Here is a 144,179-nt window from a genome sequence, read left to right as displayed (position 1 = left end):
GCATGAGGCATAGCTCTTGTTCCTCCATTGTGTGATGTTGCTTCAGTGCAAATCCACTCATTGTCATCACCTGTGCCTCTGCTAATTAGGTTGTTGATTGCACAGGCAATATAAGCACATCCCAAATAGTTGCCTGTTTGCATTGCTGGTGTGTGGTACCCCTCGGTCACTCCTGGCATTCCCAGAGTGGGGGCTATTGGCCTCGTGCAGCCCAGACTTTAATTTGTTTCTTTCCCCTTGCACTGAGTTGAGCTGGAGTTGCTGCGTGACAGTGTTCAGTAGCACGCAGTCCATTCGCTTGGGTGGTTCTTACACCACGTGTGCATAGGTCTGAGGGGCGTGTCTGCCTGCTCATCTCCAGTATCGAATGGTGTGAGTGATTCTGTCTGCTGTTTTGCCTTTTCTTTCATTTTCTTTTTGTTTTGTTCAGTTTGACTCCTGGTTCACCTGGGAATTTAATTTGTAAAATTTGAAACTTTTATTGGAAATCCTGGTATAATCCTGTGATTTCTTTTTTTTTTTTTTTTTTTTTTTTTTTTTTGGCTCAGCTGAGCATTTTTATGGAGTAAATGATTATGGTAGTGTGAAAATATCTAAGTTACTATTGTAACCCCGGTTCCCTAAAAGGAGGGAAAGAGATGTTACGTCGATGAGTCGATGGTACTGGTCACTCCCGAGAGCCCTGATCTCTCTGAATGGTTTTCCATCAGCCAGTTTCAATGGCAGATGTCTTTCGAAGTCCCGCCTTCCATGCTCAGCGAGCATATATAAGCGGCTTGGAAGACAGCCTCCTCAGGAGATTTGACTGAAGAGGCGAGAGGATCTCTAAAACCTTTTCAGTGACAATCAATATTGTGGCAAGGCTACGTAACACCTCGCTCTCTCCTTTCAAGAAAACGGTGTTACAATAGTAATCTAGATGTTAACTTTCAAGTCCCTCACTTGAAGTTACATCGATGAGTCGATGGTAGGGGTCCGTATATCACAACGCCACAATGCTGATTTGGCTGCAAAAATGTGATAGAAAGTTTGGGAAAGAGACTGGGACATAGAGTGACACCTCAGTGACACTGTAATAGTCTAAAGGTAGCCAATGCACTCCACAGAACTCACGTCAGGTGAGTTGATGAACTGTTTGAAGGGAGGACTGAATTCACAGTCCTTTTATCATGTTTATAAAAGGGACCACCAGTGGGGGCACCTTAAACCGAAATCTAGGACCTTAGGATAAAATCAATGTGATAACTGTCTTACCTTGCTGGGAGGAAGTTAAAACACATTTTAGGGATAAACTGTCCCACAGACACAAGAGTGCTGCATGACTTGAGACAGAATTGATCTCTTTTGCTGTGTAGATAGAGTCAAAAAAATCTCCCAGCCAACGCAAAGTTGGGTAAATTGCATAACAAGAGGTGTCTGTCAAGTGGCAACACTCTTTTGTGCAGGTAAAGAAGGGGTTAACCTTCAGAAGTGACTTCTTAGTGTAACTAGCCATATGGGTAGTATACAAAAAGATTGATGCCACTAGAGGGGTATTAAAACTCCAATTGTGCTTAACAACCTAGAGTGAGGTGTTCACTTGGTGGGGAAACGGCCTTCTATGCGTTTTAAGAGTGAAGTAATGTTATAACTAACCGCTATGGGGAATATACAAAATTTGTGTCATAAGGCAATTGCTTCAGCACTACTCATTAGTGCTGAGAGCTCAATCCCCCTTCATAGAAAGCACCTGGGAAGACAGGGAGGAAACAGCTAAATTATAAAATCTAGCGAACGTATTTGGGGAAGCCCAACCTGCCACCTGGTAGATGTCCAATAAGAACAAGCCTTTTACCCACGCCCAAGAGGAAGCCACGCCCATTGTGGAGTGGGCTTTAATCCCCACATGACACTCCAGGCTCTGTGATTCATATGCTAACTTAATAGCATCTACTACCAAGTGAGACAGCCTCTGTTTAGAGACTGCTCTGCCTTTGGTTCGGCCTCCGAAACACACAAAAAGCTGACTTGACATCCTAAGCTGGCGTGAATGCTTAATGTAAATGCACAATGCTCGCACTGGGCAGAGTGTGTGCAATAAACGTTCTTCCTCCAACTGAAAGGGAGGGGGAGAGAAAGCCTGTAAGGTTATTACCTGCACTCTGAAGTGGGTGGATAAATCCTTAGGAATGTAGCCAATTTTAGGTTTCAGAATGGCTTTTGAAAAGCCTGGGCCAAACTCTAAGCAGGAATCTTCCACTGATAGAGCTTGGAGATCTCCCATGCGCTTCATTGAAGCGAGGGCCAGTAATAATGTGGTCTTTAACGAGAGAGCGCACAATTCTACTGTTTCCAGTGGCTCGAAAGGAGGGCTGTGTAGTGCTTTCAGCACCAAGGACAGGTCCCACACTGGGACTGTAATGGGACAAGAAGGCCTAAGACATAAAAATATAAATGTAAAAATTTTGTGACAAGAATGTTCTAGCTCACAGAAAATGTCCGCGACCAGGGCACGATTCACCACAATAGCTGCAACATACACTTTCAGCGTTGATGAGGATAAACCCGCATTCAAGCACTCTTGTAGAAAGTGAAGCATCACTTTTAACAAAGCAGTGTGCTGGGTTTTTGTTCCGTTATGAACACCAGTTTTAAAAGACTTGCCACTTCAGTGCATAAAGGCGCCTGGTAGAAGGGGCTCTGGCTTGTGTGATGGTGTCAATTACTGTGTTTGACAAGTCAAGTCATTTTTATTTGTATAGTGCCTTTCACAACACACATCATTTCAAAGCAGCTTTACTGAAGATCAAGCATTAACAGAAGATAAAACTGTAATATCTATAATGTCTTAGAGTCATCATTGTGTAGTTTGATAAAATACATTTGTGTATTGTTTAAAAATAAATAATTAAATAATAATTGTATTTATAACCCCAGTGAGCAAGCCGAAGGTGAGTGTGGCAAGGAACACAAAACTTCATAAGATGTTGGTTAATGGAGAAAAATAACCTTGGGAGAAACCAGACTCACTGTGGGGGCCTATTCCCCTCTGGCTAACATCATGAATATAATGCCAATATTACTTATGTATAGTGCAAGTCATGGTTTAAAATTATTAAACTAAGTAAGTGTTAAGGGTCAGTGTTTAAAACAAAGATTTTGTAAGAACTGTAAGATTAATGACTAATGTCTTTGAAGTTCATCCTGGATTAACTGCAGAAGTTCACATAAATGCAATTGTCCTTGTTAGTTGGCTGATGAAGGGATTTGTTGGCAATTAAATGATAGTCTATGTATTCCATTTCAAGAGTGTAGTCCATCATTAGACCGAGGTGATGTAGGCAGAGATCAGTTAGGTGCATCGCAGTTCAACCTGTATTCACCAAACGTGTATTTTCCACAGCTCCGGTGGATGCCAGATCATGCCCTGCGCCTGAGAGAGTAAATCTCTTCTCAGCACAATTTCCCATGGTGAAGCTTCCAGCAGTTCGACCAGCTCTGGAAACCAGGGCTGGTTGTGCCATTTTGGTGCAACCAATAGCACTGTTTCCTGATCCAGCCTGATTTTGCACAGCACTTGGTGTATCAGGCAGATTGGGGAAGCGCATATTTGCACTTTTCCGCTGGCTATTTGTGAGGTGTCCATTCCCAACGGAGCCTGGCTCAGTGATTACCACATCTGACAGTGTGTGGTCTCCTGGAGACAAACAGATCCACTTCCCCTCTCCCAAATATCTCCCAAATTCTCAGGACAACCTGAGGATGGAATTTCAATTCGCCGGGGCATACACTCTGACACGAGAAAAGAACGGCCCTGTAATTCACTCGGCAGGGAAAGTGAGTCGCCCAGACCAATTTGAGGTGCTTCTGACACCCAAAAAGAAGACAGTGCATCAGTTTCAGCATTGGACACGACTGTACACTTGATGGTTTATGTAAGCCACCACTGATGTGTTGTCCATCCGGACCAGCACGAGACGATACTGGAGTTCTGGATGATAGGCTTTCACAGCCAGAAACACTGTCAGTAACTCTTGGCAGTTTACATGCTATTTCAGCTTCGAACCCACCCAGGTTCCCCAGCCCATGTTGAATGCATCCAAGATGACCACCTTGCATACGGTCACTTGCCCCAGTGCAACGCCCGTCTGATAAATGCGGCTTTCACTGAGACAGCACAACTAAACAGCGGCGCGTCACCCATAGGCGTAATTTACAGTGACACCATGCATTCCATGGTACCCTCGCACCCACCCAGCATTGAAGGCGTCTCATGTGCAGTAAGCCCAATGGTGTGGCAGCTACTGCGGTGGCCATCAGCCCGAGTGCTCTCTGAAATGTTTTTAGAGGAGTCATTCTCCCCAGCTTGAAAACTTGCAAGTGGCGGGGAATGGAGTGAATGTGCACATCTGTCTTTGTTCTTGTAACACTGAGCCTCCAACAGTCCTAAAATTAGCCAGTTGTCCAAGTAATTCAGGATACGTATGCCCTGCATTCTGATGGAGGCATGTACTGTATCTGCACATTTCATGACTGTGCAGGGAGCAAGGACAACCCAAACGGGAGGACCTTGAACTGGCATAAAATCCCGTCAAAGGCAAATCTCAAAAATGGCCTGTGTCGAGGGGAAATATGAACATGAAAGTACGCGTCCTTCAGGTCCAGTGAAATAAAAAAAAAATTCTTGTGGATGTGCGCGACAATCTGTTTCTGCATGACCATTCTGAATGGAAACCTTACTAGGGTCCAATTCAGATGACCCGATTCTAATATTTGGCCTTAGGCTGCCGTCATTCTTCGGAATGAGGAAATAACGACTGTAAAAGCCCCTCCAGGCTTCACCGGTGGAATGACCTCTATTGCCTGTTTGGCGAGGAGGTTCTTCACCTTTGAGCTAAGTATCACGCATCCTGCACTGAAACTGTGGGTACAGAATGCAGTTGAAAATAGATTGTATGACCTTTTTGTACAGTTTTGAGAACCCATTTAGAAATGCCCGGTAGCATGCTCCACACATCTACATAGCACAAGAGAGGGCACAAAATCTTTCTAAATAAGTTTCTAGGGGCTGAGGCCAGAGGAGTATGGGATTTGGCAGGGCACAGCCCTGACAAAGATCGTGCATGAAGCGGCTTTCCAGCGGCTGTAGCACAAGTCGGAAGGAAATGCTTCATTGCCTACAAGTGCTTCTTTGTAGTCTCAAGCTTTTCTGAGAAAATGTCTATTGTGTCTCCGAACAAGCCCAGTTGCAACACCAGAGCATCAAGAAGTCTCACTTTGTCCACCTCGTGCATCTCTGATAGGTTTAACCAGAGATGCAGCTCGAGTGCCACCATAATGCCCATCGATCTCCTGATGGCTTGAGCAGTAATTTTGGAGGTGCAACTCATTAAAGATCATGAGGTCAGGACCACGCTTATCCATGTCCATCATGATTTTTGCCTGAAAGACCTGCAAAACCATGTAAGACTTAGCCGTGAGAGCAGATATAAGCCTACATGGTTTGGATGGGAGAGATGGGCATTTATTCCAGCCAGGCACAGAAGCCACAATCAACAAATGTGCCACAATCGCTTCTTCCACCTGTGGAAGGGTGGTGAAGACCTTCTGTTCCGCATGTTCCAGCGCGATAAAGGCGGTCACTCCTGAAACATGCGTTCAAGCCGATTAGGGCACACACCATGTTTTGGAGAGCTCAGCATGCACCTCTGGGAAGAATGGCACTTTATGCTGAGAAGTGGCTTGATGCCAGCCCGTGTTCAGATACCATTCATCCAGTTGTGTGGTCTCGGGCTTGGATGAAGGAGACCATTAATGTCTAAACTCCTCGACTGCCCTGGAGAGAATTCGGCTTCTGATCTGTAACTCTCTCAGCTGTCTCACTTCGGTCAGATCATCAGCCGAACAGTACTATGCTCCACCTTTTGATGCAGTGATTGACACCATATCTTCATCTGGGGATATGCTGAATGAAATGAACCATCCATCTCAACAGAGGGAGATTTCCATGGGCATATTCAACAGCCGACAACACTGAAGAGCAGGAAGCCCGCAAAGCTTGCGCCAGCAGTAGACTTTCCTGAAACTCTTCACGCCCAATGTATGAGCCTCATGCACCACCCACCTGTGCTCCAGCTGGATCCACAGCAGATGTGCTGGGAGAGACTGTATCACTGTTAGATACAATGACAATGAAAATATACAATGAAAACTTAAAACCAATTAATATTTTCCAGATAATATTCAATCATTTGCTTTGGCTTAAGTGCAATGACATTATAAAAGCTAATTATTTAATTTTGGAAACAACATGTCTAATTATATTGTCTAAAATGTATAATGTCATGCTTTAAATTCTTCTCACTCAGTATAAATGCAGCTTTTCGAGTCAGTGACTTTGGCCACGGCAGTAGCTGAGGCTTTGGGAACACCTCCAAGGAGTGACAATCTCTGAAGCCATTTGGAATCACAGCAATCTCATTGGCATATGGTGCTTGATGCTCTGCCCACTTACATGCATCAAAACGCTGAAGAGCAGGAAGCCCGCAAAGCTTGCGCCAGCAGGAGACTTTTCTGAATCTCTCCACGCAAAATGTCTGAGCCTCGAGCACCACCCACCTGTGCTCCAGCTGGAGCCACAGCGGTGGGTGCTGCGGGAGACTATAGACGTGGTGGCACTCTCTGAGAAGAATGGAAAAACTCTTTTTCTCATAAACAGTCTTACAAAATGAATAGAAAATAACAAAGAAAATTAGTCACCTTTAACACCATAAACAAAATTCTATCATTGCCTATCTGTTAGTGAACTGTTTGATATTTTAATTGAAATACACGGTTTTCTTATCATGGGTTCCAATGGTGCATGTTCATTTACAGACTCCAGTCTAACTGTTTGTGTTCCCAGAACTCAGTTGGTAGTTATAGATTGATAGAGAATTTATTTTTGGATATAATCTGAGCTTTCACTATCTATTTTAGATTGAAATAAGTTTTATGACTAGGCTCTCTAGTCCGGTTGTTGAGTGGACAGTTCGGTTTCGAGATGCGTTTTCCGGGTCTAACGCATAAATTGCCAGTCAGAATTAGCTTTCACTCGCGGTTTCGTGAATATGGAAATCTGGCAACCATATATGGCTGGTATAGTCTACTTTATAAAGCCACCTGACATTGTGAGTGCATACATGGCTTTGGTTGTCAGGGAAATCACAGAGCCCAATGTAGTCAATCTCTTCACTACACTTCAGCCGGACAGATGAGGTAAATTAGTTTATGCTCTTCAAAACATAAGGGCGGAACATACACGATTTTGATGGACATTTCTCAAGTCCAATGGAGAAACTTGTTAAACAGATAGCCTGATTAAACATCTTTTCAGTGGTTATTTCGATGCACAATTCAAACAATAGGAAGAGGTCATTCGGCACATTCCGTCTGTGTTAAAAAGTCAAAATTGCCAAAAGTGGAGATACATGTTTTTCATTGGACAGCGACGATATGCTCGAAAGATATCTGCCAATGAAATTAGCATGATAGAAAAACATTCAGAGAGATCAGGGCTCTTGGGAGTGACCCCTACCGTTGACTCATCGACGTAACATTGCTGTCATTTGAATGTCCGTGGATCTATTTTAATATTGATCTTTTTACAGGGAGTGCTTTGAGTTTGCCCCAGGGAGGCTGGTCCAGGAGTATTTTTGGCCCTTGTCACTACGTGCGGTGATAGTGGCACTTGATTACTAATTTATCAATTTTTGCAGTGTGAGCATTAGTGTGTGTGTATATTGAGTGGTATTTTTGAGGTCTTTTCTCCCAGTGCAGTTTGCCTCCCTGGATGTCAACCCCAAGTCTTTTAAATAAAGTATTAAGTCTAAATAAAGTATTCTTTCAAAATGGGTGTAGGTAATTAAAAGGTATGTGAATGTATTGGGTGTTTTCATCAGTGACTCCTGATTTATTCATTTTTGTTTTTATTTTATTTATTTATTTATTTATTTTTGTAGTAGTAGTAATATATATATATATATATATATATATATATATATATATATATATATATATATATATATATATATTTTTTTTTTTTTTTTTTTTTTTTTAAATAAATAAACCTGCAAAGCCTTCTCTGTCTTCACTGGGTATAACAAACCTGTGTCCTTTTTTGTGGGCAGTTTTCCTCTTCAATTTAATTAAGTGGTGTAGTTGGTTAAATCCAAATTCATTTAATTAGCCATTTCAAGCTTGTTATACTGATTGACCCACATGTATACAGGAGTAAAGAGTATACCGCTTATATAGTGCATGTTGAGTGGTGGTGGCGTAGTGGGCTAAAGCACATAACTGGTAATCAGAATGTTGCTGGTTCAATCCCCACAGCCACCACCATTGGGTCCTTGAGCAAGACACTTAACTCCAGGTTGCTCCAGGGGGATTGTCCCTGTAATAAGTGCACTGTAAATTGCTTTGGATAAGAGTGTCTGCCAAATGCATAAATGTGAATGTAAATGCATGTAAACGGGAATGCCATTTTCATGCAACAAGCCACTTTCTGGTGTCCATGTAAACGTAGTCATTGCTAGTGGTTAAAGAAAATATATAATGACAACTTGAAACAAATTAATATTTTCCAGATAATATTTCAGTCATTTGCTTTGGCTTAAGTGCAATGACATTATAAAAGCGAATTGTTTAATTTTCTAAACATCATATATTTATATTGTCTAAATTAATAATGTCACATTTTAAATACTTCTCACTCAGTATAAATGGTTCCTTTTTCAAGTCAGTGACCTTGATGCCGCATCAGTAGCTGAGGCTATGGGAACACCTCCCAGGAATGACGATCTCTGAAGCAGTATGGAATCACAGCAATCTTATTGGCAGATGGTGCTTGACGCACTGCCCACTTATGCGTGCATCATCACAAGAATATAAAACAGAGCACAGGGCCATTTCATCATAATTTTTCTCTTTGAGGTCACAATTACATCACTCGTTTTCTGCAAGCTTGACTCATCACTTTGTTGTCTTGAATTGCACACATGAACAGCGAGTGGATTATTTTCTTCTACCTGTTGTGCTTCTGACCACAAGAGCCGCTTGCTTAATCCATCTTTTTCAAGATGGCATTTCGCAAGTATTTTCCTAGCGATTAATCCCTCTGTCAGGCACGAGCCTGAGATTATTTGTGTTCAATGCGAGTGCATGACACTCAAAACGCTTCACTCTCGGCTTGCATTTTTGCAAAGGAAGTGTCTCAAAAAGACATTTGTCATGCAGCAGGCTGGGCCTCACGCGTTTGCCAGGTTTTATAACTTGATGATTCCTATCTCTCTTCACAAATTTTGGCTTGCAAAGGAGGTGTCACATCTATGTGTGTGCTTTTTTTTTTCATGTTTTGTTTTCATGTCTTTTATTTTGACAGTAGTTTACTTCCTGGTCTAGTCATGTGGTTTCCTGTTTCCTTCATGTTTTATGTGTTTTGTTCTCATTGGTTTATATTCATTGTCTTATTATCGTGTTCATAAGTCATGTCTTTTCATTGGTTCTTGTTTATTAGTTCTGTCCCGTCATTGGTTGTCTTGTTATCAGTTCTAGTCTTGTTTGCCCATGTCCATATATTTAACCCCTCATGTTTGCCTTTGTCCTTTGTCAGCTATTGTTTGTGTAATGTTGGTTGTATGTTGAAGTCAAGTCAAGTTTTAGTCAAATCAGGTCTTAGTCAAGTCAAGTCAAGTCTAGTCTAGTCCAGTCCAGTTTAGTCTAGTCAAAGTTTATGTTTGTTTTGTTTTGGATATTTCACTTTTTGTATATCTTCATGTCTTGGATTGCACATCTTGGATTGCACATCATGTAAATAAACTGCACTTGGGTTCCTCAAATCTTCATCTTCTCCTGTGTTCAGACTGCCTCCAATGTTATAGAATACCTGACCGAACGAGATGAACCCACCAGTTCACCTCATATGTTTACACTAGGGGAATCATCCCCTTGAGGACTATATTACTGAGTTTTGTGGGCTCAGTTGTCAGGTGGATTTCAATGAGACCGCCCTCAAGGATCTTTTTCGGGCAGGTTTGAATGAGCCCATATTCTCCATGCTGTCTTGAGGCAGAATTAATTGGATCCTGGCTAAATATATGGACTTTGCTCTGAGTGGTTCGACTGTTGGAGTTGCAGAAGAGAACGTTTGCATTTCTACAGAGAATTCCATCCCCACCACCATGGCCGCCACACCAGAGTTGTCCACCATCATAGCCTCCATGTCTGAGTTCCCCATCATGGCCATCACACCTGAGTCCCCGTCATGCATGCCACGACCCTTGAGCCAGTGCCCACACCTGCCACAGCCCACGAGCACCTACCATGGTCAAAGAGCCTGCACCTATGCATGCCATGGTCAAAGAGCCAGTTCCTCAAGCCTCTGCCATCCCAGAGCTAGCGCCTGAAGCCTCTGCCATCACAGAGCTAGTGCCTGAAGCCTCGTCTGTCCCAGAGCTAGAGCCAGAAGCCTCATCCGTCCTAGAGCCAGAGCCTTAAACCTCGTCTGTCCCAGAGCCAGCGAATGAGTCCCCAGTCCCCAGCCACTTTGACCTCCAAGTACCCTGATCCTTCAGCAGCTCCACCCCCAGAGTCTCCAGCGACTTCAGCCCTGAGTCTCTGCCTCCATCAGCTCCTCCCCCTGAGTCTCCGCCTTCAGTGGCTCTGCCCCCTGCATCTCTGCCTCCAGCAGCTCCACCCTCTGAGTCTCTGCCACAAATGGCTCTGCCCCCCAAGTCCCTAGCAGCTCTGCCTTCTTAGAGTCCAGCATTCCACACTGCCTCATCAGCCTCTCCATGCCATGCTGTCTCATCAGGCCCTGCTCCAAAGCCCACATCTGTCTCAGCAGGCCACGCTCCTGGCCGTCCGCCGGATTCGCCCTGGTCTCCTGGCCTCCCACCAGATCTGCCCAGCTCTCCTGATCCACACCAGTCACCAGACCCTCTGCCCTTGTTGCCTGGTTCGCCCTGGTCTCCGGGTCTTCTGCCAGCTCCGCCCTGGTTGCCTGGTCCACCCTGGTGTCCGGGTCCTCTGCTAGCTCCACCTTGGTCGCCTGGAGCTTATTTTCAATGCTTTTACTATGACTAGCTAGTGACATTTTTGGTAATGTTTTTGCCAGGTTGGCAGCCTAGAAGTTTTTAACTGTTCCCAGTCAATGCTTTTCACTATCCTGTTGGCTAGTGGGTACTACTTGTAGTGATTCTAAATCCAGTCCTGTAAACACTGCACATTGTACATGTCTCCCTTTTCTGACATCCAGTGTAAGTCTTGGTGTCTCCACTTATGTACTGATGAGTTGAATCATGTGTTTGATTAAAGAGACATCCAAAATGTGTAGTGTTGAGGGGCCTTCAGGACAGGTTTGAGAACCATTGCTTTAGAACATCTGAATTAGTAGCACGGCATTATGGTATATTATTACTATAGCGTCAGCTATTGACACAGCATCAAAGTGACTGACTTGAATGGGAACTTCTCATTACAACTGTACCCTTGGTTCCCTGAAAGAAGGGAACGAGCTGTTGGTAGCTTGTTGCACAACTGATTTCTCGCTGTTAAGGGACACATAGATGGCTCCTCCCTTCAGTTGAATAAGCCTTATGAAATGGCATTGTGCTCCAGTTTAGTGTTCTGATGGAGCTTCAAGCGCCATCTTTCAATAAGACTGGCGTGATTCCATCTGGGCCTCAAAGATTGTCACTTCTGCAAGAAGTTCTCAAAGTCAACTACTGACAGTGTGTCTCGTACCCTCCTTTCAGGGAACCAAAGTTACAGTCAAAACTGAGATTTTACAGTCTTTATACATTAAAACATATAGATGCCTATATCTTTTAGGAAGGGGGTCACTCGCAAATGACCTCGACATTAAAAAGTTTGAAAATCCTGAAATAAGCTAAAATCATCTATCAACTAGACAGAGCAACGCCTACCAAAAAGCCATAACACCTTTGCATCCAGCAAGAACACCCCAGCAATGCCTAGCAATCAGACAGAACAGACTAGAAAAAAGTCAGAAAACTCCAGTGATGCCTAGAAACCAGCCAAAATACCCAAACAACATCACAAAACCAGCAAGTACACTCTAGCCACACCTAGCAACCAGTCAGAAAACCCTAGCAACAGCCAGACACCAACCAGCAAAAACCCTTGCAACAAGCCAGAACTGTCTAGCCATCAGTCAGTACACCCTAGCAATGCTTAACAACCAGCCAGAATACCATGGCAATGCCTAACAGCCAGTCAGAACACCCTAGCAATGGCTAGCAACAAGCCAAAGCACCAACAACTAGACATCTCATCATCACTGTGTTGCAAAAAGCATCTTTCTAGGAAACAGTGGCTGCAGCGGCCATCAAGGATAAACCTTACTTTGTTTACTCTAACCCTAGGCTACCCTAACCCTAACTCACTTCATACATTTTCTGATGCTAGTCATCATCCTCTTGCTAGACACAATAAGCATCTAAAAATAATTCAATTTGAACTGTCTTTAAAGTTTTATGAGTTACAGTGGGGTACTAGCGAGGATTCTAATTTAGCTGATAGGCAAAGACTAGATAGTTTTTTCTAAACATACCTGAAATAGCTGGATTACAGTAAGTATATGAAAGTCCAGCAGGTCTTCATTTGAAATGCCAAAATTGTAGCCTCCCTCAGTAGTGCTCTAGGAAGGTTGAATGACAGTTTGTAAAATAAAAAGAATAGTCCACCCAAAAATGAACATTCTAGGGTGAATTCACTAAGAATTCATTGCACACGGTAAAAGTGCCATTTATTGGTCCCCGATGTCTGTGCTGAGCGCCCATTTCATTAAAGGAATTATGTGGATCAGGCAACAGCGCAAACACAAAATCTGTGCAGAATGCAATTTGCACAGCACAATTCTGATCTTGCAGATTGGTTCTGAGAGAGGATATTGTGGAAGATGCAGCAGACAATTGCAATCTGACACATTCTGCCAGGACTGAACAGCATCACACCACTGTGATCCAGACACCTGAATCATCTCTTTAAAATAACGAATGTGTGCTTGACTACACCAGATACATCTAGATACACAAGTCAGGTTATAAAAGTTCTTCTCCATCATTTAATCATTATTTGATGAATTACTGCTGTCATGATCAGTAGAAAATGTACACAAACGTCTCTTTAACATAAAATACAGTTTACTGCCTGCTTTCCTGGGGCAGTGAGATCCTCGGGCAATGTAAATTGCACTGGGTAAATAGCACAGAGTTTTGTGGATGAGGCATTTCTATAAGGAGGATAATTAACAAATAAAGGAGCTGTTTGCGTGGAACGGAATGAGAGTGACTTAATTTAAATATTCAAGACAGCGCAATTTCAGTACTGATTGGAGCAGCTTAAACTAGATTGTGGGTGGTTAGTGAATAAGACGCAGATTTTAGCACTGAAATTCCATGCACAAAAGTGGAACAACTGTTTCAGTAGTTTGTATGTTAATGTCATCTTGTGTTGCTCGTGCTGCGTTCGAAAGGGAGGGCTCAAACTGCAATTCAAATGGGAGACTGTTCTAAGAGAGAGAGGTTTAGCTCACGGCATTTGAACGGGTAAGCCCAGCACGCATTCGAACGGGGAAGGTGAGAATGAGAGTTGGCTCGCGCTGCGTTTGAAAGGGAGGGCTCACATTGCAATTCATATGGGAGACTGCTCTATGGAAAGAGAGAGCTCACGGCATTTGAATGAGTAAGCCCAGCAAGCAATCGAACGGGGAAAATGAGAACGAGAGTTGGTTTGTGCTGCGTTCGAAAGGGAGGGCTCACACTGCGATTTGAATGGGAGACTGTTCTATGGAGAGAGAGTGCTCACAGCATTCAAACGGGTAAGGCCAGCAAGCAATCGAACTGGGAAAATGAGCACGAGAGTTGGTCACACTGCATTCGAAAGGGAGGGCTCACACTGCGATTCGAATGGGAGACTGCTCTATAGAGAGAGAGCGCTCACAGCATTTGAACGGTTAAGCCCAGCAAGCAATCGAACTGGGAAAATCAGCACGAGAGTTGGTCACGCTGCGTTCGAAAGGGAGGGCTCACACTGCGATTCGAATGGGAGACTGCTCTATAGAGAGAGAGAGCTCACTGCATTCGATTGGGTAAGCCCAGCAAGCAATCGAAGCGGTGCCACACTGGGTCTGAAATGGAAAGCCGATTGATAGCCTTGGAGGGGAGAGCCCGTGATACGAGGACATGGATGAGCTTAAGCGGCATCACGACAAGAAGGTGGGATGGATTTTGGGATTGAATTGAGTGTTAACAGTGATTTCTGAGCAGCTCAGAAAGCCAAAAAAAGCTACAATATACATAGCGTCAAGCGTGTGGGCTGTGTTTAATGAATGGTAACCAAGGCGGAGGGTTGTTAGGCATTTTGTTAAAATGTCAATGGTTAGAGGCATTCTGGTTTCTGGGCGTGCAGGTTGGGATTTTTTAATTCCTTTAATGAGCAGAGAAATTTGGGGGTTACTGATTGCTGGGGATGACTTGCCGAATATTAATTTGTGGAAGAAATGTACACCGCTCAGATAGCCTTTGAAGGTACCTGGTTGAATGCCTTTGAACTGATTTAGGAATGAAATAAAAGATGAAATGTATAGTAAGGAAAATTTTGGGAACTGCAGCTTATAGGTTTGGAGAGTTCTTGGTGAGACTGCTTGAATTATGGGGTCAAGTGATGCAGTGAGAAGTTGTTTGAGGGGATTGTCTATAGGAATCTCAGCTCCGAACAGGGAGGTACCGGGATCGGAGTCGAGTCTGCCTCTGGAGCTAATGCTCTGAATTTCTGAAAGGAAAAGTGAGAAAGTGAGTCAGCAATTTGGTTCTTTGATCCTTGTATGTGTCTAGCAGAGATAATTAATTGGTTACAGGCTGAAATCCAAATTAGATGTCTTAGAAATGGCATGATTTCGGGGGCACGAGAACAGCCCATGTTGAGGCGAACCAGTGACCTTGGTAGAATCCCCTGAAGCCTACGGACGGAGCAGCATCGGTGAAAAGTTGGATGTCTTCAGGGAATGAGAGGCAGTGCTGAGATATTTTTTAACATTTTTATTTTTGAAAGGTTTCGATACAGGGCAGATGGGGCGGGCATGCATGCCGCCACAATGGGAACAGACATGTAGGAAATGACAGCGTTGCCTAGGGCAACCAAACTCATTGAAGTTGATGCAAACTTGTCTGCCGGTTGAAACTCTTACTAACCTTCCTCTAAAGTGATGGTCTGATGATCTACATACTGCACAGGAAATGCTGCGGCAGCCCAAGGAAACTCTGTTATGGAGATCTAAGTCGAGGGCTCCCCAGTATGGACACTTGTTCCACTGCACGACTCGAACAGCGCATTTGGCAGAGAACATTTTATGGTAGGTGTAGAAATGACTGCCGCCGAAAGAGAGAGAGAGAGCTCTGCAATGATCGCCATGTAATCATTTAGTTAACGTCATCTGTATGGAAACACGGAGCAAATAACTTCTGTATAACCGCTAAACGAAATACAGAATTCTGCCAAGGCTCTCCGTACAAGTGGAGCCGATTTTTGTGTTTTTTAGCGTTACTGAAAAGTCGCCGCAATCTAAAAGGCGTTGCAGCTTGTTAGTTGGGTAGAGAGAGAGGAGAGCAGAAAGGTCTATATCTGCACCTGACAAAATCTGGGTCCGGAGATTATTGGACACTTGCGGAGGTTCCATGGCTGTGGCATTTGGGGGAATAGCTAGGGGTGTAGCTGTATGGAGGGTGAAAGTAGGAGGGCGGGCTGGTTGAGGCCCGCTGAGGAGTGGGGGCGGAGCCAGCTTTGAAGGTAGAGGCATCCTCATGCCTGGGGTGGCTCCGAAGGCAGGATAGAGTGAGGGGGGAGGAACTAGAAAATGTAAAAAATTAGGCTGGAGCATTTGTCATTAGTGGAGGCAGCCTCACGCTCGATTCCGCACCGAAAGCCCAAGGGTAGGACAGGGGGAGAGAGCTGGGGAAGGCATGTTGAGGAGAAGGATTTAGAGCCTCTGAGGTTGGTAGCGGCGGGCAGATTCCTGTGTCAGGGTGCCTGGTGGTTGTGAGCGGAGGCTGGAATGGGAGAGAAAGGAGAGGTGGTGGTTTGCTAAGCGCTTGGCCTGACACCAATTCTGCGCTGGCTGAAGGCCTTTTATGGGATGGACATTTGGTGAGGGAGAAATGGCCTGTACCTGAAACCCCGGAGGGTTGTGAGCAGTCGGGTTGTTTGCGAGCTGGAGCATCGTGTCTAGAGGAACTGCTAGAAAGGTAAGGATTCAGCTATCACGTTTTCAGGGGTTTTAGAGGTAGTAGGAATGTCATGTTGGGAAGAGACATATAAATCATATAATTGGAGGAAAGTGGATGTTAGAAGCGGCTAGAGCTTGGCGACGTTTATTAAATGTCTATTTTGAAATTACAGGTATAGTTGGGTGGTCGGCAGATGTTGAAGATCTGAGTGATCTGGACGGCAGAGGAGAGGGCTGATTCCTACATCTTGGAGTGCGGTTTGCTGAGCGAGAAGCTCTGCGCCCTCGGCTTGGAGCAGCCTGATCAATAACGGCGTTGGACGGAGAAGTGTCTTTGCCGGGATCGGATGGCTGCGATGAAGCATTGATGGGAGAGTTGAAGGGAGGGAATGTGTCGGAAGGAAAGTGATCCAGTTCAGACATCTTGCTGGCTTGAGGTTGGGACCCACTTGTCAGGAGAGTTGTCACAGGAAGCAGGTAAGCAGCGGCTTATATACTTCTGCTCGTTGGCTGTGATTTGTCAGATTCAAATTAACATGCTCCTCCCGAACCTCTGTTAATTAACTCCATTTAGTGAATTTGCCCCAGTTTTGTGAATGAAGAGCAATCTATAATTAGCTTAATTTACATAGAAAGGAGACATGCTTGTGCAGAAAGAAATAACAATTACTTAATTTTAATACTCTAGACAGCGCTATTTCAGCACAGATTTTGCTGCAGGTTTTTGCGCTGAAACACTACACTCAAAAGAGTGGCCTAACTGTTTAGTGAATGACTTGATATCTGTAGTGTTTTACTTTTGTACAATGTGACCTCAAAAATAAAAGGTTTAAATTTCAAGAAAACCTACACTCCATTAGATAATTGCATCAAGATTTGCTCTTTTTCTTTCCTTAAAATCACTTTCTAAATCTTCAGCAGAATGAAATAGGAAATAGGCCCTTTGGGGAGTAAATCTACAGCCTACTGTATCATTATCTTCTTAATGAAAGAATAAGATCTTATGATAGTAAGTGGTGAGACATTTATAACAACCACAATCATCTCTGCGTGTCTATTTCAGTGTGTGTGGCTTAATTTGATAAAGTGTCAGAGATATTAGCATTTGCAGGCAGTTATTATGAATAGCTGCATGTTTACCATCAGTACGAATACCATCTGTAGTTATGTGTTACTTCCACAATGACTTCACTGTAATTGATTTGACAGGGTGAAAGCTCTTGTATATTATCCCACTAATTACATGGCTACATACCAAATAAATAAATAATTACATGGAAATGAAAAATTGATTTGAGTTTAAAACAATTTTATAAGAAAGTAAGTGTGGAGTGATTTTGAGTGTGATATGAAACTAGAACAACTATGTATTTTAATATCTACAAATCCAAAATGACAATTGTCCATCAAACAGCATATACTGTACAAAATGAAGGTGTAAAGAAGGCGTTCTCATTTTCTCCTTGTTGTGTCCATCTACCAAAATGTTGAACAGTGATGGCAAACACAATAACTGGTGTGACGAAGAGACAGTATTCCTTTTGCGTGTGTTTTAGTGGTATGTTTGAGAAGACAAAATACAAAAAGATCTGATTTGCTTTCCGACATTTCCACAGAAGAGCAGCTCCACTGACAGGTTGCATGTCCGTCGCAAGCTGAATTCATCCAGTCATTGTTATCGACACTGCATATATGCAAATAAGAATGTTAACTCAGGGATAACAAATGTAAAGCATGAAACCTCGGGACATAAATATACCCAGGATTAATTATTAACCCAGGGTAAAGATACTCAAGATGGTGCCGAGTATGGCTGCTGCGTTGCGAGCTCTGACACAGTGTTGCAGTTTTTTGTTTGTTTTATCTACAGTTCTTATGTTTTTTGTCTTGGATGTTGTCTGCCTTATTGTCTACGATAGACAAACACTTTTGGACATTGGTTCTGCAATAGCACACTGAAAACCGGACTTTAAATACCTCAATGCCGACCCTCTGTTTACAAACACAACAGTGGAGCCCTTTGTCTGGGCAAAGGGGAAGGTGAGCCGGCATTCTCGTCAGACTAAGACGTTGCTCAAATCGACCCCCACTACCCAGCATTCTACTGGAAAATGTTCAGTTTCTGGACAACAAGCTCTGCGAGATGAGAGCTCTTTCCAATGAGAGACGAGGGACTGCTGCATTATCTGCCTTACAGAAACTTGGATGTCTGCGGAGATTCCAGACTCAGCCATCAAACCCGTGGGGTTCTCAGTGCAACGAGCGGACAGAGTGAAAGACCTCTCAGGTAAAAGCAGAGGTGGTGGTGTATGTTTTATGATCAACAAATCCTGGTGTGATCAGAGGAACGAACATTCTATCAAGTCTTTCTGCTCTCCTGATCTGGAATTTCTCATGCTTCTGTGTCGAACATTCTGGCTACCAAGGGAATTCAAAGCGGTCATTATCACAGCTGTGTACATCACGCCACAAGCCAACACAGACCGGGCACTCAAGGAACAGTATGGGAGTGTAAGCAAGCAGGAAACTGCGCACCCTGAGGCCGCGTTCATTGTGACCGGGGACTTTAACAAAGCTAACTTCAAGTCAATAGCACCGAAATATTACAAAGACATCAGTTTCAATACACGAGGGGACCGGGTTTTGGACCATTGCTACTCTCCCTTCCGGGATGGTTACAAATGGCCGCCCACTATTTGGCAAATTGGACCACTCTTCCGTTCTGCTTCTGCCCGCTTACAGGCAGAATCTGAAACAGGAAGCACCCACCCTCAGAACGATCCAGTGCTGGTCGAACCAATCAGATTCTATGCTACAAGGCTGTTTTGATCATGCGAACTTGGAGATGTTCCGGTCCGCCTCTGATGATGACATCGAGGTCTACACTGATACCGTAACATGTTTAATCAGGAAGTGCATAGATGATGTAGTGCCGACCAAAACAATACGGATCTACCCTAACCAGAAACCATGGATTAATAGCGATGTTCGTGTGGCACTTAATGCACGGACATCTGCTTTTAATTCTGGGAACACAGAAGAGCATAAACAAGCCAGTTATGCCCTCCGCAAAACTATCGGAGCAGCCAAACGCCAGTACAGGGACAAGATTGAAGGACAGTTCAACTCCACCAACTCTAGAAGCATGTGGCAGGGAATTAATATCATCACAGACTTCAAAGGGAATAAAAACTCCACCGTGAACACCACTGCCTCTCTCCCGGATGAGCTAAATACTTTTTATGCTCGTTTTGAGGGAAATAACACCGCCCTCGTGGAGAGAGCTCTCGCAGCCGAAGCTACAGAGGTTAGAGAGTCTCCGTCTCTGTAGCGAATGTTCCTGATCCTTCCGACGGGTGAATATCCATAAAGCCGTGGGTCCAGATGGCATTCCAGGCCGCGTCATCAGAGCGTGCGCAAACCAACTGGCTGGTGTATTTACGGACATTTTCAACCTTTCCCTCTCCTTGTCTGTGGTCCCCACATGCTTTAAAACATCCACCATTGTGCCTGTACCAAAGCAATCCAAAATCACTTGCTTAAATAACTGGCGTCCTGTTGCTCTGACCCCCATCATCAGCAAATGCTTTGAGAGACTAATCAGAGATTACATCTGCTCTGTGCTGCCTGCTTCACTGGACTGCAGTTTGCATACCGCAACAACCGCTCCACTGATGATGCCATTGCACTTACACTACACACTGCTCTCTCCCACCTGGAAAAAAGGAACACATATATGAGAATGCTGTTTGTAGACTACAGCTCAGCATTCAACACCATAGTGCCCTCCAAGCTTGACGAGAAACTCCGGGCTCTAGGCTTAAACAGCTCACTATGAAGCTGGATCCTGGACTTCCTGTCAAGCAGACACCAGGTGGTTAGAATGGGCAGCAACATCTCCTCATCACTGACCCTCAACACTGGAGCCCAACAGGGCTGTGTTCTCAGCCCACTCCTGTATTCCCTGTACACACATGACTGTGTGGCAACACATAGCTCCAATGCCATCATTAAGTTTGCCGATGATACGACGGTGGTAGGTCTGATCACTGACAATGATGAAACAGCCTACAGAGAGGAGATGCACACTCTGACATGCTGGTGTCAGGAGCACAACCTCTCCCTCAACCTCAGTAAGACCAATGAGCTTGTGGTGGACTTCAGGAGAAAAGACAGGGAACACAGCCCCATCACCATCAATGGAGCACCGGTGGAGAGAGTCAGAACTTCAAGTTCCTCAGTGTCCACATCACCGAGGAACAGTGTATTTTTTATCGTATACAGTCTTCTTATTTTGTGAATACTGTATATTGTATATTATTAGGTGTATATTGTGTTATGTAACAAATGTGTAAACTGTGTTATGTGTATATCAATTTTTATTGTAATTGTCATACTGCTATGTTGCTTGGAACCACACCCAAGACTTTCACCCACTGTTGCACTTGTGAATATGGTTGAGTGACAGTAAAGGGACTTGATTTTGATTTTGATTTGATTTGAACAGTGTGAAACATGAAATAACCAAGCACTTTGTTTACCCAGGGTTAAGTATGACCCCACATTTACAGAATTTTAAGAGTAAAAAGCCCTTTTCTGTATCATTCTAACACCGCATTGTTTCACACCTTTCGCACCGCACTGCAGGTTTTCAAAAACAGGGCTAAAGCAGTACTAATGCCCTTTCAAAATTACAAGTGTGAAGCGTTGCTTTTTTATAAAATGCTGGCGTTACAATAATTACTATTTTACATTCTAATCAGATGCTTTTGTACCAAAGTGACTTAGAACACAATTGTGGGTGTTGGACACATATAGTTTTGTATCACACTTTTGGCTATGAGATCCAAAATAAGCCTTTCCTTCTCCTACAGATGAATATTTAAGATTATGGTTGTACAATCACACACTTTGGAATACATTAAACAATTTTTTTTATTATTATATAAATCCTATAAAATGTTATGCAGATTTTCTCTTGTAATATCCAATATATGAATTGAACAGAATAATGGAAACACTGTATATTACTGCTCTGTCTTGCCGAACACTGTTACATTTCTCCAAAAGATTGTATCTGTCAGTATTTTGTCCACAGCCACATTTATGTGTTTAAAAATGAAAGCAACCAAATCCAATTTGGAAACCAATTTAAAACACAGAGTTGTCCTCTTTGGCACTCAGTGTCTCTTGTAATTTGTTCTACATACATTTTCACATTGATATAAATGGCACATTGTAATGGTAATTAATATTCATGTTGATATTACTCACCTCTGTAGCTGCCTTTGTAAAGATTATTTAGTTATTCAGTAAAAGTTCTGTCCTTCATCATGTTACGTTTTTATATGTCCAGCATCTGTATGAGCTCAAGTGTGTGTTCTGTTGAGTCAAGAGTGTGTTTTTTATTTTGGTCATATTTCAGGGAGGAACTGCCAGCAGGCATTTCAAGAATTCAGCTCTGAATATCATGAGTGCGAGACGATCTTTGTGTTCAAGTGAACACTTGAAACTTTCTCTTTCCCACACTATATATGATTTACTCACAATTTAATTTTAAATCAGCAGTTCTTTGACATCTCACTGCAGTTATGTCTATGGCATACTAAAATTACTTGAAAATGAGGTAACCATTTACACAGTGTTTAGTATGAAGTATAGTGTTAATTAAAAAGATGAATAGAGTACAAAGGAAACTAAAGGAATGAAATGAATATTTCAAACAAAATCTCACAACTCTCACCCTCATGTCAGTCATTCACTTTCTTTCCTCCACAGAACCCAAAAGGAGACATCAGGCAGAATGTCTGAGCTGCTGTTTTCCATACAATAAAAGAATATAGTGAGCAGGGGCTGTCAAGCTGAATAAATGACAAAAATAAATAAATAAATAAAAGGATCATTATAGTATGATATGACTTGTTGTAACGTTGTTGGCTGCTGACAATGATGCCAATGACGAAGATGACGCGAAGATGAAGAACCCAAGTGCAGTTTATTAAATAAACGTGAAATCCAAAACCCTAACTACACGTGAACTAAACTAAACATAAACATGAACATGACTTGACTTGACTTGACTTGACTTGATTTGATTTGATTTGACATAAACATGGCTTGACATAAACATGGCTTGACATAAACATGGCTTGACATAAACATGGCTTGACATAAACATCTACAATCACAATCAATACTTGACCACTAGACAATGAAAACATGAGGGCTTAAATACAAGACATGGGAAAACATAAACCATTGAACAAACAGAACTGATAACAAGATAATTAAACAATAAACCAATGAAAACATGACACATGAACATGGAGGGAAAACAAGCCATCACATGACTAGGGAACAGGAACTAAACTTTTCAAAATAAAAGACATGAATCAACAAAATACACCTGACACTTGTGCACAAAGGGCCCTATTTTAAGAGCACTAGCATTATGCACTGCGCTATGCCATAAGTCATAAGCACAAAGTCAGTGGGCATGGTCATGAAGTTTTGGTATTTTCATGCAAGCATGCGCTTAGTCTAGGCGCAAGTGGGTTTGGCAAAACTGTGCGTGCAAAGTGCTAATAGACTGGATCAAGTGCAATTTAATTCTGAGCTTCTTCTCCAGACCAGCCTTTACCTGTCAATCACCAGCAAAGTAAACAAAGACAGCTTATTCATAAGAAGTTGGTAGTGTAAATACACTGTGAATTAGAAGAATAGAAATATGGATTTACCACTTTTGTGCATCATATGCATCCTTGTTGAATGTCAGGTATATTTTTATGACAGTGGCACGCTCCTTTTATACTCATGGAAAATGTGATTCTCGTCAGAATTTGGATGTAGGCTCTGTTAAATTATAGACCATTTATAAAGTGACACACAAATCATGTCTAGGATTAACAGTGATTGTATCAGCCTTCCAGGTTAGGCTGTGGATCAAGGGATCTTTTTTTTTTATTTTAGCACACACTTCACTTCTACCAGTCGATTTTTGCTTTGCAGATTAATTTATTGAAACATGAAAACTTAAACCAAAAATATTTCTAAATTCATATTAAACAAAGTGAAAATAAACTCAGCAAAAAAGAAATGTCCCTTTTTCAGGACACTGTATTTTAAAGATAATTTTATAAAAATCTAAATAACTTTACAGATTTTTATTGTAAAGGGTTTAAACAATGTTTTCCATGCTTGTTCAATGATCCATAAACAATTAATGAACATGCACCTGTGGAACAGTCATTAAGACACTAACAGCTTACAAACAGTAGGCAATTAAGGTCACAGTTATAAAAACTTAGGACACTAAAGAGACCTTTCTGCTGACTCTGAAAAACACCAACAGAAAGATGCCCAGGCATGCTGCATGGAGGCATGAGGACTGCAGATGTGGCCAGGGCAATAAATTGCAATGTCCATACTGTGAGACACTTAAGACAGTGCTACAGGGAGACAGGAAGGACAGCTGATCGTCCTCGCAGTGGCAGACCACGTGTAACAATACCTGCACAGGATCGGTACATCCGAATATCACACCTGCGGGACAGGTACAGGATGGCAACAACAACTGCCCGAGTTACACCAGGAAAACACAATCCCTCCATCAGTGCTCAGACTGTCCACAATAGGCTGAGAGAGGTTGGACTGAGGGCTTGTAGGCCTGTTGTAAGGCAGGTCCTTACCAGACATCACCGGCAACAACGTCGCCTATGGGCAAAAACCCACCTTCACTGGACCAGACAGGACTGGCAAAAAGTGCTCTTCACTGACGAGTCGTGGTTTTGTCTCACCAGACGTGATGGTCGGACTTGTGTTTGTCGTCAAAGGAATGAGCGTTACACCGAAGCCTGTACACTGGTGTGGGACTGATTTGGAGGTGGAGGGTCCGTCATGGTCTTGGGCAGTGTGTCACAGCATCATCAGACTGAGTTTGTTGTCATTGCAGGCAATCTCAACGCTGTGCGTTACAGGGAAGACATCCTCCTTCCTCATGTGGTACCCTTCCTGCAGGCTCATCCTGACATGACCCTCCAGCATGACAATGCCACCAGCCATACTGCTCGTTCTGTGCATGATTTCCTGCAAGACAGGAATGTCAGTGTTCTGCCATGGCCAGCGAAGAGCCCGGATCTCAATCCCATTGAGCACGTCTGGGACCTGTTGGATTGGAGGGTGAGGGCTAGGGCCGTTTCCCCCAGAAATTGCAAGTGCCTTGGTGGAAGAGTGGGGTAACATTTCACAGCAAGAACTGGCAAATCTGGTGCAGTCCATGAGGAGGAGATGCACTGCAGTACTTAATGCAGCTGGTGGCCACACCAGATACTGACGGTTACTTTTGATTTTGACCTCCCCCGCCCCCCCCCCCCCCAAGTTTATGTCTTAGTTGTTGAATCTTTTTATGTTCATACAAATATTTACACATGTTAAGTTTGCTGAAAATAAAAGCAGTTGAAAGTGAGAGGACGTTTCCTTTTTTTGCTAAGTTTATATATATATAATGCCCCTTCTCTGTTTTCTTAATATCTTTTTTAGTTTTCTGTTGCATTACGCTTACATGTTGTCAAAAGTCTGGTGAGTAAAAACAATTTTGTCCTGCGTGTCCGTAGAGGGTTATTGGGGAAGCTGAAATAGATCTATCTGCATCACCGGAGACAACACATTGTTGCCTGTGGTACTCCCTGACTCATGCATTCCCTCCCGTCCACTTACTTCACCAAGTATTGTGCAAAGTTTGGAAGGACAAGGAAGCGGCACTGCAGGTTGCACCGGAATGGCCAAATGACCCATGGTTCCCAGAGTTAATAGAGCTCTTGGATGCCCTGTGGAGGATTCCACTGACTAACATTGTGGCAGTTTGGGACTTGGCACTTGTGTTAAAAGCACTCATGGGCCCAACATTCGAGCCATTGGATACAGTGAGTTAATGCGTACTCTCATTAAAGTCTGCGCTGCTTCTCTCTTTGGCTTCAGTAAAACGTGACCTTCAAGTGCTGTTGGTCTATGACTCCTGCTCAGAGTTTGTACCAGGCTTATCAAAAGCTGTTCTTAAACCTAGGAAAGGCTACGTGCTGAAAGTTTTGACCACTCCCTTCAGGGCGCAGGTTATTACCTTTCAGGCTTTCTCCCCCCTCCGTTCACTTCGGACAAAGCAGAGAGACTGCACACACTGTGTCCTGTAAGAACACTGTGTGCATATATCACTTGCACGAGGCAAATGAGGCTTTTGGATCAGCTCTTTGTCTGCGTCACAGGTCATTTTAAAGGGTTGGCTGTCTCAAAACAAAGGCTGACACATTGGATAGTGGATGCCATTGCGCTCGCATATGACTCGCAAGGCATACAGTGCCCTGTTGGAGTAAAAGCTCATTCCACTAGAGGCATGGCATGTTCATGGGCATTGTCTAATGGTGTTTCCTTTGAATACATATGTCTAGCTGAAGGCTGGGATTCACCTAGCACTTTCACTAGATTTTACAACCTGGATGTCTCCTCTCTTTCTTCCCATGTGCTTACTGTGAAAGAGAGCTAAACTGTATTCTGCTGTTGGACCAGCTTATTTAAATATGGTCGTCCCATAAAACTTCAGCCAGCGGTCACTTATATACATTTTCACAACCCATTTGGTTAGTGCTTAAAATATGTATAATCACACATTAGCAGGGTTGGGAGGGTTATTTTTAAAAAGTATTCCACTACAGATTACAGAATACATGCTGTAAAATGTAATTTGTAACATTCCATTAGATTACTCAATGTCAGTAACGTAATCTAAATACTTTGGATTACTTCTTCATCACTGGCAGATTTTTTACACTTTTTTTTACTATAAACAAGTAAATAAAGAAAATACACTGCACTGTAAAAATACATTCTCTGAAAGAAAAAAAAAAAAGCCTAAATATCTTATGCAGTTTTGCTACTCAAGTAAATATATCATGTTTTAAGGATTTTTAGATATATATTTACAAATATATTTCTATACAAATCCTCATTAAGAATACAATTTTTGCAGTACATCTTTGCCCTAATATCAAAAGTCTTACTAGAGGAAAAAACTCCAACGTGAATTTATGTCATAGAATACATTATAAAATATAATCGTGTCTGGTAAGAGATGCATGTAAAGGCAAGAAATAGCATTTTATCTAAGCATAAAGTTAAATGTTTACATGACAATTTACACAAGGTTAACTATTTTTGCTGCTTCAAACTTCAAAGCCCCACAGAGTGTACACAACGACATCCTTTTTCTGATCGTATGTGGATTCTGTTCCTAGAATGAGGCAGAAAATACAGTATATTATTTGTAGCTTTCTATGTGATGTTAAAGGCTACATTAGTTAGCATTTCCTGTAAAAATACCCTAACTGCATAAAAAATTTAATCGTGCGTTTATTGGATTTATGTTTCATCTGTCAAAGCGTATCTAACTGTTTTTTGTTAAGCTGTAGGAACATTGTATAGTACCTCTAATAAACTATCAAGGGAAAGTTCCTCAATGACATCATGTTTCACTCACAATAGTTTGAACATGAATGAAACAAATCATAAGAAAGTGTTTCACTGCTGTCAAGTGCACCTCAGATTGCATAATGTATATGTATAATTGTTTTACAACTGAATATTCTAAATATTAAATGAAACAAATGACAATAAAATGCAAAATAATCTCTTCAGTAATCAAAATACTTTTTGAATGTAACTGAATTCTGATTACCAACAATTTAAATTGTAACTGTAGTGGAATAAAGTTACTCATATTTTGTATTTTAAATACGTAATCCCATTACATTTATTCCATTACTCCCCAACCCTGCACGTTAGTGAATTTAATCATCCTGCAATGTTGCGCTAACAGAATTGGTTAGCATCATCACCCATGTATACATCCATTCATGTTTTTTTTCGCTTTTCTACTGTTTCATCTGTGTGTATTTTACCTGTTGCTGCTGACGCCTAACTCAAGTCTGTGTTTGTAGCCTGCTAGCTTTTTTAGCATTGTTTATCTATCTGTTTTCAGCTTTTAATCCTTAACATCTGCCATTTTTCAGAGCGCATCGGGTTTCCCCCGCATTATCGTGATTCAACTGCGTGCATTTTCCGTGTGCATCCGCTTTCTATTTTTATCGCGATTAAACTGTGCGCATTTTACAGCATGCACCCATTTTTCTCCTCTCTGTTACACAGATTATTGCATCGACCTCCAAGCACTGTTTATCAAGAACAACCATAACAACAAACAATTGCATGAGGTATTCACATCGACCTCAAACCCTCACCATTCAGGAACAACAACAACAAACAATTGCAGTAAGTCATGGGATCCGCTCATGTTATTTCTTCCTGCATGTCACATGTTTGCTATAGCTTCTTCCATTAGCAGTGAGGGATTCACATGTGATAAATGTAAGGAATAAGTCAGGCTGACGGAGAAGTTTAATGAGTTAGAGACACACATCTGAACGTTAGTGGAGGTCAGTGAGAGAGAAGCCGGTAGATTCTGTGTCGGATGCGGGTAGTATAACAAGCAACACACACACTTTGGTTCTAGACCTAGAGCCCCCACAGCAGGGCATTTGAGTGACGTCTCGGTGGCGTTCTTTCTCAGCAAAGCGACCCCACTCTCCCGTTCCTGTTAGGGTTTCCAATCGATTTTCCACACTCAGTGATGCACCCACTGAGAATCATGTTGAAAGAGCCCTTATAATTGGTGATTCTATTGTAAGGAATGTGGAAATAGAGACTCCAGCCACTATTGTTATTTAACAACAGCATTTATGGGGTTCAAGCATCTGACATCAGATCAAATTTACAAGTGCTGGCTAATGCTAAACATAGATTTTCTAAAATTGTTATTCATGTTGGCACTAATAATATCTGGCTTCGCCAGTCGGAGATCACTAGAGATAATGTTAAAGAGGTGTGTGAACTTGCAAAAATGATGTCAGACACTGTAATATGCTCTGGCCCCCTCCCTGCTCGTCGTGGTTACTAGGTTTATAGTAGATTAGTGTCACTGAATGGCTGGATGTCTGAGTGGTGTCCAGAGAATAGCATAGGATTTATAGACAATTGGAAGAGTTTTTGAGGTAGACCTGACCTGTTAAAGAGAGACGGACTCCATCCCTCCAGGGAAGGTGGCACTCTCCTCTCTAGTAATTTGGCTCATAGTCTTAATAATGATAGTATCTGACTAATCGGGGCCCAGGTCAGGAAGCAGACAAACTGGTTAATCCGAACGTCTGCTAGCTGCCTTGAGACGTCACACAGGTCACATAAACTACAACACATAGAAACTGTCACCTAGATATCTCATAGAGACTGTGTCTTTTCCCCAAACTACCAAACACAAAACTCTCACTAAATAATTTAGAAAAAAATTTGATTAAGGTCAAACTTGAAAAAAACAAAAAAATTTAAGATAAACATATGAAGGTAGGGCTACTAAACATTCATCTCTTTCTACCAAAGCACTAATTGTAAATGAAATTATTACAGATCATAGTTTGGATGCACTCTGTTTGACCAAAACCTGGCTTAAACTGGATGCATATATTAGTTTAAATGAATCTACTCCCCCAGGTTATCGTTATAAACATGAGCCTCATCTGAAGGGTCGAGGAGGAGGTGTTGCTACAATTTACAGTGAAGTTTTTGGTGTTACTCAGAGGACAGGATATAAGTTTAAGTCTTTTGAACTAATAATGCTTCATGTGACACCGTCAGATATAAATAAAACTCTGTCCTCTTTTGCCCTTGCTACAGTATATAGATCACCCGGACCTTCAACATTCACATAGATAATGAAAATGACACATTGAGATTAGCATTTAACGATATTCTCAACTCCCTTGGAGTCAGACAAAATGTGACAGGACCAACTCATTACAATAATCATATGCTAGATTTAATTCTGTCATATGGAGTTGATGTTGATACTATGGAAATTCTTCCGCAGAGTGATGACATCTCAGATCATTACCTCGTCTCTTGTATGCTGCGATCAGCTAACGTTACTCAGTCTACACCATGCTATCGTTCAGGTAGAACTATTCTTTCGACCACTAAAGATAGCTTTACTAATAATCTTCCAGATCTATCTCATACACTCAATAAGCCCCAAGGTCTAGAAGAACTTGATGAAATAACAGAAAATATAAATACAGTCTTCTCTAGCACTCTTTTTTTTCTCCCCTTTTCTGCCCAATACATTTTTTTTCTCCCCTTTTCTGCCCAATTTGGAATGCCCAATTCCCATTGCACTCTAGGTCCTCGTGGTGGCATAGTGACTCGCCTCAATCCAGGTGGCAGAGGACGAATCTCAGTTGCCTCCGTATCTGAGACCGTCAATCCGCGCATCTTATCACGTGGCTTGTTGAGCGCGTTACCGCGGAGACATAGTGCGTGTGGAGGCTTCACGCTATTCTCCGCGGCATCCATGCACAACTTACCACATGCCCCACTGAGAGCGAGAACCACATTATAGTGACCATGAGGAGGTTACCCCATGTGACTCTACCCCCCCAGCAACTGGGCCAATTTGGTTGCTTAGGAGACCTGACTGGAGTCACTCAGCATGCCCTGGATTCAAACTTGCGACTCAAATTCAGTGTCTTTTCTCGCTGAGCTACCAAGGCCCCCTTCTCTAGCATCTTGATTGTGTTGCTCCCACCCCCCCGATTAAAGAAAATTAAAAAAAAAAAAAAAACGCACCATGGTACAATGATTACACTCAGGCTCTCAAGAGAGTAGCTCAGAAAATGGAGCGCAGTTGGAAGAATACAAAATTAGAGGTATTTCGCTGTGCATGGAAGGATAGTGTCTGTAGCTACAGAAGCACTAAAAGCTGCCAGGTCAGCATAGTTTAGCAAACTCATAGAAAATAACCACAACAATCCTAGGTGTTTATTCAGTACTGTGGCTAAATTGGTTAGGAATAAAGCCTCAACTGAACCAAATATATCTGCACAATAGTAATGACTTCATGAATTTCTTTACTAATCTCAGAACCTCTTCTTAATATTATTAACTCCTTGCTATCCTTAGGACATGTCCCAAGAAACTTTAAAATGGCAGTAATCAAACTGCTTAATAAGAAGCCACAACATGATCCTGGAGAACTGGCTAATTATAGACCGATTTCAAATCTCCTGTTTATGTCGAAAATACTAGAAAAGGTAGTGTCCTCCAAACTATGTTCATTTCTACAGAGAAATAGTATATATAAACAATTTCAGTCAGGATTTATACCCCATCACAGTACAGAGACTGCACTTATCAGAGTTACAAATGACTTGCTCTTATCATCTGATTGCAGCTGCATTTCACTTCTAGTGCTTTTAGATCTTAGTGCTGCCTTCGACACGATAGATCACGACATTCTCTTGAATGGGCTGGAGAATTATGTTGGTATTTATGGACTTGCATTAGCAGGGTTTAGGTCCAATTTAGCAGACTGCTACCGCTTTGTCTATGTGTGGCCACCAGGAGGCGCAATGGGCACAACCCCAAGGTTGATCAGTTAATATACTATGGTCAATGACTATACCAATATTTAATCTGCTCAGTAGGCCCACGTGGGTCCCACACAGACCACCCTAATTAAAGGATGCAGATGGGAGCTGGTGTATAAAAAAGAAATAAAAAATTTATTTCACAATTTTCATCAGTAATATAGACATTTAAACACCACATCTATGATATACTCCAGGAAATTACACTAAAAATAAGGCACCAAATAACCCATGGGCATGTACAGAGCTTCACCCAAGAGACGTGTTAGAATTCAGTTAACACCATAATTCACTTCACTCCTAATACCAAAAATCACACAAATACAATAACCCTCATGGTTAAATCCCTTACACATGTGACACACTACAATGTCCCCCCTCACACAGCACACAATTGCAGCATTTGTCTCTTTGAAAATTGCACATAGCCCAATAAATATTTTTGTTAAAAGAACCTCACAGAGTATACATAATGTTATCAGAAATAATAAAAAAAAAAAAAAAAAAAAAGAAGAAAGAAGAAGAAAAAAATATACAATGTTCAAATTACCCCCTCTCTCTTCACAGCACGCCCACAGGGCACTTAGTATAGACACAACCTAAAAACAAGTTATGGTAGGCACTAAATAATTATATAAATACAAATACCAAGGAAAAACAGTGACTGGACACGTTCCCTATAAAAATAATAAAATGTCATGAGATCAGGTTACCTAACATACATTCAGTATTCACAGGAATATTCATACCTGAACCAAGAATGTTTGTAGGATGTATCCTCACACACCAATCTCAAGCCACTTTACTATTACAGGAAAGCAGAGAATCAATATACCAAACATTTACAATCATTTACAATGTAAGAGCTCATAATAATAAAACTTTGTACCTGCAACAGTTCATCTAGAACGACTGATTTTAACAACGGCCAGCTCCCAGTCTCAGGCACTAACAATTGCACAAGTTTTCAACTGTAATCCTTCACGTTTTCATTCCCAACGCTGTGCTGACACACTGCGCTGACACACTGGCTTGGCTTGTCGCCCTATGACTATGTCACGCTATATAGGCAGCTGAACAAATGGAGTGTTCAAAGGCGGCGTCTTCTGGATCTTATGTCTTACTTCCTACATACAGTATGTAAATGAGGAATTGTCAAACCAAACAAAAGTATGGAGTGCCACAGGGATCAGTTTTAGGGCCTCTGCTTTTCTCCTTGTAAATGCTTCCTCTGGGAGATATTATCAGGGATCGTGGAATAAGTTTCCACTGTTATGCAGACGATACCCAAATTTATATTTCTTCAAAACCTGACGAAATTTCACAATTGTCCAAACTAGCAGAGTGTATCAATGAAATCAAAGATTGGATGGCCAGAAATTTCCTTCCACTCAATTTCGACAAAACAGTGGTGCTAATTATTGGACCAAAAACCTCTAAAAACCAGCCGCTAAAATATAATTTGACTCTCGATGGATGTATTGTTACATCGTCTTCAACAGCGAAGAACTTTGGTGTTATATTTGATACCGATCTGTCCTTTGAAAATCAAAATACCAATGTTTGTAGAACAGCATTCTTCCACCTAAGAAATATTGCTAAATTACGACACATGCTCTCTGTTGCTGATGCCGAAAAACTAATTCATGCGTTCATGACCTCAAGACTAGATTATTGTAATGGAATACTGGGAGGATGTCCAGTAAGATCAGTAAATAAACTTCAATTGGTTCAAAATGCAGCAGCCAGAGTGCTGACTAAAACCAAGAAATTTGATTATATTAGCCCCATTTTATTGCTGTTACATTGGCTACCTGTTAATTTTTGTATTCATTTTAAAATTCTGTTAACTACATAAAAAGCTTTGAATGGTCTAGCTCTGCAGTACTTAAGTGATCTTCTGCTATGCTATATTCCATCATGTTCATTACGATCGCAAAATTCTGGCCTGTTAATAGTTCCTAGAATATCAAAATCCACAAAAGGAGGTAGATCCTTTTCATGTATTTGGCTCCTACACTATGGAATAGTCTCCCTAACACTGTTCGAGATGCAGACACACTCACTCAGTTTAGACTAAAGACTCATCTATTTAGCCAGGCATACACCTACTTTATCCTTCAACTCACAATTAAGCTGCTTTAGTTAAGTCTGCCAGAACCAGAAATCAGAAACATTGATCATGATCTATAACTCTGCAATAAATTAAATGGCATCTATGCTAATATTATTCTATTTGTATCCCTGTCTCAACCTCGGGACTCCTATCCTGAGGTCACCAGAACCGGCTGGATCCAGCTCCATTCCTGCTTCATGTTGGACTCCAGGTTATTTTTCTCCATTAACCAACATCTTATGGAGTTTTGTGTTCCTTGCCACAGTCGCCTTCGGCTTGCTCACTGGGTTTCAAAATACAATTATTATTTAATTACTTATTTATAAACACAGCTCACGATTGTATTTTATTGAACTACACAATGATGACTCTAAGATATTATACTGTAGATATTACAGTTTCATTTTCTGTTAATATATGATTTTCTGTAAAGCTGCTTTAAAACGATGTGTGTTGTGAAAGGCGCTGTACAAATAAAAATGACTTGACTCATCATTCTGCTTCTCCCTTCTTATTGTGATACGAAGAGGAGACTCTGTTGGTGTCTTTTACTACCCCTTTGGCTAGTAGGCATCCCTGCTCGTGCGAATCAGTAGCATGGCGTGATGGTAAACATTCCCCATAGCGTCAGCTATGACGCAACATGAAGTGACTGACTTGAAAGGGAATGATAAGGTTACGACTGTAACCTTGGTTCCCTGAAAGGAGGGAATGAAATGCAGCGTAAGCTGGCCGCGCTACAAGGGTTGAGTATCACTTGTACCCTTCAGTCGAATATTCTGAAGAGATAGCACTCTGTACCGCCATTATATACATACTCGCTGATGTGCGTGAGAGAGGCGGAGCACAAAGCGCCATCTGCCAATAAGATTTTAAAGAGTTTTAAAGAGAGATTGGCTACGCCTGCGGGGATAACCCCATAGCATTAGCTATGGCGCAGCATTTCATTCCCTCCTTTCAGGGAACCGTGGTTACAGTCGTAACCTTACCGATTTTCATTAGATACCAGAACTCATCTCTGTAATGTCTCATGGTGAACTGCACTACCACCTGCTGATGTTGTCCCACGTCCTTTCTTCCCAGATGGTGCACAGAATCCATAATATTCTTCAAGTTTATGGCCCATTGTGGAGTAAACCTCACCATAATCTCAGGTACCTCGTACCGCGTTTTATCTTAATTTTTCTCTTTTAACCCATGAAGCTTGAGATTCCAGCAGCGTTTGCAACACTCCAACTCCTGCACACGCTCCTTCATTTCTGCGTTTTCCTTTATTAGCTTAGACACTTCTTTTTCAAAGGTACTAGTCGCAGTCATACAGTCCTTAATCTCTTTTGTATTGAATTCCCTCTGCGATCATCACCTTGTTCTGTTCTAACTCTCCTCATGGCTGTCAGTTTGGTTATTGCTGCAAGTATGGTGGTGTTGGAAACCTATGACTGAGCATCCTCCCTCATTTTTGTTTAAGGGACAGGAATTTTCGTGGGGTGCAATTCAGGGCACCTTTCTCCCATCGCAATCTTCTCTGTGTGTGAGTGGCTGAGCAAGTACCCTGTGATGCCACCCCAGAGAGCCAAGTATAGGTCTCTGCAGAACAGTAATGGGTGTTTTCAAATCTGTGGGCGTTTTCAAACCGGGATGGACGTTTCTAAACTATCCAATAAAAGTAGTAAATCTCAATGGTTTGAGAATGGTCACTGATTGGGAAAAACTCATTTTTGTTCTGCAGAGCAGGGCCGGCCCATGGTATAGGCAAAATAGGAGGTTGCCTAGGGCGCAAAATGACAGAGAGGTGCCGCACGAGAGTTTGGGGGGGGGGGTTTTTTGGTGAAAGTGCGCCCTCACGTGATGACTGTGCACCCCTCTACCCATATATTGAGCATTAGCACTAGGTGATTATATTATAATCGGATCCTTATCATATGTGGACAAAATGAGTGAAAAAAGAACCAAATGAGGGTAAAATGGACACAATGCAAGGAGCAGACGTGTGAGCGACGAGCTCTGCGCACTTTGCTGAATTTTTGATTATTCTCATGTTATAATCTGGTGAAATGGTTGATACACCCAGTTACACATTTGTCCTTTGTTGCAAAACATGGCAAAGAAGTCAAAATCCTCGGGCTCTGGAGATATTAAAAGACACTTACGTGTTCAGGATGAAAGCCCCGACAGGCCTACAGACTGGGGACTCGATTTGGATGGCGCGACGAGAGAGGAGATCCAACGTCAGCTGTCCAACATGTCGATGATGTTGACGAAGATTCTTGCTGACTTGGAGGATCTCGCGGTAATACGTCGATCGATCACGGCGATGGAAATAAAATTCTCTGAGTTAGGTATAAGAGTGTCTGATGTTGAAAAACGAATCGATTTTCTGGAATCTTCGGAGAGGGAATTATCCGCTAATCCGCCCGTGACCAAAGTTGATTTGGAACATCTCCTTGAAAAGCTTGAAGATCTTGAAAATAGAAACCGCAGGAATAACATTCGAATTGTTGGAATTCCTGAGCATGAGGAGGGCAGAGATATGGTGAAATTCCTGGATGAGCTCTTCCCGAGTCTGCTCGACATAACAGGCCACAAGCTGGAAATCGAGCAAGCTCACAGAGTCCCAGCTCACAGATCTGCTGAGGGAGATAGGCCCAGATCGATTCTGGACAGATTTCTGAGATCATCCGATAAAGATCTTGTGTTGCGCCAGGCGAGGAGCAAAGGGAAGCTTTCTTGGAAGAACCATAATGTTTTCTTGTTCCCAGACTTTGCGAGTTCGACAAGAGAGAAACGCGATCGGTTCAAGGAATGTAAGAAACTCTTACATCAGAAAAAGATCTCATTTGCTCTGATGTTTCCTGCCAAACTGAGAATAGAAAAACGGTCGCAAAGTATTCACATGTCCAAATCTGGCAATGTCTTTTATAGAATCAATGGCTGAGTAAACCATTGGATGTTTCTCATGTGAGTGGGCCTGACTCGCTGTACCTATCTCTTGAGGAAGCTGGGTGAAATTTTGGGTTTTTTGCGTTGGCTCCGCCGTGCGGCTGGAGCTTGTTTTATGAATAACACTTTTCCTTAAAGAAACTTTTGCACTGATGGAAGATTACATTTGCATTGAAGTTCCCGGCCAGTTTGAGAGTGGACACTACGGATGACCGCAAAATATTTACATGCTCACACAAAGGATGTCTTTTATAAAGCTGACAGATTATGTAAGTCACGGTATATACTTTTATGCAGCCTCCGAGTGAATTGACTCGACCATCCGGGGAACCGGGATGCCAGTTTTGTTTCTTTTTGTATTGGTTCCGCCTAGCGGCTGGAGCATGTTCTGTTGAATAACACTCCTTTGGAACAGCTGTGGATTGATCTGTTCGTTCTTCGTGCTTATTCCTCCTGCTGGCTGGAGTTTGTTTTGAGTTTTTTTTTTTTTAATTTTATGGGACATTTGAATGATTACATCATCCGCTGAACTCATAACAGCCGGCTCACGGAACATTCGTTTGTCTGTCCGAGGAATCTGAACGGTTTTATATCAGCTGGAATTTGTTTTGTGGAAGATCACATCTTGAGACAGTTCTGTGAATGAATCTACACATTTTTTGTGCTCATTCTTCCTATTAACTGGGTTTATTTCACAAAGTATTTTCTGTTATGTAATTTTGCCTCACAAATTTGTGAGGCAAAATTGAGCAATCCGATGGCAAAGCTGTCGTGGGGACTCGTGGGCGTTTATGGACCTTTTGAGTTTAAAGGGATTGTCGCCGGTTGGCGCTGTCGTGCGCAGGGTTAATGCGCACGTTTTTCTTTTTCCTGTTTGTTTTGATTGGGGGGATGTTTGGGGGTTGATTGTTTCACTAATGTGGAATGTGGTCTTCATAATTTTGTTTTTCACACACAATTTTTTATTTTTATTATATCAGTATGTCAAATGTTAATATGAATAAGTTGTCTCTCTCCACATGGAATGTGAATGGGTTGGGGCACCCCATAAAAAGAAGGAAGGTTATTACTTTTCTTAAACGTAAGAAATATGATATAGTGTTTCTTCAAGAAACACATCTCTCCCCGCAGGAAGCAGAAAAATTTGGGAAGATATGGGGTGGACGTGTTTTCTTTAGTGTTGGCTCAAGTAAGAGCAAGGGAGTCATTATATTGGTAAATAAACATCTACAATTCAAATGTCTCAAACAGATTAAAGATAAATTAGGAAGAGTAATTATTGTTTTAGCTGAAATTCAAGGGCAAAGTCTGATTTTGGCTAATATTTACGCACCTAACATTGATGATCAAGGCTTTTTTATAGATCTTGAAGGGATGTTGCAAACCGCTGGCACCCCTCATGATATAATATTGGGAGGAGACTTTAATCTTTTGATGGACTCAGTCCTTGATCACAGTGAAGCAAAAGTGTGTAAGCCCCCTAGAGCAACATTGACGCTTCACAGGATGTGTAAAAATCTTGGTCTTTCAGATATTTGGAGACTTTTGAACCCATCCGGTAGGGACTATACATTTTTTTCATCAGTCCATAAGATTTGTTCTAGAACAGATTTTTTTTTTATATCCAAATCCCTCATTTCATCTGTTGTTGATTGCTCAATTGGAAACATTTTATTCTCAGATAATGCCCTGGTGAGTTTAGAGGTGATGCCACATATAGAGAAAAAGAAATCTTATAGTTGGCGCCTTAATGTATCCCTTTTACAAAATCTTGATTTCCAACAAATGTTAAAGACTGAAATCAATGTTTATATGGAGACCAACTGGTCCTCAGTATCCTCTGTGGGCGTGGCTTGGGAGGCACTTAAGGCGGTTCTTAGGAGCCGGATCATACAGTATGCCTCATTCATCAAAAAATCCAAAGCATGAGAACTTGTGGAGTTGGAAGGAAATATTAAAAGTGCCGAGGCAGAGCTGAAGCGCCGAATGTCATCTGATGGCCTCAGAGAATTAACCTGATTGAAATATAGATATAATACTATATTGTCGCGGAAAGTGGAGTTTTGGTTATTCAGGGCAAGACAGTCATACTTTGAGTCAGGGGGACAAAGCAGGGAAGCTTTTGGCTAGATATATAAAGCAGAGAGAGTCTTTTTCTACCATTCCCTCAGTGAAATCTGCTGGTGGTGAAATATTTACCTCAGCCATTGATATTAATAATGCCTTTAAAGAATTCTATATTGATCTTTATAGTTCCACGTCTTCATCTACTGATGAAGATATTAGAAACTTTGTGGAACCATTAGATCTTCCTAAACTGACGACTGAGCAAAAAACTCTCTTGATTCTGAGATAACCTTGGAGGAGCTTAACGAGGTAATTAAGTCCCTATCTACTGGCATGGCTCTGGGGCCAGATGGTTTTGCCGCATTATTTTTTAGATCCTATGTTACAGAATTGGCCCCACTTTTGTTAGAAGTTTATACTGAATCATTAAAGAAGGGAAAACTTCCTCCAACCATGACACAAGCCCGGATCAGTCTGATTCTTAAAAAGGACAAAGATCCAAGCGAGTGTAAAAGTTACCGTCCAATCTCCCTGATCCAACTAGATGTTAAAATATTGTCAAAAATTTTGGCTAACCGATTAAGTAAGGTTATGACATCTCTTATACATATAGATCAGGTGGGATTTATTCGGGGCCGTAGCTCTTCTGATAACATCAGGCGTCTCATCAATATCATGTGGTCAGTGGCGAATGAACAATCTCCAGTCGCTGCCATCTCACTTGATGCCGAAAAGGCATTTGATATGGTAGAATGGGATTATCTTTTTAAGATTTTGGAAATGTATGGGTTCGGGAGTACATTTATTGGTTGGATTAAGTTACTTTATAAACACCCTGTAGCAGCGGTACAAACAAATGGATTAATTTCAGATTATTTTAGTCTAGATAGGGGCACTCGACAGGGTTGCCCTCTTTCCCTGTTATTGTTCTGTCTTGCCCTGGAACCATTAGCAGCTGCGATAAGAAAGGAGGATGATTTTCCAGGGGTGACAGCGGGAGGTGCGGCGCATAAGCTTCTGCTTTACACAGATGATATTTTATTATTTGTCTCTGAACCTACTAGATCTATGCCTTGCCTCCACAGAATTATTAATTCCTTTTCCAAGTTCTCTGGATACAAAGTCAATTGGTCTAAATCCGAAGCTTTGGTGCTGACAGCATACTGCCCAGAAACGGCTTTCCAGCCAGGCGCCTTCCAGTGGCCCAAACAGGGCATTAAGTATTTGGGGGTTTTATTCCCAGCAAATTTGTCTGATTTAGTTAGAGTTCATTTTGACCCTTTATAAAAAGGTTTTCGAGCGATGTCAGCAGGTGGGCTTCATTACATTTATTGATGATTGGGAAGGTTAATGTTATTAAAATTAATTGTATTCCAAAATTCAACTACCTGCTTCAGTCTCTCCCTGTAGATGTCCCCCTGTCTTATTTCAAGCAATTTGATAGCATAGCGAAGTCCTTTATTTGGAATGGTAAGCGCCCCAGGTTAAATTTCAATAAGTTACATAGGCCAATTGACAGAGGAGGGCTAGGCCTACCCAAGATTTTGTTTTATTATTATGCGTTCGGTCTTAGACATTTGGCTCATTGGTCGCTTCCACCTGAGAGGGCCCCTCCCTGGTTTTGTATTGAAAAGGAAGTTCTTGCCCCTATTTCGCCACTGCATAGCCTTTCGATTAAACTAGCCGGAGAGGTTAAGTCGCATCCCGTTATTTTGCATTTGCACTCGATATGGACAAAAGTGTCCAGAGTGTTTAAATCTGATATTTATTTAAATGTTGCCTCGAGCATATGGCAGAACCCTAAACTATGTATTAATAAGTCCCCTTTTTGTTGGTCAGATTGGATTGTGAGGGGGGTTAATGCACTTGGTGACCTATATGAGGGTGGAGTATTGAGATCTTTTGAAAATTTGGTTCAACATTTTGGCATTCCCAGATCTCAGTTTTATAAGTATTTACAGCTTTGCCACCTACTCTGCACTATTTTTGGGAGTGGCACGCACCCCCCTAAGGCGGCAGGTGCTTTGGGAGAAGTGATTGCTGCTTTTGGAAAAGGCCATGAAGTATCAGTGTATTACTCCCTACTAATTCAGAGTCTAGGGGATGGAGCCTTGACTTCTCTCAAGAGAGTATGGGAAAAAGATTTGAATTTGGTATTGGAGGATGGAGTGTGGATTAAGATTCTTAAAAATGTCAAGTCTGTATCTAGAGATGCAAGGGTTCGCCTTATGCAATTTAAGATTTTACATAGATTTTATTGGACCCCCTGTAGATTATATAGGCTTGGTCTTAAAGACACACCCACTTGCTGGCGATGCCAGTCAGAAGTTGGAGACACTACCCATGTCTTTTGGGGGTGTGCTAAGATCCAGGAGTTTTGGTTGAGGGTTCAGAGGTATTTGTGCGACATTTTGAACACTCAGGTTTTGCTTTGTCCCAGACTCTGTATTTTGGGTGATGGAGCGGTCATGCATTTAGGGGACAATTATATAAAAAACTGGGTTATGACCAGTCTCATGATCGGCAAGCAAGTAATTTTAAGGGGTTGGAAGTCTTTTTCGGAGTGGTGTGTGGAAATGGGGAGGGTAGCTGCATTTGAAGAGGCGGTAAGTGGAAGGATGGGGTTGAGGGATTTATTTGCTAAAAAATGGGGCAAATATTTAGTTTTTTGGGGGGAATCTCAGGGAGGGGATGTGGAGAGTGTAGTTTAATCATGTATGTTTATTATTTTATTTATTTGTGTGTGTATATATATATATATATATATATATATATATATATATATATATATATATATTCTATGTAAGTGTATGTATATGTATCTGTGTATGTATGTATGTGTATATATATATATATATATATATATATATATATATATATATATATATATATATATTTTTTTGGATTGTGTGTGTGTTATGTGGGACCACAGGGGTGTTCGTTAGGGGTCAGGGTGGGATTGTATTAGTAGGGTTTAAATGTAAAATGTTGATTCATTATATATGTGTTGAGTTTTTTTCACTGTCATAGCACATGAATCAATAAAATGTTAATTACAAAAAAATAAAAAAGAACCAAATTATCAGGTGCACAAGGCAGGAAGCAGCACAAAGAAGAGGAGCAGAAAAAAAGAGCAATATAAAGGTAAGAATCACAAGTTAACGACTGTTCATGTCAGCCAATAACTTTGAAATAGCTTATTTAGAACCTCTTAACTGGCATGGACACTATGGGCCATTTTTTGCTTGTTATATTTAAGTTTAGTGCAAGTTAAGTGCAGTGTATTTTCTTTAAAATAAATTTCAGCTTCTATAATGTTGTTCTAATTTCAGTTATATTGCTGCTTGCTTTCACTTCACCAACTCCTAATTGTCTTCTTTTAAGAGAGACCATGATTAGGATTGTAGTCTAAAGCATTCATGCTAAGCACTCTAAAACGAACCTTAGAGCACCCTCAGTTGCAGACCAGCGCAAACTACTGCCCGTGGGTCGATTTATCATGAATGTTTTTTATTAGATCTTTCATTTATCTGGCTTTGGGACCTTTCGCGCATCCACAAGCTTTTAATATGCTCAGGGTTGCCAGATAATAGACGCAACACCCCAATCAGAGATTTATACTTGCACAAATAGGAAACATTTTCACCTTATGTCATACTTAATTTATGCAATCATGCATGCGAGTGCGTGCGCTTACTCTCTCCTCTTAGAAAAAAATTAAATACTTAGCCCTCAATAGTGTGATATTCTGCTCAAAGAAGAGTGTGATGCAGCCACTCCGTGTCCATTCATGAGGCTGCGTATGCTGTTAAGTGTCAAGTCTGTGAGCAAACCTTTTCAATGATGAACTTTAGTAAAATCCCAATAGATCTTCGCATCATTCGCATACGGAGGGGACACGCGAGCAAAACCAAGTGAGAGAGGAATATGTTTGTTATTTGTGTTATTTGTAAAATGCTGAAGTCCCTCACACCTGTATGCGAATGTTACTCTGGCAGTAATCATTTATCAGAGTCATGCAGCCTGTTTTATTCAGTGTGTTGAATGGGGTGCCAAACAAACCATTGACGAGACCCACATCATGATCCATGAGCGTGTAAACAGGTTGATAATGTTTTGAGAATAATGCAACTTTGTCCACTTTGTGGCCAACATTAAAATAAGCCTTTAGAATCTATAATTTCCAAATATTTTATTTTATATTAAACCAGTCTCCTGATGTAGAGTGTTAAATTGAATACTAAATTATCACTGCATTGAAGTATTGTAAAATAAACAATTAATAATTTTATTCAGCCTTTATTCAGTTTTACCAACACATGATAGAAAAGTAGCAGCAAAATTTCAAGTAATCACAGAATGGTCCCATCAGTCTGTATACACTAGAAAATTATGCATCATTCATTGAGTGCACTAGTACTTCTGGACATAAAAGTTACAACTATGCAGGACTTTTTATCTTCTTTCTTCCATGTTCTACTTAACGGCTGATATGTGGTCCCTGTACCAAAATAATTGCACACCCCTACTCAATTGAATATGTAAGACTAATACTGTAAATTGGCAAGCAGATTTCCTTGAATCCCATCAAACACACCAAAATCAACAGATCCCTGCTGCAGAGATATAAGTCTCCAGAGAGCATTGCCACCCTTGGCGGATGTCTATTCTGCCTACGCCAGGATCCGCTACTGCTGATAATTATGCTCTGATTATGAGCCCCTATAACACTGAGTCATGTGGATTACTTTTATGCTGCCATTCTTTGCTTTTTTGGAGCTTGAATGTTCGGATCCCCATTGACTTAAATTACTTTTGTGGTGTTTTTTTTTTTTTGTTGTTGTTTGTTTGTTTTTGTTTGTTTGTTTGTTTGTTTGTTTTTTTGGAGCTTGTCAGTCCCAGTCCTCATTCACTTACATTATATGGAAAAGGATTTTCAACTAACAATTCACCTTTTGTGTTCCACTTAAGAAAGAAAATCATAGAGGCTTGGGACAAAACGAGGTCGAGTAAATAATGACAGAATGATTTGGGTGAAGTATTAAGACATTGAAGTAACAGGACATATTCCAAAAGATGTCTGCCGTCCTCATGTGCCTGTGAGAGGAAACACAAACACTGTCCACCAGACACTTTCAGGTGAAGAAAACTGGTTAGTATTGTGCTAATTTAGCTGACAGACAGACAGACAGACAGACAGATAGATAGATAGATAGATAGATAGATAGCGTCAGGCATAGTGGTCCCGCCCCCTCGCACGTGAGTGTCCTCTTCTCTTCCGCTCGCTCTCTGACATTTCCTCTCAGTGCCCGCGCTCCGGTATAAAAGCCTCTCTGTTACACGGGGATCATGTCTGTGTCACCAGACAAACGGCGGAAGATGGAGTCTGTGCTCGAGCAGCTCAAGAAATATACGGTGGTCGTCGCAGATACCGGCGACTTTAACGGTGAGTTTGATAACGATTGTGCAGAGCGCGTGTTGCTCGTTTATTGCGTAGTAATGTTGCGTTTAGGGCGCGCTAAACTTCACTAATGTGTTGTGTAGGAGCATGCGTTCGGCTGTTACACTCCATTATGTGCTGTATTGTTTATTTTGACCAGTGCAAGTCAAGCAGCTAGCACACTGAACTCACTAAACCTTGACCCTGCGATAATCCAGTGAAAAGTAATCAACATTCAAACCTCAATGATGCGGTTTATTATAAATGTAACTGGACGCTTCTTAATTTTCCCTTTGAAATGTTTGAATTGTCCACACGCCTTGACACGATCTGGTTCATGTTTCTCAGTGAACTCGCAGTGTGGAACTGCCGCTTTCGTAATTCATCAGCGATTAGTCCAGTAGCCTAGATTTAGCGGAACTGAACGAGAATGTTACGGAGTTAAAGAGGAACTCGGATTTCATGATCTATTGATTATGAAGTCTTGCGACATTCCGCTGTTGTAATTTGTATTTTAGGAAGTTGTGTCATGTCTGTTGTTAATCATTGCTGTTAGAAACATGTGATCTCGATAACTGGTTTAATGTGCACCTAATACAGCTGGATAAGGGCAAAAACCCAGTTTGACAAGACACTGGGTGTGCACTGACTAGACAGGAGTTATCATCAGCGCATGATGAAATTTCACTGGCTCCAAATCCATCATGCCGAGACCCGGAAACGAATAAACGAATCATGGGCTTATTTCATGAATATTAATTAATGTACTTTAAGGCGAACTTCTTTGCTCATTAATATTAATCAGGTTACGTCTGTGGACGCTCCAGGAAGCGTGACTAAATTACAGTTTTTCTCAATGGATTTGGCTAATTTTTTGAAACAGTCTTAACAGTCTCTAAACTGTAAGTGCAATTGTCACAACTGTTTTATGGGACATCACAACTCTATTGCATGTCTGCAAAATGTAGTAACTCACCCAAAACATTTAATTCATGCTTCAAAACCTAGTTATTGTGTCAGAAAACTAGTCAATGCAACCAAAATGAAAAGTGTGTGGGGTTTCTTTTTTTTTTTTTTTTTTTTTTTTTTTCACCATGGCAGTCAACCCTGGAAATGTTTATATCCAAATTTCATTTTTGTTCTCTCTTGTTGACACTGACTGCTTACTGTACTATATAAAATGTCAGTTTTGTGAATGCTTTTTTGTATTTTCTACTTTTGAAATCAGTATCTAAACAGTAGGTAAAAGTTTACTGGGAAAAGACAATACTGTAGTACACAGAAAAGGATATGCACATTTGTATGTATACAGTAAGTTTATTTTTGTAGCAATGTTATATGTAAACAGAATTCACATTTGCACGTCCATTTTTACAAATTTCTTACATGTAAAGTTATATATAGTGAACACAAAATTGCCACAAAAAGACATCCATGCAAAAAATATACACACATACATACACGCAACAATGAAAACTTCCATGTCAAAGATATTTATGGAATATACATGCATGTCTGACAGAATGTGATAATTGAATGGATCGTTTTGCATGTGATGGCTCACACAATGAATGCTTAGAAATTGTGAAGAGTATGACAGTTTCACTGAGAATCAACTCATCAGTTTTGATCAGCAAGCCATGTGCATTTAGTTATTGTGCAAATTGTAGACAATTGTACTTACTCTTTTGCCCACATGTGCCAAAACACAGGCAATTTGCTTAAATTAATAAGAAATTCAAATCTGGTGTGAACAAGAAACTAATTGTTCAGAGATTTGAACTTGATGTTTTGAAGAAAAATAATTCTCATTCGAGAGTTGAGCCAAAGTGATTAAGAAAGACCGTAATATTCCTGGGCATTAATACCATGACAGGAAGAAGACTGTTTGTGTTATCTCTGAAGAATTCTGGGAAGATACCTTATTAAAACTTGATTATTTACACCAGAGGTTGGTAGTAACACACTACATTTACGTTACATTTACTTGAGTAACTTTTTGGAAAAAAATTAAATTTGAGTAGGTTTTAAAGTGGGTACTTTTTACTCTCACTCAAGTAAATGCACACTGGCGCGATGTAGTGAATCATAATATGTGACATTCACTGTGTATGTTTTCATGAAGAAAATCGGCGATACGCAGCCCTATTAAGAAGAGAAAGTTTGTTTTTTGTGAGTTAAAGATGGCACGAAATGAACAAAGGTGAGAGATTGTAGCCCATTATACACTGGAACAGTTTTTGATTTAGTCCTTTTTTGGCTTGTTTTCCAAAATAATATCAAACTTTAAAACAGCGTACATTTACTTTAGGTACTATACTGCAGAAGAAAAAATTGTTATCGGAGAATGTTGAATGCAATATTTAATCAGGACTCGACATTAACGCTTGTCTGGGACAAGTGGATTTTTGAAGGGGCAAGTGAAAGAATTTTACTTGCCCGACCGGACAAGCAGACAGATAAAAATGTCAATGATGCTATATTTGTGAAAGCCTAGACCTGTGTCACTTATTAGTTCATTTATTATTATTCTGCTGTTGAAAGTAATTTTATAATTCACTAGTGATCTAGTAACAGCTGCACCCTGTTTGATTGACAGACGCCGTATGTTTGTGTGCTGAACATGCTCGCACTAATGCGCACCTGAACAGTCAAATACATTTCAAAATTCCACCAAAATGTCCATCTTGGTGAGGTATTAATGTAAACACTGAGATTGATGTCTAAAGTGACGTAAACAGCGGAGAAAAGCAAAGGACCTTGTGAAGATGCTGGAGGAAATGGGTAGACCAGTATCTATATCCACAGTAAAATGAGTCCTATATCGACATAACCTGAAAGGCTGCTCGGCAAGGAAGAAGCCACTGCTCCAAAACCGCTATTTTAAAAAAAAAAAAAAAAAATCCAGACTACATTTTGCAAGTGCACATGGGGACAAAGATTTTACTTTTTGGAGAAATGTCCTCTGGTCTGATGAAACAAAAGTTTAACTGTTTGGCCATAATGACCATTATGTTTGGAGGAAAAAGGGTGAGGCTTGCAAGCTGAAGAACACCATCCTAACTGAGAATAATGGGGGTGGCAGCATCATGTTGTGGGGGTGCTTTGCTGCAGGAGGGACTGGTGCACTTCACAAAATAGATGGCATCATGAAGGAAAATGATGTGGAACATCTCAAGGCATATGCCAGGAAGTTAAAGCTTGGTCGCAAATGGGTCTTCCAAATGGACCGTGACCCCAAGCGTACCTCCAAAGTTGTGGGAAAATGGCTTAAGGACAACAAAGTCAAGGTATTGGAGTGGCCATCACAAAGCCCTGACCTCAATCCGAGGCAGAACTGAAAAAGCATGTGCACACAAGGAGGCCTACAGTCCTGACTCCATTACACCAGTTCTGTCTGGAGGAATGGGCCAAAATTCCAGCAACTTATTGTGAGAAGCTTGTGGAAGGCTACCCAAAACATTTGACCCAAGTTAAACAATTTAAAGGCCATGCTACCAAATTCTAACAAAGTGTATGTAGACTTCTGACCCACTGGGAATGTGATGAAAGAAATAAAAGCTGAAATAAATCATTCTCTCTACTATTATTCTAACATTTCACATTCATTTTATTTTTTTGATTAACACTTTTTATTGATTCACACATATTAAACAAAAGCAAACATATATATCACCAAATCAACTTTTAACCCCCATTATTCCCTTTCTTCATCCCAACCCCACCCTGACCCTCAACAAATATTCCTGTGGTCCAACTTGAGAATACACACAAAACATTATATATAAATAGAAATCACACACATTTAAAACTACATATCTTTCCACTTCCCCTCCCCAAGAGCCTTCCAAAAATGGCACATAGCTGCCCCATGTTTATGTATTTATCCCCTATATTAATGACCGCCCCATCGCCTAAAATACAGAGTCTGGGGCAAAATGAAATTTGAGTGTCCAGTACGTCACATATAAAACTCTGAACCCTCAACCAAAAATCTTGGATCTTAACACACCACCAAAAAAACATTGGTTGTGTCCCCATCTTCTGATTGGCATCGCCAGCAGGTGGGTGTGTCTTTAAGACCCAGCCTATACAATCTAGAGGGGGTCCAATAGAATCGATGTAAGATCTTATTGCATAAGGTACACCCTTGCACCTTTTAGATGTAGACTTTGTTTTTTTAATCCTAGCCCACACTCCCTCCTCCAAATACCAAGTTTAAATCTTTCTCCCATAATCTCTTGAGAGAAGCTGAAGGTCCATTTCCCCCAGACTCTGAATTAGCAGGGAGTAATACACTGATGCCTCATGACCTTTTCCAAAAGCAGTAATCACCACTCCCAGAGTGCCTGCCACTTTAGGGGGGTGTATGCTGCTCCCAAATATAGTACAAAGCAGGTGGCACAGCTGTAAATACCTAAAGAATTGAGACCTGGGGATCCCAAAATGTTGAACCACACTTTCAAAGGATCTCAACACTCCACTCTCATATAGGTCACCGAGCGTATTAACCTCCCTCACAATCCACTCTAAAACCAGCAGAAAGGGGACTTATTAAGACATAATTTTGGGTTCAGCCATATGGTCGAAGCAACATTTAATTAAATGTCTGAATTAAACACTCTGGACACTTTTGGCCATACCACGTGCAAATGCGAGATAGTTTGATGGAAAGGCTTTGCAATGGCAAAATAGGGGCAAGAACTTCCTGTTCAGTACAAAACCAGGGAGGGGCTCTCTCAGGTGGAAGTGACCAATAAGCCAAATGTCTGAGACCGAATGCAAAATAAAACAAAATCTTGGGTAGGCCTAGCCTACCTTAGTCAATCGGCCTATGCAATTTACTGAAATCTGGGACGTTTTACCATTCCAAATGAAGGACTTCGCTATGCTATCAAATTACTTGAAATAAGAGAGGGGGACATCTACAGGGAGAGATTGTAGCAGGTAGTTGAGTTTTGGAAAACAATTAATTTGAATAACATTAACCTTCCCAGTCATGGATAAATGTAATGAAGCCCACCTACCCACGTTGCTCAAACCTATTATTAAAGGGTCAAAATAATTCAATCACACACATTTGTTGGGAATAAAATGCCCAAATACTTAAAGCCCTGTTTGGGTCACTGGAAGGTGCCCTGCTGAAAAGCCGTTACCGGGCAGTACGCTGTCAGAGCCAAAGCTTCTGATTTAGACCAATTAACTCTGTATCCTGAGAACTTGGAAAATTAATTCTGTGGAGGCAAGGCATTGGTCTAGTAGGGTCGGAGACAAATAATACAGTTTGCGTAATAGTACGTAAAATATCATCTATGTAAAGCAAAAGCTTATGTGCCACACCTCCCGCCACCACCCCTGGAAAATCATCCACCTTTCTTATCGCGGCTGCTAGTGGTTCCAGGGCAAAACAGAACAATAATGGGGAAAGAGGGCAACCCTGCTGGGTGCTCCTTCCAGTGTAAAATTATCGTCAATTAATCCATTTGTTCGTACCGCCACTACCGGGTGTCTATAAAGTAACTTAATCCATCCAATAAAAGTATTTCCAAAATCTTAATCCCGTTCTACCATATGAAACGCCTTTTCAGCATCAAGTGAGATGGCAGCGACCGGAGTCTGATCATTCGCCATTGACAACATGATTTATCTTTACTCTTTGAGACATTTGAATTGTAGGTGTTTACTTATCAGCGTAATGACTACCCTGCTCTTACTCAAGCCAGCACTATTAAAAAATGTTCAGCTTGCTGCAGAGAAAGTGTTTCTTCAAGAAATGCACCTATCATATTTCTTACACTTAAGAGAAATAACCTGGGGTGCCCCAACCCATATTCCATATATATATATGTGTGTGTGTGTGTGTGTGTGTGTGTGTGTAATATAAATGTTTGACATTTTGACACCTAAGAAAAAATATTGTCAAAAACAAGATTATAAAGACCATATTCCAACATTAGTGCAACCAACAAAACCTGAACATCCCCTGAACAAAAACAGAAAGAAAAACATGTGTATTAACCCCGCACACGACAGCGCCAACTGGCATCCATCTCTCAACTCAAACAGTCCATGCACGCCTACGAGAACTACGTTTCTCTCTTGTCGAGTTTGCAAAGTCTGGGAACAAGAAAATGCTGTGGTTCTTCCAAGAAAGCCTTCCTTTACTCCTCGCATAACAAGATCTTTATTGGATGACCTCAGAAATTTGGCCAGAATTGATCCCTCCACGGATCGAGCCGGAACCCTGTGAGCTCGCTCGATTTCCAGTTTATGGCCTGCCATGTCGAGCAGACTTGGAAAGAGCCCATCCAGGAATTCCACCATATCCTGTCCCTCCATTCCCTCTGGGACTCCCATGATACAGACGTTATTCCACCGGCTACGGTTCTCCATGTCCTCCAACTTCTCCCAGACACGTTCCAAATCTACCTTGGTTGCTAGCAGATTAGCAGATAATTCCCTCTCCGATGACTCCAGGTAATTGATCCATTTCTCGACATCCCCCACTCTTGTAACCACATCAGTAAACTTCACCTCCATGGCTGTGATCGATCGACGTATCGCAGCAAGATCCTCCAAGTCAGCAACGACCTTCGTCAGCATTGCCAACATGTTCAGAATTTCCCGTACCTCTCCGACCAAATTGTCTCCCAGGCTGGCGGCCTGCTCGGGGGGGGGGTGTCCGCTTGGGCACTAGAGACATTAAAAGACACTTACGTGTTCAAGGATTTTGAATTCTGTCACATTGTCGTCCTAGAACAGTTATGGAACATAGTGTATCAAATCTCACCGGTTTGTCAAAGTATTAAAACTAGCAAAGTGCGCAGAGCTCGATTTTCACACGTCAGATCCTTGCATGGCGACATGTGACTCTCTTGACATTTCACATTCTTAAAGTAGTGATCCTAACTGACCTAAGACAAGGAATGTTTTCTATGATTAATTGTCAGAAATTGTGAAAAACTGAGTTTAAATGTATTTGGCTAAGGTGTATGTAAACTGACTTCAACTGTAGGTAAATATTGCTTTTTTTTTTTTTTCTATCACTGTATTGTGGAAAAACTGGAAAACATGCGTTAATTCTTTTAACTAGATCTATTTCATTAAACATTTTGAATGTACTCCGCTAAATTGGCTGATAGGATGAATTTAAAATTATGATTTAAAATCAGTTTTATGTAATTAAGCAAATTTATTTTTTTAAATTGGGCCCCGGGTTGGTCAGTTGCTTGGAGCCTCAGAAATCGTAAACCCACCCCTGAATCCAGGTTAAAAGTATAAATGCTTTTTGCTCTTCCGATCGTGTTATTGACAACTTGAGTACGAACAGACAGCATTTCTGCACATGCACAGCGAGGTGCATGCGTGAGATGTGTGGGCGCATGGCGATCGTGTAGCGAAGAGAGTGTTCTGCGACTGGTGTTAATGCCCTACACAGGCTGCGTTTAGGGAGCGGCCATACTGCTGTACAGAACTAATGATCTAAATTATTTTGATACTGGAAACTGAACTAAGAACTAAAAGCTATGAAATAGCGAAAGTAGGCATTAAGCATGATCTTGCTTTGGTTTATATTTCAGCATTTTATATAAAATATACATATATATATGTGTCCCTGTGGGACATTGTTCACATTTTCACCATAATAATTACTTGAAAGTTTTCCAGATCTCTCTTATTGACATTCATTCAGATCTGACAAGAGCCCTTAAAGGGATAGTTCACCCAAAAATGAAAATTCTCATCATTTACTCCCCATTATGTCATTCCAGATGTGTATGACTTTTAGAAGAATCTCTCAGCTCTTTTGGCCATGCAATTGAATGGGTGCCAATATTTTAAAGCTCAAAATAATCACAAGTCAGCATAAAAATAAACCATAAGACTCCAGTGGTTAAATCAGTATCTTCAGAAGCGACGTGATGAGTATGGATGGAAAAACAGATCTTTCACATTCTTGTGTTTTTGTTGATTCTCTGCATATCGCCCTCTGCTGGGAAGAATGTCTAGCAAAAAATGACAAATTGATCTGTTTCTCACCCACACCTATCATATCACCTTCTGAAGAAATGGATTTAACTCCTGGAGTCATATGGATTACTTATGATTCCTTTGTGCTAAAAATCATTATTTGTGTTCTGCAGAAGGAAAGTCATACACGTCTGAGGTGGTATGAGGGTGAGTAAATGATGAGAATTTTCATTTTTGGGTGAACTATCCCTTTAAAGTGGTAGCTCGGCTGTAATTTAATATTCTGTCATTCCTGTACCCTCATGTTAAGGATCTGAGTGACTTTGACAAGGGCCAAATTGTGATGGCTAGATGACTGGGTCAGAGCATCCCCATAATGGCAGGTCTTGTGGGGTGTTCCAGGTATGCAGTGGTTAGTACCTACCAAAAGTGGTCCAAGGAAGGTGAACCGGCGACAAGTTCATGGGCGCCCAAGGCTCATTGATGTGTGTGGAGCGAAGGCTAGCCCGTCCAGTCTGATCCCACAGAAGAGCTACTGTAGCACAAGTTGCTGAAAAACTAGAACTAGACAGAAAGGTGTCAACACGCAGTGCCTCGCATCTTGCTGCGTAGCCGCAGACCGCAGAGTGCCCATGCTGACCCCTGTCCACTGCCGAAAGTGCCTATAATGGGCATGTGAGCATCAGAATTGGACCATGGAGCAATGGAAGAAGGTGGCCTGGTCTGAATCACATTTTGTGTGTCATTTACCTGGGGAAGAGATGGCAGCAGGATGCACCGTGGGAAGAAGGCAGGCCGGCGGAGGCAGTGTGATGCTGTGAAACCTTGGGTCCTAGCATTGATGTGGATGTTACTTTGACACGTACTACCTACCTAAAGATTGTTGCAGACCACGTACACCCCTTCATGGCAATGGTATTGCCTAATGGCAGTGGGATTTCAGCAGGATAATGCACGCTGCCACACTGCAAAAATTGTTCAGAAATAGTTTGAGGGACATGACAAAGAGTTCAAGGTATTGACTTTGCCTCCAAATTCCCCAGATCTCAATCCGATTGAGCATCTATGGGATGTGCTGGACCAACAAGTCTGACCCATGGAGGCCCCACCTCGCAACTTACAGGACTTAAAAGATCTACTACAGGTGCATCTCAATAAATTAGAATGTCATGGAAAAGTTCATTTATTTCAGTAATTCAACTCAAATTGTGAAACTTGTGTATTAAATTCAATGCACACAGACTGAAGTAGTTTAAGTCTTTGGTTCTTTTAATTGTGGTGATTTTTGGCTCACATTTAACAAAAACCCACCAATTCACTATCAAAAAATTAGAATATGGTGACATGCCAATCAGCTAATCAACTCAAAACACCTGCAAAGGTTTCCTGAGCCTTCAAAATGGTCTCTCAGTTTGGTTCACTAGGCTACACAATCATGGGGAAGACTGCTGATCTGACAGTTGTCCAGAAGACAATCATTGACCTCCTTCACAAGGAGGGTAAGCCACAAACATTCATTGCCAAAGAAGCTGGCTGTTCATGGAGTGCTGTATCAAAGCATGTTAACAAAGTTGAGTGGAAGGAAAAAGTGTGGAAGAAAAAGATGCACAACCAACCGAGAACCGCACGCAGCCTTGAGGATTGTCAAGCAAAATCGATTCAAGAATTTGGGTGAACTTCACAAGGAATGGACTGAGGCTGGGGTCAAGGCATCAAGAGCCACCACACACAGACGTGTCAAGGAATTTGGCTACAGTTGTCGTATTCCTCTTGTTAAGCCACTCCTGAACCACAGACAACATCAGAGGTGTCTTACCTGGGCTAAGGAGAAGAAGAACTGGACTGTTGCCCAGTGGTCCAAAGTCCTCTTCAGATGAGAGCAAGTTTTGTATTTCATTTGGAAACCAAGGTCCTAGAGTCTGGAGGAAGGGTGGAGAAGCTCATAGCCCAAGTTGCTTGAAGTCCAGTGTTAAGTTTCCACAGTCTGTGATGATTTGGGGTGCAATGTCATCTGCTGGTGTTGGTCCATTGTGTTTTTTGAAAACCAAAGTCACTGCACCCGTTTACCAAGAAATTTTGGAGCACTTCATGCTTCCTTCTGCTGACCAGCTTTTTAAAGATGCTGATTTCATTTTCCAGCAGGATTTGGCACCTGCCCACACTGCCAAAAGCACCAAAAGTTGGTTAAATGACCATGGTGTTGGTGTGCTTGACTGGCCAGACTGGCAACTCACCGGACCTGAACCCCATAGAGAATCTATGGGGTATTGTCAAGAGGAAAATGAGAAACAAGAGACCAAAAAATGCAGATGAGCTGAAGGCCACTGTCAAAGAAACCTGGGCTTCCATACCACCTCAGCAGTGCCACAAACTGATCACCTCCATGCCACGCCGAATTGAGGCAGTAATTAAAGCAAAAGGAGCCCCTACCAAGTATTGAGTACGTATACAGTCAATGAACATACTTTCCAGAAGGCCAACTATTCACTAAAAATGTTTTTTTAATTTTTTTTTTTATTATTATTGGTCTTATGTATTCTAATTTTGAGAGTGAATTGGTGGGTTTTTGTTAAATGTGAGCCAAAATCATCACAATTAAAAGAACCAGAGACTTAAACTACTTCAGTCTGTGTGCGTTGAATTTATTTAATACATGAGTTTCACAATTTGAGTTGAATTACTGAAATAAATGAACTTTTCCACGACATTCTAATTTATTGAGATGCACCTGTACTAACGTTTTGGTGCCAGATACCACAGAACACCTTCAGAGGTCTTATAGAGTCCATGCCTCGATGGGTCAGAGCTGTTTTGGCAGCACGAGCGGGACCTACATGATATTTGGCAGGTGGTTTTAATGTTGTGGCTGATCGGTTTATTAAAAACTTTTAATAAACAAATATTGACAAACTTTGAAATCAATTTCCTGTAATTTACAATACAAGGAACACTATTACATATTATATAGTTGTATTAGATGGTAATATCATGGTATGAAATTATTATTCTTGACTTGTACACAGTATTATGTGCTACATTTTGCCTTTTAGTACCATGTTATTAGGAGTTCAAGCCCGAAGGGCTAGAAATTCTATTGTTTTTGCTCAGATTTTTAGGGGTTCAAGCGCTTGGCGCTGAAACCCTATTGTAATTGATTTATTATTATTACGCCATAAAAATGATCGGGCAGAGCAAGCCTAGAGACTTGAAACTTGGTCAGATGGTAGTAGTGTTGCTTGCTACTCAAACACTGACTCGGCCAAATCGGACAATAGGGGGCGCTACAGCGATCAAAAACGCGAAACTGCTCATAACTCCTAGACAGTTTGTTTTATACCATTGGAATCCTTCGCTCAAACCAAACAACGCATATCTCTGATTTCAATATTTTTCACCATCTTGGATTTTTCATAAAACCTACTTTTGCGAACTAGTCCTGGGGTTTTCGTCCGATTGGGACCAAACCAGTGCCAAACGATTCTATGGGGTCTCAATATCAAAAGTTATCAAAGTTTTAACTTTCGACTCTAGCTAATTATGGTATGTGAAAACATCTGAAGTAGGAGTGGCCAATTTTACATAAATGGCTATAACTCTTGAAGGAAATTGGATATCTTCACCAAATTTGGTATGCTTATGTAAGAGGTCAATCTTTTGTTAACTATGAAACCGTTAATCCTATTGACTTCAAAATTTTCATTGTCTTTGTCTCAGCTGCCATTGTCCATATAGACATTCACATATGTTGAAAAACATGGCCCATCGGCTAATCAAATTTCAGCAGCTATTACACAAGGTTAACAATGACCGATTGGAACGAAACTTGGTGGACCTATTTGACTCTTGGTCTGAGAGGGTTGTGCAAAGTTACATTTATGCATTTGGCTGACGCGACTTACAGTGCCCTGATTACTGGGACAATCCCCCTGGAGCAACCTGGAGTTAAGTGCCTTGCTCAAGGACACAATGGTGGTGGCTGTGGGGATTGAACCAACAACCTTCTGCTTACCAGTTCAGTGCTTTAGTCCACTACACCACCAAAGTTGTTTTTTTTTTTTTTTTTTTTCACAACACTGCATTATATACAACAAGTAATATATCACCTGATAGCTCTTCTCATTCTAAACAACTTTGCCTCAAGAAGCATTGTGTCTGTCAAACCATTTGGTAAATATTTCAGATAATGTTAAAAACCTACTTTTGCGAACTAGTCCAAGGTTTTTCACCCGATCGGAACCAAACCAGTGCAGAAATATACTCTGGAGTCCGATTATCAAAAAAGTTGAAATTGCGACTCATGGTCACTAAGGGGTGTTAAAACGTTCGAAAAGGGCGGGCCATTTTAGTAAAAATGGCCATAACGCCCGAGTGAAATGAGAGATTTTCATCAAACTCGGTACAAATGTGTATGAGCTCAATCTGAGGTCACTGTAAAAAAAATACAAAATAATGCGGAGTTTGGCCACTTAGTGGCACTATAACTGGAAAAAAACATGAAAACAGCTCCAACTACGCAACTGTTAGTCTGAGTTGAAAATCGGCAGTCAGTGTTTTTGTCCAAGGTGCCATGACTGTCTATGGCATATCTCAAAAAAACATTGCCGCCATCGGCCAATGAAGTTTGAGCACCTATTAGACAAGGTTACCGGAGGCCGATCGGCACAAAACTCGGTGGGCCTGTTCGTCTCCTGGCCCCAGAGGTCTGTGAGAAATTTAAAAGAAATCGGCCTATGGATGTCGCTAACGAGTTTTACACCTCTGTAATCACGTGGTGTTTCACACATACACACAATAGCTGTGTCCTAATTCAAAGGCTGCATCCTTCGGAGGACTCTGACTTCAAAGGACATGCCACGAAGGTTGGACTGAGCCTTGTTAATTGGGACAGTCTAGCCTATGGAGGACTGTTCTTGTCACTTAACAACTGTGACAGCTGCCGAGTGACTAACATTTGTTCTGGACTTTTTTGAAAGTTATATTAAACTGTCTGAAAACAAAACCGGGTTCACAAACTGTGTATATTTTCACCATGGTCCATTTCTGTATATATTAAAGCATATAAACTATATATAATTGCATCTTAGTAAGATGTCAACATTTCAACCACTTTTTTTTTTTTTTTCTTTTTTTACATTTGTATCATTCGATATTTAAGTTGAAACCCAGTACTTGCGTTTAAAAGTGTAATTCGGCAATTTCTCTTCAAAAAAAAATCCTGTCGTTACTGGCGCGCAATGAATTCTGGGGTAGGCAAAGCTGCGAAGGATCCATCTGTTGTATCTGTCATTTCACAGGAAACGAAGGACCGCATTTGTAGGAACCTTCAAATTGGGACAGCCTGTCACGCAGCAGTGACTCGGTCGGCTTTCAAATGCGACCTTTGAAGGATGCAGCCTCTGAATTGGGGCGCAGCTGTAATTTTATATAATTTGTTAGATCTCCTCATACTGAATAACTTTGCCTCAAGAACCACTGCTGTCAATCTGCTGTGAGCTTTTAAAAATCATGTATTTCGTTAGTAAATTGCCTTTTTATTGGCTGTAAATGGTCTCTTCCATCTATGATCTAGGTGGTTACATGCTTGCTAAATAAAACATAGTACCTTTTTTCGCATGTGCTTGAAGGCCTTAAACTGCTTGAACCCTGTTAATTGTTGCTTGCAGCTATATTTTTTTTTTTATTATTATTTTTCTTAAAACTGATCGTGGAGCCCAAACCATAAGGCGTAAAGACATGAAACTTGGTCATAAGGTAGTACTCGCTGTCGTTACTCACACACACAGTCTCACCCCGATTGGCCAGACGGTGGTGCTATAGTGAGCAAAACAAAAATGTTTAGAAAAACTGCCATAACTTTTTAACAGTTTATCACAGACCCAAGTGTCTTCTATCAATGGAATCTGTGGCTCAAGACGTATGTCTCCAGTTTCATTTCCGCCTTAAATTGTTCCGCCATTTTTTTCTTTTTATATTTTCTTTTTTTTGCAAAAGCTACTTTTGCGAACTAGTCCTAGACCATTCATCCGATTGGGGCCAAACGATTCTATGGAGTCTCATTATCAATAATTATTAAAGTTTGAACTTTCGGTTCACTTTAGATACAATACTCAAATGCAGGAAGTAGGCATGGCCACTTACATAAATGGCTAACTCTTAAACGGAATGAGATTGTCATGAAATTTGGCACACTTATGCAAGGGCTAATTCTGAGGACAAACATACAAAGAAATGGGGCTCGGCCACTTGGTGGTGCTATAACGGTGACAATTTAAAGTGGATGTAACAACGTTACCGCTTTTCCAATTGAGTTGACATTTTATATGCAATTTGAGCATTGTCTTTGTTGCAAAATGTTTGAGAAATGCCTAATATAGTCCAGACCATGGGTTTAAAGGCTCTACGGTGCTTTAACCCTGATAATTGCTGCTTGCAGCTATATTTTTCTATTTTTTTTTTTAAGTTATTTACTTCCAGGGGCCTGTTTGCATCTTCAAATGTAATATTGTTTAGTCTTTTGACTCAATCATGTCACTATCATGCACAGACACACCTGCTCCTAAAGGTCATGAAAGCGCCCAGCCTTCTGTCTCCACGTGAACAGTCTGGTTGACGTGTTGTACATGTTTTCAGTTAAAACAAAAGGTATCATTTCAGGGAAGGGCATATTTTTTGCAGATGGTTTTATAAATCCTTATTTTTTTTTCTTAGGTGTTATTGCTAAGGGCTAGCTTTGAGAGCATTTTTTTTTTTTAAAGGCCACAGTATACTTCATATACTCTGATCAGATTTCACTCAGTTTGCATGACACAAGTTTCGTCATCGGCACAGTCTGCGCGGGACTGTTTGCATGGGGCCCAGTTTTTCTGGACATGCAGGACATTTCTTGTATGTGTGCATCATCGGTGCATGCAAGTATACCCAAGCTTTTAGCCTCCTTTTCGCAGATGAATTTGATAACTTTTATAGAGCTTAACTTTTCCTTTCTAATTTTTCAGCCGTCTTGGTTCCAGAAGTATTTTTCCCCATTCATATTTTCCAAAGGGATTTCATGAAATCCTTTATAAAATAGTTGTAAGCCATGAACAAAACCAACCAGCTTTGAGGTAAAGCAAAAAATTATTCGAAAATTGGACAAAGACACTGTCTTTATTGAGAACTACAATCCCATGAAGCATTGCGAATGACATAATCGAAATAAAATGATGGAAAATGTAAAACTTTTTTTTTTTTTTTTTTTTGCTGATTAAGTATAGAAACTATATATTTAAAGTTCATTGCAAAATAGAGCTCATGGTAGGCCTTTAACGCTAAAAATCAATTCCTCAATAGAAAGAAGTGAGAAGGATTTTTACTTCTGGAATCAGACTGTTGTGCTGTATTGTCACACTGAATATTTTTCTTTCCTCACTCCAGTTGGTGGTGAAGTAGCTGAGGTTAGCGGGGATGCAAAAACTGAACGATTTCCCTTTTGTTGGGCAAACCGAAATGCATTTTATATTGGTAATTAATTATTGATGCAGGCCGAAGACTTTGCATGACCTGGAGGCATTTTGCCAAGACGAATGGGCAGCTAGATCACCTGCAAGAATTTGGGGCCTCCTAGACAGCTATTACAAAAGACTGCACGCTGTCATTGATGCTAAAGGGGGCACAGTATTAAGAACTAAGGGTATGCAGACTTTTGAACAGGGGTCATTTTAATTTTTTTTTCTTTGTGGCCATGTTTTGTTTTATGATTGTGCTGTTCTGTTATAACTTTCAGTTGACTATGAATCCCATAAGAAATAAATGTGTTTTGCCTGCTCACTCATGTTTTCTTTAAAAATGGTACATATTACCAATTCTCCAAGGGTATGCAAACGTGTGTGTGTGTGTGTTATATTGCCATATCCAATTACATTGGCAACCCCTGGGCTGAGGGATCATGAATGTTCTTGCTTTAGTGATTTTTTTTTTTTTTTGCATTGAAAATTTCATTTATGTAAAAAAAGAAACTTGAATCAAATACATTTCTAAATTCAAATTGAACTCCAAATGAAACCAAAAAGCAATTAAAATAATGAAGTGATGAATAAAATATATATATATATATATGTGTGTACACACACACACCTTTCCATTTACCGTCAGGCACGAATCCGTCTTAACATCATGGCAGAAAATTACTTAAACAAACATAAAAACAATTATAAATGTAAAAATTATAATAATCACTGAAATATAAATCATGGTTCGAGGTGAACGTGTCTTTGTATTAAGTTTTAATCACAGATGTAGGCTATAGGCTGCAGAGTTGGTCACAATGAACTGCTCTGTGGAAATAAAGTGAACTAAACTCAAAACACTTCCTGAGCTGAGATGTCTGAGGTCATTTGCAGCACTCAGAAGATACTGTTCTTGCAAAAAAAAAAAACAAAACATCGGAAGACAGAAACAAAGAGTGAGATCCTTTTATATGCGTGTGTTCCATGAGACTGCATGCCTCCATATCAGCGTGTCATACATGCGCATAGAAGGCTTTTCTGTCATCTGTTCTTAATATAATAAAGGTGTTTCTTCAAGCATGTGTCTACAGGCAAATTATTTGTAATATTAATTTGATAATAACCTAATAATTTAATACAATTGAAAACGAGCCAAATATCATCTTGATATCGTCAAAGGCATCAGCTATTGGCTATCACTCTGACCATCGATCCCCGAGATCGTCTGTCGGCACAACCCCAATGTGCATTTCTCTATAAATTAACAAAATGTTCAGACAGTCTCCTTGCTGGTTTTTCCGACACCTTCAGAATCATTACCGCTTTTGCCACCAAATAAAACTGGTGCCATCTGATTTTTGTGCCTGTAAACTTAAGCCTAACAGCCACTCTCTCTCGGTCGACAGAAAAGCTTTCAGCTTTGCCGCTTTCCCTCCGTGGTGACCCCGCCTTCTCTGACGCTTCTTCCCAGGAAGAGAGCACAGTGGGTGGCGTAAACATGCAGGTACAGACGCTGGTAGATGAGGCAAGGTATATTGTGAGCCTTTCTGAGCCTGATTAACTAGTTCTTCAGTCGACAGTCTGATGTTCAAGTGTTTGTCGATCATACACCAGAACCGTTGCTGCACATTGAGTTAGAGCAAAAAATAAACGCATTAAAATCGGCAAACCCAGGAGCACACTAGAACGCTGACTAGCAGCCATGTACCACGGCGCCATCTTGGTCTTAACGGCATCCTTGTTAAATGTCAGGCATGTGTGGTAAAAAAACAGCTGGACAGTCTGGTAAATATGATCTCTTGCACATGTTCTGCAGTAAAGAGGATGTTGTAACACACTATTACTTAAAACATTTTTAATGCACATAAAGCTTTGTAGGCTATATTAAAAATAATTGTTTAAAGTTACTGCTCTGTTTGTGTCTCGTTGATGAAAACCATATCTTCATCTACATCAGTGGTTCTCAACCTTTTTTGGATAAAGCCCCCCCCCCCCCTCATTCCCTGACCCAGACCGCTCTATATAAGTGCAACAGTTACCAATAATATTGCCTGTTTTGTTGCTATGAAATACACATTTGACAGTAAACAATAATGAGTTTGGATGCAGATGTAAATTAACTGATATTAAAAAGTTACATAATTAAAAAGTTAATTTTATACATAGCTAATTTATATATAGGCTCAAGATGGCGCAGAGTATGGTAGCTGCGTTGCGAGCTCTGACCTAGTGTTGCAGTTTTGTCTACAATTGTTTTATTTTTTTTTTCTTGGATGTTGTCTGCCTTATTTTCTATGATAGACAAACACTTTTGGACATTGGTTCTGCAATAGCACTTCTGAAAACCTGACTTTTAAATACCTCAATGCCGACCCGCTGTTTTCAAACACGACAGCGGAGCCCTTTGTCTGGGCAGCCTGGCCGCGGAAATGCAGATGGAAAAGGGGAAGGAGAGCCGGCGTTTTCGTCAGACTAAGACATCGTATAAATCGACCCCCGCTACCCAGCATTCTACTGGCAAGTGTTCAGTCTCTGGACAACAAGTTCTGCAAGCTGAGAACGTGGATCTCTTTCCAATGTGAGATGAGGGACTGCTGCATTATCTGCCTTACGGAAACTTGGATGTCTGCGGAGATTCCAGAGAAATCGTGGGTCCTCCGAGCACCGAGCGGACAGCGTGAAAGTCCTCTCAGGTAAAAGCAGAGGTGATAGTGTATGTTTTATGATCAACAAATCCTGGTGTGATCCGAGGAACATACATCCTATCAAGTCTTTCTGCTCTCCTGATCTGCAATTTCTCATGCTTCTGTGTCGACCATTTTGGCTACCGAGGGAATTCACAGCGGTCATTATCACAGCTGTGTACATCCTGCCACAAGCTGCCGCAGACTGGGCACTCAAGGAACTGTATGGGAGTATAAGCAAGTAGGGAACCGTGCACCCTGAGGCCGCGTTCATTGTGACTGGGGACTTTTAACAAAGCCAACCTCAAGTCAATAGCACCGAAATAACTACCAACACATCAGTTTCAACACATGAGGGGACCAGGTTTTGGACCATTGCTACTCTCCCTTCCGGCATGGCTACAAATCCCTCCCCCGCCCACCATTTGGCAAATCAGACCACTCTTCCATTCTGCTTCTGCCCGCTTGCAGGCAAAAACAGGAAGCACCCACCTTCAGAACAATCCAGTGCTGGTCGGACCAGTCAGATTCTATGCTACAAGACCGTTTTGATCACGCAGACTGGGAGATGTTCCGGTCCGCCTCTGATGACGACATCGAGATCTATGCTGATAGCGTAACGTGTTTCATCAGGAAGTGCATAGATGATGTAGTGCTGACCAAAACAATACAGATCTACCCGAACCAGAAACCATGGATTAATAGTGATGTTCGTGCGGCACTTAATGCGTGGACCTCCGCTTTTTAATTCCGGGAACGTGAAGGAGCATAAACAAGCCAGTTATGCCCTCCGCAAAACTATCAGAACAGCCAAATGCCAGTACAGGGACAAGATTGAAGGACAGTTCAACACCACCGACTCTAGAAGCATGTGGCAGGGAATTAATATCACTTCAAAGGGAATAAAAACTCCGCCGTGAACACCACTGCCTCTCTCCCAGATGAGCTAAATACATTTTATGCTCGTTTCGAGGAAAACACCACCACCCTCACGGAGAAAGCTCTCACGGCCGAAGCTACAGGCGTTACTTCTCTCTCCGTCTCTGTAGCGGATGTAACCCGATCCTTCCAACGGGTGAATATCCATAAAGCCACGGGTCCAGACGTCATTCCCTCTGAAACACTGGCTGGTGTTTTTACGGACATTTTCAACCTTTCTCTCTCCTTGTCTGTGGTCCCCACATGCTTTAAAGTTCACCAATTATGATTTTTAAACGTGCCTAATTTTGTTTTAAAGGTCTCGCAATAAATTTACGTGAATCCAAGGTAAAAAAAAACACTTTAATTTGCTCACAATTTAAATTGCAGCATTACATTTTTTTTTTTCCCAGTGTCAAAATGACTCCTTCAATGATCCGTTCTAAAGGATTCATTCTAAACTCCTCCTTTCAGAGAGCCTACTCTGCTCTGATTGGTCAGATGTCCCAGTCTGTTGTGATTGGTCTACCGCTTACTGTGTGTGTCGGAAAGGAAACACCCACTACCATATCGGAGTTTCAGCTCCGTCTGAAAAAATGTCTGTTTTACCTTACCAATTTGAGCCAGAGTCCGATAGTGATACATCGGAAGATCAACCCGAACCACCATCGCAAGCACGACGAGAACAGGACATTTCTCTGTGGTAGGTTTATATGTAGTTTGACAATAATGTGAGTTAGCCGGTTAGCAGAGGCTAACAGGCTAAAAGCCTGCACTGGCTGTACATGTAAACATTACCAAATTACGTAGGTTAGTACAGGAAGTCTGGAATTACTAATGACTCGTTTCAGGTGTTCAGAATCGGTTCTTTCTTTTGGGTGTCAATAACTTCATATTTCGTGAACTTTGATTTTTGAAACTTTGCAGACTTTTTTTACATTCACAAACAGCTATATAACACACTCCATGAAAGGTAATATTTGAAAAACCATAATAGGTGCTCTTTAAAACATCCACCATTGTGCCTGTACCAAAGCAATCCAAAATCACTTGCTTAAATGACTGGCATCCTGTTGCTCTGACCCCCATCATCAGCAAATGTTTTGAGAGACTAATCAGAGATTACATCTGCTCTGTGCTGCCTGCCTCATTGGACTCACTGCAGTTTGCATACCGCAACAACCGCTCCACTGATGATGCCATTGCACTTACACTGTCCTCTCCCACCTGGAAAAAAGGAACACATGTGAGAGTGCTGTTTTGTAGACTACAGCTCAGCACTCGACACCATAGCTTGATGAGATACTCCAGGCTCTGGCTTAAACAGCTTGCTGTGCAGCTGGATCCTGGACTTCCTGTCAAGCAGACGCCAGCAAGACCAAGGAGCTTGTGGTGGACTTCAGGAGAAGAGACAGAGAACACAGCACCATCAATGGAGCACCGGTGGAGAGAGTCAGCAGCTTTAAGTTCCTGGGTGTCCACATCACTGAGGAACTCGAATGGTCTGTCCCTACTGAGGCCGTTGTGAGAAGGCTCACCAGCGCCGCCTCTTCCTGAGACGGCTGAGGAAGTTTGGAATGAACCACCACATCCTCACATGGTTCTACACCAGCAATGTAGAGAGCATCCTGACTGGCTGCATCACTGCCTGGTATGGCAACAGCACCACCCTCAACCGCAAACCCTGCAAAGGGTGGTGCGAACTTCCAGACACATCATCGGAGGTGAGCTTCCCTCTCTCCAGGACATCTGTACCAGGCAGTGTGTGGGGGGGAAAAAAAGCTCAGAGGATCATCAGAGACTCCAGCCACCTGAGCCATGGGGTGCTCTCACTGCTACCATCAGACAGGCGGTATCGCAGCATCAGCATCTAGAAGCCTGCGGTCGGCTAAGGAACGTTGCCTTGTTGTACCAACACAAAGGCACCAAAACACTTCACGGACTTTCGGCTTCATCATACCACATTGGTGGAATGATCTTCCCAACTCCATCTGTGAAGCTGACTCACTTTCTGTCTTCAAAAAACAGCTAAAAACACATCTTTTCCATGAGCACTTAACCAGTCACAAAAAATAAAAAATTCCTTGTTGCACTTTAATCTGTTTTGAATGCTATTCTGATGCTAGTGAAACTTTTTTGTAATCTGGCACTTTTCGTACCACTGTCTCCTTAAGATGATTCGCTTATGTGATCCTCTTTTGTAAGTTGCTTTGGATAAAAGCGTCTGCCAAATGAATAAATGTAAATGTAAACCACACCATTACTTTTTCCTACAATAAAAGACAATTAGAAAAGAGTTGACGGGGAAAACTGATAGCTTGGTCCATTAAAAAAATATATATGTAATAATGCAGTGATATTTGTACACAAACATAAGACCATGCATTTCTCCTCACTACCATGGTAACTCCTATAAAACAAACTATGAAAATACAAACAAAACTATAGGTTTAGGAAATCTAAATACAAAATATAAAAATGTTGAAACTGCCATAGTTGTAACAAATTAATTAGCCTATATTCCCTCACTCCCTAATGTATTTAATAAAGCTACAGTGTATATACACCATACAAGTTGTATATGTGACACATTTCTGCCAAAAAGATACAGTACAATACAGTTAGTGTTACTCTAGTAAACCCATGTTAATTTTTGAAAGGGCGGAGTTGGATTGAAAAGCCTTAAATCCATAGCCTCCATACTGTTTAGAATGGCGGGATTGTTAAATAAGGGTTTAAACTAGTTTAATCGCGATACATAACGGTTTGCCATGGAGAATTCTGTGCCGAATTCAAATGGTTTCTTCAACCCGCGCCTCTGCTTATCAATGCTGCACGGCTGAAAGGTCAAGACCATCCGCGAGGAGCGTGCTCTGTCCATTTGAGCTGTGCTGGTAATTGGGTCCAGGTAGCAGTTAGCTACCTGACTAATAAACGCCCCCCATTTTTGACCTAATGCCCCCCTCTCTACTGATTTGCTCTCGGCGCTCCCTGGCATCCTTTATACGCCACCGTTGAGAACATCTAAACTACACTGACATTTTGTCTTGTTCCGAATCTTGACCAACCTTTGTACAAATGCGTACTTGTATAGAAGCATACACATAGTTTGTTTAAAGTGCATGTCTGTAAGGGTGATTTACAGTAGGATTTATTAGGAGTACTACTTTGATGTATAAATACTTTACACTTTATACATAATTTTTTCATGTTGCAGTAATGAGAATATCATAACCACCTTTTTCTGTATTATGGTAATGAGAATTGGGGTGTGAAATGCATGTAACTGACATGAACATAATTTCAATGTGTAAAAAAACAAAAATCTTAATGACCCAAAGAATATACTTTGTTCTAAATGCAAAATATAATTTTCTTTTGATTTTGGAGTAAAATAGGGCCGTAACATTTTCTTGACAGGTTTCGTGATAATCACCCGTGAAAGCTCAATAAGTAGACTTGATTTTGTCAAGCATTGCAAGTTGTTCTCAAACAAAGTGCTGTTGTACCTTTGACCAGCACAAAGAAATCTGTTTGGATCAAATCCAGCTAGTGTAACTCATGTTGGATGAATGGGATGGGTGCAGTCTTGCCTAAGAGCGTCTTATGAAACTGACCATTGCTCATGGGTGATTTCACAGTCTGTTTGTTTTAGACAAGGAAATTGTTGAATGAAACTCTTTCTGCAGTGTCAGGATGGAAAAACTCACTGCTCCAGACAGAGGACTGTTACTCAAGATCTTCACTGAAGTCATCTCTCCGTGTGATCATGATAACAAAAATCAGTACAATTCTTACGTACTTCATGTGTTGATGTAACGTTTGTTTTGAACCATTTAAGATCCATAAGCATTACATTCCTGGTAAGAGTGACCTTTTAAAAGTGTGCGAAATGTATTTTGTAATACATTGGTTATATTTTTAATTATTAAACATCAGTTTTATTTAATTGGCTTAGTGTTGCCTAGCTATTTCTGTGATTAGTTTCAAAGGTAAATATGATTATGGTAGTTCTAAAATGAAGCATGTACTAGCGGTCAACCGATATGGGTTTTTTAATGGCTGATGCTGATATCCTGAGAGCAGGGTGGCTGATAGGCCGATACAATGCCGATTTATATCACACATTTTAATATAGTAAATAACAAACATAAAATTACAAAAAAATAAATAAAAATAAACTCTTATTTAGCACTGTATTTACTCAATTTCACACAACTTTGTAAAAAATAATCTAAAAAATATTTTTAAATGGTAGATAGCAGTTTCTTCTATTAATTTCCGTTTAGTCCTCAAATTTTTTTAATTTATTTGCACATGAAGAAATTGTTAATATATTAGGATAAAAGAAAATAACAGTACACACAGTAGTCCAGCAACCATGGATGGCATGTCCACGTTAGCAATCGCCTTTACTAAAAAAATGCAGAATCAAACCAATTGTACATACAGTGCATAGTGAATAAGATGTGCATTTACTTATAGCACATGTGAAGCGCTTTTACCTTGAAGGTGCACCAGAGACTATTTAGCAGAGACTGGCCACCAGGGATATGCACAGACATTTTGAGGGGCAGGGGCTCTAAATTTTAATGAGGGGCAGTCGCTTCAAAATTGTTAGTCACTTCACAAATGGGTGGGTGGGGGTTTTATGATCTCCATCGGAATGGGTGGTACGCATGCGCAACAATATCTTTTTCACTATTGTGAATGTAAATATAAATGGTGGCATAATTTGCACTATACAGGAAAATTGCTACAAAAACAAAACACACCTGGGTTTAGGTATATGTGCAGAATATGAACAATAGAATGTGCAAATGTTCACAGTTTCAGTATAATAAAAAGTGCAATAGACCAGATAAATGTTCTTTAAGTTGATGCAAGACAGATGTGGAAACTATGTTAATGTAACGTGTAGTGTCTATGGAGGTGGGATAAGAGACCGTGTCAGGGGGTCCTAGGCCTTGTTTATGAGGCCAGCTGCAGACAGGAAGAAACTGTTCCTGTGGCGTGAGGTTTTGGTCCTGATGGACTGTAGCCTCCTGCTGGAGGGGAGTGTCTCAAAGAGATTGTGGGAGGGGTCGGCCACAATCTTTTCTGCCCGCCTCAGAGTGCTGGAGGCATACAGGTCCCGGAGAGATGGCAGATTGTAGCCAATCAGCTTCTCATCAGAACAAATGATATGCTGCAGTCTGCTTTTGTCCTTGGCAGTGGCAGTAGCGTACCAGATGGTGATAGAGGAGGTGAGGATGGACTCGATGGAGGTGTAGTAGTGCACCATCAGACGGATGCAATTATGAACAATTTCTTATTTTAAAGTGCATGTTTGTTTCGTTAGTCACGTGCCCCTTTGTCTGTTGCGAGAGTGCACGTGTAATCTAAGAGCCTCTGTAACACATTTGGTATTATTACAGTAATTATAATTGATTATTAAATTCCGTAATCAATGCATCATAATATTTATGCATTTTTACACCCCTATATGCTATTATTAAACGTAAAGCAAAATGTCATTTCATTTGGGTGTGTAAACTTTCATTTTGGGTGGCGTTTGCACCCTGGAACAGCTTGGAGGGGCACCTCAGCAAAAGAGCAGGGGCTCGTGCCCCTAGAGCCACACCCTCTGCACATGCCTGTTGGCCACTTCTATTAAAATGAATGGGAGAAATTGGAACGCCCAACTACAGCCAACGGTCAACAGATGTAGATAGGTCCCACCATACAGGTAAAAGAGCCAATCACCTTTTAGATGCAGACATCGCCTGTCAGTCAAGTCGAGAACGAGCATGCGCATTAGCTGTAAAAGTTTTTTAGCGTAATCTGAGGTAAAGAATCACCATTTATGATATCAGTGTTGTCAGATTTTACTGATGATTTGAAATATGCTCTTTGATCGTAATCTTGACAAGCCGTTTTGGAGATTTTTGTCTTTCCCCATTCAAGTAGATAGGAGCTGCACTATCATGACTGGAAATAGCCTCACGAGATTGTTCCAAATAGGGCCGACAGTGGACTGACTTGCTAGAAAGACTTTGGTTGCACTCACACGCTCATGTGTATCCAGTGAGCAGCAGCAATCTCCTGACAGTTTAAATGGCCTGGATTGCCTGCTGGGATTGTGACCACTGTCCATCATGATTTGTGAATCAGAGGAACTTTTGATCCTGATACTGAAGTTTTGATTCTAGCTGATAGAATACACCCTTCAGAGGAATATATTATATGAGCGCTCGACGGGAAGAAAATGCTGGATTTCTGTGAGGTTTGTGAATTACATCTGTTTAAATGAGATATGTGCATATTTGCAAACGGTATATAGTAGAAGTTTTATTGATATTTGCCTTTTTATCATTAGACAAGACAGTTAAAAGTTACAGGGAACTGTTGAGGAGAGAGAGGGAGAATGAAACAGGTGAGCACTTTAACGTTATGAACTCAAACGCGTCAGCCGCGGCTATGATATGTGGACCGATTAAATGAGACTGTGTTGCACACTGGTCTATTATTGTAGTAACACGATGGCATGTAACAACAAAACAAACCGTGACTGGTCATTTACATGTCTCAGTCGCTTCACATGCAAGCAGGCGATTTTCGGTGCCCTCAAGAAAAAATCGGCCAAACAGGAGAATGTATCGATAAATCAGCCGATATTCAGACTTTTTCATTATCGCATCGGTTGATTTATCGGCCTCTGTGATTATATCGGTCACCACTAAACTGTACCATAAGGATCATCATTTATCTTGTTTTCTCTCATCCGCAGCTATTGAAGAGTACAAACCGCAGGATGCTACGACCAATCCTTCTCTCATCCTGGCTGCAGCTAAAATGCCTGTGTACCAGCACCTCGTGGACCAGGCCATAAAATACGGCATGGCCAATGGCAGGTGAGGAAACATCTTTTACTTTAAACCATGCTCAAAATTCAGTTATTCTGCACTAGGATTTGTATTGGTGAAGATATATAGAAATGGGGCTATAGGACACAAATGAGCTGTACTATAGAGTTTCTAACCTCCAACCCCCCCCCCCCCCATTTATAGCACTGAGGAAGAGCAGGTGACCAATGCGATGGACAAGCTGTTTGTGAGCTTCGGTTTGGAGATCTTAAAGAAGATTCCTGGACGGGTTTCCACTGAGGTCGATGCAAGGTAAGAGTCATGCGACTATATTACATACACTATCACCTTGAAAAATCCCATAGTTTGTGATTGTGGGGATAATAATTATTAGTCTACTAACAATGTCCAACAGTGTGTGTTCATTCATCACAGGAGATTTATGTCATTCAAGTCATGAAAATTAATTTCCAGCACATCTCAAATTCTGTATTGTGTTTAATAGAGTTTGTATTGGAAATGGCATTTTTAACGCTTTTCAAATAAAATGACCAACTCTTTTTGCTTGCTAAGGCTGATTTCAAAGCTAACATTTTATGTTTCTTAAATACACACAATCAAATCATATTTTTGCACCTTTTGCATAATTTGGCAAAATTACAACTTGATTGATAATGACTCATAAAATATTCGGTAACACTTTACAATAAAGTTCCATTTGTAAGAGTAATTAATGCATTGGTTATCATGAACAAACAATTAACCATATATTTCTTACAGCATTTATTAATCTTTGTTAATGTTACAGTTGAAGTCAGAAGTTTACATATATTTGGCTAAGGTGTATTTAAACTCAGTTTTTCACAATTCCTGACATTTAATCATAGAAAACATTCCCTGTCTTAGGTCAGTTAGGATCACTACTTTATTTTAAGAATGTGAAATGTCAGAATAATAGTAGAGAGAATTATTTATTTCAGCTTTTATTTCTTTCATCACATTCCGAGTGGGTCAGAAGTTTACATACACTTTGTTAGTATTTGGTAGCATTGCCTTTAAATTGTTTAACTTGGGTCAAAGTTTTTGGGTAGTCTTCCACAAGCTTTTCACAATAAGTTGCTGGAATTTTGGCCCATTCCTTCAGACAGAACTGGTGTAACTGAGTCAGGTTTGTAGGCCTCCTTGCTTGCACATGCTTTTTCAGTTCTGCCCACAAATTTTCTATGGGATTGAGGTCAGGGCTTTGTGATGGCCACTCCAATTCCTTGACTTTGTTGTCCTTAAGCCATTTTGCCACAACTTTGGAGGTATGCTTGGGGTCGTTGTCCATTTGGAAGACCCATTTGTGACCAAGCTTTATCTTCCTGGCTGATGTCTTGAGATATTGCTTCAATATATCCACATAATTTTCCTTCCTCATGATGCCATCTATTTTGTGGAGTGCGTCAGTCCCTCCTGCAGCAAAGCACCCCCACAACACCCTCATGCTTCACAGTTAGGATGGTGTTCTTCGGCTTGCAAGCCTCACCCTTTTATCTCCAAACATAACGATGGTCATTCTGGCCAAATATTTAAATTTTTGGTGCTATGGCTTCTTCCTTGCTGAGGAGCCTTTCAGGTTATGTCGATATAGGACTCGTTTTACTGTGGATATAGATACTTGTCTACCTGTTTCCTCCAGCATATTCACAAGGTCCTTTGCTGTTGTTCTGGGATTGATTTGCACTTTTTGCACCAAACTACGTTCAACTCTGAGACAATGCGTCTCCTTCCTGAGCTGTGTGTAGGCTGCGTGGTCCCATGGTGTTTATACTTGTGTACTATTGTTTGTACAGATGAATGTGGTACCTTCAGGCATTTGGAAATTGCTCACAAGGATGAACCAGACTTGTGGACGTCCACAATTTTTTTTTCTGAGGTCTTGGCTGATTTCTTTTGATTTTCCCATGACGTCAAGCAAAGAGGCACTGAATTTGAAGGTAGGCCTTAAAATACAACCACAGGTACACCTTCAATTCAGTAAACCTCCTATCAGAAGCTAATTGTCTAAAGGCTTGACATTATTTTCTGGAATTTTCTAAGCTGCTTAAAGGCACAGTTAACTTGGTGTATATAAACTTCTGACCCACTGGAATTGTGATATAGTCAATTAAAAGTAAAACAATCTCTCTGTAAACAATTGTTTGAAAAATTACTTGTGTCGTGCACAAAGTAGATGTCCTAAACGACTTGCCAAAACTATAGTTTGCTAATATTAAATCTGTGGAGTGGTTAAAAAATGAGTTTTAATGACTGCAACCTAAGTGTATGTAAACTTCTGACTTCAACTGTAATAAAAATACAACTGTTCATTATTAGTTCATGTTAGTTCATATTGCGTCAGCTTTTAATGTAAAAAATGTATTAGTATATGTTGAAATTAACATTAAGATGAATAAATGCTGTAAAAGTATTGTTCATTGTTCAAGTAGTTCTTGTTAACTTATGTTGAAAATGTTATCAAATGGAACCTCATTGAAAAGTGTCAAGTATTCTGCTGATTTTTCTTCAAACACCACTTGTCTCATATTTCATCTCAAGCATGCTCTTCACTGACACTTTTGACCACTTAACAAGTACACTAACTTTTGAACAAACTTCAGTGGTTGAAATGATGCCACAACTGTGGGAAAGTTATCTTTGAAAAATTGATATGTACTTTTCTCACAATGAATATTGAAATGGTTTCTCTGTATTTCACTCCATTTAGATGATTATAGTTTTAAACATTTGAATTTTTTATTTTGGATTTTCATAGTTTAATATTGAAAGTCTGGGTCTGGGACAAGGATAAAACGGAATAATTTATACAAGAAATGCATTTGAAAGTTACCAAAAATAAATAATGAAGGCATGTTTAAAAACATCAGTTTTATTGTGGCCTTTGTTTAATTAAAAATAAATCCATTTGTTTAAATAAAAATCAACCCCTGGGACATGAAAGTTCCCAAAGTTGAAGAAACCCCCAGTGATGCTCTTGCCTGTAGTTTCAGTATTGATTTTAGCGAAACATTAGAGCTAAACATCAAACTTTTCTAGTTGATTGTCCTTTGTACAAGTGAAATGCATCACTTTAATATGTCATGTGTAATATGCATCCTAGTTTTTTTAACAATACAGCTTCAGCACATTACATTTATTAGCAAGATGATCAGACATCAGGAATATAAATTTCAAGCACATAGTGATCCAGAAGTTGGCATGATTGAAACATGGGAAAAGGGGAATATGCCAGTTTCCAGCCCAGTTTAATGTGATATTTTTTTCCTTTGCTACGGATGAGAAAGCAAGAATCACTGCTAATTAAAATGCTGTGGCTGGGAGATGACATCATTCTGCAGATCTGGATATTTCCTGTGCCACACAACAGACAGGAAGCAAGCGTCATGCCTGTGTAGATCATCAGCTCTAGGCTTTCATTATAACGATGTAATAAGAGGCCATTACTGCAGAGCTGCACTTATACAGATGAATGTTTAGTGCACTTGAGTTGGCCATTTAAGATCAAACATTTCCAGCTGTGACCACTGACAGTTGACTGTTAGCATGTGTCAGTAGCTGGGTTTTCATTCATATTTTCATGTCAATTTTCAGACATCGCATAAAAAAAAATGCTGGATGGAAACACCAAGATGAGAATAAAATCTACAGAATGTGCATAAAAACGTATGTGCTCGCTTTAGGCCGATAATTGTTTTATTCGGTAAGACATGCGAACTACAACGGAAACACATTTACTGAATATATTCCTATAGAAATAATACAGGAATATAGATGCACATCAAAAAAAAAAACATGTGACTTTAACTCAAGTCATATACACTCGGATAATATCATCAATATCACAGCATTGCACCTCCCAGAGCTGTGACACGCTTTCAATCCCAGACATAAGACATCTGCCACTAACATAACATGCTGTTCGTCAGAGCATTTTGTCTGTGTACTCTAAAGTCATTTATTACATTATTATAAATAAAGTTTCCCCAGTAGTGACGATGTTGTTCTCTTGACCACAAGTGATTGAAACACTACTTTATTTGCAGATTGTTTTTGGCTATTTCTGATTTTGTGCGAAAATGAAATTCGTAACATAGATGGAAACATAGCTAGTGTAGCTGCGACCCTAAAAATCATAACTTGATTTTTCAGTTGTGCACTGATTTTATTTTTATTTATTGTGATTTGTCATGCAGATGAGCATTTGTGGCATTTCAGTCTGTTTATATTGCACTAAAAAACATAATTCAGAATTTTCCAGTGCACAGAACCAAGGGTGTGTTCATGCTTGTATAGTCATTAGACAAATGGCTTGTTAAATTTTCAGACTGTCATTTGATAAAGATGAGATGGTGTGTCGAGCTCAGAGACTCATCTGTCTGTATGAAGAGGCCGGTGTCAATAAAGAGCGGATACTCATCAAACTCTCCTCCACCTGGGAGGGCATTCAGGCCGGACGGTGAGTGTTTTTAATACAGTCTGGTGAATGCGTACAATGTGAAGTTCCTGACTTTCATATACGCTTGTGTTCTTAATAAAGCGTGAATGCTCGTCAGCTGATGCCTGTGTGTTTGTCTTGTCTTCAGGGAGCTGGAAGAGAAGTACGGTATCCACTGCAACATGACGCTGCTGTTTTCATTTGCTCAGGCGGTTGCGTGTGCTGAGGCCCACATCACTCTCATCTCACCTTTCGTGGGTCGAATCCTGGATTGGTACAAGGAGAATACAGACCGCAAAAACTACGAGCCTCACGAAGATCCAGGCATGTTCTCAAATGATGAAACTGATATTCCCAAAAGCTTGCATCAGTTCATTTCTTCCTATAAAACACCGGGCACCCTGAAAAAAATCAAACACAAAAAATACACAACACATCTTTCGGTTACGTTGTCCTCACAGCGCATATTACAGTAAAGATGAAGTGACCATGATGCACACAGCAGGCAACTGCACTTCTGGTTCTGCAGCACTGTGATTTTAATCATCTATTAAGCATTATATAATCTCAAAAGGTTTGTATATTTGTAAATATTATTATAAAGGGATATATGTTTTACAGTGAATAATATATGTAGGGTCTTTTTGAACTATCGACAAAACCAGTTTGAACTAGTTTTATTAGGCGTGTATGATTTAGTTGTACATGTAACAGGTGGATGAATACACATTGTCACATGTATAGCACACTTCTAAAGCCTGAGAAAAGTGACATACACTATATTGCCAAAAGTATTCGCTCACCCATCCAAATAATTGAATTCAGGTGTTTCAATCACTTCCATGGCCACAGGTGTATAAAATGAAGCACCTAGGCATGCAGACTGCTTCTACAAACATTTGTGAAAGAATGGGCCGCTCTCAGGAGCTCAGTGAATTCCAGCGTGGTACTGTGATAGGATGCCACCTGTGCAACAAGTCCAGTTGTGAAATTTCCTCGCTACTAAATATTCCACAGTCAACTGTCAGTGGTATTATAACAAAGTGGAAGCGATTGGGAATGACAGCAACTCAGCCACGAAGTGGTAGGCCACGTAAAATGACAGAGTGGGGTCAGCGGATGCTGAGGCGCATAGTGCGCAGAGGTCGCCAACTTTCTGCAGAGTCAGTCGCTACAGACCTCCAAAGTTCATGTGGCCTTCAGATTAGCTCAAGAACAGTGCATAGAGAGCTTCATGGAATGGGTTTCCATGGCCGAGCAGCTGCATCCAAGCCATACATCACCAGTGCAATGCAAAGCGTCGGATGCAGTGGTGTAAAGCACGCCGCCACTGGACTCTAGAGCAGTGGAGACACATTCTCTGGAGTGACGAATCACGCTTCTCCATCTGGCAATCTGATGGACGAGTCTGGGTTTGGCGGTTGCCAGGAGAACGGTACTTGTCTGACTGCATTGTGCCAACTGTGAAGTTTGGTGGAGGGGGGATTATGGTGTGGGGTTTTTCAGGAGCTGGGCTTGGCCCCTTAGTTCCAGTGAAAGGAACTCTGAATGCTTCAGCATACCAAGAGATTTTGGACAATTCCATGCTCCCAACTTTGTGGGAACAGTTTGGGGATGGCCCCTTCCTGTTCCAACATGACTGCTCACCAGTGCACAAAGCAAGGTCCATAAAGACATGGATGAGCGAGTTTGGTGTGGAAGAACTTGACTGGCCTGCATAGAGTCCTGACCTCAACCCAATAGAGCACCTTTGGGATGAATTAGAGCGAAGACTGCGAGCCAGGCCTTCTCGTCCAACATCAGTGTCTGACCTCACAAATGCGCTTCTGGAAGAATGGTCAAAAATTCCCATAAACACACTCCTAAACCTTGTGGAAAGCCTTCCCAGAAGAGTTGAAGCTGTTATAGCTGCAAAGGGTGGGCCGACGTCATATTAAACCCTATGGATTAAGAATGGGATGTCACTTAAATTCATATGTATCTAAAGGCAGATGAGCGAATACTTTTGGCAACATAGTGTATATTAAAATTAAAACTGCACTGTATAAAAAGAATTGTGGAGCAAACTTAAATCAAGGCAACATGATGTAGTAGGATTTTTGACTTTCAACAACTGTCATAATAATTGTCCTCCGTTACATTTGCTTTTAGTCAATTTGAATTTGTTCACTAAATGCACAAATTCTTGTTGAGAGAACTATTAATTTCTTGTTCAGCCAATTATCAATCTGCAATATGAGAACTTTCATTTTGTCACCTTTTCAATTACTTTTACATGACGTTTACTGCAATCTTTTCCTCTAGAGAACGATGTTTTGCAAGGCAGGATGTACAACTGTTTGACAGACACAGTAGAACTCAAGCTTCAACACACAAACCTCAGTAACGGTGACAATCAACAAACCTCATTAAGTTAAAAGAACAACAAAGTTAGCAAATAGAAAGAAATAAGCCTATAACACTAACCGTATAATTTATTCATGTTGCAATGCATGCTGGGAACTCAAATCAGCAACCTTGTTCAGCATGAAATTGTTTGTTCAGACAACTCTGATAGGCTAGTTGGGACAACATTTGTTAGAATATTGTTGGTCTAACGTGTTTAATGAAGATGCACAGTAATTCACATTTCATAGTATCTGTGACATATTTTAGAAGTAGTATGTATTTTTATTCACATACTTTTACAAACAGAATGCGCTGAGGTGGTGGAGACGGAGTCGCATTAGTCCCGTTCGATCTTAAATGGTGATAAAAGATCATCGTAACCTCATATCTGTCACAGCTATTGCACTTTGAAAATTAAAAATAGTCGTTTGTAGGAGTTTGTGCGATTGCTCAGTGAAAAGTTTCTATCTGCCAACAGCAGCTACGGAGCAAATGCGAAACAATGATGGTGATCCATGAAATATCATCATTTACAGGTGCATCTCAATAAATTAGAATGTCGTGGAAAAGTTCATTTATTTCAGTAATTCAACTCAAATTGTGAAACTCATGTATTAAATAAATTCAATGCACACAGACTGTAGTAGTTTAAGTCTTTGGTTCTTTTAATTGTGATGATTTTGGCTCACATTTAACAAAAACCCACCAATTCACTATCTCAAAAAATTAGAATACATCATAAGACCAATAAAAAAAACATTTTTAGTGAATTGTTGGCCTTCTGGAAAGTATGTTCATTTACTGTATATGTACTCAATACTTGGTAGGGGCTCCTTTTGCTTTAATTACTGCCTCAATTCGGCGTGGCATGGAGGTGATCAGTTTGTGGCACTGCTGAGGTGGTATGGAAGCCCAGGTTTCTTTGACAGTGGCCTTCAGCTCATCTGCATTTTTTGGTCTCTTGTTTCTCATTTTCCTCTTGACAATACCCCATAGATTCTCTATGGGGTTCAGGTCTGGTGAGTTTACTGGCCAGTCAAGCACACCAACACCATGGTCATTTAACCAACTTTTGGTGCTTTTGGCAGTGTGGGCAGGTGCCAAATCCTGCTGGAAAATGAAATCTGCATCTTTAAAAAGCTGGTCAGCAGAAGGAAGCATGAAGTGCTCCAAAATTTCTTGGTAAATGGGTGCAGTGACTTTGGTTTTCAAAAAACACAATGGACCTACACCAGCAGATGACATTGCACCCCAAATCATCACAGATTGTGGAAACTTAACACTGGACTTCAAGCAACTTGGGCTATGAGCTTCTCCACCCTTCCTCCAGACTCTAGGACCTTGGTTTCCAAATGAAATACAAAACTTGCTCTCATCTGAAAAGAGGACTTTGGAACACTGGGCAACAGTCCAGTTCTTCTTCTCCTTAGCCCAGGTAAGACACCTTTGACGTTGTCTGTGGTTCAGGAGTGGCTTAAGAGGAATACGACAACTGTAGCCAAAATCCTTGACATGTCTGTGTGTGGTGGCTCTTGATGCCTTGACCCCAGCCTCAGTCCATTCCTTGTGAAGTTCACCCAAATTCTTGAATCGATTTTGCTTGACAATTATAAGGCTGCGGTTCTCTCGGTTGGTTGTGCATCTTTTTCTTCCACACTTTTTCCTTCCACTCAACTTTCTGTTAACATGCTTGGATACAGCACTCTGTGAACAGCCAGCTTCTTTGGCAATGAATGTTTGTGGCTTATCCTCCTTGTGAAGGGTGTCAATGATTGTCTTCTGGACAACTGTCAGATCGGCAGTCTTCCCTATGACTGTGTAGCCTAGTGAACCAAACTGAGAAACCATTTTGAAGGCTCAGGAAACCTTTGAAGGTGTTTTGAGTTGATTAGCTGATTGGCATGTCACCATATTCTAATTTTTTGAGATAGTGAATTGGTGGGTTTTTGTTAAATGTGAGCTAAAATCATCACAATTAAAAGAACCAAAGACTTAAACTACTTCAGTCTGTGTGCATTGAATTTATTTAATACAAGAGTTTCACAATTTGAGTTGAATTACTGAAATAAATGAACTTTTCCACAACATTCTAATTTATTGAGATGCACCTGTAGTTTAAATAATAAGTTTGATCCTGGTGGAAATCTAAAGAAGCCCAAATTTCCCTATATATACAGTGCATCCGGAAAGTATTCACAGCGCTTCACTTTTTCCACATTTTGTTATGTTTTGTAAAAAGTGAAGCGCTGTGAATACTTTCCGGATGCAGTGTGTGTGTGTGTGTGTATATATATATACAGTGTGTGTGTGTGTGTGTGTGTGTGTGTGTGTATATATATATACAGTGTGTGTGTGTGTGTGTGTGTGTATATATATATATATATATATATATGTATATGTATATGTGTATATATATATATATATATATATATATTATTTATTATATTATTTATTATATTTTTTTGACAAACAGCACTTTTTGGGCATTTTCAGCTCAATTTAAAAGAAACGGCCACTGAAAGCAGTTCTTTTCTGGGGTGCAAAAAAAACCTGGAAGTGCTGCAGCTGAGTGTTCGTTTGTAAACTGTAACTTTATCTGTAGCCTGATTCTCGAATGAATGACTCTTATGAGACTGAAGTCAGTGTAATTACCATTTGGTTGTGATTTTGTTTCTTTAAATACACATTGTCATATGATCAACCAGTGAGTAATGGTAACAAATGTGTAACCAAAAATATTATTGTTGCTTATATTCCATGTATAGTTACAAGCAATTACTTATTAAAAGAATGGTCTCATGTTTCCATCATGTCACGTTTATTTTGCGGCTGTCAGTCAGCATCTTGACATGACTGTGTTCCTCTCAGGTGTGTTGAGTGTGACCAAGATCTACAACTACTATAAGAAGTTCAACTACAGTACAGTGGTGATGGGCGCGTCATTCAGAAACACTGGAGAAGTGAAGGCGCTGGCGGGCTGCGATCTGCTCACCATCTCACCCGGATTGCTGGGAGAACTGAGTCAGGACCACAGCGCGGTGACGTGCTCGCTGACGCCACAGGGAGGTGAGCGTAAACACATAACACAATCACAACATTATTAAAGCATCACTCCACTGGATCTGATGTGAATACCTGTCATGTGCTTCCAGCGAAAGACTGTGACCTGCAGCAGATGCATCTGGATGAGAAGAGCTTCCGCTGGCTGCACAATGAAGACCGCATGGCTGTGGAGAAACTGTCCGATGGCATCCGCAAGTTTGCTGCAGATGCCATCAAACTCGAGAGCATGATCGAGGTGCAAAAACACACATCACTTAACAACTGTCATGGCACCAGGGGCAGAAAGTAACGGGGACTTGGCAAAAAAAGACCCGAAAGTGACAAATGTCCTGAAAATCAGGGTGCTGCAACACCAGCAGAACTATATAAAACATGATATATATAAAAAAGTTGGGACAGTATGGAAAATAAAAAAAAGTGATTTATAAATTTGATTCACCATGTGCTATATTGAAAGCACTACAACACATTATTTGTTGTTTTACCTTGTGAAATTAAGTGTTTTGTTTTTGTTTTTATAAATGTACACGTTTCAAATCAGATGACTGCAACATGCTCCCAAAAAAAATAGATGAGTGTTTACCACTGTGTAACATCAGCATTTCTTCTAATAACACTTAAGCGTTTGTTACGTGAGTTTTTCCTGTACGGAGTAATCCCCCAGCATGAGTTCTTTAATGTGCACTGTAGTTAAAAAAATGTCACTGTACACTTCACAGCAGATGCACTGGAGGACAGGTTATATATTATCGAACAAATAATTAGATTTTTAGATTTTTATAATGATTGAAGATGCAATCATGAGTGCATTTGCCAAGTATGTGCGCCGCCATGTTCTTTACATTGCAATGCAGCATGGGATACTGAGTTTAAGCATAGATGGTTTTAAAAAACACAAGCCCTTCCACTTGTTGCACTGGAAGTCGTGAGAATGAGTGATAGACGAAACAGAAGGCTCAAGTGGACTATCTAGTTTATACAGTACATCAGAAAACATCGCAGCATCAAAACAGTCAGCTCCAATGGTAACGGCTTTAAACTTTAATTTTGCGATTATTTGAATGTTTTTAACATTTAAAGATACTGTGTTGTTGAAAATACTATTTGAGCAGCTGATTCATTATGACAACCGCTTCAGGCTCTCTCTGCTGGTAAACAGCTGCATAAATGCAGATCGCATCGGTTTAATCATTTGTGTCTGAGCCCAGCCTTGTGTAACACCGTTTTGATCATTTGTGCGAAGGGGTTAAGCTTTTGGGCACTGAAAATGGTTTGGCATTGTCCTGCTGGAAAACCACTTCTGAATATGCATGATCTCTGATCCCTCAGACGTCACTGTCTTAAAAACCGTCATGCTTCTGTAATGGATATCATGGCATGCGTTCAGGAATACTTTGAAGCTTTGTCAGTGAACACCATTCACCGCTGCATCCACAGATGCAAGTTAAAGCTTTACTATGCAAAGCAAAAGCCCCACCAACTTCTCTGGGCTCGGTCTCATCCGAGGTGGAAAGAACAACAGTGGAATCCTGTTTTGTGATCTGATGAGTCCACATTTCAAATAGTTTGTGGAAAAAAACAGCCGTCGTGTTCTCTGGGCCAAAGAGGAACCCCCAGATCATCACCGATCCTCCACCAAATTTCACAGTGGGTGCGAGACACTGTGGCTTGTAGGCCTCTTCATGTCTCCGTCTAACCATTAGACAACCAGGTGGAGGATCGGTGATGATCTGGGAGTGCTTCAGCAAGGCTAGAATCAGGCAGATTTGTCTTTTGTGAAGGACGCATGAATCAAGCCACTTACAGGGTTATCCTGGAAGAAAACTTACTTCCTTCTGCTCTGACAGTGTTCCCCAACTCTGAGGATTCTTTTTTCCAGCAGGACAATGCTCCATGCCACACAGCCAGGTCAATCAAGGTGTGGATGGAGGAGCACCGGATCAAGACCCTGTTATGTCCAGTCCAATTTCCAGACCTGAACCCCATTGAAAACCTCTGGAATGTGATCAAGAGGGAGATGGATGGCCACAAGCCATCAAACAAAGCTGAGCTGCTTGAATTTTTGCACCAGGAGTGGCATAAAGTCACCCAACAGCAATGTGAAAGACTGGTAGAGAGCATGCCAGGACGCAATCAGGGTTATTCCGCCAAATATTGATTTCTGAACTCTTCCTAAGTTAAAACATTAATATTGTGTTGTTTAAAAATGAATATGAACTTGTTTTCTTTGCATTATTCAAGGTCTGATAACACTGCATCTTTTTAATTTAGTTGTCATTTTCTGCAAATAAATGCACTAAATGACTGAATGTTTATTTGGAATTTGGGAGAAATGTTGTCAGTGATTTTATAGAATAAAACAAAAATGTAAATTTTACTCAAACACATAACTGGCGGCCCGAGGGGCCGTATACGGCCCTCTGTATCGTTGAATACGGCCCATCGGACAAGACTGAGGATTGATTTTATTTTTTTGAAAAAGGTATTATGTAAAGATTGCATTCAGTTTATGATGTTATTACAACTATTGACAAGAAGAGGTTGCATGTTCTTAGCAGACCTGCTGATCACTCTAGGGTTCTAGCATGCAACATCTTACACTTGCTCTTCATTTATAAGGTAAATTGAGCTAAATTTGACCTCAGCTTGTCAGCGACACTATTGTTAATGTACGCAGGTGGAACCCATGTCTTTTATTTGCCTGGATACGAAATCTGTCATTTAAAGATTTCAATTTGATTCGCAAATACACCATTGATCAAGTGATCAAAGAGGCGTACATTATGAGAGATACATACACCAGAGCTACTCTTTGAAATGTATTTCATTATAAAACTAAAATTTAATAAAAATAAATAAAAAAAAGTTTTTGAAATTGATGACTTGGACCAAATAATAAAGAAAAGCAGCCAATAAGTGCCCAACATAGATGGGAACTCCTTCAATACTGTTTAAAAAGCATCCCAGGGTGATACCTCAAGAAAATGTCAAGAGTACATGTCTGCAAATTCTAGGCAAAGGGTGACTACTTTGAAGATGCTAAAATATAACACAGTTTTGATTTATTTTGGATTTTGTTTAGTCACAACATAATTCCCATAGTTCCATTTATGTTATTCCATAGTTTTGTTGACTTTTACTATTATTCTAAAGTGTGACAAAAAAAAAAAAACAATATATATATATATATAAAATAAAGAATGTGTTTCAAAACCTTTGACCGGTAGTGTATATATTATTATTTGAACACTTGGTTTCACCAGGTAAAACATCATATAATTTGTAGTTGTAGAGCTTTTATTATAGCACAGGGTGTATCAGATTTACAAATCACTCCTTTTTGTTTTTATTAGCATTTTCCACACTGTCCCAACTTTTTTCGGTATTGGGGTTGTAGGGTTTTTTTTTTTTTAATTTATTTATTTTTTTATAACCCGGATTTTGCCATTTTAAAATCCATAGAAGCTGGCATGGCATTTTAACCAAATTATTGCCCCTTCATGTAAATGTTCATATCTGACACTGCATGACATGCTATTGAGTCTTCAAAAATAGTGTTTATTGTCTGGCATATTACAAATTGTGAGTGCGATTTAGAAAGGAAATTTCTTGATTTATTAATTTTTTTTATATGTGAGTACATGTAGCAGATTTTTAAAGTGGTGATGATTTTATGTTTGGAAACGAAAAAAAATGTAAGAAATTTTCAAGGATGTTTTATATTGCCGTCAACAATATTCCTGTTTTAAGGAAGGAAATGTTGAATGTGTTCTGGGTGATTTAAAGGTGCTCTTACACTGACACCTAGTGGCATGGGTGCAGCATCGTGTGAAAACAATCTATTTAAATTTATCAGTGGAATTGTAGAAATACACTATTCGCAGTCAGCCATGATTAATGTAATCTGTGAGCAAAACTGTCTGATAACAGGGTAACTGAGATAAAGTGAGTTATTCTGCTGCTCATGTGATTTCAATGTAGGCCCATATGAAGTGACCCACACCATGTAATCCCTCATCTCATTTATGTGCATCATTTTAAACATATTTTAAAATGATTCATTCATTTCTGTAAACATATTTTGAACTGGGGAAAATGGTGTGCACCTTAAGCTTATTGTGTGGAACTGATTTTATGTATGAATGCTGCTTAGATATGTATATAAAAAAAAAAAAAATGAAAACTGAAAATAAACAATTTAACAAAACAAAGGTAAAATGAACATAATATACAGTGGCCCAAAAATAATTTTGTACAATGCGAGGAAACCAGAACAATGTAAGATATGGATGCCAATATTGATATAATAATATCTCTTTATTATTATTATTATTATTATTATTATTATTATTATTATTAAAATAATAAATTAATTTAATCCAGTGCTCTGTATATCATATATGGTAAGGGCATTCTGAAGAGAAAGTGTTTGTTGTTGTTTTGTTGGTGGTGGTGTTGTTATTGTTGTTTTTGTGTGTATTATTTCTTTTGAAGCACTTGTTCACTTGCATGTTTCTGTGTGTTTCAGGAGAGGATGTTGAATGTGAAGAATGGCCAGTAATGAAGAAACATCACAGGACCAATCCCGTCACTCCCCGCTCTCAACATCAACTCTTTAAGACTGACAGCTGATGGTCAGCCAATCAAAGGAAATTAATACAGTGTGCTGTATTTATAAGCCATTCCAAATTTGAATGAGAAACCCATTACACGCTTAATGGAGTGCTCTGATGAAACTGCTCAACACTGACCTGCAGATCTTTAGCATGTTTGTAACCCACTAGCACTGTGGTTTTCTAATGAATTCATATGTGAGGATGTGCATCAGTGTTCAGTTTTCTAACCCAGTCACCTAAACTAACAATGAAGACATATTGATCTTAGGTCCAATAATTAAAACATTTTTTCCTCAGCTAAGTGTTTGATTCATGCTTTCTGTATCAATGTACATTTAAGGGATTTTTCCAGGTTCAATACAAGTTACATGCCATTGTAAGTGCCTCACTGTAGCATTGATTTTTGCTCGATTGAGCTTTGAGAATATAAATCTGATTTCATTTGTTGGATAATCAAATCAAATGAAGTCAAGATTTCTTTAATCATTTCAATCAGCACAAGTGTTTGAATGTTAGTACGTTTTATATAGACTTCAGCTGTATTGTTTTAACAATCGCTGAATTCTACCATATAACTCTTACATATAAATGCAGACAGGCAGAGATGAGATCTGTATTGGTATTTTATAGTCCTTTCACTATCGAAATAATAGATCAATAAGAGTCTTAACAAGAGGAAATAGTTCTTTCTTTTTTTTATTCTTTGTTGTGGAAATTCAATAGACCTGATGTTCCTGGCATTCACACTCCAAGACACATAATCTTTTAACAATGTAGGTTAAAGGCTTCACAGTTCTCGTCAAGCCAGTTTAGCATTGTTTTTGTACACCAGTTAACTTTCACATTGCTGCGAGGAAACAAATGAGGGCTGGATTTTGTTAAATGTATCCAAAAATAAAGTTAGCACAATCAGTATAAAACCAGCAAAGGACTATAATAACCACAAAGAGATCTCTTTCTGAAGACAGGAGACCATTTTCAAGTTGGGTATGTTTTTTTTTTAATTTTTTTTTTATTATTATTAATTGACAATCACGGTCAAAGATTTGAAGTGGTAAATGAGTCTGTGGTACAACCTCTGAAGCAATCGATGCTAAACCAAGCTTTAAAATAAATGACATTATGGAAGAAGATAATGTCAATTTCTCAATGTATTATGGGTTTAACTTATATTTTCCCATGATAATGAAACGATTGAAGTTTATTATACCCAGAGCACTTAATAAGGAATCACAATGGACTAACATACTGTAGTTTTAATTTACTCGTTCCATCTACTGTAGATTTTTTTTATTAAGTCTTAATGTGAGATCTATTATCAATGTATTGATGTGTGTTCTCTTGTGGATCAGCACTTGTCTTGACTCCACAGTGATGTGGGTGAATCTGAGATCGGCTCTCAGGTCTCTGGTTCTCAGTCTGGGTCTGCTGAGCCGGAACAGTGAGGGATTCAGTTTAGGAGCAGCAGTGAATATTGAGCCGCTTGATCAAGCTGGTTCAGAGCAGGTGGGAATCTTTATATTAAAACAACAAACTCTATAGTGTTGTCTTTCTTTAGTACCTTTAAACACGTTTCCTGTGGGAAGTGTCCTCTGACTCTGGCCTCAGTTATTCTCTCTGAAGCTGAATCATTTTATAAAGAAAAGTCATTACATTTGAAAAGCTTACTGCTGAAATTCTATTTTCCAACCACAGTCCTAAATGACCAGGGCCGTAACCAAACACTGGCAAACCACCTTTAAGGGGTCAGATTAGTGGTAAAAAAAAAAAATTTTTAAATGGCCCTTGCTTATACTATTATCCCCAAACCTTATTTTACAGCCTTGCAAAGTAAAAATAGTCATTTATTACTTTTCATTTCATTTTGTGTATATTAGCAATTGGTACAATTTCCACATTAGAAACTTCCAAGAGAGACTTTTTTTTTCCTGTTAGGGTGCATGACTATATCCCTAATTTTCTTAGTCCTCTTAAGCAGGGGTTAAACTGTGATTTTTGGAGTGGGGGAACCCTAACAACCGGCTTTTGACCTGCACTGTCTTTGCTGCACTTGCTGCTCATTACTCCATATATCCCCCCATCTGAATTTAGATATGTGTGGTTCACTCATCTCATAATTCTCATTATCTTCACAAATTCTGTTCAGTCTAATGAGTTGATTGATTGGGCAAACTCTTGTTCAGAGAGACAGGGTGAAAGCTATGGGCCTGTAGAAAATGTTTCTGTCTGAAATTTGGTGGTACAGAGGGAAGAGGAGAGGCCTATTCAGTCTTTATGTACACCAATCAGCCGCAACATTAAAACCACCTGCCTAATATTGTGTAGGTCCCCTTCGTGCCACCAAAACAGTGCCAACCCGCGTCTCAGAATAGCATTCTGAGATGATATTCGTCTCACTGCAATTGTACAGCGCGGTTTTCTGAGTTACCATAGACTTTGTCAGTTCCAACCAGTCTGGCCATTCTTTGTTGACCTCCCTCATCAACAAGGCATTTCCATCCACAGAACTGCCTCTTCTGAGTAAATTCTAGAGACTGTTGTGTGTGAAAATCCCAGGAGATCAGCAGTTACAGAAATACTCAAATCAGCCCGTCTGGCACCAACAATCATCCATGTGATTATCTAATCAGCCAATCGTGTGGCTGCAGTGCATAAAATCACACACATACAGGTCAGGAGCTTCAATTAATGTTCACATCAACCATCAGAATGGGGAAAAACTTTGATCTCAGTGATTTCGACCGTGGCATGATTGTTGGTGCCAGATGGGCTGGTTTGAGTATTTCTGTAACTGCTGATCTCCTGGGATTTTCACACACAACAGTCTCTAGAGTTTACTCAGAATGGTGCCCAAAACAAAAAACATCCAGTGAGGGGCAGTTCTGCAGATGGAAATGCCTTATTGACGAGAGAGGTCAACAGAGAATGGCCAGACCGGTTCAAACTGACAAAGTCTATGGTAACTCAGATAACTGCTCTGTACAATTGTGGTGAGAAGAATAACATCTCAGAAGAGAAAACTCAAGATCACCAAATCTAGTAATGAAAGTAGTGTATGTAAAATATCTTTCCAAAGTAAGAAATCATCAGTGTATCTCTACAGTGAGATTACATGAGGGAGGAAATTATTTTATAATAGATCACACATCAATTATTTTATAATAAATCTCTTACAATCAGTAGTTTTGTACTTTGTGCCAAAAAAGAAAGACACAGATAAAGATTGTTATAGTCAAGTCACTTTTATTTGTAAAGCACTTTTCACAATACACATAATTTTAAAGCAGCTTTATAGAAAGCATGCCTTGATGTCTTTTATGTCTTCAAGCCCCAGTAAGAAAGCCAAAGTTGACTGTGGAAAGGGAAAAAATCCTTGAGAGGAACCAGACACAGCTGAGGGAGCCCATCAACTTCTGGCTTTGCTATGCATTGCATGAATATGTGCCAGTATTATAAGTCATGTATTCATTGAACAGATTAAGTGATCTTATTTTTCAATATGACAGTAAGGCAGTGTTTAATACTGTAGTGATAATTATATTGTAAGTCTTTGTAGTCCATCCATTATTGACAACAGGGATGTAGGCAGCAGTTGGCGATGTGTCTTTTGCTGTTGGACTGGTTTGCAGATTAGCTTATGTCTTCAGTAAATTTCGTTTTAAGAGAATGAAGAGATGCAGGCAGTGTTCTTGGGGTATCAGTTGCTGTCTGACTGACAAGAGCCGCAGCAGATAGGAGTTTATTCTCCTTCAATTTCATCCTAAGAGATGATGCAGGCCCGCGGTGGCATGACATTCAGAAACAAGGCAAAATGCGTAATATACACTAAATATAAATAGACAAACAGTGCTTGAATGTGTGCCAGCCAAGTTATCTCTCCCTGCGCCCCTAATTAGAGGCCCTAATATAATTTTTTTTTAAATGTAATATTCTCTGATAGCACACATTCATCACCCAGACATCTGTTTGATGTGTTTACTAGAAGATGCATTATTTACATTGTTTGCTCATCTGCAATACATCTATTAGACATTAAATCTGATAAACTCTGTTAATTAATTATAATTTTCTTTATTTATCACACATTTGCACATATACAGTGAAATTCTTCTTTTTCACATATCCCAGCTAGGCTGGGGTCAGAGTGCAGGGTGAGCCATGATACGGCACCCCTGGAGCAGATAGGGTCAAGGGCCTTGCTCAAGGGCCCAACAGTGGCATCTTGGCGGTGCTGGGGCTTGAACCCCTGACCTTCTGATCAGTAACCCAGAGCCTTAACCGCTGAGCCACCACTGCCACCACACACAGAGATGTACACATGCTATCTGGGTTGTAATAATATATCATATATAACAAACAATTATGCACTTTAACTTTTTTGCACTTGGCTTCCTTACATGCACGAGTGTGTGCTTGTGTGTCTTTGTGTGTTTTGATCATGTATAATGACCCTGCTTTGTGATTTATTTTTGTTATTTTTTTTTTTATGATTATTTTAAATTAAAGTCCACTGCCTGAAAAGCCCCTTTAAGTGTTTTCCATTTTTTGGCATGTTTTGCCATTTGCTAAAGCTTAAGTGCCATTTGTAAGTTATCAGCTTTCACAGAGAAAAATGTATAGTAAATATGGTAAATGGATCACAGAAGCTGAAGAAGTGGTCCATCCAGAAGTAAAACAAAAAAGAAAAGAGTCAAAGAGTCAAATGGGAACCTTTTTTTTTTTTTACATAAATTAAATTTTTTATTAAAAGAGAAAGCTGGATGCTAACGTGTTTCTGACATTTTCTGCTGATTGTGCTGTAGATTATGTACAGTATGCTTTCAGTTTTATCTATTTTATTTTGAGTTGTCCTAGTAGGCCGGTCAGTGTCACGGTTATGAAATTTAGTGGACGATTAATTGTCATACAAATAATTGGGTGTACCGATTTAATTGTCTCTATTTGGGCATGTCATAATCATGACGATTATTGTCAAATTATCATCCTTCTTAAGGTGTATGTGTGCTTATTTATTTTGTAATTTATTTATTTCATATTTAAATTTTAAATCGTAATTAAATGGGGATAAATTATTTCCTTTAAGGCTTTAAAATTGTGGAAAATATTGCAGAGGTAGAATAAAATTTTGAAAATCATTGGAAAAATTGGCTAGTGACTCGGAGTATCAGCTTAACTTAATTGAATCTGGTCTGAAGGAAATATCAAGTTGAGTGTCACTGGCATAAAAGCAATATCTAATAAAAAAATTTCCTGATAATGTCTCCTCAGGGAGGCATTTACAAGGAGAACAGCAGAGGACCTAATGCAAAGCCTTCTGGCACTCCATACTTGTATTTCATCTGGAAGTTTCTAATTTACGAGAACAAAGTGGTAGACCTCAGGGAATTATGGACTAAATCAGGCTAATGCCTATCCACAAATGCCAACGTAATGATCAAGCCTGTCCAAGAGTATGTCATGATCAAAGGTAACACTTACTGTATATCTAATAGCACTAGAAGAGAGATAAAAGCGTGGTCAGAAGATAAAATCAAGTAATTTGTAATTCTGAGAAGCACAGTTTCCATATTATGATGGTGCCTAAAACCTGACTGAAGCAAAGTTGGGAGGAGACTGCTTTTTCCAGAATGAACATGAATCGGAGATATGAGATGGGTCTATGATTAACTAGTTTACCAGGATTAAGCTGTGGTTTCTTGATAACAGTTTGATAACTGCCAGCATAAAAGTTCTTGGGACATGTCCCAAATAATATTGAGAAGAAGTTCTGAGATTAGGGGAAACACCTCTTTTAAGAGCTTAGTGGGTACAGGATCTAACATGCATGTTGTTGGTTTTGATGCTTTAATAAGTTTTGTTGGGTCTTCCTGATCTATAATTGGAAATAACTGAAGTTGGTAATAGGGAAAGATATGAGATGTTGTCTTCTCGGGTGCTGTGGCAGATGGTCGTATAACTCAAAATTTTCTTTCTGATGGTCTCAATTTTATCAGTACAGAAATTCAGAAAGTTATTACAGCTATGCTTTGAGGGTACATCTGGTTCTGTCGAGGCTTTGTTCCTTGTTAATCTAGCCACTGTACTGAATAAATACAGAAGATTGTTGTGGTTATTTTCTATGAGTTTGATAAATATGCATATCTAGCAGCTCTCAGATCGTGTCAGTAGCTAGAGACACTATCCTTCAGTGCACCTCGAAACACCTCTACATTTCTACTTTTCCATTTGTGATCCAACTTTTTGGCACACTGAGAATTTAAGACAGATCAGGAAGATTGTAAGTGGATATTATCTTTAGTGGTTGAAATAATACTACTGGATCTATTACTACTTATTCTAACTAAAACAGATCGAATTCAGAGTGAAACAAATTCTTAATATCCTGCTCCTGATCTAAGGTAAGATGGGAAAATTAAGGATCTTAATCTTGGAGGACTTCAGAGTTTTTCAAACATGGACTGACAGGCAACAAGGATGAAAAGCCAGGACCATACTCACTGTCATCCACCTCTTTCTCCTTCTGAACTGCTACAAGAGCGCAAACCTCAGGATTATTTTACTTGAATGATACCTAACTCTGTTATGACCTGCTGGAACACTCCAGACATGAAATTAGTGCCTAGATCTGACTGAATCTCCTAAACCAGTCTAAAATGTGAAAATAACTGCAACAAAGCCTCAACAATCATATATGCCTTAATATTCAGCAGAGGCACTGCCTCTGGAAACCTAGTTGTCACATCCATTGTTAAAAGAAACGTATTATCTTTCCGCGTGTGTGGCAGTTTAATTTGACTGATCACTACACAGGAAAAAGGCTCCTCCACTATAGGCAGGACATGCAAAGGGGCATCTGGAATGGTCTGATTTGGGTTACCAGACATCTGGCAGGAATGACAAAATGGAAGCACAACATTGTGTAATTTGGGGCAAAAAAGTGATTAACCAGCTTGGCTTGGGCTTTTTCTTATCCCCAGGTGTCCCACAATTGGTGTTTCATGCGCAAGCTTTAAAATTTCCTGCTGAAATGACTTTGGCAGCACAATTAACATTTACATTTATTCATTTGGCAGATGCTTTTATCCAAAGCGACTTACAAAAGAGGAATAATACATCATAAGCAATTCAACTTAAGGAGACAGTGGTATGAAAACTGCTGCATTACAAAGTTTCACTAACATCAGAATAGAGTATCAAGACAGAGTAGAGTGCAACAAGAATATATATAATTTTTATTTTTATTTTTTTAATGAGTGAATGGTTAAGTGCTCATGGAAAAGATGTGTTTTTAGCCGTTTTTTGAAGACAAAGAGCGAGTTTGCTTCATGGATGGAGTTGGGAAGGTCATTTCATCAACGTGGTATAGTGAAACCGAAAGTCCGGGAATGTTTTTTGGTGCCTCTTTGTGTTGGTACAACAAGGCGCCGCTCATTAGTCGACCGCAGGCTTCTGGTGGGAACGTAGCTCTGCAGAAATGATTTTAGGTATGCTGGAGCAGACCCAGTGACTGTTCTGTATACCAGAATCAGAGCCTTGAATTTGATACGTGCATCAACCAGCAGCCAGTGAAGAGAGACGCTCTCTTTGGTTCATTAAAGACTAGACGTGCTGCTGCATTTTGGATAATTTACAGGGGCCTAATTGTGCATACAGCGAGGCCTGCAATGAGAGCGTTACAGTAGTCCAGTCTAGTTATGACAAGTGACTGAACAAGAAGTTGTGTGGCATGTTCAGAGAGGAAGGGTCTTATCTTCCTGATATTGTAGAGTGTAAATCTACATGATCTTGCGGTCTTTGAGATGTGGTCTGTGAAATTTAGTTTGTTATTGATGGTTACCCCTAGATTTCTGACCGTTTTGGAAGGCGTTACTGTAGTTGCACCCAGCTGCATGGTGATGTTGTGTTCTCACAGCAGAGTTGGCTGGAAAGACAAGGAGTTCGGTCTTGGCTGGGCTAAGTTGCAGGTGGTGTTGAGTTGCTGCTAAGCACAGTCTTTCCAAATCAAATGAGGCCAGAAGAGCATTCAGTTCAGTGGCCTGGGGCTTGTCTTGGTGTATGTTAAAATCACCAAGAACCACAAGTGGCTTACCATCCTCCGGGAAGGAGGACAGCAGGACATCCAACACCTCGAGAAAGTTTGCCAGCTGACCTAGAGTGTATTTTTGTGGGTTGCATTGTAGTAATAGCATGGAATTCAAAAGTAGTATTGTTAAATAGAGAAGAGTGTGGTGAAAATGTCCAGTTGTTATGAATGAGCAAACCTGTTCCCCCACACCTACCAGTGTGTTGAGGGGTGTGAGAGAAGGAGAAGTTGTTGGAGAGAGCAGCAGGTGTTGCTATATCCTCTGGATGTGTCTATGTTTCTGTCAGTGCCAGATGCTGAGGGTGGACTGTGTGGCAAAGGCTGGAATGAAGTCAGCTTTGTTCACAGCTGACTGGCAGTTCCAGAGTCCCACTGAGAAAGAGAGCGGAGCAGGTGCTGAAGTGCAAAGTGGCTGTAGGTTGTGTGGGTTGCATTTTGTCTTGCATCTATATCATGTAAACAGTCTGTAACAGATAACAGGGATGTGCTTGAAGGCATATGTTATTCGTGAACTAGACATGTTAGTATGTACAAGGAAAATAAGAAAAAAGATCAAATTAAAAGATACTTAAGTGCTATGGTGAGTGGCGCCTTGTCGGTGTCCTTGCTCGGTGGACTCGCACAGGTAGACTCGCTGGTCTTTACACAAGTAGGTCTTCACATGAGGAGGGCTTTACACGAGGGCTACCACTTCCGCTGCCGCTTCCGTGTCAGCATTCACGTAAAATATATACACAATGCTAACGAGCCATACAGTGAAAAAAGCAGGACACGCCTTAATGCTACTTAGCACAAAGCTAGTCACGTGGGCAACCGAAACTACGGGTCACGTGAGGTGAACAGCGCAGGAACAAACGTGACTTCAGTACACCGCAAATAAATTATGCTACACTTTAGCAATAAATAACACTCTAAAATAAGTGAAGCACTGTTTATAGACACTAAAAACAACTATGGTTTTACACACACTGGACAAACAACTCTAAACCTAGCAGTGAATACCCTGGGACAAGTCAAAACAATATAGCACACACCAACACACGTTTAAGCGACACGAGTTCAAGCCAGTAAACAAACACCACAAGTCTAGCAAAGAATACCACTCTACAACAAAGTAAAACAATGAAATAAACACACTTACACGCAACTGCAGACTCCTGTAGATAAATCGCTTCTCCTGAACCCAGCTGCACGGTGATGTTGTGTTCAATAGCAGGGTTGGCTGGAAAGACAAGGAGCTCAGTCTTCACTGGGTTAATTTGCAGGTGGTGTTCCTTCATCCAGGCCGAGATGTCTGCCAAACAGGCTGAGATTCGAGCAATCACCATGGTGTCATTGGGCTGGAAAGACAAGTAGAGCTGTGTGTCATCGGCATAGCAATTTGGTCCAATTTGATCCAAACACCCCAATTCGCTGATACAGGGCTATTGTAAAACCTCACATTCCTCATCGGCACGTCTTGTCCTAAATAGAAGCTTTCTGCTATCTCGCCACTCTTGTCCAGGGATACTGCTGTCTCCAATGGGCATGTTAACTCAGAGTTCTCTCTCTGCTGGTTTATAAGGACTTCCGTAGTGTACTGAAGAGGCTTTTCAGCTCCAGTATCCCTCAAAATGGTGACTGTAAACTCTTCCTTCCCACAGGAAACAGACATAGTATGGAAGGACACAAAACTCTTAAAAATGTCATGATCAGCCTCCACTGAAACTGACCCAGCACTACCTCCTGAACCATGGTGGTCCAGCCTTGTCATCACAAGTCCAACTGACTTTACTGGCATGTTACCTCTGTCAGCTCTCTTAGCCTGCAACTTATGGCACTCTGACTTAATTTGACTTTCAATCCACAGTAGTGACAAATTCTTTCAACATAAAGCTGCAAAAGCATGGTTCTGACTTAACCTCACTAGAGTGATGAAAACCTGACCCAACTACACCACCGAAAAGTGTGGCTAGCTAGCGCTACCAAATCACACAGTAGCCCACTGTTAGCAAACACACTAACACAACACAAACAAGAGCTAAACACCAAAGTCAAACATAACACAATCTAATCCCGGATGAACCCCTGACTTTTATGAATGGACACTATGGGTAGACTAGAACAGGTAAATACAATTCCATTTAACCTACCTGCCTATCAATTGTCTAGAGATCCAGTGCTGCTGTTAGTTCCATTTATAAAGTGAGCGTGCATTTAACATGGTCGTCAGTGTGTTCCTTGTGTTTGTGTGTGTGACACTGAGGGACAGTGGGCTTAACTCTGGAACACCTGGCCAGCTGTAGCTGTCAGACCATATCTTCTCTGAGGCACTGGGCCAGCTCAGCCTTAGATAGTTGTCGTTCAGAAGGGGGGTTGAAGTGGTGAAAACTGTCCAAACAAAACAATGGTTTGATGCATGACTAATAACATGCTTGCCATTATCCAATGCACAGTGACTTTGCACATTTTTGTCTATTTAAATATGCAGATGACATGGCACTTCTCTGCCTTTTGCAAGGAGGAACAGAAAGGAATATTCTTTATTATAACCATGTAAATTCCCTCCAAAACTGGTGTCGGTTGAGTGCTCTTGAGATTAATATTAATAAAACCAAAGAGTTGGTTGTTACCAGCAACATGCAGGAAACCCCTGAACAAGTGCAACCTTTAATACTTGGTGTTCACCCTATTGAAATAGTTTTAGTTTTAATTATCTAGGAAGATTTACAGATAGTCATCTTTATTTACTGAGAATACAGATTGTTTAAAAAAAAAAAGCAATGCATAGACTGCATCTTATTAGGGGGTTAAACCACTTTGGTGTGACATTTTAGAAATGGTTAACAAGAATCTTGTGGAAAGCATTATAACTTTCATTATGACCATGTGGTATGGAAACCTGAGCAAAAAACAAAGAAAAATTGTCTGAAGTTGTTAATGTAGCAAGTACAATTGTAAGAAAGACACAGACGCAACTAAACAATATATATCAAAAGTAAATTAAAAAGCTTTGGTCATCTTTCCCATACTTTGATTGTCCTTGTATGAAAAAGAGCTGTGTGAAGATTCTTCAAAAGTAATTTTTGTGTGTGTTTCACATAAAAAAACAAAATAGTTTAGAATGAGTGAATAGTAACTATAACAAAGTTCACAGTTAGGGAAAAGGAGGAAGCGGGAGATGGCGAATCCAAATCAAACGGTATGTTTATTTTAAACTTAGACAACACGCTTTTCAGCGGCAACAGTCTAAATTACGCTTTTCAGTGGAAACAGTTCAGCACAGTCTCTTCTTTTAAGTGTGGTAACTCTCTCTCTGCCTCACTGGCATCCAGCTTGCTCTTAAAGCCCATCTCCACTCTCACTGCAATGACAAACAGCTGGTAGAGACAATCATTGCCAGGTGATGATCCTTACTGTTCTCATCTCCTGATCTCACTCTCCATTCACAAGCCGGCGCTCAACCACGCTCCCACCACCACAGTAACATATTAGTTTAAGACACTTTTCGTGTAATGCCCACCAGACTGTTGTAAGTGATCTGTCTGTATGTGTATTCTGCAGGTCAGAGCTGATTATAGTGTGCTTTCCAGCTTGCCCTGTCCCACTCTGGATAAGGTGTGTAATGAAGGGACCTGCACAGCTCAACTCTCCTCTGCTCCTCTTAAAGGGCTGTTCCCTTCACCAGGTTGGTGCCTCCATCAGTGGCAGACAAGCATCTCCAGCAACTACACCACCACACTTCAACTCGGGTGAGAAATAACACACTCTGCCCTGATATATCATCATCAGGAGCTGTGAAGGGATCAAATCTCATATAGTGTTGGTTTACTCTAAATCTAACAGAGTGTCACTGTACACACGAGCCGATCCCTCCATCAGAGCGGACACAGAGCACATGAACCAGCCTCCACACGTCGCTCTGCCTCCACCAATCAGGTGACACACATTTCAACTGCCCAGCACATATATAGAAAACATACAATATCTGTGTAACGCCTCTATATGTGTTTGTGTCAGGGTGCGTGCCGGTTGTCGTCAGGAAATCCCTGTGTATGTGATGGATTTAGATGGAGATGTTGTTCGCTGTCATTATGGAAGGACTGAACTCAGTCAATTTCTACAGCTTAATGAAGTATGCCATCTTTTCTGTGTTTTTATTGACACTTTGTAGAGATAATATTGTAATTTTGTTTTCATTAAGGTACTTATAATGTAAGTAGGGCTGTCAATCAGTTAGAATTTATAATCAAATTAATTATATTTCACAAGTTCACATGTTCATACAATCTTGAGGTAACAGTAAATGGTTAAACTGGCTTGGCTTGCTTTTTGCAATGGAGAACCCCGACCGTGAGACTTGACTCACACTCCAAGATTCCCCCGGACTACATAAAGAGATAATACATGTTAAGCGGCAGGTGTACACACACACACGTTGGTGCAGCTATCCTTATGAGGAATCTCCATAGACATAATGATTTTTATATTGTGGAAACTATCCCCTAACCCTACCCCTCAACCTAACCCTCACAAAAAACGTTCTGCATTTTCACTTTTTAAAAAAAAACGTAGTTTAGCATGTTCTTTAAGCAATTTGAATTATGGGGACACTAGAAATGTCCTCATAAACCACATTTATAGCATAATACCCTTGTAATTACCAGTTTGTAACCTTGTAGTCCTCGTAAACCACCCAAACCCACCCACCCACACACACACACACAGGCTTACCTGGGCTGAAGCCTCAGGGCCCCCAGCTCGGTTACATACTGTATAATGGAAAAATCTTTTGCAAGTTTTATGTTGAACTCTTTCTTGTAAATGTGTGTTTCTCCATGTAAAGGAGACCTGTACACTGCTGTATGAAGGTGGAGCAGCTGTGGGCCAGTATACAGTGGAGATCATGGTGGAGGATTTTCCTCAGATGGAGCTGAAGCCGTTCTCCACTGTTCCTCTGCAGCTCTTAATAACCAGTGAGCACCTCCTTGCAAAATTCACTATTAATTGCAGAATCACTACTCTTGTTTGAAACAATTAAATATTCACAAGTGTAAAAAATATAATTGTGTCAAAATATTAAATAACATAAGTGGAAGTTTGAGAATTATGGATAACACTTACCCAATGACTAATAAATAATTTATAAATGCATTATAAATTATAGACCTTATTCAGTGGCAGCTTTGAATTTTGTCTCTTCAGTTGGTTGTGCAGTTGATAAAAGTGTTTTTGGATCGTTCTGTTGCCGAAACATTGAAAACATTTCAGTAAACAAAAAACTCCAGGAAACATGAGTTATGGAAAATTAGATGTGAAGTAGGAGCTTTTTGATAGATTTAAACAGTGCATGTCATTAAAGAGATGGTAAGTCTATCCCTCACAGCCTCATTTTCATTCCCATCAGAAATCAAAGGTGGCGCTGCTGTGAATACAGGCCATTGATATGCAGTTATAACAACGCGAATAATAGGGCAACTTTTATGTAATACCTGCCAAATAGTGAGCATTTTAACATAGGTTATAAATCCTTTATAAATACACTTGTTTACACTTAGATTTATATATATATATAAAAAAACATAATGTCCCAATTCATGATTTATGTCACTGTTGGGCCTCATGTATTCAGATAGAAGACAAAGGCAGGCCTAACAGTCATAAAAAACATTCCTCAAGCCCCCTCCTTCTAAGTCATAAATCTTACTGATAAAAATCGCGCCAAAATCAAACAAAGGGAGTCCAAAACAGACTACAGATCCATGAAGCCTTGCCCTCTAAAGGATCGAGCTCTCAACTCCTATTGGATGAGGCACACAACAGAACGTCCCTCAAACATGACATCATCAGGACTTCAAATAATTCTGAAATGCTTCCAAAGTGGCTTCCGGCTACTTCGTTCACCGAATACGGACGTAGCTTTTTGCTGCTCTCCGGTGTAACCTCGTGGCATAAGGAAGTAATGTCCGACTTGAAACTGTAGCCATACAATCTCCATCTCGCTGGACGAGTTGAGATTACTCTGTGTTCAACCAAACACTCTAACGGATCCGAAGGAGACCGCCGAGCAATTCGCATCTTCATCCGTTGGCCTACAGAAGTGAAGAGATTAAAGATTTCTCTTCCATCTTCAATCAAGTCGACATTTCTGAGTTCTCCGCCAGCCCGCCGAGAATCAACAGCCGTACCGCCCTCTGAGAATCAACAGCTGTACCGGCCGCCGACAGCGCGAGGAAACGGCTCTAGTCATCACACGAGCCTCAAGAAACCGGGTCAAAGTTAAAGGACGGAGGAAAACACATTCTACCTGTGTCCTCATGCGATTCAAGTAAGAGGTTTACGTCTGGGCAGAGATAGAATATTATAGCGTGTTATTCTTGTGTTTCAAGGTTTTTGCTTGTACAGTTTACGGACCGCCATGTCCGCTAATTATTAATACTCAGGGTATTAATTATCACGAATTTGTTTTGCTGTATTGTAGTCCAACCAAATTGGACTGTTGTGCATTTTCGCCATCGCGGGTGAGACAGCAACTGAGTTCATCCATTAAAGAGTCAAATAACAAGGGACTTTTACGAGCCCCGCTCGTAAAACCGCGTCTCTGAGTGATGAACACGGCTGCTTCATCTCCAGCTATCGCGAAATCAGCTTTCGGGCTGTCACTTAATCATCTCTCTCTCTCTCTCTCTCTCTCTCACTAACCACACTGACACACACACACACCTTGTGTTATGGAAATAAAAATAATCCTATATCTAATCATATCACTGTTTAGTTTGTAGTTGTAAGTCGGAAGTTTATTGACTGCATTGTATTAATTATTAATTGATATTACTGCATAAATAAACTTTGTTTATATTACAAAGAGAAGTGTTTTGGTTTGTTTTGCATACACCTGTGTCATGCTGACGGGATGTCAGTGCTCGGATTCAAACCTTCATTCATTGTTTTTTTTATTCGAAAATCGATATTCTTCGGATGTCGATTTTCCTAAGAAAACAATCTAATATTGAGACTGTTTTAATATTCGGTTATTAGTCCCTGATTTCAGGGTGGTGCCCCGTCAATGTTAATCCTTATTAATATTCTATTGATTTTTGATAATTGATAATTATCTTTGATTGAATTAGAATGATCAATAAGCTAGTGTTAATTTTAATGTTTCATCGATGTTAACAATTGATAAGTGTTGATTTTAAAGGATTAAAAAAAGCTAACATTGATTCTCATCAATGTTCTATTGATTTTAATAATTAATAATTATCTTTGATAATTATTAATTATTGCTAATAACCAAACTTGCTCCTAAACGTAGCACACTACATTTACTGGAGTCCTATATGAGGTTTTAATGAGTTAGATCCAATTAATTAATTTAAATATTGATTAATAACTACAGAAATAATTATTAATTATTTCTGATAGTAACACTGATCTAAACAACCAGTAAAGCCCTACATCACCAAGCAGCAAAAAAAAAAAAAAAAAAAAAAAAAATGAATATTATAGTGAGATTAAAAGGAGGGATTGTGTCACTTTGTTTTTTTTTTTTTTTTTTACTAATGTTGAACAAGTATAATTAAGCATTTATAACATGTGAGGTAAATTGGCTCACTATTTCAAAAGTATTGCATGAAAGTCACCCTTTTTATGCATGCTATAATAAATGCATATCAATGATTCAGAATGCATTTGTAAATGAATTATTAGTCATTACTGACCCCTTTATAATCCCTTTTTACAAAGGGAACATTACATAAAGTAATCTGGTTGCACATTACATTAGTGACCACAAATGTTAAACAAACAAAAATGTATATTTTAGCCTCTTCAAAGTGTCCACCCTTTTCCAACTTTGACCATTAGACAAATGGGTTTCAAGAACATGAGAAACATATTTTCAGTGAAGTGTCTATACCAGGGGTGTCAAACTCAGTTCCTGGAGGGCCGCAGCCCTGCTCCAAAATGCCTCCTTGTAATCTTCAAGCACTCCTGAAGACCTTGATTAGCTGCTTCGGGTGTGTTTAATTAGGGTTGGAGCTAAACTCTGCTGGACTGTGGCCCTCCAGGAACCGAGTTTGACACCCCTGGTCTATACTGTATAAATCATCACTTTATGAATGAAGCGTTAAGCAACATAATTACATGTGTGTTATTAAACAGGATGTGTATGATATGTTGTGTGATTGTGTTCTAGTTGAAAGTGAGTCCGGCTGCCCTGCAGTGCCAGAGTTCGCAGGTGTGAGTCCAGTAGGTGGCGCTGTATTCCATGTGCTGCCCTTTGAGGAACTCCAAGTCAATATTACTGTTCACTCAACAGAACAGACGTATGACAGTACACTTACACATGAGCATTATGTGTTTTATACTCTTCAAACACAATAAAAATCTTTCATTAGCAAATCTCAACCTTAGTTATGAGCAAAAGAGGTTCTTTTTAAAACAATTCTTAAAGTAAAAGCCTCATTTGCACTGCAAAACTCTTGTACTGATCAAAAAAGGAAGTAAGCTAATGATTTGTATTGAGAACATGTTCCTAACACAAATTATGCGAGACAAGTTACAGGCTGAATTACTTCTTTGGTCATTTGATCACATCACAGAGCCTAATTATGAGCAATAGTAACTGTAACTCTTATTGGTAAATCAATACTTCACAGCTGCTCTTTTCTCCATACAGAGTGTCTGAAATTGCTGTGATTGGTCCAGAAGGTCTCTTCATATCACCCATGGAAACAGTTGGGAACTTTCAGAGGTCCATCAGTCTGTCGTGGGTCAGAGGTCCCAATCAGTCATCTCGTCTCATCTCCGTTTGTTTTGCTGCAAACACTCAGAGGTCAACAGCAAATCATTTTAACAGCTCATGAAAGAACATGAATGATTGACAGCTCAGTTAAAATGCTGTACTGTGTGTTTTACAGTCTGCAGTCTGAGGTCCGGTGTATGTGGCTGCAACTCAGTAAGACTGTTTTACTCCATTTGTATTTTAAAAACTACAGATGGGAGGACATGAAATATCAACAATTTTTAATTCTTATAATCTCTCTCTTTCAGCACAAATGGACCCTTTACCCTCAGGAACAGGTAATACTTACAGTCTGTGTGCAGTAGGCTTATTCTTTGGGTCTTGCAGAGTCCAATGATACCCTGTTTGTCTGGGCCAGCCATTTAACTTGTCTCCCTTTTTGAAGATTTTCACCAACAAAAAAAATGTCACTCCTCATCCAATCTAAAGGTTAGCACTACATCATCTTCAGACCAAGCCGTGCAAAAGTAAAAAAAAAAAAAAGGTATCTAGGGAGCATAATATGAGGCTGTATCTTCACAACGCTTGTAGTATTGAGAGACAACTTGGAAAGAATCACTAGCATCTTGCCCTGTGGATACCAGAGAAGTTTGGGGACAGCTCTGCTTACAATGCATTCAAGCAATTTTCTATTAAAAGAATGTTCCTGGTTCAATAGATCAACAGCATTTGTGACATAATGTTGATTAACACAAAAATGTATTTCCACTCGTCCCTCCTTTTCTTTAAAAAAAAAAGCAAAAATCTGTTACAGTGAGGCACTTACAATGGAAGTCAATGGGGTCAATCTGTAAACATTTAAATACTCACTGTTTCAAAAGTATAGACACAAGATGTAAAAATGCGTGTTTACATGATTTTAGTGCGATAAAATCACTTACTAACCACATCAGTGTAAAGTTTTAGCCAGTTTTACAACTTCGTTGCCATGATGATGTAACGCTGTAAACCCTAAAATGACTATAAAAACTGTTTTAAACAACTTTACAGCTCAAATAATACACAAGTTTTAACAGAAGAATTAATGTAATTGCTTTTATAAAATGATATGCTTCATATTTCTGCCTTTAAACCCTCCAAAAACGGGCCCCATTCACTTCCATTGTAAGTGACTCACTGTAACCTCCATTTTTGCTTTTTTTTTTTTTTTTAAAGGAGGGACGAGTCCAAATTAATTTATGTAATAATCAACATTATGCCTTAAATGCTGCCGATTGAGCTTAACTTGTAATGAACATGGAATATTCCTTTAATTTATGTGTACCCTAGAAATTGAACCTATCATCTTAGTGTTGCTAGTGCTATGCTCTACCATCTGAGCTACAAGAATATTCTCAAACTTTGATAATTCAAAGTTTTATATTATAATTGATTATTCATGGTAAGGATGCCAAACAGGAACAAAGCCTGTATTTTTGCAATGCTTGGGTGTATTGACACAAAGCCTTGTATCAATAGCCAAAATTAATTTGGTGACATCGCCAACTTTTTGTCAACAGTTAAGCAAATAAGCATTGCTGCGTTTGGCCCCAAAACTGCTGCTTGCAGCTATAACTGAATATTAAACTGTAATAGAGCGCAACAGTCTGGTTCCAGGAGGTAAAATCCCATTATTATTTTTTAATCAATGGTATCTGCTTCTGTTGAAGCCATCAGTCCACATTATTTTAACTTCACTGTTTCAAAATCATGTTTAATAGCAGAATTCTTGGTGAAAAAAAAACATTACCCATGAACCCTGAAGAGAAATGCTCCACCAATGGCGCACAACTCTTTTATGAAGGATTTTATGAAATCCCAATGGAAAAAATTAATGAGAAAAATACTTCTGGAACCAAGATGGCTGAAAAAGTTGGCAGGCACTGTTGGTCTTCTTCCTTGCATCAATTTGGATAATACATTTTATTATTATTATTATTATTATTATTATTTCTTGCATCTATTTAACCTTCTAAAACACCTTTGCACATGTAAAGTCTGTGTCTTATGTGTTGATTCATAGTTGACAAAAAACAAGACATGTGCTGAGTGTCATGACAATGGTAGAGCGCCTCTGATGCATTATTTCACTTACACAGAACTAGACTAAAACACTATTCTCTTGCTGCCTTGCAAGCTCAGCTGTATGCAAATCTAGTTGTTTCCGTATCAGAGATGTTTTGTCTTTAAAAGCAACCATACACAAACTCTGTCTCGTTCTCATGCAGGGTCAGAAATTAAGGGGGGCTCAGGGCAAAAGTGCCCCTGAAATTCAAAATGTGTGGGCAAAAAAATGCCCCAATAATGATTGTTTTTATTTTTATTTTCTTATATAGTTCTTAATATACTATTCTAAGCCTAGTCATACACATTATAACATAAAATATGATTTGATGTTGATTTAATTTTATGGGTAGGAAAAAAAATTCTAATTATTCAGATTGAGAACAAATGTAAGTATCAGAATAAAAGAATGAAACAGTATAATTTTTATGTTGAGAAAGTAATGCCCTCATAAACTTAAAGGAATAGTTCACCCAAAAATGAAAATTTGCTGATAATTTACTCACCCTCAGGCCATCCAAGATGTATCGGAGTTTCTTTCTTCATCAAAACAGAATTTAAGATTTTTAGGATTTCATTTCAGGCCTCCTCCTCTAAACAATGCAAGTGAATGTCCTCCATTATTTGACGGTCCAAAATGCATATTTAGGGTGCATCAAAATAATCCACACGACTCCAGTCGACAAATAAAGTTCTTCTGAACGCAAACGATTGCTTATTTTTAGAAACAAAACAATACTTATATACTTTTTAACTACAAATGTTCGCTTCTGTACATCTCTGTGATGTGTGCTCATGAGAGGGATGACATAAGCTCGTTGGTAAGGTCGCACGTCAGGAAGCGCGTCATTGTTTACAAGAGAAACTTGTGCCGCTCGCAAACCAAAACAGTCCAAAACAATTTCAAAACAATATAAAATAAATAAAAAATACTTTCCATATAATAATAATAAAAAAAACAATGTAAATAATGACGTGCTTCCTGACTCCTCCAACATGTGACCTTACCAACAAGCTTATGTCATCCCTCTCATAAGCGCATGAGATGTACGGAAGCGAACATTTGTAGTTAAAAAGTATATAAGTATTGTTTTGTTTCTAAAAATAAGCAATCGTTTGCATTCAGAAGAACTTTATTTGTCGACTGGAGTCGTGTGGATTATTTTGATGCACCCTAAATATGCATTTTGGACCATCAAAAAATGGAGTACATTCACTTGCATTGTTTAGAGGAGCAGGCCTGAAATGAAATCCTAAAAGTCTTAAATTCTGTTTTGATGAAGAAAGAAACTCAGATACATCTTGGATGGCCTGAGGGTGAGTACATTATCAGCAAATTTTCATTTTTGGGTAAACTATTACTTTAAGAAAAAATAAAATAAAAAAAAAATGCTCCTGAAAATCAAATCCAGGGGGCAGTTTTTCCCCCTTAATTTCTAACAACTGTTTTCGTGTCATTCTGATTGTTTTGTGATGTCAGAGTTGAGATGTTTGGAGCGTGAGCTGCAGATGTCTGTAGTTCTGCCTGTGTCTTTCCTGGAGTATGTGCCTCTGTCTGACTTGCAGCTGAATGACCCCTCGTGCCCAGTGTTTCACAACACAACACACATCACCAGCACATTCTCACTGACCGCATGCGGCACCAAGAGACTCGTATGACATCTAACTTCAGTCACCGACATCACACAGATTATTTGATTATTATTTGATAGCAGTTCTGTCTATTAGTGTCATATGACTTCATCTCTTTTGATCATTTCCAGCATTTAGGATCAGAATTGCTGTACACGAACACTTTACGCAGCGTCAATCCAAATTCCACCATCAGCCGCTTGGCATCTCTCGTCCTTCCGCTCGCTTGCAGGATTCCCGGTCAACAGGCCAGAGGTCCGAGCTTTAGGATCTCTGTACCCTCAGAAGTGGAGATTTTTGGTGCTGTGAGCTTCTGGCTTGAGTTTCATCCACCTGGAGAAGGCCCGTTGGCCACAGAGACACGCCAGCCGCGATTACGCACGTCTCAACTGGTGCGTGCGGCACGAGCACTCACTCGCGCTAACAGGATGGACACGCTGGACCTGCATGTGTTTTCTAACTGCTCATTGGCTCGTGCAGAGCTCATGGTCGGCCGCTGCGTTGAGTCAGAAACACAAGACTTCCTGAACACACAACCGCTGCTGAACCAGGGGTCAGTATCAACATCTGTTCGGGTAGAAACACTCTTGATGAAGTTCATTGTTTGCTAAAGTTGATTGTTTTAACTGCTCTCAGGGCATCAGCAATATCTCAGCAGCACAATATCAGAGAGACATGATCACATTACACAGACAAATATTCTTATTCTTTATAGTTGCTGTTTACAGTCTTGGTTGAGCAAATGTTCCTTTGTCAACTTGTGATGCTCAAAAAAATCCAGATAGCACACAAGTCTCCGAGATGTCTGTTTTAGATCTTTTCATCTGGAAAGCATTGCATTCAAGGGGTCATTTACATGACAACATTTTCAACTAAAAATGGAAAACTTTTCATGCATTTTGGCTGTTCGTTTACACGACAATGTCGTTTTGGGGCCTGAAAATGCACACTTTTGAAAACGGGTTTCAAAGTGCAAGTTTTTGAAAACGATGCCGTTATCATCTCCATGTAAACATACAAAAACGCGAATTTATGAAAACGATGACGTCATGCGCATGCGTATTACGTGTTCAGTTTATAGGCATGCGCGCGAGTACTTCAAAACAATGCGCGAGACATTCAAAACTATAATGACAGACTACAGGACTGTGTGTGCGCTCATTTTGAGTTTATTCACGCTTCTCCAGCAAAGTGTAAATTTACTGCATCACTACTACCAGCAGCGATTGCCATCTTCATTGTTTATATTCACCACTCTGTGGAAGAATGCTTATGTGCGTAGGCACGTAGTGTTTCTTTACAAAGTGACATCTCCAACTACTGGCCTGGCATGCATACAGCATTTTTAGTAATTTTCGTGGATCCGTGTGAATGGGGATCGTTTTAACAACGTTGTCGCCTGTACTTGAAACTTTTCAAAAACGCAAAGGAGAAAGTTTTCCATTTTTAGTACATCGTTGTCGTGTAAACGTACCCCTAATTAACATCTGCTAAACAAAAAAGATCATATTACAAACATTCTAATTCATAAACATCTCAAAGATACTGCTGAATGTCTTATTGACATCTGAGAGGAAATGTTTTATAGAAGTATTGCAGATGAACAAACAACCTAAAAAAATACGTCTTGCAGATGTAAACACACTTCAAATAGACGTCTGGGTGATGTACGTGTGCTATCAAAGAAACAGATGAATGTTTTGAAAGCCCCACAGAGTCACAGTTTTTACACTGATAGTGACTCTAGACACTGATAAAAGTAAAAAAAAAAAAAAAAAAAAAAAAAAGTGGGATACAAGAAAGTGTTAAAACATCAAATCATTTACACCACCTTTTATTATTGTAGTTGTAATGTACTGTACTGTATGTGGAATTATTCAGTACATTTTCCCAGCCAGATCTCATGAAATTTATGTGACTGTAGCATATGATACCATGTGGTTCCTTACCCATATCACGGCAGTTCTGAAGTGAAACGTCCACTATGTGGTGCTAAAAGTGAGTTAAATTTATGATGTTTTTAAGGTTAATACTCAGTTTAAATCAACAAAACCTTCCTCCTTACCCTAAACTTAACTGATAGTGTCAGAAAAAGCTATGAGGACTTGTATCTTCAGGACTTGTATCCCACTCCTTTACATCACAAGTGCAACGCTCTATCAGTTGAGCTACCATGCAATTTGATTGCTCTAAAAGTCATGCGCTATAGTAAAAATGTTTAGATGTCGTTATATAGCATTGTGTGAGGAACAGGGCGGAGGAACATCTGCAGTTTTATTATGTGTGAAAGTGAATAAGTCATTGTTGTAGTGCCTCTTGTGTTCATTTCACCATGAAACTGCAGTGATACGTACGAGACACGTAATTTTTTGGGGGTTTTTTTTGCCAAAATTAATAAAATTGGAACGTGATACTGCTTTCTGCTAATGATTGATAATTCAAGAAATTATATACAACTTCTGCTGACCTGCCTTTCTGTTTCAGGTGTTTATCTGGCAATAGCACTGTGGAGATCCTGACGTCAACACCAACTGTTCGGGTTTACCGCTTATATCTGGGCTCTCTGAATATAAAGGGAGACACAGTATGTTCTTATTATTCTTCACAACTTCTATATGAACTTTCAGTTTTTCAGTTTCATATAGATGGTGGTTAACTCTCACAAGTCTCTCTCTCTCTCTCTAGATGTTTGTTGAGTGTCAGGTGCATCTGTGTGTGACCACCAAACAAAGCCAGCGATGTTCAGACCCGTGTTCAGGACCAGCAGACCCAGCGATAATTGACAACATCCAAACACAAACTTATAGTGTGCGCTCTGGGCCGGTGCTACTCGTTAACAAAGTCACACAAACCAGCACTACCACTGTTAAACCATCACAAACAGCCAAACCTGTCGCCCAACCCGCCACCAGCCAGATGACTGGCATCACTGCCTCTCGGGGTGAGGATATACTCGATAAAGTCAGTGTAGTGCACGTGAGAGCAGATTATTTCACACTTGACTGTGTTGTTGTGTGTTTCAGCTCCGGACAGAACTGCATTGTGGGTTAATTCTGTGAAATTGGCTGTGTTCATACTTGCATCATATGCTCTTCTGCCATGAACAAGACCAAACACAGCTGGAGAACACTGCAGCGCTGACAGATCACAATCATATTATCTTATTTTTTCCTTCTTTACCCTTGTACTTTGGAGAAAATGTATAGAGTCCAGTCAATATACAGTACACATCCCTTCTGATCATAAATAGGCTTGTTCTTCAAACTAAACACAAGCTCTAATGGGAACATTTAATCTGGAAAGAGCGCCACCTGTATGTCAGTGGTGGTGCTATAACCCTTCATTTGAGGAAAAACAAGATGACAAAAATCTGTCCCATATACTTCCGATGACAAATGTCCCGACACATACCTACATATCTTGGGTATGGTCTCTTTGGACTTGGGCCATTAAGCAACAATATAATAATTCCCTAGCAACCACCCAAGACACCCTGACATTGATTAAATATTAAAAAAATTATCATAGAAATGAAAAAACATTTTTTTTAATGTATTAATTTATTCATTGTTGTAGAGAATGCAAAGGCATTCTGACCCAGAACAAGATTAAGATATATTTTTCACTGTTTTTAAACTCTTAAACGGGTCAGTAATGAACCAAATATAACATTAGGGTTAAGATTTCACTGTAAATCCAATAAACAAAAGCACAGTCTTCTGTAAATCAAGCTGTTACTCATGTATTTTATTACTGGATACAATTAAGAAAAACATCGCCTCTTCCAATGTTTTCATTTTAACAAGCTAAACTGTAACAGTAACGAAAGTTTGTTATTTTTCTAAATCTCCATTTATGAATAAGCAGAAATAAATCACCTAGAATGTGAACATGACGTTCCATTCTCATCTGACTTGCTTTCTTCTGCGGTACATAAACATTGCTTGGTAAGTTATCTAAAAAAAGTAGTCTAGTACAAATTACTTCTTAAAAAAAAAAAAAAAACAAAAAACAAATTGTAGTCTGATCAATTTAGTGATTACTTAAATGGAAAAGAAATCATATTACTAATTATTTTACTTTTAAGTTACTTCCTTATCAGGTTTGGGGAGTAACGGAATACATGTAATGGGATTACGTATTTAAAATACAAAATATAAGTAACTGTATTCCACTACAGTTACAATTTAAATCATTGGTAATTAGAATAGTTACATTCAAAAATTATTTTGATTACTGAAAAGATTACTTTGCATTTTATTATTTGTTTCATTTGGATTTCAGATGGAAAAATGTATACAAAAAAATGATGCGATCCAAAGTGCATTTGAACAGCGGTGAAACACTATCTATGATGTGTTACATTCATACGAGCAGACAGAGAAGTACGTTTGAAGTATGTTTTGAGCAGAAGAAATTGAAATAAACCTTGTGTAAATTGTCAGCTTTATGCCAAGATAAAATGCTATTTCTAGACGTTACCAGGCATAATCATATTTTTTTATCAAGAAAATTCACGTTAGATCATAATTAATTTTTTTCTAGTAAGACCTTTGATATTAGGGCAAAAATCGTATTCTTGATAATAAATTTTGTATTGTTTTCCTGTAAAAATATACAAAAATCCTTAAAACAAGATCAAACAACACTGCATAAGATATTTAGATTTTTCAGAGAATGTATTTTCAACGTGTATTTTGTCTTACTCTACTGGCAGAGTTATTATTGTCAAAACAAGTGAAAAAATCTAAAAGTAGTCCAAAGTATTTAGAATACGTTACTGACTTTGAGTAATCTAATGGAATATGTTACAAATTACATTTTACAGCATGTATTCTGTAATCTGTAGTAGAATACATTTAAAAAGTAACCCTCCCAACCACACATTGTTGCAGTAATTTGATTACAGCTACTAACTACTTTGTAATCCCATTACACCCAACACTGAACATAAAAAGAGATGTTTAGCAGAATCTGGGATGCTTAGCATAGAGAAGTCCTTCATTTGGAATGGTATCAAATTGCTTGAAATAAGAGAGGGGGACATCTTCAGGGAGAGATTGAAGCAGGTAGTTGAATTTTGGAATACAATTCATTTCAATAACATTAACATTTCCAATCATAGATAAATGCAACAAAGCCTTATTATTAAGGGGACAAAATTAACTAACTAAATCACACAAATTTGCAGGGAATAAAATGTCCAAATATTTAATGCCCTGTTTGGGTCACTGGAAGGCACCCGGCTGAAAAGCCGTTACTGGGCAGTACGCTGTCAGAGCCAAAGCTTCGTATTTAGACCAACTGACTCTGTATCCTGAGAACTTAGAAAAGGAATGAATAATTCTGTGGAGGCAAGGCATAGATATAGTGGGGTCGGAGACGAATAATAAAATATCATCTGCGTAAAGCAAACGCTTAGGCGCCATACCTCCCGCCATCACCCCTGGAAAATCATCGTCCTTCCTTATCACGGCTACTAATGGTTCCAAGGCAAGACAGAACAATAATGAGGAAAGAGGGCAACCCTGCCGGGTGCCCCTATTCAGAGTAAAATAATCTGAAATTAATCCATTTGTTTATACTGCCGCTACCAGGTGTCTATAAAGTAATTAATCCATCCAATAAAAGTATTCCCGAACCCCTATATTTCCAAAATCTTAAAAAGATAATCCCATTCTACCATATCAAATGCCTTTTCGGCGTCAAGTGAGATGGCAGTGACTGGAGTCTGATCATTCGCCACTGCCCACATGATATTGATGAGACGCCTAATGTTATCAGAAGAGCTGCGGCCCCGAATGAACCCCAACTGATCTATATGAATAAGAGATGTCATAACTTAATCAGTTAGCCAACATTTTTGACAATATTTTTACGTCTAGCTGGATCAGGGAAATTGGACGGTAACTCTTACACTTGCTTGGATCTTTGTCCTTTTTAAGAAGACAAATACTGAGGACCACTTGGTCTCCGTATAAACATTGATTTCAGCCTTTAACATTTGTTGGAATTCAGGATTTTGCAAACATTAAAGCACCAAATATCTGATTACTTTTTCTCCGTATGTGGCAACACCTCTAAACTCACCAGGGTGTGATCGGAGACTAAAATGTTTCCAATAGAGCAATCAACAACAGATGAAATGAGGGACTTAGATATAAAATAATAAAAAAAAATCTATTCTAGAATACATTTTATGGACTGATGTAAAAATGTATAGTCCCTACCAGATGGGTTCAAAAGTCTCCAAATATTTGTAAGACCAAGATTTTACACATCCTATGATGCGTCAATGTTGCTCTAGGGGGCTTACACACTTTTGCTTCACAATGATCAGGGACTGAGTCCATCAATAGATTAAAGTCTCCTCCCAATATTACATCATGAGGGGTGCCAGCGGCTTGCAACATCCCTTCAAGATCTACAAAAAAGCCCTGATCATCATTAGGTGCGTAAATATTAGCCAAAATCAAAATTTGCCCCTGAATTTCTGCTAAAACAATAATGACTCTTCCTAATTTATCTTTAATCTATTTGAGACATTTGAATTGTAGATGCTTACTTATTAGTGTAATGACTCCCATGCTCTTACTTGAGCCAGCACTAAAAAAAAACATGTCTAATGGATTATTGTGAGGTGAACAGGTCTACCTGTGCCTGTCCGAATCGACTCCAAATCAGCTGGACCACCTGAGGGTGGAGTCTCTACTCTCCCTTGAGGGTAACCTGCCGTGACAGCGCATGCACTGCAGTGTTGTGGTCGCCCGTGATTTGAGGTGCTGCTGTCTCCAGAGGAGACGGCGGGCGAGTTGTGACATACAATGGGAGCGCAGACCGCCTTAACGTTTGACATATGCTACCGTTGCCATGTTGTCTGTCCGAACTAACACGAGCTTGCCCTGGATCAACGGCCGGAACCTCCGCAGGGCAAGCAGAATTGCCAGCAACTCGAGGCAGTTGATGTGCCAACGCAGCCGTGGGCCCGTCCATAAGCCAGTGGCTGTGTGCCCATTGCATACAGCGCCCCAGCCCGTTTTGGAAGCATCTGTCGTAACCACGACGCGCCTGGAGACCTGCTCTAGGGGAACGCCTACCCGTAGAAATGTGAGGTCGGTCCAAGGGCTAAAGAGGCGGTGATAGATCGGCATGATGGACACGCAATGTGTCCCGCGGTGCCATGCCCATCTCGGGACTCGAGTCTGAAGCCAGTGCTGAAGCGGTCTCATATGCATCAACCCGAGTGGAGTGGCCACTGCTGAGGATGCCATATGCCCCAGGAGCCTCTGAAAGAGTTTCAGTGGAACCACTGTTTTCTGTTTGAACACCTTCAAACAGGTCAGCACCGACTGTGCGCGCTCGTTCATGAGGCACGCCGTCAATGAGACCGAGTCCAACTCCAAACCGAGAAAAGAGATGCTCTGAACCGGGAGGAGCTTGCTCTTTTCCCAGTTGACCCGAAGCCCTAGTCGGCTGAGGTGCAAGAGCACCAGGTCCCTGTGTGCACACAGCAAATTACGTACATCACTTAAAGCGTGATTGCATCACTCAAGGCCAGCTCGAAGGCCTCAACTGGGAAATGTCCTAAAGACCACACCCACCAAGAACAAATAAATCAATCTGATTGGCTGATGAATCTGACTTTAGATGCCTATTCACTTGAACTGTTGAAGGATTCTGTAGAAATTCTGAAGACTTAATGGGGTGGAACTCAGACTCACGTGCTTCTTCGGAAGCACTCAGCTTCGGGCATGCGATTTGTGAACCAGTCATCACGCTTCGCTTGCAAGGATCAAGGAATAAATTCTGATTGGATAAACTATTCATTGTTTGCTATTCATTTTTAGATGAATTAGGAGTGGAAAGTAATTGAAAATAAATAGGCAAAAAGGTGAATGAGAATGAAAGGATGAAAAAAATATTTATTTAGACATGTTAGGCCAGCAGAGAAGGCTTTGCTGGCCCTTAGAATTCGCCACAGTCCGAACCTGAACTTCCCCAGAACAAAACAAACAGAAAAATTAACCCTGCACACGACAGCGCCAACTGGCGTCCATCCCTCTAAACTCAAACAGTCCATGTACGCCTACGAGAGCCCCCGCGACAACTTTGCCATCGGATTGCTCAAGTCCGGTGTTTCCATACAAATTTTTTGTGAGACAGAATTATACAACAGAAGATAATCTATAAAACAAAATCCAGCCAAAATAAAAACACAGAACATGTAGATTCATTCACATAACTGTCCCGAAGGTATGTTCCTCCACAAAAAAAAAAAAAAAAAAACCTTGGACAGTCAAACGAATGTTCAGTGAGCCAGCCCATTCTACTGCTACATGAGTGCAACAAATGACCCAATCACTCCAATGTCCTGCAAGAAATACTCCACAAACCAAACTCCAACCAATAGGAGGCATAAGCACAAAGAACGTGCAGATTCATCCACAACACTGTCCCGAAGGAGTGCTACTACACAAAACAAGCTCCAGCCACTAAGCGGAACCAGCACAAAAAGAAATACAAAAGGTGCTCAGTTTCCTCAGATGGTCAAGTGAATGTTCAGTGAGTCGGTCCACTTGGCTGCAACGTGAGTACCACAAGATAACTTACTCAGTCCATTGACCTTATGAAGGACATCGCTTGCTGGGGACATGTAAATATCTTACAGCCATCCTGAGCATCTATTCTCAATTTGGCCGGGAACATCAGTGCAAAAGCGATCTTCCGTTGATGTGAGTTTCTTGCATTCCTTGAATCTATCACATTTCTCTCGTTGAATTCGCAAAGTCAGGGAACAAGAAAATGCTGTGATTCTTCCAAGAAAGCCTTCCTTTACACCTCGCCTCGCGTAACACGAGATCTTTATTGGATGATCTCAGAAATTTTGCCAGAATTGACCTGGCATCCCTCAGCGGATCACCGAGCCAGAACCCTGTGAGCTCGCTCGATTTCCAGCTTATGGCCTGTTATGTCGAGCAGACTCAGAAAGAGCCCATCCAGGAATTTCACCTTTTCCCGACCTTTTTTGTCCTCAGGAATTCCAACAATTCAGACGTTATTCTGCCAGTTGCGGTTCTCCAAGTCCTCAAACTTCTCCCAGACGCGCTCCAAATCCACCTTGGTCACTAGCAGATTAGCAGATAATTCCCTCTCCGATGACTCCAGATAATCGAGCCGTTTCTCGACATCCCCCACTCTTGTAACCACCTCAGTGAATTTTGTCTCCATGGCAGTGATCGATCGACGTATTACAGCAAGATCCTCCAAATCAGTAACGACCTTCGTCAGCATTGCCGGCAAGTTAAACAATTCTCACCTGCTCGGGGCGTCAGCTTGAGCACGTAAGTGTCTTTTAATGTCTCCAGAGCCCGAGGATTTTGAATTCTTTGACATATTGTCTTCCTAGAACAGTTAAGGTTCAGAGTGAATCGAATCTCACCGGTTTATGACATAAAAAGTATTCAAACTAGTAGTGCGCAGAGCTCTCCGTCCCCTCGTCCGAACCTCGCATGGCGTCATGTGACTCTCCTATTCGTCATTTTGAGTTTTGTTCAAGGTAATTAAATAAAACGTTTTGCAATAACGGTGCAAATAGGATAGTATTTGGGGCAAAAGTTTTACCCCCATTTTACAGGGGCTAAATCCCCCCATAAAACACACTGTCATGCCATACTTTTTTTTTTTTTTTCTCTGTCTGAAATGCTCAGTTTCAGCCATATTTGAAATTCAATCTGAAGAGAATGAACAAACTCCACAACAATATAAAACTAAATTTCAGGGTTTACACATAACGCACATCCAAGGCATTTCATCTGAATGTATCAAACTGTTCACCAAAGCAACAAACTATCAAACAATCATGACATTTCAAATATTCATGAATGAAACTGTTTACTCACGGATTTGCGGTCAAGTCCAATAGTTTAACTTCCCTATCCTTCAATAACAGTTCCTTTGCAAAACTTGAATCATATTATGACTGGTTCACAAGCAAACCATGCTAATATGAGCCGAAAAAACACAACACTGAAAAACGCTGAAGACACATCCACACGACGCGCATACATAGTCCAACACACAGTCTCGCCTGCACTGAGGCACACATCACCAGAAATGCATAAAAATGGTCCAAGACGTCCATCTAAAGCATGTTTACATACACCAATAATTAAAATTAGTGCAGATGGGCGCAAGGCGTCCAGGATCCGTTTGTGTTCAAAACAGCATGAGGCAGAGCAGCTGAATGAAAGAGAATGGCATCTCATTTTCAGAGTTCTAACTTGACACCGTGTCCTTTAAAAGTGGCGCGAGATACATGACAATGGTCAAAGACATCTGTCTAGTGCATTATATACAAAAATAATTCAAAAAAGTCCAGATGGGTCCCCTTTGGTGTTCAGGAATAGTTTGGCCACACTAGGCCTGTTTGTCCTGCTCTCTGTGTGTGTTTGTGTATGAACGTGATGATATAAAGTAGGCAATGATTTTGTTGCTGTGGAGGCAGTCATGAATTAATTGGCCCCCTAGTGACGGTAGTTGTGGAATTAGAGAACGAGCTATTTTTGCAGCTTGCTTTCAATAAATGATTTTATTGTACTGGGGATTTAGTTTTGAGTTTTTAAATTTACAGTATCTTTTTATAGTAGAATGACCTCTTATATGTCAAAATAAAGGAAAATTTGATTCCTCATGACATGATCCCTTTAAGTGGGGGGAATAGATTTATGAAAAATTTTCAAAGTGGGCTCACATTGATCAAATCACAATGCAGATTCATGTTTATAGAATACCTGAGACGTTCTGAAATGCCAAATGTGATTAAAATTAACAGGAAATAGTGCACCCTTTTTCTGAAGTGGTTATTTTGAATAAGCATTATCTTAATTTGTTATTCAAAAAGTACCTTGCTGTCTCAAAATAATAAGTATAAGTATTTTTGTCCTATAACTATTGCCCTGATATCTACACTATAAAACCCTGCAGGCCTTTTACTTCAAGTAATAAAAAATAAAAAAATAAAAATATATATATAAAATCACTGGATTTGCCAAAGTTTGCCTGGTTAGTGACATTAAATCTTTTAAAGTTATTTAGAATGTAATTTCAGGCACATAGTAGCAAATGAACAATGGGTGTGCTGGTGATGGGAGAGTGCATACATTTATTACACTGGTTTAAATTGATAATACCGAGTCAACAAATTGCCTTGATACTACAGCGCTCCTTGTCACATGCGGTTTGTGTTTGCATCTAGCACAATTCATTTCTATAAAATGCATTATTACCTCAGCTTTAGATTGCTACATTTATTTTACACGATACAGTATTTTTAGATACATACATAGATGAATTCTTCTGCCTCATATTCCTCACCACTTACACAATAGAAGTTGAACGTGAACCGTCACACACTTTTCTTGTGGTTGTGTAATTTTAGGCAAAGAGGCATGCACACATTCACACTTTGAAAATGCTCTGGAATCTGGGCAACTTTGGCATACAGTTTGTAACACTGTGATTTGGAACGCTCTACTCATAATCCTTTCTAATATTCAGGGATAGTTTGTAAAATGAGACACAGCCCCAGAACACTCTTGAAGCAGAACTGCTGCACTAGACAAATGACATGGCTGTTATGGCAATGTGTGTCCTCACTTTAGTGTCAGTGACATTAGTTTAACCTTCAACCCCATCCTGGCATGTACAGCATGTTTAGCAGGTTACAGTAGCTACTGTACACTCATATAAACACAGGACTACAGTTTTATTGTTCACTATTTGGTCTGTTTTATTATTAAATGGACATAAATAAAAAAAAAGATTTGGAGGCAGATGTATTACATTCTGATGGATTGGACAGCCCAGTTTAATTTGTGTTAAGGAAATGTTGTTCTACATTAAATATTTAAAATAACAGCAATGCTCTACATAAAAAATGTATAATTCACATCATTCATATATATACAGGTGCTGGTCATATAATTAGAATATCATCAAAAAGTTGATTTATTTCACTAATTCCATTCAAAAAGTGAAACTTGTATATTATATTACTTCATTACACACAGACTGATATATTTCAAATGTTTATTTCTTTTAATTTTGATGATTATAACTGACAACTAAGGAAAATCCCAAATTCAGTATCTCAGAAAATTAGAATATTGTGAAAAGGTTCAACATTGAAGACACCTGGTGCCACACTCTAATCAGCTAATTAACTCAAAACACCTGCAAAGGCCTTTAAATAGTCTCTCAGTCTAGTTCTGTACGCTACACAATCATGGGGAAGACTGCTGACTTGACAGTTGTCCAAAAGACGACCATTGACACATTGCACAAGGAGGGCAAGACACAAAAGGTCATTGCAAAAGAGGCTGGCTGTTCACAGAGCTTTGTGTCCAAGCACATTAATAGAGAGGCGAAGGGAAGGAAAAGATGTGGTAGAAAAAAGTGTACAAGCAATAGGGATAACCGCACCCTGCAGAGGATTGTGAAACAAAACCCATTCAAAAATGTGGGGGAGAACCACTACGCACAGACGTATGCAAGACATGGGTTTCAGCTGTCGCATTCCTTGTGTCAAGCCACTCTTGAACAACAGACAGCGTCTGAAGCGTCTCGCCTGGGCTAAAGACAAAAAGGACTGGACTGCTGCTGAGTGGTCCAAAGTTATGTTCTCTGATGAAAGTAAATTTTGCATTTCCTTTGGAAATCAGGGTCCCAGAGTCTGGAGGAAGAGAGGAGAGGCACACAATCCACGTTGCTTGAGGTCCAGTGTAAAGTTTCCACAGTCAGTGATGGTTTGGGGTGCCATGTCATCTGCTGGTGTTGGTCCACTGTGTTTTCTGAGGTCCAAGGTCAACGCAGCCGTATACCAGGAAGTTTTAGAGCACTTCATGCTTCCTGCTGCTGACCAACTTTATGGAGATGCAGATTTCATTTTCCAACAGGACTTGGCACCTGCACACAGTGTCAAAGCAACCAGTATCTGGTTTAAGGACCATGGTATCCCTGTTCTTAATTGGCCAGCAAACTCGCCTGACCTTAACCCCATAGAAAATCTATGGGGTATTGTGAAGAGGAAGATGCGATATGCCAGACCCAACAATGCAGAAGAGCTGAAGGCCACTATCAGAGCAACCTGGGCCCTCATAACACCTGAGCAGTGCCACAGACTGATCGACTCCATGCCACGCCGCATTGCTGCAGTAATTCAGGCAAAAGGAGCCCCAACTAAGTATTGAGTGCTGTACATGCTCATACTTTTCATGTTCATACTTTTCAGTTGGCCAAGATATCTAAAAATCCTTTCTTTGTATTGGTCTTAACTAATATTCTAATTTTCTGAGATACTGAATTTGGGATTTTCCTTAGTTGTCAGTTATAATCATCAAAATTAAAAGAAATAAACATTTGAAATATATCAGTCTGTGTGTAATGAAAGAATGTAATATACAAGTTTCACTTTTTGAATGGAATTAGTGAAATAAATCAACTTTTTGATGATATTCTAATTATATGACCAGCACCTGTATATACAAGGTTTGTTGTATAAAATACAACCAAATGTGCTGAAGTGACTAAATCCCTTGAATTAATAATGATGTTTCTAGCTCAGTAGTGTTTGAAATGTGTGACTGACCACTAATTATAAAAACAGTGCATATATAATACAGTATATACCTGTGTTGCATTGGACGTTGATTTGATATATAATCATGAATTGTCAAGTATTATGTCAAAAGGAGACTGGAAGTGACCCTCAAACCTTCAGTTTAAAGTACGTGTTGGCACATGATAGTGTAGTGGAGGACGCTGAAGATGTTCAGTATGGCTCCGATTTCAGACTCCTGTACAGACAACACGTGAAGAACATGCCAATGATCTGAAACACAGACACATTAACACATGATATTAATATTAATCACAACATCATACAATACATATACAGTACATGTTCAAATGAAGAAATGTTGAGCATTAAGAACTCCAGATGTGCATAAATCTCTAAAGGTGCAGACTGACAGACTGCAGCAATTGGCTAACCTGCACACAGGCCACGCCCACTCCCACAGCACCAATGATCTGCAGATGATTCAGAATGAAGTTCTCCAGCTTTGTGATGCAGCCGCCCTGAAAATAACAAAATGTGATCAAGTTATTTCAAGCGGCCAGCTACATGAGAACTGACTGACAGCTGCAGAAGTACTGCTTAATAATCAAGACTGAAAAACATTTAGACAATTTACTGCACAAATGCTGTATTTTATCATCCAGTACAGTTTATTACTGGCAGAGGTTTTGTCACAGCGGTTTTATTGATTTATTAAGATTGCTCTGGCTCTTATAAATCATGCTCAAAGGGTCTCAGAAGTGCATACTGCAATACTACTCATACTATTTCTGCTATAGCACATAGGGCAGTAGTAATAAGAGTAGTATGGGTAGTATGCCATTCCGAAATCAGCCCGAGCCTCGTTTTTAGAAACGGTGACTTACAGAGTCCCATGATAAAGTAACAGATTTTAAAATACTGTTGTTCTGTAAATGAAACCAAAAATTGTAAATAAATATAAAGTTATTCTTGGTTTTTTATTTCCTTTTTCCCCACAATTGCAAGTTAGTAAGACTAATTATGTTACTTCATTGTTTGCAATTTAAGTAAAATTTGACAAGTATTTTACATTTAGTTATTTAGCAGTAATAATTATATTCATATTGGAGTAAGTACTTCATGTCTTCACTTAGATGGGAAAAAAATAGGATTAAACAGATTAAACTGATAATGTAAGTATTTTTTATTTGTTTAGTTTCACTGTGAAACTCGCATGTAAAACGTATAAAAGATGATTTGTGTTGAACGCACCTCTACTTTATAGATGTTTGAGGGGTGAGCTCGCTGACCGCAGTGATCGGACGGGCTCTTACAGCAGCTGTCCGGAACCGTCCGACCATTAGCCGCACTGGAGCGAATCCACACACTCTCCATCCAATCAGACGAGCTGTTACTGCCACAACACTTGAACTAATGGAGAGACAGAGATGCACATGTGAAGTCTGACACCACTGCAGTATAAAACAAGTATTATTACATGGCTCTCTGGAATACTAGATTCTGATTGGTCAATGGCACCATCTAGCATTCTGATATTTCTCAGTAACAAACGCACATCCACATATCAGACCGCTCATCCAGGTTCTGCGAGCTGTCTCTCCTGCTTCTCGGCTCACTGTGCGATCTCTACAAGTAAGCTAATAAAATAATTTAAACTCAAATCTATTTTTCATGTCCATTTATTTGCTTATTTAAGAAGTCTTGTAATGAGATGCAGTCACAGGAGTCACAGTCATTTTCACAAAATAAACACCTACAGAACTCTGACGCAAACCGGAAGTGGATTTCAGCTGTTCAGTCATTTCTTTCTTCTCAAATTAATATTTTATGTCCATTTATTTATTTGGTTAGTGTAATAAGCGGAATAATGTACAGTTAGCCGGTTGTTATCACAAAATAAACCCCTTCAGTGTTATACAAGAGTCTAACAATCGGCTGACTGTACATTATGTCTTACTGAACACACCGCTCTCTGACCTCCTGCTGCAGTTTGTCCACAGCCTTCGTCACATGATCCTGCTCGGGCTGATGGTACTGCTGAACCATGGTCTCCCTCAGGTTCTCCTTCAACTCCTCGTTCAGCTACAACAGGTACATGTGACAGAAACGTGACGCCTACTACACAGATGAGTGTTTAAGAAAGCATTTCCACTCTCTCTAACTCACCTGCTGGTAATAAATGTAGGCCAGAACTCCAGCCAGAACCTCCAGCAGAAAAATACACAGCAGCAACACAAAATACTGACAGAGAGAGACAAGAGATGTTACATCATTAATACTCACTAGAAAAGTCTGTCAACACATACACTATATGGCCAGTGGACATCCCCGAATAATTAACTCATTTGGCTATTCCAGTATTAGAAGAAATGTTTAATTGAGTGACTTGTGCAAGAACATCACAGTCCTGCATTTCGTTTCTAAATTTGCATTAATCCATAACTCCATTTCATCATGTTAGATTCTTTCATTTCAGTCCTTTTTAATTATAGTCATTGACAAAAATAACATTTTAAAACCACAATATTGTCCAAAATGACTACAACACATAACTGTAACAGATCAAACTTTAATATTCAAATATTTAGAAAAATGTATAAAATACTTACAATTATTTAAACCTGTATCAAACACATTAAAGATTAAAATGTTTAATATGTAAGAGATAATCCACGGCTAGGTTTGGATTATCCCACTTGTACCACGTTAACTTGCCAGCATTGAAAAGTTAAAGCTGTCCTTGATTTTTGAAGCACAAATTTCAACTGGAAGAATAAATAACAGTCAACTTTAGCCCTATTCGTACAGGATTTGTTTTCCTGACATATGTCTGTAAAGTAATTATTACTGCGGACGATGTTTTATGATAAGCAATATCAGTGCATGTATAACTGACCTATCAGAAAGCATATAGCAGTGCTGATTAATTACGCTGTAAAGATTAAACATGATCATATGCTGTATCTGTTAGACACTGATTGGAAAATCTGGCTAAATACAACAGAACTGGTGATATTAGTGAGCCTGTAATCCTATATTACACTCTTGAATTAAAAATATGGACAATCACTTCACATGATGTAATTTTATTTGTTCCTCCGGAAAATGTTCCAAAACATGAAAAAAATAATAAATAAAACAAAAATCACAAAATTACGTGCTTGTGTCCCTTTCTAATTGTCCTAAATAAAAGAAAACACACTTGTTTCTTTCTCTTTTACATGTGTAAATAAACACATGAAAACATGAAATACTTTAGAAAAACGTGCATCAGTGTTTGCAGACACTGCTCGGCGCAAGTGCCGTATACTAGTAATGGGACTTAGGTAATACATTGATATACGATTAACCGTTTATGTCGATATCACTCTGGTATAAATAGTGCAAGGCATAAAGAAAAGCGCAGGTGAGCCTGAAACAGTACTCCCTTCTTTTTTCTTTTTTAAGTAGGCACTCAGTGCTACTTCGGACAACCCTTACAAACCTGCCACAAATTCGCCACTGATAATTTTTTACATAAAAATGAGCTTTGCGGCAAACTTACGTCAATTTGTCCATTGTTGCCAAGGGTTCGCTGCAGGTTCACCACTACCAGTGAAGAGCTGCAAACTTCTGGCAAACATTTGTGGTAAAGCACAAACTTATTTGCATGTGAAAATAACGAGTGGTAAACTTGTGGCTAGTTTGACAGAACTCTAGATTTTTTACGGGGAGACATAAAAAGATAACTAAAAAGCATGTAGCATAATAATGCAAGCATTAAGTTAAAATGTTGATTTAGTAATTAGTTAAAAAATAAACAAAGTTATGGAGGACCATAACGGTTTTATTATAGTAATGTTATAGTAAGCACTACGGTACGGTAGACTGTTGTCAACAGATTGTTGTTGTTAGCATGGATGGAGTGCAGAAACCCTGTTGTTGTTAGAGGGCACTAGGTGCTGCTCTAGATATCATGGAATAGTGTTTTGACTGTTTCTTTATTTTGCTTAAACAGATTTATTTTGCACATTTTGCACCTTTACTAATAAGGAAGATCTTTGGAAAGACACTCCTGTTGTGATTGTCCCTGTGACTGCCTTGATCCCCATCACTCACGCTGCTTTATGAGTGTCCTGCCGTGAGCGTTGTGTTTTTAAGAAGGTGTGTGAAATGAAAAAGAAATGTGTCTGGTGATGCTTGCACCCCGTTCCATTCCACTGTGCTCCCTTCAGCTGTTTCTGAACACAAGAACACGTCTCATATAAACATCCCCAGTTACAACATGTCTGACCGAGGTCTGGTGAACCTGAATCCAACAATTCTCTACCATGTACTATTCTGCTTTACTACTGAAATTCAGCATTGTGCTACTGCTCATATTATTGCTGGTGTTTTTCCTCATTTGTAAATCACTCTGGATAAAAGTGAATTCATGCTAAATGAAGACACGTAGGACCTAAATGTAATGCCAAATAAAAGCTCTCTATGCCATAAGTAAGAGAGACCATCTGTCATTATAAACCTTGTGATTTGCTTTAAAAAAAAATTTGCAACATTTTGCCCTTCTCATTCATCTCATAGAGTACCAAACACTGATTTTGGGAAAATTAACCTTTTCATTACCCATTTTACAGTTTTACTTTAGTCACTATTGGCCTCTGCTCACTCTGTAAACTGATCCACTGTACACTCGTGCATTTCTATTTATGTTGAGGAATGTATAGGAAGTAGAAACAGTTCACCACTCTCAGAAGACGTCTCTGCTCCTTGAAGGTGGCACAGCAGCCCAACACCCCTGTTACCATGACGATAGCCCCGGCCACAATTAGTATGTAGGCAGAGACGGCGTAGATCTTTGACGAGAGCAGACTGATGTAGTCACTCTTCTCCACTAACGTCCAGATGCCCACCGCCATCACCGCACCCCCCGCCAACTGCACAAACACACTTCAATTTACAGGAATATTCCAGGTTCAATAAAAGCTGAGCTCAATCGACAGCATTTGTCTTGAACAAAAGCAAAAATCTGGGTTCCACTGAGGCACTTACAGTGGAAGTAAATGCAGAAATTTACAGGCAGAAATGTGAAGCTTATAATTTTATAAAAGCACTTACATTAATTCTTCTGTTCAAACTTGAGTCAACTGTACAGCTTAAATCACACATTTTTACTGAAAAAATGACTAAGTTCAGTAATGAAACTCTAAATAGGTCCTTTAAACATTTAATCTGCTAACCAATCGTCTTGCATACTCTCTCTTTGTCAAGCAATTGCCTCAGTTGTTTGCAGATAAGCCGGTTTCACTGCAGCGCACTACGGGAGTTTTCTGTTTGAAACCCTCCTCCTCTCCGGATCCACTGTCTAGATCTTCGAGGGGATTGTATGTTTTGTGAAATGTAATTGTACAGCAGCACCATCGCAAGCTGATCTAGACTGCCAAGACCAAACCTACTAACATCATATACTTTCAACTTACAGTATTCCAAGAGTTGTCATGACTGAACTAATGTGAGTGACAGTATTATGCCGTTAACATCGCTTAAGTTAATCTAAAGAATATTTATTTCATAATTAAAAAGAGTTGAATGCTCCCAGAATGAGTGTTTCACACTGAAACTGCACTTAAGTGTTCAAGACGATGGAAACTTGATGAAAGCAAAGTAGAAATACTTTACTGAATTATATAGGTGTCTCCTGCTCACATAAAAGATTAAGAGTGTGTTACAACAGATCCTCACCCAAAACAGGAAGTTAAATGTGAAGAGCAGGTACTTCAGGCAGATGGTTCCACATTTTTCCAGCTTTTCTTCATTTGCCCCCATCTGCACAAACACACACATGTAGTTTGGCTAAATGCGTATCATCATTGGGCTAAATGCTGCTGTCAAGCCCATGTGTACACACTATACATTTCTTTCTTTTTTATTCTTTAATGTCTTTAAGTCGATTTATCCAGAGCCCATTAGAGGACAGGGAGGAATTTTACTTTCTGAAATAGTTGTGTTCCTCACAATATCTTTATACATCCCTTACAAAGATTAACCTACTACAGTATTAGTAGTAAAATCATAACCCTCACAAAACTGACCATGATTTTACTACAGTTACTACATTTTATTCATAGTAAAACCAACAGTAACAAAACAGGAAAACCAAACTGTATTAATAAAAATTATAATTCTGCAGAGAGAAAAAAAAATGGTTACTACTGTTTTACTACAGTAACAAAATGGTTCATTTATTGTACAAGTATGGTTTTTAAACCATGGTTTCCACCAAAAATCAGCCCCTTATGAAAAATCACGGTTTCACTTTAGTAAACGTGCAGTAACAATTAACCATTTGTTTTTGTGGTAAGCATGTAGGGTACAATGGAGCTTTATTTTTTCTGGTTACAAAGTGTATCAAGATTCAAGAAATACATTTATTTGTATTGAATATTGATGGAGCAACATAATGGTGTGAAAATAAATGACAACAGAAGGTTGTTTTGATTAAATGTTTTTTTTTTAAAGTGTAGTAAAACCACGTTTTTTTTTTTTTTTTTTTTTTTTTTACTACAAATGCCATTGTTTAACTATGTTACTGAAGTAAAACCATGGTTAAGTATCAAGGTATTGAAAGAGAACTCAAAACTATTTCAGAAAATCATTCCCTCACTGTCCTCTTTCATTTCAGACTTACGTTTTTATTTATATTATTTATTTATTTATTTTTTTCACATTTTTGGTGAATTGTAAAGTTATTGTTGGGTTTACATTGTGCAGCACGACAAAAACCATTTAGTCTATGATGGACAAAAATCTAAGATAAATTCTAATTATAATACATGTTTATGTAAAGTCATTGGTCAAGTCCTTAAAGTTTTTATGGTATTGATAATAAAAATATATATTTTAATGGTTGAACTTCATTTTAAGCAAAATGCACTAATGTTTTGTCTTTAAAGAAGCACAGATAAGTTTTTTCCTGTAGATCAAGCATATGTAGGGTGACCATATTCCGGTTTCCAAAAAGAGGACACCTTTTGGGGGGGATTGGGGTGGAATAGGTGTTACTATGAATGCAAACTTTAATACATTGAAAATGACACTCTATTAGCATAACATAAATATATATAAATAAACAAAAATTTCCAACATTCTTTTGAATGTCCATGTACTAAAATAAAATATTTGATGCCATGAGTGTGATCAGCTTTACATGTCATACATTCTGCTTCCAACGGATCTCGACCTGGACGAAAGCATGGGAATTTTTTATGCAAATCTTCTGTAAATTTGTACTTTCGTTTTAGCATTGTTTCCACTCAGCTGTCATTTACTGCTACTGGCAAGCAACTGTTTGATGCTGAACACAACAGTAATTCGCGCGTTTGCGGAGAGATTGACATGCAGGTATTTGGCCAATAGTTGCTGCAAGCCTCTTATAATTGACCAATTGGTGTGCGAGAAGGCGAGACTTACAAAGAGGGGTTAAAGCAATGCAAATATGCGCGCGCACACACAATTGAAGTATTAGACCAGATGCACATCATAATGCAACTAAAGCCGAATACCGGACATTTTCACAAATTTAGAAATCCCGGCCGGACGCTTTTTTAAGCTCCGAAAAAGAGGACACGTCCGAGAAAAAGAGGACGTATGGTCACCCTAAGCATATGTAATGAATGAGTCTGTGACCCCCTGACCCTTTACGTTTGTCTGTTAATTAAAGTCAAACACACCGTTCCTCAAAACAGCAAACCCCCCACCACATCCCAAAAACACAATAAAACAGTTGGTACTAATGCTGTTTAGTGATTATTAAAAATGAACTGAAAAGGTCAGTTTTGTCAGCATGTTCACTCATTTTCATGTGGAAGAGTTTTGAGATTTGAGTGCAGATGCTGTCACACACCTGTCTGAACATGCCCACAATGACTCTCAACTCCAGCTTTACATTTATCCAACAAACAGCCCCCCCCCCCCCCCCCACACACACACACACACACACACACACACACACACACAATCAATCACACACTCAACAGTTGGTACTAAAACTGTTTAGTGATTATTAAAAATGAACTGAAAATGTCTGTTTTGTCAGCACTTTCACTCTTTTTCATGTGGAAGAGTTTTGAATGCTGATGCTGGCTGTCTGTCTGTCTGTGTCTGTGTGTGTGTGTGTGTGTGTGTGAGTGTCACACACCTGTCTGAACATGCCCACAATGAATCTCAACTCCAGCTTTACATTTATCCAACACAAGTGTCAACACTATATTTCCTGACATTTATTCAGATCAGATTGATGTATTTACTGAAATGTATTTACAGACTTTATTTTAATGTCATCTTCGATATGTTGTTTTATATCGTGTAGTTTTGCTGTTCGATTAGTGAAATATTTCAGCTGAGCGCCACAATATATTTCACTCGCTCCGGCTTTAAGTACATTCGATTTACTCAACTGTACTCTGCTTAATTTCAATTATTAACATTCTCTTGATTCTCTTTTTTAATTAAATAAACGTTGTTTATTAAAAAAAAAAAAAAAAAAAAAACATGCTGAAGAATGTGATTAAACAGAATCAAATCACAGCTGTAAGTGAACTATATTCACACGAGAACACAATAAACACACAAACAATGGCGAACTGGACGCTAATAACTGCGAATATAACACTGCTGTTTTTAATGTAATATAAAGAAAACACGTCAATGAAAACTTAAATTCTGCTCATTTCTTACCTTTATGAGCTGGTGTCACACAAAGACCGTAAATCTTCTTACTTCCCAACAACAACAATACAATTTAAAACTATCACGATCTGTCCTCATTTGAGGGGAAACGTCTTCACACATGACAACAGAAGCATAATGGGCCCAAAAGAAGCGAAGAAAAGTTCAAATGTGCTCCACCCGAGTAAGTGAGTGAGAGTAAACTGAATCAAAGTCTTTTTAGCAAGTCAGTTCACTCGGCGGCCATTTTTGGAACGCTCATGGGCAGCTATTTTCTATGTAAACAAGCGTTATACAAGTGCAGCTCCTGTCTACTTGAATGGGGAAAGACCGAAATCTCCAAAACGGCTGGTCAAGATTACGATCAAAGAACATATTCCAAACCAGCTGTAAAATCTGACAACACTGGTATCATAATTTGTTTCTTTTTTTACCTCAGATTATGCTAATAAGATAATGCGCATGCGCTTTTTTTTAAGTTGATTGACAGGCATTGTCTGTATCTAAGAGTGATTGGCTCTTTTACCTGTAAAGCGGGACTTCCTTTTTACATCCGTTGACAGTTGGGCGGTCCAATTTCTCCCATTCATTTTAATAGAAGTGACCTAAATGCTAAATGAAATAAAACTCAGCTAAATGGCCTCTGACTGAACTCAATGGCGAATTTCGCGTTTTCTAGTTCTTTAAAGCAGGGAGCGTGTATATATATATATATATATATATACACGCACATTTAAGGCACCTTCAGGGCCACTAACTCTATTTTGTTCTCTGAATATTTCTACATCAATAGCTCTTAATCACTATTTACAGTGAACTATTAAAGACAAAAAGGTCCTTAAAAACAGTGAAAAACTAACTTTCCCTTATACATTTCTAATTAAGTTTAACCTAAAATCATGTGGATTAAAAAAAGTTGATGTACTTGTTATTTGTCAAGCACCCATTAAACATGTCAGTTCTGTTTTGGTGTTCTGTCCACCACATCATTTGTTATATAAGGACAATGTTGACATGAATGACATGCTTTTTTGAGTAGTCTAAGTTGGTTATTCAAAGCAGTTGGACTTAATTAGTTCTGTGTTGTAATTTAACAGAAAGTGTTGTTTACAGTATGTCATGGTAGTATTTATACAAGAGTCAGTAAAGTGTGTGCTCTGCTCATAACACATCATGAGACTGAAGACGTGCTGCCATTATTCTGCGTTCTGGTTCATTTCTTCAAAGCCTCACAGAAGGTCTTCAGAGACCGCTGGCCTGTAGAGGAATTTCAAGAGAATGATAAATTTGAAAACATATTGAGCTGAGGAAGCAGGAATATTTGCACAGTATTTCAAAAGCACTGAAAGAGTTCCAGCCTGATTCACTGCAAAACTCAGTAGACTCGGTCTGTTATCAGTCATTACTACACAACTCTCTAGAATGACACTACATCTGAATCCTGGGAATTACATAAAAAAAAAAAAAAAAAAAAAAAAAAACAGCCAATCAGACTGGAGCTTGCTGTTTGAGAAAGTTCTTGCCAGTGTTTTGTGCTGAATATGCATCAGATGGCCCGTTTCTGAGTCTGAATATTGCTTATTTCAGGGATCGGCAACCTATGGCACGCGTGCCAATGGGGTAATCACTGGCACGCCAGCAATGGCGAGAGAAGAGTAGGCTATTTTATTTATACAAATTCCGCACCTGCATTCCAATCTACATTTTGATGTAATTCCTCCTCATGATCACACAGCATGTTTTCATGAGCTGAATGTGAGGCTAAACAAAAAGTTAAAATATGACGAGTCAGTATTCCAGCAGACTCGTGCAGCGCGTGCAAGCCATTCGTGCATCATGAGCAGGCAGCACTTCACTTTCAGTTAAACGTGCCCGCTTTGCTTCGGTCTGGTTGCACGGATGACAGCCTACATTCTGTGTTTCATTTGTTTAAGAATAAGCGATGCTAAGCAGGCTAGCAGGCTACAAACACTCGTGCAGCATGCCGTCAGCAACAGGAACAGGAAGTCCAGTGACGATGTCCTTCATAAAGTCAATGGACTAAGTTATTTTGTGTACTCACATTGCAGCTGAGTGGACCGACTCATTGAACATCCACTTGACTGTCTGAGGAAACTGAGTGCCTTTTTTGTTTCTTTTTGTGCTGGTTCCGCCTAGCAGCTGGAGTTTGTTTTGTGGAGTAACACCCCTTCGGGACAGTTTGGTAGATGAATCTGCATGTTCTTTGTGCTTATGCCTCCTATTGGCTGGAGTTTGTTTTGTGGAGTATTTTTTGCAAGTAATTGGAGTGATTAGGTCATTTGTTGCACTCATGTAGCAGCCAAATAGGCAGGCTCACTGAACATTCGTTTGACTGTCCGAGGAAACTGAACAGCCTTTTTTTTTTTTTTGCTGGTTCTGCTAGGGGCTGGAGTTTGGTTGTGGAGTAACACCTATAAGTTATGTGGATGAATCAACATGTTCTTTGTGTTTATTCCGCATATTGGCTGGAGTTTGTTTTATAGATTATCTTCTGTTGTGTAGATGTTGTGAAGTTTGGGGTTTGATTATTGCACTATGTTGGAATGTGGTCTTTATGATTTAATTTTTGACACACAATCTATTTTTTTCTAATATGTCAAAATGTCAAATGTTAATATGAGTGGATTGTTTCTCTCCATGTAGAATGTGAATGGGTTGGGGCACCCCATAAAAAGAAGGAAGGTTATTTCTCTCCTTAAGCATAAGAAATATGATACAGTGTTTCTTCAAGAAATGCATCTTTCCCTGCAGGAAACTGAAAAATTTGGGAAGATATGGGGTGGACATGTTTTCTTTAGTGCTGGCTCAAGTAAGAGCTGGGGAGCCATTACACTGTTACGTAAGCATCTACAATTCAAATGTCTCAAACAGATTAAAGATAAATTAGGAAGAGTCATTATTGTTTTAGCAGAAATTCAGGGGCAAAGTCTGATTTTGTCTAATATTTACGCACCTAACGTTGATGATCAGGGCTTTTTTGTAGATCTTGAAGGGATGTTGCAAGCCGCTGGCACCCCTCATGATATAATATTGGGAGGAGACTTTAATCTATTGATGGACTCAGTCCTTGATCAGAGTGAAGCAAAAGTGTGTAAGCCCCCTAGAGCAACACTGATGCTTCACAGGATGTGTAAAAATCTTGGTCTTACAGATATTTGGAGACTTTTGAACCCATCTGGTAGTTTTCATTAGTTCATAAGATTTATTCTAGAATACATGTTTTTTATATATATCTAAGTCCCTCATTTCATCTATTGTTGATTGCTCAATTGGAAGCATCTTAGTCTCAGATCATGCCCTGGTGAGTTAAGAGATGTTGCCACATATGGAGAAAAGGAAATCATATAGTTGGCGCTTTAATGTATCCTTTTTGCAAAATTCTGAATTCCAACAAATGTTAAAGGCTGAAATCAGTGTTTACGTGGAGCCCAACTGGTCTGTGGGCGTGGCTTGGGAGGCACTTAAGGCGGTTCTTAGGGGCCGGATCATACAGTATGCCCCATTCATCAAAAAATCCAAAGCACGAGAACTCGTAGAGTTGGAAAGGAATATTAAAAGTGCCAAGGAAGAGCTGAAGGGCTGAATGTCGTCTGATGGCCTCAGAGAATTGACTCGATTGAAATACAGATATAATACTATTTTGACTCAGAGAGCGAAAGACCTCTCAGGTAAAAGTAGAAGTGGTAGAGTATGTTTTATGATCAACAAATCCTGGTGTGATCAGAGGAACGTACATTCTATCAAGTCTTTCTGCTCTCCTGATCTGGAATGTCTAATGCTTCTGTGTCGACCATTCTGGCTACCGAGGAAATTCACAGCAGTCATTATCACTGCTCTGTACATCCCCCCACAAGCCGACACAGACCGGGCACTCAAGGAACTGTATGGGAGTATAGTGAGCAGGAAACCGCGCACCCTGAGGCCGCGTTCATTGTGACTGGGGACATTAATAAAGCCAGTTTCAAATCAGTCGCACCAAAATGCCACCTGCACATTAGTTTCAACACACGAGGGGACCGGGTTTTGGACCATTGCTACTCTCCCTTCCGGGATGGCTACAAATCCCTCCCCCGCCCACCATTTGGCAAATCGGACCACTCTTCCATTCTGCTTCTGCCCGCTTACAGGCAGAAACTGAAACAGGAAGCACCCACCCTCAGAACAATCCAGTGCTGGTCGGACCAATCAGACTCTAAGCTACAAGACTGTTTTGATCACACGGACTGGGAGATGACGACATCGAGCTTTACGCTGATAGCGTAATGTGTTTCATCAAAAAGTGCGTAGAGGACATGGTTCCGACCAGAACAATACGGATCTATCCGAATCAGAAACCATGGATAAATAGCGATGTTCGCGCGGCACTTAACCTCCGCTTTTAATTCCGGGAAAGCGGAGGAGCATAACAAGCCAGTTATGCCCTCCGAAAAACTATCAGAACCGCAAAACGCCAGTACAGGAGCAAGATTGAAGGACAGTTTAACACCACCAACTCTAGAAGCATGTGGCAGGGAATTAACATCATCATGGACTTTAAAGGGAATAAAAACTCCGCCATGAACACCGCTGCCTCTCTCCCGGATGAGCTAAATACTTTTTATGCTCGTTTTTAGGAAAATAACACCGCCCTCGCAGAGAGAGCTCTCGCGGCCGAAGCTACAGAGGTTAATTCACTCTCCGTCTCTGTAGCGGATGTAACCCGATCCTTCCGACGGGTGAATATCCACAAAGCTGCAGGCCCAGACAGCATTCCGGGCCGTGTCATCAGAGCGTGCGCGAACCAGCTGGCTGGTGTTTTTACGGATATTTTCAACCTTTCCCTCTCTTTGTCTGTAGTCCCCACATGCTTTAAAACATCCACCATTGTGCCTGTTCCAAAGCAATCAAAAATAACTTGCTTAAATGACTGGCGTCCTGTTGCTCTGACCCCCATCATCAGCAAATGCTTTGAGAGACTAATCAGAGATTACATCTGCTCTGTGCTGCCTCTCTTTCTTGACCCGTTGCAGTTTGCTTACCACAACAACCGCTCCACTGATGATGCCATTGCATCTACAATACACACTGCTCTCTCCCACCTGGAAAAAAGAACACTTATGTGAGAATGCTGTTTGTAGACTACAGCTCAGCATTCAACACCATAGTGCCCTCCAAGCTAGATGAGAAACTCTGGGCTCTGGGCTTAAACAGCTCGCTGTGCAGCTGGATCCTGGACTTCCTGTCAAGCGGACGCCAGGTGGTTAGAATAGGCAGCAACATCTCCTCATCACTAACCCTCAACACTGGAGCCCCACAGGGCTGTGTTCTCAGCCCACTACTGTATTCCTTGTACACACATGACTGTGTGGCAACACATAGCTCCAATGCCATCATTAAGTTTGCTGATGACACGACGGTGGTAGGTCTGATCACTGACAATGATGAAACAGCCTACAGAGAGGAGGTGCACACTCTGACACACTGGTGTCAGGAGCACAACCTCTCCCTTAACGTCAGTAAGACAAAGGAGCTTGTGGTGGACTTCAGAAGAAAAGACAGAGAACACAGTCCCATCACCATCAATGGAGCACCAGTGGAGAGAGTCAGCAGCTTCAAGTTCCTGGGTGTCCACATCACTGAGGAACTCACATGGTCCATCCACACTGAAGTCGTTGTGAAGAAGGCTCATCAGCGCCTCTTCTTCCTGAGACGGCTGAGGAAGTTTGGAATGAACCGCCACATCCTCACATGGTTCTATACCTGCACTGTAGAGAGCATCCTGACTGGCTGCATCTCCGCCTGGTACGGCAATAGCACCGCCCACAACCGCAAAGCACTACAAAGGGTGGTGCGAACTGCCAGACACATCATCGGAGGTGAGCTTCCCTCCCTCCAGGAAATATATACAAGGCGGTGTGTGAAAAAAGCTCGGAGGATCATCAGAGACTCCAGCCACCCGAGCCATGGGCTGTTCTCACTGCTACCATCAGGCAGATGGTATCGCAGCATCAGGACCCGCACCAGCTGACTCCATGACAGCTTCTTCCCCCAAGCAATCAGACTTCTGAACTCTTGATCTCCCACGATCAATATACATCAGCACTGCACTTTATTACCCTTACTCTTATATCTCACACCGGACTGTCATAAATTATATTATTATTATATTATATTCTCTCTTAACAACTGACTATCAACCGACAGCCTGAATGTCAATACAGTACAATACTGTACATTCTATATTTACTACTATATATACTTTTTTATATATTTTTATTTTTCATTTTTATTGAATAATGTGTATCTATATAGTGCGTATTGTATACTGTACAGTGTATGTTATTATTTGTATATTGTTGAGTGTAATTATGTGTATATCAGATGTTTAAATTGTGCTGTGTTAATTTGATGTTATTGTAAATTGGTACTGTCTCATCACTGTTACAACTGCTATGTTGATCGGAACTGCACCCAAGAATTTCACACACGATTGCACTTGTGTATATGGCTGTGTGATAATAAAGTGATTTGATTTGATTTGATTTGATTTTGAAGGTGGAGTTTTGGCTATTCAGGGCAAGACAGTCATAATTTGAGTCAGGGGACAAGGCAGGAAAACTTCTGGCTAGACATATAAAACAGAGAGAGTCTTTTTCTACCATTCCCTCAGTGAAATATGCTGGTGGTGAAATATATACCTCAGCCATTGATATTAATAATACTTTTAAAGAATTCTACCTTGATCTCTATAGTTCCATGTCTTCGTCTACTGATGAGGATACAAGAAACTTTTGGAACCATTAGAAGTTCCTAAACTGACAGATGAGCAAAAAAATTATCTTGATTCTGAGATAACCTTGGAGGAGCTTGGAGAAGCAATTAAGGCCTTGCCTTGCAAGGCTCCCGGGCCAGATGGTTTTGCTGCTGAATTTTTTAGATCTTATGCTACAGAACTGGCTCCACTTTTCTACAGAGAAGTAGTACATTTGAACAATTTCAGTCAGGATTTAGGCCCCATCACAGTACAGAGACTGCACTTATCAGAGTTACAAATGACTTGCTCTTATCATCTAGTCGTGGCTGCATTCCACTTCTAGTGCTTTTAGATCTTAGTGCTGCATTCGACACGATAGATCATGACATTCTCTTGAACAGGATGGAGAATAATGTTGGCATTTGTGGAGTTTCATTAGCATGATTTATGTCCTATTTAGCAGACTGCTACCACTTTGTCTGAGGATTTGTCAAACCAAACAAAAGTATGGAGTGCCACAGGGATCAGTTTTAGGGCCTCTGCTTTTCTCCATGCATATGCTTCCCCTGGGAGATATTATCAGGAATTGTGGAATAAGTTTCCACTGTTATGCTGACGATACCCAACTTTATATTTCTTAAAAATCTGATGAGATTTCACAATTCTCCAAATTAGCAGAGTGTATCAATGAAATCAAAGATTGGATGCCAGAAATGTCCTTCTACTCAATTCCAACAAAACAGAGGTACTTATTATTGGAACAAAACCTCTAAAAACAAGCTGCTAAAATATTATTTGACTCTCGATGAATGTACTGTTACATCGTCTTCAACAGCGAAGAATTTAGGTGTTATATTTGATACTAATCTGTCCTTTGAAAATCAAATTAACAATGTTTGTAGAACAGCATTCTTCCACCTAAAAAATATCACTAAATTACGACACATGCTCTCTGTTGCTGATGCTAAAAAACTAATTCATGACCTCAAGACTAGATTATTGTAATGCATTACTGGGAGGATGTCCAGCATGATCAATAAATAAATTTCAATTGGTTCAAAATGCAGCAGCCAGAGTGCTGACTAGAACCAAGAAATATGATCATATTAGCCCAATTTTATCATAGTTACATTGGCTACCTGTTAAATTTCATATTAATTTTAAAATTCTGTTAACCACATACAAAGATTTGAATGGTCTAGCTCCGCAGTACTTAAGTGACCTTCTACCATGCTATATTCCATCACATTCATTACGATCGCAAAATTCTGGCCTGTTAATAGTTCCTAGAATATCAAAATCCTTTTCATATTTGGCTCCTAAACTATGGAATAGTCTCCCTAACACTGTTTGAGATGCAGACACACTCACTCAGTTTAAGTCTAGACTAAAGACTCATCTATTTAGCCAGGCATACACCTAATTTATCCTTCAACACACAATTAGGCTGCTTTAGTTAGGTCTGCCGGAACCAAAAACCAGAAACATTGATCGTGATCTATAACTCTGCAATAAATTGAATGGCATCTATGCTAATATAATTAAGCACTGAAAGTGCAAAGGCCCTATTGTTCTTCTAAGGATTATTATTATGGACCGAGCACCAAAGGTCGGCCTGCACCAGAGGCCCTATTGTTTTTGGAATGTTTTTTCACAATTATTAGGACCCAAGCACTGAAAGTGCGGAGCCCTATTGTTCTTCTAAGGATTATTATTATTATTGATTTGTTTTTCTTCTTCTTTTCAAGGTTTTTGGTACTTTTGGGGTACATAACATGCGTGAAAACTCTTGAAAGTTTTCACACACATCAGAGTCGCTGGCCATTAGGGCTTGGCAAAGTTACAGGTGGGGGGGAGGGGGGCACCACCTAGAACATGGGCATGTTCAGGGGGCTATGTAGCACATCCCTTTTGAGCTACAGTCCCCAAACTTTGTACACATATAGATCTCATGAAGCCGGACAACTTTCGTGCTGACAGTCATAAGCTCTGCCCAAAAAGAAGTTGGCCATTATGAATTGTTTGAAAAATGCATGCTCAGGAATTTGATATACTCCTCCCACATATTTTATGTGGGTGACATCATGCCAAGACATTGACGATGCTAATTGCGAAGGGATTTTTGATATATCGAATGGTGTTACCATGGCGAAGCGATAAAATAACGTAAAAAAAAATTGAATAAGGAAGTGTCTCATATATTCTGCATGCATGGCGTGATTGTACATAAAAATTGAGCCAAATGTTTGTCCTTGCAGGCTGATCACCTTGATGTGGCATAGTGGGTCATGGCCATAGCGCCACCAACTGGCGGAAGGAAGTGTTTCACTTTTAACAGACTTTGAAATAATCTTATTATGTTAACCTGAATTGCTTCAAAAAATTTTAGAATAATGTCAAGACAGTGCAGATTTAAAATTCTGAAGGGATTCTTGATATCTTAAATACTGTTGCCATGGCAATGCATTAAATCTCAGTTTGTGCATATTCACATGTTTTGAGGTATTTGGTAAGCTTGGTTTTTAAAGTTTATTGTTAATAAACATATGTCTTAAATTTATATAAATAAAATATAATAAAAATATCAAGTGAAATGTAAAAATAATAGAAAACTGTCATAATGTGTATCTATAATAAGTGGCAATTACAAGAAATGTCCAATAGAGGGCATCCAAGCTCCATGAATGATTCCCAAAATAACAGAAGATATTTGGTGTTCTGTTTAGAAGGGATCCCTGTTTTGTACATCATGTATATAAAGTTCCTGTAACTACGTTCTTCAGTTAATTATATTTCTGATTTCATGGGTTAAACATCTCCGGTTCTTGAGATGGAGTTTGATTCATTTGATCTGTGTATGTTTTGATTGCCGATCCGGTGCTGGAATGTGTTATTTTGAATTTATGATAAATGTTTGTTCTGGCTGTTATCAATGTTGTTTAGTGTCAGCAGTTTTTTTCTGCAGCTTGCGCTCTTTTGCAGGAAATAGAAAAGCGAAATATGTCCCCCATTGTGATTGCCTTCTCGGCTGTATTGATTGTGTGTGTAGAGCATGTGCTTTGTCTTTATCTCTCTCTTAATCACTCTTAGGTGTGGGGTAACCAGGTGATCTGATTGTTAATGTGCAGCACCAGCATGCAGTATGTTTTCTTCCTATATAAATCGAGTGTTTCATGGCTCTGTTGTGCCATGGGTGTTCGTGAGCTGTGCCATCTTGGTCACCGGTGCTCTCGCGCAAATTCCCGGAGCGGATTTTGCCGCAATTCTTTTTTAAATTTTCTTTTTTTTATCTACGCAGTGTTGATATGGCAACAAGTAAACAAATGAAGTTTCGTCTTAACAGCGTGTGTGACAACTAACCCCGCGTTTGAGTTTGAGCTCTTTTCCAGTCGAATCCCTTAGAAAAATGCAAACAAATGTGTCCCCACTCATTATATACATCAACTGATGTGCGGATGCCATCTTTGTTCATTAAAACATATAGTTTTATATGGATGGATTAGAACCTTTAACCTCTTATGCAACGTGCCATTCACATGCTTGAATGCATTTGTTTTTGCACTAAAATTACAAGCAGTGCCACAAAAGAGCAAAGCGTATGTGTCTTGACTCGAGACGTTTCACAGTTTAAGTTCTTTTTAACTTGACATGGCATCTAAAAACACAAACAAGCTGTCAAAAACGTCTATCGAGCGCACATTTACATTGAAATCATTTTTAAAACAGCACAGATGGACACAAACAAGCTCAATGTGAACGGATCCTCAGTGTAAGACTAGAACTCTGTAGAAAAGTTTGATCACACTTGCCTATTCTTTATTATTTGTTACTGCACATTTTCATTTCAAGTAAATTGGTAAGTACTTTTTGCATTGTTATAGCAACACCAGGAGTTCCCTATCTGTCACTCACTCGACGTTGTGTCAATGTAGTGACACTAGGGGTCAATCTTGGGAGCCCGAGACACATATAGTCTTTGATAAAAGGCCAATGAAAATTGGTGAGTGGTATTTACATACCACTCTCCCGGACATACGGGTATAAAAGGAGCTGGTATTCAACCACTCATTCAGATTTTCTCTTCGGAGCCGAACGGTTGATGTTTACTGAATTGACTGTTCATTCACCTCTGCTGGATCTGATGGCGCATTTCAGCAGCTTCTCCCTCCTCTGCACTGGTGCACTGCAGAGAACGCCCCTGGGCGTTTCGGCAGAAAAAAAAAAGAGTATATTTCACTAAAAGAGCGGCACACACGATCGTCTTTTTAAGATGCCTTTCCAATTGTGTGTTATTCCTGGTTGCGGTCGTTACCTCTCAACTTCTGAAGGTCACAATCGCTGTCTTTCGTGTCTGGGCGCAACCCACACAGAGACAGCGTTCATGGATGGATCATGTTCTCACTGCGAGAACATGACCATATCAACGTTGTGGTCATGGCTTGCTTTCGTAAGAAATAGCATAGATGCCATTCAATTTATTGCAGAGTTATAGATCACGATCAATGTTTTTGGTCCCCGCCTCGGTCCTTCTACCTGTGGTTATGAGGCCTGCGCAGCTAGCGCTGGGGGCGATTTGGGGACCCCAATGGGACCACCTCTTCCGGGTATCCCCCCACGGACCTCCCATTCCCCAGCATGCTCATCTGCCCCGATCGGGCTTCCGGATGAGTCCGCCGGTTCGTCTCACGGCGAGTTCGACCTCTTGTTCGGAGCCCGCGAAGCTGATGAGCTCTTGAGCGCAGCATCAGAGAGCGGGCTCGTCCAGTCGGACGCAGAAGCATCAGCTGGGCTCCCCCCCTCGGGTGCGGTTGCTCAGTCACAGGCTGATGCGGAAATGACGGACATCCTTTCCCGGGCATCCGTGAGCGTCGGGCTAGAGTGGAACCCTCCGCTCTCTCCTGAACCCCGCTCCAGTTCCTTTCTTCCCGGAAGTGCATGAGGAGCTGACAAGATCGTGGGAGGCACCTTTCACTGCCCGGTCCCGATCTTTCAGTTCCCCCGCCCTCACTACCCTCGATGGCGGGGCGGCCAGGGGCTACTCTGCCATTCCCCCGGTGGATAAGGCGCTCGCGGTGCACCTATGCCCGCAGAGCGCCGCCACCTGGCGCAGACGGCCAAAGCTCCCATCCAAGGCCTGTAGGTTCACATTGTCCCTGACTGCCAAAGCCTACAGTGCCTCCGCCCTGCATGCCATGGCTCTCCTGCAAGTCCACCAAGCCAAGGCGCTGAAAGAACTGCACGAGGGTAGCTCCACCCCAGATTTGATGCAGGAGCTGCGCTCGGCGACCGACCTCGCTCTCTGGGTGACGAAGGTCATGGCGCAGTCTCTCGGGCAGGCGATGTCTACCTTAGTTGTCCAGGAGCACCACCTTTGGCTCAACCTGCTCGAGATGAGTGAGGCAGACAAGGCACAGTTCCTTGCTGCCCCCATTTCCCAGGTTGGCCTATTTGGCATCACCGTTGAGGACTTTGTCCAGCAGTTCTCGATGGTGAAGAAGCAGACAGAGGCTATCCGGCACATCCTGCCTCGGCATGGCTCAAGATCCCGCACCCCGCCTGCTCATTGCCAAGTGTGTCCCCCTGCGGTGACTGCACCGGCTCCGCCGCAGCCCGCCCCTTCGGCCCGGCCCTGGTGTGGAGCCCACCACAGGAAGCAGACACCACCTGTCTCACGGTCGGCCGCCAAGAACCCTTGCAAGGCTTTGAAGCGCCCCTGAGATGGGCGACCCAGGGATGATGAAACCCACCTTGGAGCTGGTAAGCAGACCACTTCATCCCCCGGTGGAGGGCCGGGAGGAGAATCTTTTGTTGCTTTTTCATTTAATTTCGCCATATGCCCAAGTGGATGCGGTACCCAATAGTTCAGCAAAAGAGCAGTTTCCTCATTCCCTGGGTCACGTACCCAGTGTGCACAGCCGTCATCACGACCACCGTCCACCTTTCCATCCTTGCAGGTTTGGTGCTCCAGCAGTGGTCTCGCTGCCCCTGCGTGCTCAGCTGTGGTACAAATCCGACCCCGATGTGACAGTCTCCATGGGTCACGAGGACAGGCCTCTTCCTCCCCCATCCCAGGCTGTTCCGGGGGTGGTCACAAGGAGCCAGGTAAGTGCTTCGATGTCCTTGAACTCAGCATGGCCACAACATGGCGTGGCACCTTGAGCTCCGCCCCGCCGTGAGGCCCCACCTGCCGGTACATCCGACGAGATTGTCCCCTTGGTCCCCCTCGCCCGAAGCTTGGATGCATGGCTTGCGCTTTCCAATCCATCGCGATGGCTGATGGACCTGCGAGTACTGAACTGGGCTTTATACAGACTCCCGTTCAAGATGCTGACGCAAAAACACATTCTGGCGAGCGTCCGGCATCAAGATTGGTTCAAGGCGGTAGACCTGAAGGACGCATACTTCCATGTCTTGATTCAACCTCAACACAGACCCTTCCTGCAATTTGCATTTGAGGGTCGGGGGTATCAGAGGCAGCTCTTGCCCCGTTAAGGGAAGTGGGCATTCGTATTCTCAACTGTCTCGATGATTGGCTAATCCTAGCCCACTCTCGGGATATGCTGTGCACACAGAGACCTGGTGCTCTCGCACCTCAGCCGACTAGGGTGTCGGGTCAACTGAGAAAAGGGCAAGCTCCTCCCGGTTCAGAGCATCTCTTTTCTCGGTTTGGAGTTGGACTCAGTCTCATTGACGGCGCGCCTCACGAACGAGCGCGCACAGTCGGTGCTGACCTGTTTGAAGGTGTTCAAACAGAAAACAGCAGTTCCACTGAAACTCTTTCAGAGGCTCCTGGGGCATATGGCATCCTCAGCGGTGGCCACTCCGCTCAAGTTGATGCATATGAGATCGCGTGGCCATCACGCCGATCTGTCACCGCCTCTTCAACCTTTGAACCGACCTCACGTTTCTATGGGCAGGCGTTCCCCTAGAGTCTCCAGGTGCATCGTGGTTATGACAGATGCTTCCAAAACAAGCTGGGGTGCTGTATGCAATGGGCACGCAGCCGGCGGCTTATGGATGGGCCCGCGGCTGCGTTGGCACATCAACTGCCTCGAGTTGCTGGCAATTCTGCTCGCCCTGTGGAGGTTCCGGCCGTTAATCCAGGGCAAGCACATGTTAGTTCAGACAGACAACACGGCAGTGGTAGCATATGTCAACCTTAAAGGCGGTCTGCGCTCCCGTTGTATGTCACAACTCGCCCGCCGTCTCCTCCTCTGGAGTCAGCAGCACCTCAAATCGCTGCTGACCACTCTTATCCCGGGCAACCTCAACACTGCAGCGGACGCACTGTCACGGCAGGTTACCCTCAAGGGAGAGTGGAGACTCCACCCTCAGGTGGTCCAGCTGATTTGGAGTCGATTCGGAAGAAAGGAATGGGGGGCGCCGCGAGCCGCGAGCCCAGGAACCAATCACCAAGCCGCGAGGGTTCAGGGAAGAGCAGTGAGTTCCACTCTAGCCGACACTCGCGGCTGCCCGGGAAAGCATGTCGTCATCTCTGCGTCAGCCTGTGACTGGGCAATCGACCCCGAAGGGAGGAGCCCAGCTGAGGCTTCCGGCTGGACGAGCCCGCTCTCTGATGCTGCGCTCGAGAACTCATCACTTTCGCGGGCACCGAATAAGAGGTCGAACTCGCCATGAGACGAGCCAGCGGACTCACCCGGAAGCCTGATCGGGGCAGACGAGCGTGCTGGGGAATGGGAGGTGCGCGGGGGGATACCCGGCGGAGGCGGTCCCATTGGGGTCCCCAAATCACCCCCAGTGCTAGCCGCGCTGGCCTCATACCCGTGGGTAAAAGGACCGAGGCGAGCCGCGACCGCAACGTTGCCATGATATTCTCGCAATGAGAACATGACCATCCACGAACGCTGTCTCCACGTGAGCAGTGCCCAGACATGAAAGACAGTGATCGTGACCGTCAGAAGGTGAGAGATAATGAGCGCAACCAGGAATAACACACAATCGGAAAAGCATCTTTAAAAAGACGCGTCTTTAAAAAGACGTTCCGTGTGTGCACTCTATTAGAGAAATATATACTCTTTTAGAGGGGAAAAATGCTCTTTCAGAAAATATACTCTCTAGTTTTTCTGCCGAAGCACCCAGGGGCGTTCTCATTAGTGCACCAGTGCAGAGGAGGCAGAAGCCGCTGAAATGCGCTGTCAGATCCAGCAGAGGTGAATGAACAGTTGCATTCAGCTCAGTGAGCATGACCGTTCGGCTCTGAAGAGAAAATCTGAATGAGTGGTTGCATACCAGCTCCTTCTATACCCCTATGTCCGGGGAAGTGGCATGCAAATACCACTTGCCAATTTTCATTGGCCTTTTATCAAAGACCAGAAGTGTCTTGGGCTCCCAAGAGTGACCCCTAGTGTCACTACATAGACACCAACGTCGAGTGAGTGACAGATAGGGAACAACATTCTAAGCTTAAAAAGCTGCTTTGGGCTGTTTCATTTAGTTTGCACAGTTTTGTGCTGACATTCAGATTCCTCCATGAAAATGAATATTTAGCTCTCATAATGCATGAAAACATGCTGTAATGCTGTGTATTTTGACATAATTTTTTCCTTTGCAATGAATAGCTGCCAATAAGTGACAAAGGAGAAATGTCATGTTTCAGTGAAAAGGAAGTGATTTCTGATTAAAAAGAATGACTCCAAACAACTTTCTAAGCTTAAAAAGCTGCTTTGGGGTGTTTCGTGAAGTTTGCACAGTTTTGTGCTGACATTCAGATTCCTCCATGAAAATGAATATTTAGCTCTCATAATTCATGAAAACGTTGTATTGCTGTATTTTAACTTCATTTTTTCCTTTGCAATGCATAGCTGCCAGTAAGTTACAAAAGAGTAATGTCATGTTTCAGTGAAATGGACGTGAATTCTGATTTTAAAAAAAATGACTCCAAAGCTGCTTTGGGCAGTTTCGTGAAGTTTGCACAGTTTTGTGCTGACATTCAGATACCTCCATGAAAATGAATATTTTGCTCTCATTAATCATGAAAACATTTTATAATGCTATATTTTGACAACATTTTTTCCTTATCATTGCATAGCTGCCAAAAAGTGACAAAAGAGAAATGTCATGTTTCAGTGAAAAGGAAGTGAATTCTGATTAAAAAGAATGATTCCAAACAAATTTCTAAGCTTAAAAAGCTGCTTTGGGCTGTTTCGTTTAGTTTGCCAGTTTTGTGCTGACATTCAGATTCCTCCATGAAAATGAATATTTAGCTCTCATAATGCATGAAAACATGCTGTAATGCTGTGTATTTTGACATAATTTTTTTCCTTTGCAATGTATAGCTGCCAATAAGTGACAAAAGAGAAATGTCATGTTTCAGTGAAAAGGAAGTGAATTCTCATTAAAAACAAATGACTCCAAACAACATTCTATGCTTAAAAAGCTGATTTGGGCTGTTTTGTGAAGTTAGCATAGTTTTGTTGTGACATTTAGATTCCTCCATGAAAATTAAGCTCTCATAATGCATAAAAATGTTGAAATGCTGCATTTTGACAATTTTTTCCTTTGCAATGCTACCAATAAGTGACAAAAGAGAAATGTCATGTTTAAGTGAAAAGGAAGTGAATTCTGATTAAATAGAATGACTCCAAAAAACGTTCTAAGCTTAAAAGCTGCTGTGAGCTGTTTCGTTTAGTTTGCACAGTTTTGTGCTGACATTCAGATTCTTCCATGAAAATGAATATTTAGCTCTCATAACGCATGAATAGCATTGCATTGTAATTCTGTATTTCTGCGATGCATGTTTGTTCAGTTGTCATGTTTCAGTGATGGGTGTCCTGTTACAATGCAACTAAGCTGCTGCTGACGTGAAGCTGCACAGGGCTGACATTCAGATTCCAGCAGAAAATAGTCATGCTTTCAGCATGAAAACGTGAATGTGTAATTCTTCATTAAAAATGAATAGCTGCCATAGTCACAAAGCAATGTCATGTTTCAGTGAAAGGAACTGATTAAAAAATGCTGCTTTGGGCTGTTTCGATTAGTTTGCACAGTTTTGTGCTGACATTCAGATACCTGCATGAAAATGAATATTTAGCTCTCATTAATCATCAAAACATGTTGTAATGCTATATTTTGACATAATTTTTTCCTTATCATTGCATAGCTGCCAATAAGTAACAAAAGAGAAATGTCATGTTTCAGTGACAAGGAAGTGAATTCTGATTAAAATGAATGACTCCAAACAACTTTCTAAGATGAAAAAGCTGCTTTGATCTGTTTCGTTTAGTTTGCACAGTTTTCGGCTGACATTCAGATTCTTCCATGAAAATGAATATTTAGCTCTCATAATGCATGAATACATTGTATTGCTGTATTTTGACTTCATTTTTTCCTTTGCAATGCATAGATGCCAATAAGTTACAAAAGAGTAATATCATGTTTCAGTGAAATGGAAGTGAATCCTGATGACAAAGAATGACTCCAAACAACTTTCTAAGCTTAGAAAGCTGCTTTGAGCTGTTTCGTGAAGATTGCATAGTTTAGTGCTGACATTCAGATTCCTCCATGAAAATGAATATTTAGCTCTCATAATGCATGAAAACGTTGTATTGCTGTATTTTGACTTAATTTTTACCTTTGCAATGAATAGCTTCCAATAAGTGACAAAAGAGAAATGTCATGTTTCAGTGAAAAGGAAGTGAATTCTGATTAAAAAGAATGATTCCAAAAAATTTTCTAAGCTTAAAAAGCTCATTTGGGCTGTTTTGTGAAGTTAGCATAGTTTTGTTGTGACATTCAGATTCCTCCAT

General features: G+C 40.3%; 4 protein-coding genes across 6 annotated transcripts in view; 2 read left to right on the top strand and 2 right to left on the bottom strand.

Moving 5' to 3' along the window:
* tspan4a (tetraspanin 4a) overlaps positions 1 to 21,633 on the bottom strand; it is a 214,022-nt gene extending 192,389 nt beyond the window's left edge. Inside the window, exon 1 of the mRNA XM_051657341.1 lies at positions 21,539 to 21,633. The gene's annotated coding sequence lies outside the window, so the exon portion shown is untranslated. The remainder of the gene's footprint in view (positions 1 to 21,538) is intronic.
* Positions 21,634 to 43,185: 21,552 nt separating this feature from the next.
* LOC127417355 (transaldolase-like) lies at positions 43,186 to 84,088 on the top strand. The gene is made up of 8 exons (XM_051657335.1): positions 43,186 to 43,352; positions 69,173 to 69,296; positions 69,453 to 69,560; positions 73,615 to 73,746; positions 73,874 to 74,049; positions 78,982 to 79,179; positions 79,266 to 79,411; positions 83,705 to 84,088. The coding sequence occupies exons 1-8, from the start codon at positions 43,256 to 43,258 to the stop codon at positions 83,735 to 83,737; spliced, it is 1,014 nt and encodes a 337-aa protein (XP_051513295.1). The 5' UTR covers positions 43,186 to 43,255; the 3' UTR covers positions 83,738 to 84,088.
* Positions 84,089 to 84,217: 129 nt separating this feature from the next.
* Positions 84,218 to 108,235, top strand: LOC127417353 (uncharacterized). Of its 3 annotated transcripts, none has more exons than XM_051657331.1 (15): positions 84,218 to 84,779; positions 85,165 to 85,298; positions 95,419 to 95,606; positions 95,701 to 95,793; positions 95,875 to 95,989; positions 96,701 to 96,830; positions 100,052 to 100,181; positions 100,535 to 100,690; positions 100,776 to 100,813; positions 100,909 to 100,938; positions 104,184 to 104,356; positions 104,467 to 104,888; positions 106,820 to 106,919; positions 107,021 to 107,276; positions 107,359 to 108,235. In XM_051657331.1, exons 2-15 carry the CDS (start codon positions 85,167 to 85,169, stop codon positions 107,436 to 107,438), a joined length of 2,043 nt encoding a protein of 680 aa, XP_051513291.1. In that variant the 5' UTR covers positions 84,218 to 84,779; positions 85,165 to 85,166; the 3' UTR covers positions 107,439 to 108,235. The 3 variants fall into 3 exon arrangements, with proteins under 3 accessions (XP_051513291.1, XP_051513290.1, XP_051513289.1); XM_051657330.1 differs by having other exon boundaries at positions 85,145 to 85,298; XM_051657329.1 differs by having other exon boundaries at positions 84,218 to 85,298.
* Positions 108,236 to 117,825: 9,590 nt separating this feature from the next.
* On the bottom strand, positions 117,826 to 126,902 carry LOC127417360 (CD151 antigen-like). The gene is made up of 8 exons (XM_051657346.1): positions 126,669 to 126,902; positions 123,675 to 123,758; positions 122,678 to 122,869; positions 120,120 to 120,194; positions 119,931 to 120,035; positions 119,205 to 119,363; positions 118,385 to 118,471; positions 117,826 to 118,223 (listed from the first exon to the last, which is right to left on the bottom strand). Exons 2-8 carry the CDS (start codon positions 123,756 to 123,758, stop codon positions 118,164 to 118,166), a joined length of 762 nt encoding a protein of 253 aa, XP_051513306.1. The 5' UTR covers positions 126,669 to 126,902; the 3' UTR covers positions 117,826 to 118,163.
* Between the last annotated feature and the right edge of the window lie 17,277 nt (positions 126,903 to 144,179).

Source organism: Myxocyprinus asiaticus, chromosome 26 (assembly GCF_019703515.2).
Source record: "Myxocyprinus asiaticus isolate MX2 ecotype Aquarium Trade chromosome 26, UBuf_Myxa_2, whole genome shotgun sequence".
NCBI classification, from domain to species: domain Eukaryota; kingdom Metazoa; phylum Chordata; class Actinopteri; order Cypriniformes; family Catostomidae; genus Myxocyprinus; species Myxocyprinus asiaticus.
Note: the sequence above shows the minus strand (reverse complement) of the source record. Positions and strands in the feature narration are given on the sequence as shown.

Excerpts from the sequence above, each read along its gene's own strand:
- LOC127417360 (XM_051657346.1), bottom strand. The coding sequence starts at position 123,758 with ATGGGGGCAAATGAAGAAAAGCTGGAAAAATGTGGAACCATCTGCCTG. Across the intron at positions 120,195-122,677 it reads AGAGACGTCTTCTGAGAGTG|TATTTTGTGTTGCTGCTGTG; the intron begins GTGAACTGTTTC and ends TCTCTCTGTCAG. Across the intron at positions 119,364-119,930 it reads TGGACAAACTGCAGCAGGAG|TTCAAGTGTTGTGGCAGTAA; the intron begins GTCAGAGAGCGG and ends TCTCTCCATTAG.
- LOC127417355 (XM_051657335.1), top strand. The coding sequence starts at position 43,256 with ATGTCTGTGTCACCAGACAAACGGCGGAAGATGGAGTCTGTGCTCGAG. Across the intron at positions 43,353-69,172 it reads AGATACCGGCGACTTTAACG|CTATTGAAGAGTACAAACCG; the intron begins GTGAGTTTGATA and ends TCTCATCCGCAG. Across the intron at positions 79,180-79,265 it reads CTCGCTGACGCCACAGGGAG|CGAAAGACTGTGACCTGCAG; the intron begins GTGAGCGTAAAC and ends ATGTGCTTCCAG.
- LOC127417353 (XM_051657329.1), top strand. The coding sequence starts at position 85,122 with ATGTGTGTTCTCTTGTGGATCAGCACTTGTCTTGACTCCACAGTGATG. Across the intron at positions 95,794-95,874 it reads GCTCTGCCTCCACCAATCAG|GGTGCGTGCCGGTTGTCGTC; the intron begins GTGACACACATT and ends TGTTTGTGTCAG. Across the intron at positions 100,939-104,183 it reads CCCTTTACCCTCAGGAACAG|AGTTGAGATGTTTGGAGCGT; the intron begins GTAATACTTACA and ends TTGTGATGTCAG.